The sequence below is a fragment of the Haliotis asinina genome, chromosome 11, assembly GCF_037392515.1.
Source record: "Haliotis asinina isolate JCU_RB_2024 chromosome 11, JCU_Hal_asi_v2, whole genome shotgun sequence".
In the NCBI taxonomy this organism is placed as follows: Eukaryota; Metazoa; Mollusca; class Gastropoda; order Lepetellida; family Haliotidae; genus Haliotis; species Haliotis asinina.
The window spans coordinates 49,975,568-50,119,746 of NC_090290.1; the positions used below are offsets into that span (position 1 = coordinate 49,975,568).

Sequence of the window (144,179 nt, forward strand, 5' to 3'; positions counted from 1 at the left end):
GTTTATATCTGGCCCAGGCAGGCTCTTTAGTCTGCCTTCTGCTGAGAGCGAGGAGAGTAATGAGTCATGGCTTGCGCATGCGTGTACTAACTGTTGCTATGGCTGGCATCATCATTTACAGATGGCGGCCATGTTAGCAACCCTTTCCATCTGAAGCTTAACTCACACTATTTCTCCACTCTAACATTGTTTGTATTAACATAATTTGTGTTATCTTAACACTTTACTTTGTGGCAAACCTTAAATGAAGATTAATGACTGTCTGTAGAAATCTTGACAAGGGAGGTCACAGTAAACAAACCCAGTCTGGAATCCTGTAAAACTGAAAAGTATGTTTAGTTGAAGTGTCACAATTATCTTATCTGGGTTTTCTACAGGAAACTGTTTACGCTGTCGTAAAGCCTCAATTACCATCTTTCAGATGAAATTAACACAGTTTATTCAAGCAGGGTTTGTTTTCACATGAATCTATCACAAACATAGGTTTCATTCATACAGTGTGGCAGACAGAGTGCGCTGGTTGTTGAACATTCTAGTAGCACTTCCGAGAAGGTTTGAAGCTGCATTTTGTGTATTCTATATGGAGCAAGTTTAAGTGTTATTTTCGTTGGAATTTGTACTCAAAATGGAATTACTGTGCCGAAAATGTGCTATTAACTGCAGTAGATGGATTTATCAGTTTCAAAACAGTGAGTCCAAATTCCTTATAATTTTGAGGCCAAATACCCTGCTTGAATATGACTGCATGACTGTATTGGTAGAATTAGATAACACACTCGATGTGCATATATACTGAATTGCAGGAAAATCTCTACAAAGACCTCTTAAAGCGATTTGAAAATGAACAGATTCTTCTTATTATAATGTTTTGAAAATGTACGGAATGTCAGCTTTCTGCCTGAATAAATCCAATACATACATACATTTCTTAAACAATAGTAGATAGCAGTGATGTATGTGACAACCTTGACCAAATTCCATTATATATTAGTGCCAAAAGGGAATACCCGCAACACAAGTGCAGGTTTTATATAGCATGTGCGGTCTAGATCAGGGCTCAGGAATGTACAGTCCAACCGCACTGCCATGTCTCTCTCTGCCTTCCTGACTCAGCCAGCCACGCTGTGTGTATCAACTAAGATGCCTGGTCCTAAACAGCTGTGCATGTACCACTGTACTGGAGTACACTATCAATTTTAAAGTTATTTCCATTACTGAATCAAGTCAGCAAGCCTGACAACTGGACCCAATTAGCCACCTCTTACGACAACCATTTCTAACCTGCATCATTGGTACAGATTTGTTTGCTGGTATAGCATCTGGAACAACTTACAATGAAGTTGGGGTCCTTGAATACAGCTGGTGTTCTCTCTGGTGTCTCGTCTATTATAGGGGCTGGGGTGGACAACTCCAGATCCACGGGTAACTCACCCTCCTGTGCAATACCAGGCTGTAAAAAAAGTTGAAACATCCAGTAAGGTGACACAGTTCAGAAGGGTTTCAGTTATGAGTAAATAGAAAGGAAACCAAAGTTGGATTCCTATTTTCCAAATCCTATTTTGAACTAAATTTAATGTAAACTAACATTAGTACAATGTTGCTGTTAAACATAATTTGTGTACTAGGGCAACTTAAAACAGTTTTTACTAATTTTAGCTTGTTTGTACAACAATTCATATACAAAAGGTTGACAATAAAGTAGGGTGAGGGGTGACTGGCACTGCAGGAAGCACACGCAAGCTATCCACATGTTAGTACATAAACACCCAAACAATGAAGAATGAGTTGCTGCATTTCAAATACAGATGAAAACTTAAACAATACATGAAATAAGGGTGTAATTAAACAGTGTGATTACCTCATATATATTTTGCAGATACTTATTTACTGGCAAATACAGGCATTAGTGCTCTTCATAATTGATAAAGGTGGTGAGAAGCAAGCAGCGACATGATCATGATGATGATGACTATGACTAAGGTGATAAAGAAAACACCAATATGTACCCAAAAGTAATCATGACATAGAAGGGTCATTGTCGGCATGAGTGCTACAGACATGCTCCCCAGGTTTTTAATGCATCCCAAAACATCCCCTAACCAAAATCAGATTATAGAAACGTACCCATAGACATGATAGATGAGTCCATACTGCACTTGAGTTCTTGATTGTAACACCTTAGTTATACTGTTGCATGAGGTGCATTCAATTGCATTAGATACGAAATGTGCATAGAAGAAAATTAATATGCAGTAACTCAGTAGCAAATAAATCATGATGCACAGTATCACTGATAATTGGGCGAACAGGGGCTACAATATGAACCGATTTCAGTCTGGGGTTGAGGAACATGGGTATTGCAAGAATGCAGGGCTCAGCACAAGTAAGCAATTATCTCACTATGTCGCCTCCATCCTTTACGATCCTTAGGGTTTGGGTTATATTTAGGTAGGAACACGGCGTTTAGCTAGCTGAACTTGTGTCGGTTGTGAAACACGTCCATGGGTATACCAGGTCACCGTACAAGAGCATTTCGATTAATTCACACTTTGCTGCTTATCAAGGCAGTTTCAACAGCCGAACTATCGCCAATGTCGTCTTTATGCAAATACTGTAGCCTTACGACTGAGACCTGCGACCAGTGGACTATATATGCAGATTACTTCAAAATGAAACTTCAAAACGGAACAAACTACGACTTGTGATCTTGCTTGTTTGCTGTTGATGTATCAACAAACCTTGGAAAAATAGTTTTAAAAATCTGAACCGTTGATCTAAAAATGGTGTGGACTTGCTATTGCTTGTTTGCTGCTGGTCATATCATTGCCCAACATCAGCAGTTCATTTTTTACATATTTGGTATGAAGTAAACGAATTGCACAAAACGCCTAAAATGACTCACTGTTCCTGGCCGTTTCTTTTTCGATGGTGTCGCGCCTGGGCTCGAGTTTTTACTGCGTGATTTTCTGGATTTGCCGGTCGACGCCATGATGGAAAAGGGAGGTAATTGAAAACAGAACCGGGTTACCCGCCCCTTGTCACTCTTTGTTGGCATACATCCTGGTTCCCGGACCTTTCAGCGGTTATGAGAAGCCTGTGAGCTAGGATGTGTTGACACCGTGTGTTAAGTGACAGGGACACTTTATTGGTCAGAAACAATATCATCCCAATATGTTAGTAAAGCAATACTTACATGTTAAGGCCAATAATGACTTCATGTGTGTTGGGTACATCTTTAAATAGACTGATTTAAAATAATACAATATAATATAATAAGTACAGGCTATATCCCTCCCTACACTACCATACTGACAGAACGCATCGCTTCATAAAAAAGGTGGAAAAAGTGTGGCTCGGGCATTTTGACCAAGATTGCTGGGCATTTTGAAGCTGGATCAATTCGACTGGTAACCGGAATGTATATGCAGCCCTTGCATTTCGTTTAATAAAGAAGTTGACATCTGCGACATACGTATCTTTCTCCATTCATAGTCTGTTCGAAAATTCCCGACACTAATCACATACGCCTTTATTACCAACATCCTGAGGAACATGTGTTACATGATGCTGAAAAACTATAGACACACAGATCTACTCGGTGGGAACAGGGAGACTTTAAAGAGATTGTAGATTATCCATGTTGGGAATCAGGTATTCAAACCAATGTTTGGTTTCTGTCCCTCCCAAGGGACACAACTCCGCAAGGTGTACTCAATGCTTCAGAAGATATGGCATTCCGATTCAAAGCACAGATCGAGAAAGCACATATTTGCAGGACAGTAAGTAGTATCAGCTATACCGTGAATAAAAAGTTAAGCGCCACCCAGTATATTTTGCAAAATATAGGTTGGCACACAGGAATTTTTTCAGAAAAAACGAGCTATCATAATTTGGTTTAGAACCTTTAGTTTGATAACAAAACTATAATGGAAATCATCGTTCACTTTCGATAGGATGCATGCGCTTTTGGAAAACATGCATTTTGTTTTCCTAAAATAGGTTACCTTCTTTTGAAAAGAGAAAATTCAGTGAAACCTAAATCTAATAGTCTTGTGTAAATGCAACAGGAATAGTTATTTTGATTTAAAAGGGAGTGTCATCATATCTGTATTTAATTGTAAATACAAATGGTTATGACATCCCTAAAACAGTTACCAGATGAACCTTCTCTAAATATGGACTGATCTTCCCTATAAGTTCAGCCTAACATTTCCACAGCTTCACATCTTGAAATAGGTTGGCGCTTATTTTTTTTAATTCTCTTTCACATATCGATCGGGCTGCCACTGGCACAGCGTGGGTCTCCTTTCAGACAACCACATCTTGATCGGTGTATTGGGTTTTATGTCAAGTTGATAGTTTGTTATTTGGCTCGATAGTATTTTCAGATATTTCCATGTCGCGGTGACACTTGTTGTTCGTACCTGAATACCCAGTTTGAAAATTAGAATAATTGAAAAAGACTTTTAAAGGTGCATTCATTCATTTACTCGCACCCTTTGAGCACCCGAGAACATTAATCCCTTCATCCCCTTTGATCATCAGAGAACATTTATTTCATGATCCCATTTGATCATCTGAGAACATTTATTTCATGGTCCCATTTGAACATCCGAGAACATTTATTTCATGATCCCATTTGAACATCCGAGAACATTCACTCCATCATCCCCTTTGATCATCCGAGAGCATTTATTTCATGATCCCATTTTATCATCCGAGAGCATTTATTTCATGATCCCATTTTATCATCCGAGAGCATTTATTTCATGATCCCATTTGATTATCCGAGGACATTCATTCCATCATCCCATTTGATCATTAAAGAACATTCATTCATTCCCCTTTGATCATCCGAGAACATTCATCAATTCACCTCCCTTTGGTCATCCCCTCTGATATTAATTCATTCATTCCCCCTTGATCGCCCAAGAAAGTGATTTTTGAACTATCGTGTTCACGTACGTCCTGTTATTCAAACAAGCCGAAGTAAGTAACCACAATCAGAGGAACACATTTTCACCATCCTACACATCATTGTAGGGATGTAACGGCAGACACGTGGGTGACACATGCACGTGTGATGGAACGGGCACATTGCCCTCTCAAAGATTGAGTTTATTTTTACGCCTCGCTCAGCAATATTCAGTCGCGATAGATGGCATTTCTACTGCACATTATACTTAAGATGTGTATGTGTGGTGTGGTGTTTAACGCTGCATTCAGCAGTAATCCAGCTATTTGGCGGCGGTCTGTAAATAATCGAAACTGGACAATTCACCAATTGTCTGACCAAAGGCATGAACATCGATCTATGCAACTGGCATATGATGACATGTGACATACCAATCAGCGAGCCAGCCCACCCGATCCCGTTAGTCACCTCTTACGACAGGCATGGGTTACTGAAGATCAATTCTAGCCCGGATCTTCACGTGTCTGATCATCCAGAGCCAGCAGACCAACATAAATTGCTTACAAGAACTTACACTAAGCATTACTATAGCTCTTTTTAGAAATTTTGTATTCATTTCACTTCTGAAGGTATGAACTGTAGGTGGGCTGAAGATTGATATTACAACAGTTATACAGGAGATGCATGTTTCACGACAGTAATCTGCTATGATGAAAAAATAACCCCAACAACAACATGTTGTTCAACTTGTTTTGTAGTATGTTCAATAAAATAGTAAAACAAATGAAACGCACCCATTGTCATGCAATACGTGCTTTATCACGACCCATCAAATCTATTTCCTTCTCCATTTCAAGCCATTCCCACTTCCTTTCAAGAAACTTAAAAGGGCACTCTCTTACTCGAGGGGCTGTTTCACTCCCTTTTTCATAAGTCAAACACATGAGTATATTTTTGGATTGTAGATATACACATCATGTGCACGTCCATTGTCGTACAATTCTGGATCTATAATAGCATATAAAGACGTTGTAGTCCCGGTCGACGCTCTCTGGCTAAGTCTTGTTGTAAGTAAGGAGTAGGTGTTGGGTGACGTAAACATAACTGACACAACGAATAATTTAAGTGCTGACAAACATATACAATACACTTACACCCTGCAAACAACAACAGCCTCTGTGAACTGAATGGGTGAGTAAGTTTAGTTTCGCTTTTAGCAGCGTTCCAGCAATATCACGGTGGGGCACACTGGAAATCGACTTCATTGTACCTTTGTGGGAAATCGGCGAGTCCTGCGTTTGCTTTAACCACAAGGCTACCCCACGGGTCCCTCGTGTAACTGAATGAATTGCTAAATAAGATCAAAGGTGGAACTTTTTTCATAACAGATACATGTTTATGACGCATGTCAAATCGAGGAGGAAGATCCTATTTTAAGCTGATGCCATTACACTAAACAATGTCGTCAGAGACTACATACATGCATGGCGTGAAAGATACAAATAACAAACACGCACTGTTGATACACACTGTTGAGAGACTAAGTCTTTCGCAACTTTGCAGAGTATTGCAGCACCACCACAAAGGAAGGACAAGCCGGAAATACGTTTCATGCATTGTACCCACGAGTGTTGGATCGAACGCGGGTCTTCCTAGTGACGAATCCATATTATAACCACGCGGCCACCTCAACACTCTGATTAACGACGATAGAAATGAAGTACCAAAACACAGATACCATAGATACTCATAGATAATGAGGACCCTGGAAATCATTGAGATACCACTGCGTGTTAATTATAGTAACTTTAGACCATCAAATGTTAATGGAAATACTGATTTTACAACAATGATTACAATGCAAGTAGCAAGAAAACAAATACATGACGATAATAAATAAATAAATAAATAAATAAATAAATAAATAAATAAATAAATAAATAAATAAATAAATAAATAAATAAATAAATGAGTGAGTTTAGTTTTACACCGCTCTCAGCAATATTCCAGCTGTATGGCGGTGGTCTGTGAATAATCGCGTCTGGACCAGACAATCCAGTGATCAACAACATGAGCATCGATCTGTGCAATTGGTAACCGATGACATGTGTCAACCAAGTCAGCAAGCCTGACTACCCGATCCCGTTATTCGCCTCTTACTACAAGCATAGTCAACTTTTGTGGCAAACATGGGTTGCTGAAGGCCTATTCCACCCCTGGACCTTCACGGGAAATAAATAAATAAATAAATAAATAAATAAATAAATAAATAAATAAATAAATAAATAAATAAATAAATAAATAAATAAATAAATAAATAAATAAATAAATAAATAAATATGATTTAAATGATTAACACTTTTCCATAATAAATAAAGACGATGATGGAAGGTTGAAAACACTACCATTTTCAAAACCTAAACTTGATACGCGTTTTTATATATGTATGTTATGGATATTGTCTTCCGTACGTATATTGTACACAGTTACACTACTTATTTTAAAATTATGTCTCTGGGTTGCTGTGGTTGTCCCTGTAATTCACCTAAACGTATCAACTTTATTGTGTCTCAACATTGTTCAAAGGTCAAATGTCCACACATAATGGCAAGCTAGGGTCGGCGGTGTATTTATTATACTCTAGTAATGCTGATGATAAAAAGGTATTACTAAGCACAGCGAATTGCGTAAGCGGCGCGCAGAGGGCGATAGTGTAAGACGAAGTACCCAAGCTTTATTAGTCGCTGTAGCCACACTGAAAGCAACAAACACAGTCCGTTATCAGACATTTTTGCTTGTCGAGGTGTAACTGTTTGTTGTTTCGTTGTCATGACGACCAACTTCAACCTAACCGCGAGACGCCCTCAACCTGATCCCGAGTACAGACGTAAAGCAGATCAGGGGCCCGTTTGGTCAGTGTATATACTTATATTTAGAGCCCTTAACATGTATAGCCCATTAAAGTTTGGACCGATGCAGCTGTAATATGAAACCAAGACACCGGGGAAACTTATCGAGGAATGAAAATCGACATTTTTGCCTACTCTTATTACCTTCCTTAGATATTGAAAAAATATAAGTTTGAAAATTATAATAGTAAATAACAAAGAAAAATAGTTCACTGTAGGACGATTGTTTCTATGATCTCCAAATAGACAGTTATCTCCCTTTGACTGACGTATGTCATGTTGATCAACGTTGTTTATTCAGGTTCAGGGTTGCCACTCCGAGGGGGGTATTCTGTGTAAATATCCCAGATTACATGCTCTTGACACAATGAAACATTACCATGAAAGTCACATTGACAGACACTGAACTGCGGTTCACAGGTTGTATAACACTCTAAATTAACTTGCGCTGCCGCACGCGGTCTGGGTTAAGCAAACCACGTTAAGTCCAGAACTTGACCACTGGGATCAAGAGTGGACATATTATAAGCGATCAATGTGATGTTACTCAACATAATAGCCACGATCTTGAAACGCAAACAGTTGTGTCAGTACTGTTAGCACACAATATTGGGGACTTGGCCGTGATTGACAGCTGCTTGTTCGTATACCTGTCAGGTGTGTATTGCACTTCGCGCACAGCATTCGGGATCTAGTCGTGATTGACAGGTGCTTGTTCCTTTGATTGTCAAGTGTGTATTTCCGAGACATTGTGACAAGCCATCAAGACAGCTTGTCATTGAATGTGCATCTATACCGGTTCAATCACACGACATGTTTAGTACTTTATCACGGCATGATAAACGGGAATTTAACGTGATTCTTTGAGACGAAGCATTCACCAATGACAAATTTCTACACGTGTGCTGAAGAACGACAATAACGGCAATACGGTAAGTAGAGTTAAAATGATCTTATACATGCTATGTGTGGGATCACCTTTTCTCAGTAAAGTAAAAATTCTGATACTTTATGTGGTAGCCGCGAAGGCCTGGTGAGTTAGATGGCTGTCTTTTTGTGCTCACGATTAGGTGCCTGATTCTGAGGGTGTGGGTTCGAATCCCACATGCTCGCACTCTCCTTGCCTGCCGCTGCTCTAGATATACATTTGGGTGCTATGTGTGAACAACCCCCCGTATCACAATTGTGTAGATCGATGGTCATAATGTTGATCGATGGGTTGTCTGGTTCAGACTCGACTATTTATAGACCGCCACCATATACTGTAATATTTGAGAGTGCGGCATTAAACAACGTACAAACTCATATCTTGCTGGTATGCTGGCCAAACTCGCACTCGTCACTATTCCAGCAATATGGCGGGGCTGGTTATTGTGGCATTGTGTGCACTGTTGTAAACACACCAGTGGGTCATCGTACCATATGCCACACTTCTAGTTATAATAATTATTAATCTTCTCTTATCTGTGAAAAGATATGATTCCAGCATCTGAGTAGTGCATGTAGTTCCCAAGATAAGTAATTCCATTCACTGCAGTCCTGCCCCCACAACGAAGGGCATATGATATATGTTGCCTCACCTTAGGCAAGTGACTTTGTTCGAACTTGTTTCTATTCATCCAGAAAATGGGTACCCGATGGGATAAGTCAAGTTACTATCAAGCGCCGTTCAAAGAGATACCATTTTCCTGACATTTTTTCCCGAAACCAAATCAACTGAGAATATATGTAGTATGAACGACTGATATATTGATTTTTCAACACTCACTCACTCTCTCACGCACGCACGCATGCACACACACAGGCAAGCACGCACTCATACTGAAAGTACTGTGAACTTTCTCAATTTTAGAAATTCCCAAAGTGAAAACAGTTGTATGAATTTCACTTTGGGAATTTCTACTGTGACATTTTTATGCTCACTTCAATCAAGCAAATCAAACTAACTGCAGCGAGTCTTTGGGTTCATGTAAAACTTGGATCTAGGTGAAATCAATATCAGACATGAAATAATAATTAGTGTAACTGTAACAATGTTGTTGAAGTCAACATGTTCTCCTTGGCGTGAACAGTCATGGAATACAGGATGATTTGGGGGCGGTGGAGTGGCCGAGTGGTTTAAAACGTTAAACGTTTAAACGAAACGTCGAGGACCCGGGTTTGATTCTCCACATGGGTACAATGCATGAAGTCCATTTCTGATGTCCCCGCCGTGATGTTGTTGGAATTATGGTAAAAGCGGCGTAAGACTTTTAAGGAAGGGTTTCCATTGCATTAGAAGCATAAATAATACGCTTGCCTCGCATACTCTCATATACGTACAGCTGCGTTTGGGTCACAGGGTTTTGCATTCCTCTTCGCTCCGTCAAAGTAAAGACCAATGTATTGTTATTTGTCACGTAAAGCAAGAAAATGCACTTCTATTGAATGTCCCTGGTTGCACCAAACGTTTTGCTAATGACACTGAATTGCTTTGAACGTAGGTAGCAACGTGAGGTTGATTGTTCACTTTTAGGGCGACGTGGGCAAATAAGAAGCCTGTTTGCGCTCAAGAAACACGTCAACGGGCGCGTCAAAGTTTTGCATGAGACCTTTGACTCATCATGATCCCTTGTGTTTGAATCTGCAGGCTCTTTCCCATGTTCCCAATTGATAAACATCATGTGGCTTGAAAATCAAAGTCAAATCTTTTCAAAATGTTTACGTTCGTTTTAGGAAACAATCTCCTAGGACCATGTGTGTACTTTCTTTTGTACGTCAGTATACCCCTGGTGACCTGATTCCCTCATTGACCCATTTACATTTTAATTGTCAAAGTCCAGTATGGACCCTTGCCTATATGGACTCCAATGTTCATTAGGATATAGCGATGTTTAATTTATAGATCAACCTGACGCAGATGGCTTCAAAGATCCCATGCATAATTACAACTCGATACCTCGTCGATATCCCATGGCCGCTCATACATAATACAGATGTCTTATCAAGGCAGATTTACTGGTTGTTGTACAGGTACAATGATCATAATCGACATAGTTGACGTTTGTTTATTAATTAGTTGAACTGATTTTTCTGTGGAGATAACCTTGTACGTATGTGCTAGAGCGTATACGGAGATAACATGTCTAATTTGTGCCCCCGGTAAAGAAAGCCAATACCGTTATCATTCGCTGTTCTGACCGGAGGCCCAATTGGTTTGGTTTTGGGTGAGTGAGCGAATTGGTTTTATATCGTACTTAGCAACATTCCTGCAATATCGTGACGAGAAAACCAGAAATGGGCTTCCCATTATCTTCCCATGAGGTGAATCGAACCCGGGTCGTCAGCGTGACGAGCGAATGCTTTAATGCTTTATAACCATTGGGCTACCCGACCGTCCTTGGTTTTGGACAGAATTTGTTTCAATTAACATGATGGAACTAATTGTAGTTATCCTTTACTGAAAAAAGCGTAAATTCATCGCGATCCTTTCGCGACCAGATCGGTCCTGTCGAGACGGGACCAGTATTCTTTCGCGGCTCTGTCGCGATGGTATTGTGTTGCTCTTGCGTGTGGGATCCATGGTGTATATATCACTACCCAGAATCTTGGTCGTCCAAGATTGCGTTGCGTTTCCCCGGTTATTGTTGTCTAATCAAATGCAAGATCGTATTCAGCTGCATCCAGTTTCACTTCGTTTTTTCTCAAAGACTAACAAATTGCAAGTGGAGTATACTTTTATTTTTGTACGCAGACAAGGATAGATTATAATGGTAACGTTACAAAGGCGTGTAAAATGACACCAGTGTTCGTTGATATTAATGGTGGAAAGCATTAGCTGACTCATGTATATTGATAAATCGCATTAACACTATTGAACATTCCTGTTGTTCGGACGGTAGGCATGAATAGGGAAGGTTCTAGTGGATTCCAGAATAACCTTGTACATCCCAACACTGGCACACTGAAGTAGAAACAGACAGAATTAAGGTATCATAGCATGGTTTACACAGTCCTTTTCAAGATATCGGTTAATAAAAACAAATATACAACCATAGAGAATAGACAGTATTGTCCAGTATTCTGACCTTTAAGTGGAAACTGACGTACGCTCGGAAATTGAGTGAACTTGTATATGCATGTTAACTCATTCGTGGAGACTTGGGTTGAAAACAGGTTAAGGTCGACAAAAGCATTCCAAGGAAACTGACGCATAAGGTATTGGGCGATATGATAAAAGTGGACAATGCCTAGAATCTGACTGTTGCGGAGAAACTAACCAACTGAAAGATAAGACCTATACTAGGAAACTGACATCTACGAGGAAACTAACCTATTCAGTGATATGACCTATGATGGGAAAGTGAGTCTTACGAGGAAACTAACTTATTCAGTTAACGTATGATCTATACAAGGAAACTGATATTTTCGAGGAAACTTACCTACTCAAAGAAAGTGACCTTTACATTGAAACTGAGCAATATCAGGAAACTAACCTATTCAAAGATATGGCCTACACATGGAAAGTGGCACCTACTAGGAAACTAACATATTCAGTGAAGAGACCATTACAAGCAACTTGACATTTTCGAAGAAACTAACCTATTCACTGATATGACCTATAATAGGAAAGTAATTCCTACGAGGAAACTAACCTATTGAATGATATGACCTATAATAAGAAAGTGACTCCTACGAGGGAGCTAACCTATTCAGTGATATGGCTCATAATAGGAAAGTTACCTATTCAATGATATAACATACACAGAGAAACTGCCTCACACAAGAACCATGTAAAGTGACCTATGCACAGTGAAAGTGACCCAAAGAAAATGACCTCTTCAAAGGGACTGATCTACTCAAGGGAAGTGTCACATGCCTAGTGTGCTGCAAATTGATTACTGTCGCTAAACAAATTACTCTCCAATTCCAATAGATTATTGATGAAGTTCATCAGCATGACTGAAAAACGGTATTGAGTTAACGAAGCTATCGCTTAACAAACACGGAAGCATACTTCAAGAGATGGTCTAGGGACACGTTTTGAGGTCTCAGTTGTATAGAATAACTTAAGTGAGAATGAGATGTCAGCATGAGAAGCTCGCCCAGTCACATATCTCTTCCATGAAGCATACGCTCGATGTGTCCCCATTTGTACATCGTGCATGATGGTGTGGTGGGTAAGTTTTTGATCCTTGTTGAAACCGCAGTCGGCAATTATCAACCTGTGTCATGTTTGTATATTACTAGTCGAATCTAACCGCCTCGCAATAAATATGATGTGAAGAAGATAGAACTAGCATAGAAACGTCATGTCATACAATGAAGCACAACTTGTCATCCATATACTCGTCTTATACGTTGACTTTTAGTTTAAATGCCATTTGCATACAGACATTTCTCCACCTTCGTGAATTTTAAATCTAATTTTTCAAGTAACTTTTCGCTTTAAGGGTGTATAATCAACATGTAGTTCGTACATCCGTTGCTTCGCTCGTTCGCGAGACTTTGATACAAATTATCAAGGCTTCCTTTTACAAAGCACTAGGGTGGTCGTAAGCCATTAAGGTAACCTTAGTGTAGTGGAAAAGGATGGAAGTTAAGCTTGGTAAAGTTTGCCTCGTGAAAGGAGCTCCTGTTAACACTTGTAGTGGCTAGCAAAGACACGAATCAAATTCGTTAACTCATTCTAACTGGGACAATGATAAAATATGCTGACGAATTTGACTGTGGGTGATGTGATGTATACTATGAAGTACGGAAACCTTTACCCTGGGAACTAGATTTTGGAAACTCTCTTAGCGCTAAGATAGTCACAAGTGCCATACATTAACATTAACTTACGACTGTCTTAGCGCTAAGAGAGCTTCGAAAATCTAGACCCAGGGGTCTCCGTTGACAGTGGTTAAAGCGTTTGCTCATCACGCAGAACGTCCGGGTTCGATTCCCCACATGAATCCCAGTTTCGTCTCCCCCGCAGTGATATTGCGGGAATATTGGTAAAAGCGGCGTAAAACCCAACTCACTCACTCACTCACTCACTCACTCACTCTCTGTGGTCGAATAGATACATCGTCGGTCTGGTGAGTCGACACGTGACGAAGACGTTGAAAATGGCACTGGGTGATGTTCCACACGGCGGCCTTAGCGCTACGGTGATTGTAGTTCCCCTACTGTAACATAGATTTCAGACGGCCTTTCGCGCTTAGACAGCTTTGTGCAAGTGGGCCCATTGTATTGTTTTACAAAACGACCTTCCCGATAAGACTGTCTTGGTAGGAATGATGAACACGGCGATCTCAGCGCAACAGTGATGGTAATTCCCATATATTTCCTCGACTTACGAGACTCGTAACGCTAAGGTTGTTTTCTGCAACCATACCCTGTTCCCACTTGCCCGAAGCTAAGATCGTCATAAGCCCATGTCAGAGTATGGGAGCTGACACATGTCATTGTAGAGTTAAGGTGCCAGACTTCGTGTGCACCATACCTTACCCCACCATACCTTACCCCACCATACCTTACCCCACCATACCTTACCCCACCATACCTTACCCCGCCACACCTTACCCCACCACACCTTACCCCACCATACCTACCCCACCACACCTTACCCCACCATACCTACCCCACCACACCTTACCCCGCCACACCTTACCCCACCACACCTTACCCCGCCACACCTTACCCCACCACACCTTACCCCACCATACCTACCCCACCACACCTTACCCCACCACACCTTACCCCACCACACCTACCCTGATTACTGATACTAGAGACATGCAAGCACCCATACATATGCACCTTAGTGTTCATTAATATGGACGTGTGTTGGTCTCTAGGATGTCTCTACGGACGAAACTGTCTGGATTATAGAGGTTTCACTTTGTACAGTATTACAGCCACTTCAATACAGAAATATGATCGGGTTTCAATATTTTTTCCTCTTTTCTCAGGCATCACACGTGGGATCTTAACGGGACGCCAGGTGACCTTGAAACACGTGAGGTCACCAAGCAGTGACAGTTTCTCCGGACAGAGTGACATCAGACAGCTTGACACTGTTAACCTTGTCGCGACAGGCATACAATACAACGCTCAGACTAAGCACTTGTAACGCTTGTTTATTTCTCAACATCCTTCAGTAACCCTTTGTGGAGGACAACAGATAACATTCGGGTGCACAGCGGGTGCCAGGATACACCTGAAGGACATGTCCTGTACAGTTGGGCTTTTTGAATTGTAAAGTGACAGTTGTGGCGCGTTCCGAAAGGAAACATACATAGCTATCATATGACCTGTTGTGATCTTTTGGTCTCCATTTGGCTGATGTGCATGTGTTACTGTCAGCGTTGAAAAGAAGTTTGGATTCAGGAGTTCAAACGTCAGTGCTTGGTTGGACATTACCCCAACGGATGAACTGAACATTGGCACGTGACTGATAGCGGTAGTCACGTGACTTATGACTGAAGCGGCCAGTGCGAAGGTGGAGGACGCCGTCACTTCGTGCGACATGACGACGAGGAGGATTGCCGCTAGGTTTACTGTGGAGGATGGGGATGATGACATACCCGATATACCCGTATTGAAGGTAAGTGCGTGGTAGATGAGTCAAGTTGTGCGTACATGATGCCGGTCGGTTCATGGTAGATGTAACATGTCGGGTGTATATGTTCAACAGTAGATGTGTCATGTTTGGCGTACATAATTCTGGTAGGTTAGGATAGAATCAAGAATAGATGGGGCGTAGATGTTATTCAGCTATTGTAGACGTATATGGTACGTTTCGGGTAGCTTCACCCCTAAGCAGCCTTTGCAATTCTTCGATTTACCAGCTGGCCATCAGGGCTACTACCTGCATGCTTTAAAATCTACACGCACTGAATGAAATCTGCAGGCCCGTTTGGTTAATGTCAAACCAATAAAACCAAAATAGATTACACTGTACACAGTTTTACACAGTTTATACAAAATGAAGCGAAGCCTACAGCACACAGTGGAGTTTTTATTTGTTAGACTGGTGACATCCCTACGCCAAAACTCTGAAATACCAGGAAGTGAAACTGTAAGTTATCGTAACATGTTGGACTGTGGATAATTCCTGCACGTCAATAAAGGAAAAAAGGAAAACATTCCACTTGAAAATTAATAGACAGTTAATTTACAGAAGGCCATGAGGACCGGCACATACAATGTATTTGAAACTGCCGTCCCGACACAATAATAACCGGTGTTGGGCCTCCGGGCCTGCGGTTATTTCGAACGCTGGATATGTGTGACAGTTCCAGCTAAACTGGATTGCATTATACGTAAAATGTTGCTTTTCCAAGCAACTAACAGTACATTGTGTGAGTGCCACGTCCCTACCACGATAAATGCAAACACATATCTCCGCTAATTCTATGGAACACAGTGAACCCTCAGTTTTGAGGGTCCAGTGTGTCATGATACGTCATCGACTGAAGTACTTGCATTTGACGTATTTTGACGACGTATCACTCCCTGAATTCATATCCAATAAAAGTCGATGAAAACTACTTAACTCCATGTTTGGGGGAGGTAGTAGGGGGTCTAAGATGTTCGATTTTCAAAACGCTTTGTCATGATGACTCATCAGGTTTTGGAGGTACCACATATTTACACAATGACATTTGATTACACTCAACGGATGAACTCAGATCTTGGTACAAAGGGTTTGCGACGATTTTTTAATCAGAATGTGTGTGTGTTTGCGTGCGTGTACATGTGTGTTTGTATGAATGTACATAAGTCTGTTACCAAACAACAATAGAAACTTTATCCCTAAACAAGTTCAGTCTACAATGAATATAAATGTAAACAGATATCGATGTTCACATAGGGACATCGGAAAGCTCATGCCAAAGGTAAAGGATATCTGGTAATCTGTAATGTTGGATAGGTAAGATACTAATAATACTGCCACTCCATCGGTTGTAAATGAAATATTGCAAACGTACAACAATATTTGCATGAAATGTGCTTGCAATGATCTCTTCTTTGAGTAAATACATGCGTATGTGCGTTCGTGTGTGCTTGTGTGCTTGCGTGTGAGTCTGTGTGTGTGCGTGTATGAACTGTTGGTCTTTCTTCTTTTAGGATTTGCGTTCGATATTTCAACTTGGAAGTTGCTGTATTCATGTTTCTAAATGAACAGAAAATCGTTGTTGGAATATATCCCAAATGAAATTAATTATTCCTGCCATCCGTATGTTCATTGATATTGTGACAATGTATTACATTTGATGTATAGTACAGTAATTAACATGTAAATATCTTCCCCATAGCAAAATGTAAGATAACGTACACAGCTTATATGAGCAACGATAAAATGTAACACATCGCATAGGCATGGGCGATCATATCAATGAACATCAGTTTCTTATGTTGGACATTTCGTTGCCCTAGTTACCTGTTAATTTGTCAACTGAGAATTTCTGATTATCTCAATATGTTTATTTATAAGTAGCAAAATGAGCACCGTACACGGAGTGCTACACCATAACTCAAGTGTTTGTTTGTTGTTTAAAGCCGCACTCAGTAAATAATCGAGCATGGGCCAGATAATCTCTTTTTGATTGAATCACGTGAGTTATAAAGACAAATTATTCAGGGTTGTGATTCCTTGCAAAATTAGTGATAATGATAGTGATAATTAGTGTGAATGAGTTTTGTTTTACGCCACACTCGGAAATATTCCAGCTCAATGACGACGGCCTGTATATAATCCTAGACCAGACAATCCAGTGATAACCCCATGAGCATCGATCTAAGCAATAAGTGTGCGATAGCATGTGTCAATCAAGTCAGTGGTCTTGACCACCCGATGCCGCTAGTCGCCTCTTACTACAAGCACGGGGACTCAAGACCAGTTGTAATGTGGATCGTATCTCTTATCTAACCGAACAAATATAATAAGAATCATAAGCGCGTTAATTACGAAATTCACTTGTGTGTAGTATTTACCGATCTGCCCTGTTATGGACACAAATTTCAGTGCTATCTCACTGCCTTACTGTCGGCGTCTTTGAAGAAAAGATGGGGAGGGGGGGGGGGGGGGGGGGGGGGACAGGGCTTGTTTGGATTACTGTCTGTAGTCTTATACACGTTATGCTGCTATCACCGCCTACATCAAAGTGTTCAGCATTGTACCTTAGTTCAAAAGAAACTCGTGACACGAGGAGGACGTTGCCAGCTGTCGAGCTATTTACACGAACGTCATTACGTCAAGCGAGACCTACTTTGTAGTTTGTTTTGCAGCTATAACATATTATAGTATTATGATTAGTTATCAGGAAATGTCATACCTACTATTTACTATCACGAATAGCTATGTGCATTGCGTCAACATTGCTGCTTGCATTTAGTATACCGTATGTTTGTCTTGGACTCGTTAGGAGTGCAATGTATTGACTGGTTCAGAACATGAAATGGTTGTCACACAAAACCAGCTGTGAGATTCATTTGCTACCAATTAGACACTATTTAGAGTTAGAGCAGAATCTATCAAATCCGTACCCTTTATAAACCGGTTTACTTTGTAATCCGGACTACTCCTTGGATCCCGGCAAAGCTGTTCTAATGGGCCTGTTCTGATGTATCACTAAAGCTTATTTTATAATCAGGACTCTCTCAGTTACGGACTACGGACTAAAACAATGGTCCTGACAATCGATTTGCTATGGGAACCAGGCTTTGTAATCCAGGCGTAGCTTACTGTAATAACAGACTGTTGATACTTCTCCATTACTTCTGCTCTCAATGGTAAATTCATGATACATTAGTTAACGAGGCGGGTTGACGCCAGTGTCAGTCCTATAAATGACTGATTACTTGCTTAATTGTTTCACATTCACTTCATAGGTACGGCAGATCGACCAGATCATGGCTATGGTAACGTACAAAAGTTGACTAATCCGGAATGTTATATCATCCGGACAAATGGCTCTGTCCCATGCCAGTCCGTAATAGACAAATTTCACTAAGAAAACAAGTAAACGTACACCCTCTACCCTGCTTTGTAGTGCTTCGTCAGATAACAAGGGAATACTTTTCTGTGAAACGTTGCGATTGATAAGCGCTCAACTGTCCATGCCCATATGTCAAAAATATGTCAAAACATGCATATCCTTATCAACAGATCCATGCCCGAATGTCAACATCGACATGTCCACGCAAGTATGTCTTAGGGCTGTGACGATGTATCGAACTATCGATGGATTGCGATGGTTGAGGCTCCGATAGCGATTAATCGATGTTAGGGACGAAAATCTATCGATGCATTAATAGTACGATGTGTGACAATCGATAGTTTAGCAAGTGACTCCATGGGGAAATGCGCAGCACAAAATACAGGAAGTACCAGATATGAGATCCGCCCAGTTACCGCTATACCAATCTTGATCTGGGGTTCGGGTTTGTAGTCAGTTATCACAAGGGACTTAAACTAGTTCAGTTTGGTTTTATTTCATGTAAACTATACATTCATGTGGGAAATGACTTCAAATTAGAGAATTAAAGGAGAAACATCACCGCAATAGTATTGCAATAGTTGGTCGCTATAGTATGACGACCAATCGACTATCGCTATGGCAATAGTCCTCAATAAGTCACCCCTAAGTATGTCCATATGTCCACATACACTATATGACCATATGTTCACACTTAGTAATGTCCATATTCATGCCGCTAATTCATACAACCTATTGCTACATGTTCATACCAACATATCCGCTCTGACCTATCTGTTCCCAATCCAAGAACGCATACAAATAATTTTGATAAATTATACTCTTGATGTACTCATTTCTGGTGTTCATCGCTGCGATATACTCATTCACTATTAAGGTTCCGGGGACACCGGAAATGAGCTTGTGAGCATGACTACGACCAACGGATACTGGTCTGATAAGGGATGCCTAATAAGAGAACTCCGCTATGCAATTTGCCATAAAAATCGATTTGACATACTACCATAAAAACAAATTAAGCCTCATTAACCCATTCGGATAATGATCTGCTTTTCAGCCGATCCGATTTTTCTCGTGTAAAGTGAAAATAAACAACTCTTACTGGTTACAACTGTTATGTGTTTTTTATTTTTTATTTTTTGAGCTTATTTAGTGTAGTTCTGATACCCACAATGAGATTGTTATAATATATATTTCGTACCAGACCGCCAAACTAGAGGCAGAGCTTCGTTTTCAGATTTCCACGATTTCCAGGTTACCGTTTGTCAGAGCTCGACGTACGACAGGGCACGCTGTACGACGTGTTTGGAAGGATTGGAAGGAACTCTGTGCTGCAAATTACAAGTGCTTAGACATATCAAGTCATACTGGTCAATATTTATGTTAAATGAATTAGTGTAAAAATTCTGGACTTGTGACACTAAGTTGCGCAATCGGACGGAACCCAGTAAACAGGAAACGAGACTTGCTGTACGGCAGTGTGAACTCAATTCCTGATGTCTCCTGCCATGATATTGATGGATTATCGCTAAATGAATGAATGAGTTTACTTTTATGCCGCTTTTAGCAATATTGTAGCAATATCACGGCGGGGGACGTCACAAATGGACTTCACACATTGTACTCGTGTACGACCGAACGCTTTTACCAGTAGGCTACCTCACAGACTCCGATATTGTCAAAAGTAGCCTAAAACCATGGCAACTCAATATACGTCCATATGTTCATGTTCACTATCAGAAAACGGAGAACCAGCTACACAATGGAATTCCTGAAATCAGCGCACTCTGTCAATATGTCAAACACAACGTTACACAAGGACATAGCCATGTTTGAATTGACCTCGACAGCATATATACCCGGAACGTTATAGACCATTCTGGAGTATTACATTACATGCAGGGGATATTGTTGCTTTTGTCCAAACACCCAGCGTGTATACTTGCCAGTGTTGCCATTGTGTTCCTGTGGACATTGTAGAACGTGTTTGTAGAGCGGGGCGATAATTACCGAGAGGTATTCGTCCTTTAAACCTTGTTATAAGCTCGGCATGGTTCTTAGTGTCAGCTGGTGTAAATGAACTGAATTTCAGAGGGTATTCTCGGTGAAATGTCCAAGAAGAGAAACCGTCCCAGAAAATGTTTAAAACAAATTAATTATATTTGAGAATGCTGAAAAAACAACAATTTTTCAAAAAGAGTTGTTGCAAGATATTTGTCGGTTTTTTAAAATGTTTAAGCTGCTGTCTTTGCAGAAATCGGTATTGAACTTTTAACGGAACAGTCTCCTTACTTCACATAAAACACTCCTACAAATGCTCGAAACAAGACAAGGGGGGTGAGGTAGTCTAGCTGTTAAAGCGTTCGCCCAGAATGACGTGACAATGTTATGGGGGCGGTGGGATTACAGTTTTTAAATTTTGCTAGCCAGTCGCGTTAGCTATGTCAGAAAGTTACTAGCCCACAAAATAATTCACGGGTTTCATTACGAAGCTACTGATATGATGACTAGTTTCATCTTTCGCGATTTAAAAGTGTGTTATAACGCAACATGTCATAGGGAGCGATATATTTACAAAGCGACCCATGAAAATTCACTAGCCAGTCATGCCACTGACCGTGGAGATACACGGTTCGGACTGGATTTTTATTTGTCATGGGCTGGAGGACCAGTGGTTGTTTGGCACACTAAGTGGCATAATGGTTAAAGCGTTCGCTCGTGACGCCGAAGACCTGGGTTCTCTTCCCCACATGGGTATAATATGCGTCGAGATCACACGTATCGCTCCTTTCAAAGACTTTCTGATATAGCTAGTTTCGTTCGTATGTGTAACGTGATGCAACGTATCATTTCTTAGCACCGTGTGGACTGAATGAAACTCAGAAAGAAACGATGGTAGGAACTTTCTGTATGGTGTCAAGTGAAACACATTGGAGATGTAACGCAATGGATACCGAAGGAAACCGAAGACATCGGAGTGTCTAAGAGAAGTCTATGAAGCAGAACCTCGTAAAATATCATTAACAAGTGTTTCTCGAAATCCTTAAATATATACTGCGACGTTTTTGAAGGAGAGTACACTTCTCGGTAGGGACACATGACATCGGACACATGAATGTTCACATTATCTGCTGGCTCAGCCAGGTGTAAAGAATCCTCGACTAACCATGAAAGCCTGGTCTAAATCCGATGAACACTTACATAATTAATGGGTAGTTCAATCTCGCGGAACACCGCTCATTTTCTCTAGGCTATAAACTCGGAACAGGAGACACACAACAATATGTCGTCAACATGATGGCGGGAGGGCTGGCCGTGAGAGCATGCTTTCTGCGCGAAGAATTTATTTCCGTTTGAGGATATAATCTATTTAAACACCTAAATCAACGGCAAACATCAATGTGAAATCTCGGAATCAGGGAATGCCGCGTTGCTTACCAAGCACAAGCAAGTCCTAGGAGAGGTGGGTAGCGTAGTGGTTCAAGTGTTAGCTCGTGAAGTTAAAAACGGGTTTGATGTTACCGCTTTTTGTTGAGTACAATGTGTGAAGCCCATTCCTGGTGTCCCAGTCGTGATATTGCTAGAGTATCGATAATAGCGCGTAAAATCATGATCACTCATTATATTGCCTGGTTGCACGTTTTTCCGCCCCGATTACCTGTCAGTGTGTCCACACCGATCAGAGAATTTCAGACAATAATAATACACATATTTGTAATCATGCAAAATCCTCACAATAAACATATACTCGTTGCACAGTTACCTGTCAGTGGATTAATATACGACGACTATATTTTCAGCTTCCGGGGTAGTATGCAAACAAAGCTAACCGAAATGCACCATATAATCCCACCGGGTACCCTTTAGTGCTGGGTATATCACAAAGGGCACATTTGTTTACATTTTTCAGTTTATGGCTGCACGTGAGGCGGAACTATAATGTTTTGGTAAAGAAAGGACTTGCAAGACTGAAAATGTGAACAATTATAAATTTACATCCATTGTACTGAACCCGTGAGGACCCAGGTTAGAATTGGCCTTTGGTAACCCATGCTTGTCGTAAAAGGCGACTAACGGGATCGGGTGGTCAGGCTCGCTGACTTGGTTGGCACATGTCATCGGTTCCTAATTGCGCAGATCGATGCTCATGTTGCTGATCACTGGATTGTCTGGTCCAGACTCGATTATTTACAGACCGCCGCCATATAGCTGTAATATTGCTGAGTGTGGCGTAAAACTAAACTCACTCACTCACGCTAAACGTGAATATCGACAGTAGCGCCCATAATCTGTATAAATAAGTGCGTGATAAAATTGGCAACATTTAACATTGTGTAAGCCACGTTGATATATAACCCGTATAAGTTGCTTTTACAACCTGTTGAAAGTAGCCTGTCAAGAGATTTATGATTTATTCTGGAAACAACCTTCATGAAACATTTTGTCGCAGTATCTCTGAAAATAACACTTACAAATGATCATTCGGGAACCTGATAACGCCTCAGAGATCACAGGTTACAATTTATTGGTCGCCAGTAAAGTGTATTGGTTGTTAAAGGCAACCTCCCGGATCGGGTGGTCTGGATCGATGACGTATTTGATAGCACAGCTGTTGTTGCCTATAACATCGATCAACAGATATTGTGGAGGGCACTCGTGCAGTGATAAGGCGTCTGCCTATCACGCAGAAGGTCGGATTCGATGCCTTTTGGAGGCACCTAGGGTTGGGTGCAGGGGTGGACACATTTGCCCAGTTTCCTTAGATACTTAGATCCACATTGTCTCAGTTCACCCACCCCATTATATGGGTACCCGTGAGGATGTCCTGAATGTAAGTTTCCAAGAGGCAGCATGGTTGTATGATTCTCAAGGAGCTGAAAATATATCGGAAAGTGATATAGTGCCCTGTAACCGGGGACAGTATTATAAGTAGCGCCATGAGCAGGCAATGTGCTCGGATATGTCCGCCATACCAGCGGCCTATTACTGCATGTATTACTATATTCCTGTATAAAACTTGACTCCAGGTCCGAGTCATTTGACTGGTATAATGTTAAATATTGTCTTTAGCAAGCAAACACGGAACAAAAGTGCGTTAAAGTTAAATGGTTCCGTTTGAAGTCGAGCACGGATAGATTTTTGTATGCTGTCATAGTCTATATATACGACAAGCTGTTATGGACGTCAACTTCTTCTTTATTGTTTTCACGTTTCTGGGCTATTCCTTGCCCCTTCGTCAGGTGGATGCTAACTAACAGTTAAACAGGATATTTATACTAATAATTTACATGAAATCATAGTCCTTTTGACTCAAACTGACCGACGAATCACAGTCTAACTCCAACTCGGTTATGGCAACAGTTTGTGTTGGATGTTTGATCATGAACCGATTTGGATTTAGATTGCGATTCATTGGTATCATTTTAACCCAAACAGACTGGAGGTATGTGGCAGTGTTAGCTGTTGTGAATCTTATAAACATGTAGTGAAAGTGGACGGATAGACGATGGTTTCAGAATTACAAGGACTTTACACATCCAAAGAAAATCTTTGCACCCAAGGGTAAGTCCAAATTCTTTCAAACATATTCGGTATCAAAACATGAAACACCCTCTGTCAAGATATTGATACACAGCTCACGGTTCTAAACTCAGACTTGTGAAAAGTGTGTAAAAAAGATTGGATCCTCAACCAATGGATGGATGTTGAACCAAGATCTTTATGTAACTGCATACATATCATCATTACTATTATTATATTTATTAATGAATTTGTAAGTATATGACACTGCTGGAAAGAACAGATTCCATACTCTAGCGGTGGGGTAGCCAAGTGTTTCAAGCGTTCACTCGCCAAGTCGAAGACCCGGGTTCGATTCTCTACATGGGTACTATGTGTGAAGCCCATTTTTTATGTCCCGCCGTGATATTGCTGGAATATTCCTTAAAGCGGCGTAAAACCACACTCACTCACTCACTGGATTATGGAGGATGACGCCTCCATCCAGCCAAAGACAACACCATATCAATGTCTCCTAGTTGTTACATCGCCGCTGGTATCGGTGACGTAGCGTGATGTCAGTGAACGCGTAGATGGGCAGAATATTGACGTTGCTTGGTTTTATTAACCTCAAATATGATCACAGGCTTGCTTTATTGACGAACAAACACTGACCAGAGATAGAACACTAGGTAAACAGATGGGATATATGTACAGGTTAATACACATTGCAGATCTGTGGGAATACCTTACACTGGGCCGTGAAGGTCAACACCGAAATAATCTGGCTGTGGTGACAGTACTTCGGTTACTGACACGCAGAGGGCGTGAGGGTCTCAGAAACGGAGATGAGCCCAGTCGAATCATATACAGACGAAATAAGACGCCGAATATACATTTAGAATTGGTCTTTAGCAACCTATGCTAAGTGGCGACTAAGGGGATCAGGTTCGCTGCCTTGGTTGCGACATGTCATCGTATTCCTTGGATCGATGCTCAGTAGGTCCAGTAGGGTCTATTTACAGACCTCCGCCGTATAGCTGGATTGAGGCGTTAAGCGATAAATAAACAAACCAACAACAGTTTAACATTATTATTAAAGGCGATATGGTGAGGCGCTGAAGAAGTAGGAGAGGAAAAAAAGTCATGCTATGCTATAATATGCTCTACGTGGCAGTGGTATTCAGATTGCTTGAAATAAGCAACGATAAGCTCTTTATTTGTGACCTGTGCGCGGAACAGGAACCACGTACAGTGGTAACATGTTTTATCTCCTTCACTGTCATGACTCTAGACAAGTTCCTGCTGTTATTGTGCTAGCAGATTTCCTGATATGATAGAATGTCGTGTCTGTAGATCGACCTGTAGATTGTCACAGTAAGATCAGACGGATTATTGTAAAGTAAGCTTTCCAGTCCTGAATATTGAACATGTATTAATCAAACACCGCTCCGAGTCAAATCAACAATATCGAGTATGGAGTTTATGCAAAAGTTTGAAGTCGGGTCAACAGTGCATGTTTATGGTTGAGCTTTTTCGAAAGCGATCAGTTTTGTCAACACCACAGATACGAGGTTCTGGATTTAGGACAGAATAAAAAGCATTGGTAAGACAGTTTTTCGTTTCGAAACAGATCCGAGTTTTTAGGTTCAAGCTCAGTGATCCCCGGGGCCATTATGGTAATCGCAAAGTTCTATTTCATTGTTGTTACTATAATAGGGGGAGTGAGTATTGTTTTACGCCGCTTTTAGCAATATTCCAGCAATATCACTGCGGAGGACACCGGAAATGGTGACACCAGTCATGAAAAATGTTTCTTGTCTCAGGCACGGCTAATATATACTATTAACATAATAGTAAACTATTTCGTATTGGAATGCATTCATCTAAAGCTCCTGTCTGGTGCCCGACTGTGTTGTATGTGATAGCCACGGAAACCACTGAAACTAGTGAATCCAGTTACAATATTGATCCTGCTAATGCTGGAATGCCAATTCTGAAAATATTGCTTTGTATTGTTAATGGCATCACAAATAAGTAACAAACTGTTATCCCATTAAGGGTCTTACTTTCTCTGTTAATGACAATTTTGCAAATTATTTGATATCGAAATACATAAATAATAGGAAACTCCTGACGCAAAGTTGCCTTGAGTAATGTGATCTAGTCACGTAAACGTGAATGTGAGTACAGATACTGGAAGCAGATTCTGGCAGTTATACTTTTCGATGGTGGTCATTTGCAACCACGTCTACGTTTTCATACTAAGAAGCACTAACATAGAGACCAATATTAAATATTGGGACAGTCACGTGAACAAGAGAAATATAGTTCCGGAGTAGAATTTCCTGCCCCGATCGACGGAGATTTAGGTGTTGGAGATTTTTTAGGGGTTCACGTGAAACAACGTATCTGTTTATAGTACTAACCGTGTCATCGTTAAGTAAACCTTTCTATATCCCTTCTTTGGCACAGCACCGTTGTCAGCACCGTTGTCAGGGGTTTGGTCTCTGTGTCTGAGTGGTGGGATTAGGCGCCATGGGAATTAGGCTCACAAGGCCGATCACACGTCGCGCGGCTTCTCCCACCCGGAAGTCCACGCACTGATTTATGGGATTTACATGTTGTATAACTTAAAATAGATATAAAGCGAAATACTATCCTATTTTCAGAACCCATATCTAGGAGTCTGTGCAGTAGAGGTGTCTTGTTTTTTTTATTCTGAGTACTCGATGAAGACCGGATTGTGACAATACAACCAACATTGGATCTGCTTTCAAGGAGCATTATTCGGTTCGATTTCAAGTTCCGTTTCATGAACTTTACTCAGAAAAAGTAACAGAACATCCGACTCGTTGAAATTACTGTAGGTACAATGGAATATCAGGACAGATTAACAGTAACAATCCGATGAGCGTATTTGATACATCTGGAAATAAGAAATTCCAACTATATATTATTCACGGGGAACCATTTACATCAATATTTGTGATTTCAGGAGTTGTTAATTGACAGAGCTATGTGATCTTTTAACAATCGAGTAAGACTCAAATAACGGAGAAGTTGGTAATCCATCTTCGTAGTTGGGATGCGATCTGCATTAACCAAGCCAGCTAGTCTGATCACCCGATCCCGTGAGAGACGCATGGGATGCTGGAGATCGTCTCTGACCTAGACTTTTACTAGGATAGTGCACGGGGATTTTCTGTAACAATTCACAGCGGTATACATGTTTTTCTATTTCAATAGCTGAATGGAATAAACTCAGCAAAAATAAAAACTTGACTTCAAAGTCAATAATGTGAACATTTTGGAAAATGGGTTTGAAATAACGATTGTATTCAATTCTCTTTTCATTAAAGATGCTATAGCATACAGATCAAGTTTGTATTGGAATCGGTTCCACCGGAAATGCGACTACAATGTCCTTGATCCAAAACTGTGAGTCACAACATAATGAAATCATGTTAATATCGGGTGTGTCCTCCATGGGCGTTCACAACTGCGATACAACGTCTCCTCGTGGATGGATCATGCGTCTGAACACAGCTTGAGGGAATGCACCGCCATATTTGTACCAACATGGCACCAAGCTCCCGCAAGTTTTGTGGAGGGTTCCTTACTTGACGGAGTCGCCTGCCTATCACATCCCACACATGAATGTTTGAAAGTTGTGGCATTGCAAATTAACGAATAATCAACCATAAAACCGTGTCTTCTGAGATGACACTCTACTCTGCTACCGTTAGATCAATTGCACGTGTATCAATAGGTCACGTGACTTGAGGCATGTGGAAACATATTTTTAGCGTGGAGTGATCTCCCCCTTGCTACGGAGGCCCGACCAGTAGAATGAATGTGTGACGTAATGCCCTTGACAATGCATTTAACCATAATCACAACAAGAACTCTTTCAAGAAAAGTTTCAAAGCACTATTTGAAAAATAATGAGTGTCAAGTTTTTATTTGTGCTGAGGTTAGTTTATGTTTTCAAAAGTACCGTTTATTCAACGATGTGGCAAGCTTATGTAAAGGTTCAAATATACTAAATATATTACCCCGAAAAATAATGAAGAAATCGATGAAACCAACGGACTCATGTGTCTGGATTAAAAAGCAGGCCGGATAAGACAACGATGTTGTCGATTAGGACATTAACAGAGACGTAAAGGAGATGTTTTTTCCAACTAACTGTTATTTTTACTCATCTCAAAAGTGTACTAGAATTTGTACTTTACCTAGAACGTGTAATCCCAAATATAACATATGTTACATTTGACCACTTTCTAAATGGCATTGTGTAATCATAACTTTCGGCCGAGGAAGCCGTGCCAATTAACACTTATCAGTGGGGTGCACAAAGCCCACAGTCTAGACTACCAGTTGTCCGACTTACATCTTTTTGGAAGTCGTGGTGACTTAGCGGGTTAGGCGGCTGAATTTGTGTGCTGGCGATTAGGTGCCTGACTCTGAGGGTGTGGGTTCGAATCGCGGATGGGACTCAACTAAACAATGTACCAGAATTTGTACTTTACCAAGAAAGTGTAATCCCAAATATAACATATGTCACTGTTAGTTTTAGTGAGCTACGTCCGGATTACAAAGCATTGTTCTCACAGAAAGTTGATTGTCGGGACTGTTATTTTTGTTCGTAATCCATAACTGAGAGAGTCCGGATTATTAAGCAGGCTTTGATGATAAATAGTGAACAGTTTCGCCGGGACTCAGAGAATCGTCTGGATTATGGAGAAAAAAAAGACGGTTAACAAAGAGTCCGCTCATGACAGATTTCATTAATACGAACGAATCTGGTGTCCTCTAATGTCTTTTAGATGTTTCCATTTCTTTGCTTCTGATGCGGTTCTTGAAACATCAGTGTAAAGGCGTTCAACTATTGCCTCGTTTTTCATTGTGGTCAAATACGACATCGTGAGCTGTGTAGCTGGCGAGAAAAGACGTGATTTACTGCGTTCTGTCAACGACGAGAATAATGACTAGCAACCTAAAAACAACAACAAACAGTGCCATCTCAATCCCCGTGTCTCCAGGAAGACGGTTATTACGTCAAGTACATCAACGCGCTGAATACAGAGCAGGGGTACCAATCCCCGCGAAACAATTTTCCATGAACCGTTGACCAGTGACAATTAAAATGTCAATAGGTGAGTGATTGTGACAACCGGATCCTCGTGAACTGTTTCCTCTATGGATATCAAAATTATATCTGTCTACCCTGACCCAGATTCCAAAAAGGTAAGTTAAGCGAGTTTTATTCCGCTCATAGCAACATTTAGGAGAAACCCAAAATGTATGTGATCCTAGAAGGGACAATATCGCGTTGTCGTGCATTTTAAGACTTGTTTTCTATCATATATCTTAAATGGGACGAATATGCGAATTTTGATCCCGGAAACTATTGCTATGCTGCATTGTCGCTCTCTGGATGAATAGGAAGATATTATTCTCGCTTTTCTCAATATTGTCTGTTTTTGCCCGTTATAAGAAGGGGACAACTGTTATAAGAGGGGGACAACACGACAATGTCCCTTCTATGATTCCATAGTAATGGAGGTCACAATATGTACTTGAGAATCGCAACTGGGATTAAGGAATGGTTTATCCACTAAGCTACTCTACAATGGGTTTTTGTTTGCTGTCTAACTTCACACGCAGACATACGTCAGCTTCATGACGTAAATAACTGAATTGGAGCAGGCAAACGGGTGAGTGATACTATGAACAATCTACGTAACCGGATAGTGTGAGTGAGAGTATGGCTTAACGTCGCATTTAGCATTATTCCAGCAATATCACGGGGGGGGGGGGGGGGGGGAGGCACTAGAAACGCTTGCACTGTTCCACTTCTGTATTTATGCACAGTACAGGTATGTTCATTTTCAGCAAACTCTATTTGTGCTGCTTTTTGGAATTTTTCATTAATCACGGACTTATGCCTTGCTACGCTACCACAGAATGTGTTTTGGCGAATGTGCTCTAGAAACATATGCTTTATGTTACTATCTATAATTGCGAAAACGTTAATTCAAAAGTGAAAAGTTTCTTTTGTCCGTTAGTTTCTATGGCATTCGAAATTGATGACATATCGCTAAAAGAGGCGAAAAAACTAAACCCACTCACTCAAAAGGCTAGGTGTCAAGAATTTAAACATATCATGATTATTATCAAACAGTTACAACAAAGTTTAACGCAGCCTGCTCTATATGTAATGTTTAGATTTCAGCGGGCCGAAAATAGTTACATGATTTGTTTCAGTCTTTTGTGCCAACCAAGTACACGTTACCAACAAACAAACTCAAGTCAGATCTTTCAAACAGTAACAACAGATGGAAGTGAGGCCAGATATTAAAAATAGGTGTGCTTTAATCAGCTCCTTGTGACCTGGGGACCGTATTGACATTTATCACTTAATGTTTAGAGACGATGTTTTTGGCGGTAGTCAAACAGGCCGTACGCGACGTCATTGTCAGGTACCGGTGCAGTAGTTGTGTAATCTGGTAATGCTTACTTCTGATCTTGCGACAGCCTTACGTGTACACAGGTTTCGCTCAGTCTTGGATACCGTGGACATTTAAGGTTAAATTCTATGACTCTCTGCTATTCACAAACCACAATGAGTTCGTTATTTCTGGCGGTACTGGTAAGTCTCAACTCTAAATAATTTGATACTTTTCCTGTTTGGTCATGTACGTGGAGGGGTGGATGGAATACCTTCACAATTATTGACGCAACAAATATAATCAAGCAGGATTTTACTGGAGTCATGGTATACATTTTTTAGTCATTTTCAATATGTGGAAGTCATGAAACATTTACTGTAATCTTTCTTTGATTTTGTTGTGTTGGGTTGTATTGTCATTTATACTCTGAGTTAATAAGTAGTACATTTTCCACTATTATTCAGAACTATCATTGTTTGCTTATCAAATCGATTTCACGGAACTGAATTCTGAGGGTTAGTGATAATGGATGCGCCAAGCTTAAATATTACTCAATCACTCACTGACTGACTCACTCACTCATCCACACACCCATCCACCCACTCACTCACTCACTCGGTAAAAGAATCTGAGCAGTGCTGATTCTGTGTATGCAAGGTATCAGTATTCTCAGCGACACATTCAAGTAAAATGGGGCGGTGGGGTAACCTAGAGGTTAAAACATTCGCTTGTCACGCCGAAGACCCGGGTTCGATTCCCCTACGTGAGTACAAAGTGTGAAAACCCATGTGTAGTGTTCCCCGCCGTGATATTGCTGGAATAGTACTAGAAGCAGCGTAAAACATTACTCACTCACGTCAGTAAGAGGTGGATAAGGGGATTGGGTGGACAGGATCATTGGTTTGGATGACTGAGTGTAATCATATCCAGATCACGTGGATATTTATGATATCAGTCACTTGTTTGACTGGCCTGGCTTATCTAATAACAGATATCCCTATTGCTGTAAACTATACATGATACTTTCCTGAACGAACAACTTCTTTCTTCTTTACAGTTGGGTTTCCGATTCACCAAACTTTCGTATCGTTACGACCAATCGTAACTACGTCATTGGCCTACGAATGACGTAACACTACGAACGCTATGTATAGCGTCCAAGGGCTACCTCTCGCCCATCATCATCATCATCATCATCATCATCATTTTTTCTTGGTGTCCCGGGTCGTGATATTCCTAAATCATATTGCTAAAAGCGGCTTTAAATTAAATTCACTCACTCCATCGGGCAATATCATGCGATTTTAGAGTCTGTACCAATTTCTTCCCGTAGTTGAGTCTTTGATGTTTCAGTGAATCCAAAAGTATCCTTTCCAGCTGTGGCTAAGCCGATATCGCCAGATTTAAAATGAAACCTCGTTTATCCAGAGGCCTCCCTTCCGACTTAACTCCTCCGGATTAACATGTACTCGGATTAATGAATCATTGTTAGAGAACCATGTTTTTGTATGTTGACAGTCAAGGTAAACTGTAGACAAACTGGGTGTCCGGATTAAAATAGTTCGGATTAGCGTGTTTTCGCTGTGTATGCATGTGTTTCAACACGTTGTGTGTGGTCAATCGTGAATATTGACATTGGTCAGGCATAGCGATCGAACCAACTTGGAACTGTGGTCAACAAGTTCCACTGCAATTACGCACAGCGAGCTTATGGCTCTTAGCCTCATCTACTCATTTAAATAGACAAGAAACCAGTCAGAACTGATGGGTCGTGACCAGATGCTAATGGACGGACAACTATCCATATTGGAACATCATTAACGCACAATAAGCCCCGCAGGATAGGCGCCATTGAAACACTGCCTGTGCTGTGTTTGAAACAGATTACTCCTGCATTGTATTAAAGGCATGGAATTATGAGGTCTGTGAGGTCACTTGCGACCTTATATTTCACAGCTGACCTCTCTCTGGGATCACCAATGGGACTGACATGGGCGAGACACGAGCGCAGAATGTCCCCTAAGGGACAGTTTCTTTGAAATGTTTATCTACCTCAATGTAAGCTTAACAGTTGCTATGACAGCAGTGTTACTCTTCAGATAGTAGTTATAAAATTTGGTTGATTTTTGTTTCAAATAAAAGACCCAAGTCCGTTACATTTACTGGTGATTTTAACATCCTATCAGTAGAATTATGAGGGATATTCAAGATTGTGGAATCCTTTTGGAATAAAGGGTCAGGGATTGTGGAAATTATAGGTGCTCGTATTGCCAGGTTAACGAAATCATGAAATATTCATGATAAGTGAATGTTCAAGGGAGGTAACAGTCAATACAAACATTTCCAACGGAAACACTGTGAAAATAATTAATTGAGGCAGTTTGTGAAATAAGCCCCACCCCCTACCAGCCATATGGGCTGGTAGCTTGAAAATGTTACCAGCCCAAAATGGGTTTAACCAGACCAGACACGAAGAATTCACTCAGATGTATGGAACACCTAAAATGTGCATCAGACCGTCGGACTGGCTAGATGTAAATTTAGACCGGCGGTCGGAAGGGCCTTACTTCATACACTGGTTATGATAACGTGTTGAGCAGTCTCACTAGAATACGCTGTTTCATTCCGATGTGGTGCCTCTGTTTAGACTCGAGGACACCTGGGTCATCCTGAAAATATAATCGTATTCATAATACTACATTTGAATCTTCATCACATTCATTTGTTTATGGGGCAAACCCTGCCCGTTCTGTTACCATTATACCACCTTATATCAAGATTACTTCGATTAAAAGAGGATTACTGGAAGTCAATCAGGGGACACGCGTTTAAACTGATAAATCAATCATCTTGATCAAGTCGATATCAGGGCAAATGTTTAGGCCATTAAACACTGATTGTTGTAGTATGGGGAATAGGCTAACGCTCCATTAAACAAGCCATTGTGGTCAGGGTTTTCGAACAGTATTAGCTTCAAAAGACCACGGGTAACTAAATCAAACCAGTTCATTTTAACAGGATGATTTAATTACGGCATATTTGCCATTCAAACCACATATGAGGTGCGTTACTGGATCTTCGTGAAGAGGGTTGTCAGCTGAAACAGTGCTCCTATGCCTTCATCTGCACGTTGTTGTTTATTGTAGTAAACTACGCTGGCAACGAACACTTTTGTAACGAACCGATGCTTATAACGTTATGGCGTCTAGGTGTGTGTTATTGTTGAAAAGCACAAAGGAGGTGTGGTTATATCGAAGTTTCTTTCGTTATAGCCTATATGTGTGTATCATAGTCGTAAAGCACAAAGAACTGTGGTTCAAATGAACAAAAAATAGAGAATATAGCATTTAAACTTCGAAATTCGACAAGTCTACTTTTTATGACGAGGTTTAGACATGAACTTAACTAAGACGTCACAGACTGCTCCTGTCCAATTCATCTGTCTAACTGGTTACACCTAGTATGTTTTCTTTGCACTTATTAGGTGTGTTTTTAACGTACATTGTGATTTGATATAATATCATGATTGTGCTAGACCGACATACTTTTCTTTTCTATCGGCCTAGCCTCGTTTTGAGATTTCCACGCCGTTTGTCAGAGCTCCCTGCACGACGTGTGTGCAAGGATTACAAGCAGAATATGAAACTCACCAAAACTTCAACCAGGTCTCCGGGCTGGTGATTTATGTAAAACTTTCTAGCCCTGACCAAAACTTACCTATCCGCAAATAATTTTAGGCTCGACAAGCGAAGAAGTTTATCAAAGATTATTATCCTGAAATATGATGAATATCTTCATATTCATATGTGAATTGTAACCCGACCGTCGTGCTACTGAATTTTAGAATCTGAATACAACCCGTCTTGGGTGGTCGGGCAGACAGGCTGATATTTCGAACACCGTTGGAAAATGCGTGTTTGAACTAATTTATTATAGTTTTTAAATACAGTCTACTTGACCTTCGAAAAGGTCGAACCGCCCAAAAGAAAACTGCCTTTTGTATTAATTTGCGCAATCGATGGGATGGAACCCAGTCAGCAAGAAACGAAACTGTTTCGTGGTCAGTGTTTTTGTTTGTCACAACAATACAGACAGCAGCATTGATGACTTCATATAAACTGTCTTGAAAATGGAAGTAAAACCTGGATCTGACCAAGAATCAAACCCGAAAACCCGCGAACCTGTGGTCCGATTCAGTACTGGTCTTCAGCAAGTCATGCTTGTCGTAAGAGGTGACCTACGGGATGGGGTGGTCAGACTCTCTGACTCATGCCACCGTATCCCGATTGCGTAGACCGATGCTCGTGATATCAATCACTTGGTTGACTGGTCAACTTTACAGACTGCCGCCATATAGCTGGAATGTCGCTTAGTGCGGCATTAAACAGCATGCAGACACTGCAAAGACGAGGTTCAACCACAACTATGATACTCACATCACCATAGCCATTTTAGTTTGGTCCATTTTTGCACAAACGTGGATGTACAGTGCCTTTCCTTTTCTTTAGTTTACATGGCCACACCAGTGCAAAGTAATGAACTTTTGGAAAATGTATTATTCATGGTAAGTTCATGACCTGATCATCGCATCGGAGTCCTCAGACTCTTCCACAATGAATATTTCATGTTAGTAAGTGAAATGTTCTTGGAAAGTTTAGGAATATCGATCGTATTACTAGGTTCATGTCAGGACGTTTGAGTTTAAAGTTTACTGACCTACTTTTCAGCAGATCCGAATTTTCTCGTGTGAAAATGAAAAGAGACACTACAAACAGCTATGGTTATACGATACGCCAATTCCTTGGTTTTTTTAGTATTATGATATAAAAAGTTTAAAGTGGTATTTCTATATTTTATGACGATTTTAGGCAACATGTCTAATGATTCGTCTAAATTCACTGGTTGTTATGTGTTCTTTTCGCTTATTAAGTTAGTTGTATAACGTACATTATGACTGATGCAGCATCAAGTCCATACCAGATCCCCAAACATCCCTTCCGGCCGAGCCTCGTTTTGAGCTGTCCACGACTTCCAGATTTCCTTTTGCCAGAGCACGTTGTACGACAGAGCACACTGCACGACGTGTGTGCCATGATTAGAAGGAGAGCGGTGTTGTAGTGTACAAGTGATTAGATGTATCAAATAATTCTGATTAATATTTATATAGCTAGTTGAATGAGTTGGTCTCAGAATTCTGGAGTGGTTATTGTACGCAGTTGCGCAATAAGGCGAAACCAAGTCAACAGGAAACAAGACTGTTGTGTTACCAATGTTTTGAGTTGACTCATGCGTGTTGCAATTGTTCCTTATTATCTTAAAGCAATAACATATATCTGTATATCACATCCTTTGCTTGTTGTTAACTTTTAGTAATAGTTTATCTGAAAGTGGTGGCATCAATGTCCTGAGTGAGGGACTTTAGTTTTACGCCGTTTTAGCAACATTCCAGCAATATGGGTTTGACATATGACAGCCTTGTGGGGAAAAGAACCCGGCCCCAGGCGTGAAGATCATACGGTTTAGCCACTGGATTACACCACCGCCCACAATGTTTTAAGTGACCAGTTTTGCATATTTATCGGATTCTGACACCACGTTTATCGGGTTTGTATATTCCACTGAGAGCGCAAGCAGTATATATGACAGTGTTCAAATTCGTCTGTGTACTTCCTATTCTTCTTAAAACACACACGTGAAGATCCGGTTTAGATTTGATCTTCTGTCACCCATGCTGTCATAAGGGCCGACTAACGGGATCGGGTGGTCAGGCTCGCTAACTTCGTTGGCACATGTTATCGTATCTCACTTGCGCAGATCGATGCTCATGATGTTGATCACAGGATTGTAATTTAGAAATGGAAAATGAAATCCATTGTTTACTTGTATGTCCATTTTATAAAGATTAGCTAAAGAAATATACATTTGAAAATAACCTATGGAAGACACCTCCATTAATTTTTAAACTACTTCTTTAATCAACTGACCAGCGTGTAATAATAAAGCTGTCGTACCATATCAATCATGTTCTCATCAAACGCAACAACCTGATATAAAGTTTTGCAGATCCATCGTATTTAACTACTTGCTTATAATCTACTGCCTGTATCATGAGTTGCTATTTGGATGACTAATTACTACATATTGCTTCATATGTTTAATGTATAACTCCTGTATGCATGGGCCTTAGGTCTTGTTTAGAATATACCTCCTTTGACTCGAGTCATTATTTACAGATCACCATATAACTGGAATATTACTGAGAGTGACGTAAAACGAAACTGTCTCACTTCTAAAATACAATCATATATATCCCTGGCACAGGAATGACTTCACGTCATTAAGACATAAAACAAACACAATGAATAAAACAAACAGTGGAAGTTAACGACAACATCAATATTGATTACCCAGTAGACGAGACGACAGCATGATGTCTCTACACTAACAGTATTCTGCAAAAAAACCCCAAAAAACTCCAACAACATACGCATGGTATTCGAGTAAACATCGATTGTATTGAGTACAATTGTATTGATCTTTATGTTATGGTGTCCGTGACGTGCCACAACAAATCGACTTCGTCAATAACATTTTCTGTTGTGTGAATACCTTTATGTATACACAACATATTACACCCCTGCTCCTCGTGTTGTCTGCCGGAACAATTAGCACATACTTGTCCCGTCACTCGGGGGATATAGCCATGTGCTCGGATAAACAAAACAAAGCCGAATCTCACTTGCGACGCTGAGAGTGCCGGAAATACATTCACAAGGCCGTTGTTGATTTTTCGAGCGTGTGGTGAGTTAACCTGAACTGTATGTGATTCTAAGGATCAAAACTATCAACTTAAATCATTTACCTATTAATATAAATTTGCCTGACAGGGATTTATGTTCACAAGCACCGACAGGTGGTGGGATAATTTCTCAGATGTATAAGGCAGTAATTCGATGTTTTGTTTTGGTATCACATTCGGTAGTTTGGTTTTATTGAGGACATCTGTTTACTGCCAATCAACAAACAGTCTTAGTTAATATTTTAATATCTTAAGTGTTATTGTAACAGTTTTCAAACTGGTAGGATGATAATAATATTCAACAAGTATATGAATGTTATACGTATGTGTACTTCCTAGCTTACCGCGTTGATCATTCTATGAAAACTGCAGTGTCATCGAGGCTGATTTGATATAGATCTAGCCGAAATTATTACTTCGCCACGGTATAATGTTCATTTTCACGTTACATTTATTTTCATTTTCACATTACAATATTGACATACTAAATACACAATTTATATTTATGGGGAACGTGTGGAAATTTCTTTGATTCTGCAACAATCAGCTATTATACCTACAGACATTTGACTTTTCTGGGTTTTTTTCTGAATTTTAGTGCTGGCCTAGAAGGATGTGGCTTGTTTGTCTTGTGATGATGTCAAATTTTGTTCAATTCATTAAAATGCAGGTTAGAGTATGAAGAATGTAGTACGGGTATGAATGCAGAACATATCCAGTTGATCACTAGATCGTCTGGTCTAGACTCGATTATTTACGGACCGCGGTCATTTAGCTTGAATATTGCTTAGTGCATCGTAAAGGTAACTCACTCTCTCATGAGTGATCATCTTCGGTTGTCCAGGGTATTATTTCCATGCGTTTGTTCGTATCGTTCGAATCGGGCCGGAAACACCTATGTGCTTCGAATGTGTTTATGACAAGATGGATAATCAAGATAGGTTGGCGACAAATGCTTGACGTTTACGGTGACTAATTCGGTCGGGTGGTCATTGTATCCAAACCCATAGACCGATATTCATGATATTAATCACTGAATTGTCTGGCCGTAACAATATGGCTAGAATAATTCCGATGTGACTTAAAGCCAAACTCAACTCAACAACGTCAGCATGCTCAGTAACCTAAAGATCGCCCTCATATAACTGGGATATTGCTGAGAGTGGCTCTAAGAAACAAACACACAAAGCCACCACACACTCTAAGCAAAACAAACAAACCGCGTTTCTGACTAACAGTTTATGACGTATCATCAGGCATGAACATGTATACAGCCATGTGTGATGATTACTGAAGATGAAATACCAGTAAACAGGAATTGTGACGTGTTTCATATGGACATGGGGTCCATAGAGTAGCCCAGTGGTTAAAGCGTTTGGTCACCACGCCGAGGTTCCTGGTTTGACTCCAGGCTTGGATAGAATGTTTGAATACATGTACTTTTGGAGTATTCCTAAAACATGGTTAAAACTATACTCATCACTTACACAGGTATCACAGATGCATTGTGGACCTTACGCGTGCAGTCTTCCTACGACTAATTTCAACCAAGTAACGTTTTGATGACGTTTGTAAAATCAAATGGTTAAGTGGACACTTATTTTTGCCCTTCGGTATATAAAAGTAAATTGTGCTCAAGTAAGGCAGAGAGCAGATCCCACACACGCAGATTATCATAATATCGTTATAGACAAGCAGATTATGATCAAATGTGCCCCCCTGTTAATGCTGGGTGGGGGGTACAGGAATTGTGAAACACACACTCGGCGTGTTTGAGTTGATCTCCGAATCAAAGGCCACTCTTGGCATGCAGCTTGTGAACACCGGCTTCGAGGTGGGTGATTCATGGGCACTTTGCCACCGCAGACTGAGGGGTGATAGGTCTATCGCTGTAAGTCAATCACTGTGCCATATCGCAACATATCAGTCACAATAACGTATAATTGTTCACAATCAGGGGGGTTAAGTCTTTATTCTGTCGCGTGATATATATAATGTACTTGTTGCATTTAGACAGAGAAAATGCGCCCGTCGTCCCGGGGGTGGATGAAACCGATAGCCGTCTTGGAGACTGGGGCACTAAACGTCAGTTTAATATTGGACGTCGTCTTTGATGAATGGGAGTATAAAGAAGGTTTCGGTGCCAAAATATCACACATTTGCTTGTATAAGAGCTATTCTAATCAGTGTAAGTACTTGAGTTTACGGTGAAATGTTAGTGATATAGCCTATACATTATTCTTTTGTGTGTAATTTGCTTGAATCTGAACTGTTCGTACTCGGCAATATATCAACAAACATCACATGGTACAGACCTATGTTAGTGTAGGAAACGTTACGCGTGTCCGAAACCAACAATACTTCCACCCTACCAACCACCCCCTTCCCTAACTAGCACCTCAGACTTTGCTTTATATATGTTACAGTAAATGTGTCAAATCAGGAAATGTGAAAATTTCCTGGAATATTTAATAAGAAATTTACACATATCTTGATTCACTCAGTAAATGTACACATTTCCTATACGCTCCAGGAAAATTGCACATTTTCTGATTTGAGGGCCTGATTTTTGACACTTTTCCTGTTATGAAGTATTTGCAATGAAAACAGGAGAATGGTCCAGTGCTACTTATGTACAGCCGGTCACAAAACATACAAGTCAAAACAAAACAGAAACGATGTTAAGAGGATAATAATTAGGTCATTATAACAAAGTGTTTAATCCCTTTCATGTCTCACATATTACTGCTTTGATTTAATGGACAAACAAAACTATCAATTTACAAAAACTTATTTTTTGTGACAATTCAAGCTTGAATGACAACGGCTATTACACCGAAGTCCTCCTTTTTAACATTTATATTTGTCGGTATTAGACTGCTTAGCACTTCGCGCACAATTGCACTTAGTGTAACCTTGATTACACGATACAATTTTAGAAAGTCAGATGTAACATATTTGTAAATGTACAAATTCTAGTACTTTCTTGGTTGCTAGCGATTAGGTGTCTGACTCTGAGGGTGCGGGTTCGAATCCCGGATGGGACTCAACCAAAAATACAAGAATGTGTACTTTACTAAGAAAGTGAAATCCCAAATATGACATATGTTGTAGTGTAACCTTGACCACCACAGACTGAATCTTGTTGCACTGACGTCTGCACTAGCGTTCCTTCCGGACATCAGATCTCATAGCAACTCCATACAAGTCATCCCCATTTCTATCCAGTATCACACCCATGATATTTCGGGGTTCCCCCTTGCCACGATCTGCAAGTGGGATTGGTATTGTCACATTATTACCTGGATTTCAAGCAACATGTTTCAAACGACTGCGTTCAGCTTGAGCAAACAGTCCACCAGCAGCTCTCTTGTGGTATAGCTGGATGTTTTGATGCTGTTCCTCAATCAGTGAGACCTCTGATGATGATGACTCGGCCGTGGATGGATGGTCCTGCTGGTGTGTTGCTGGCGGTGATGATTACGGCGCTTGAAAGGATAATCAAACACGAGATCCAAGTGGTACTGAGAGCTATGCGTTCAGTATGAACTTGGTTAATAATTCATTTTCAATGACAGGTGCAATTATTTCACATTCTGCACCTCATGACCTGTGTGGAAATATAGGTCACGCAGTAATGGCACCAGAGGCTCCAGGGTAACATGTATTAATACTATCCACTATAACACGCAGACTTCTACTGGTAATAATATTTATATTATTATTGTTTTCTGTTAATCATAATTATTGCTATGCCTGCTGAATACATGCTTATCTGTAGTTTGCATGTTGTCAATAATGTCTCTTAACCCCAGATAACAGACACGCTGGAATTGCCATCGTACACGTATTAATAGAGTCATTTTATCAAAAAAGACACAACTTTCTAAGGTGTTCAACACAGCATCATACGATTAATAGATTACATCTGTTAATGTGTTTGTCTTGAGGTAAATAGTATGTTAATAATTCATTTTCAATGACAGGTGCAGTTATTGTTTAAGTGCATCGATGTAGACCTATATGAAACCCTGCTTATAAACAACTTTCTGTATCTAACCCTACATTTCATAACTTAGTATAATAATAGGAAGATAAAACGTCGGTATAGAATGACTGACACTTTTGCTTAATGACATGAAATTCATGACGGCGTCTTAAGACATAAACGCTTGTTGACGTCAAATCGTATCGCACGTCAATTCGAGTTATACCATTCGCGAATCCAAAATGGTGGACAGTGTAAATGTGTCAGAGCGAAAATGTACGCATACGTTCTTGCGTGCCTGCGGGTGGCTGCTTCTAGTAGTCCCTATTTTTGGCAACGTTATAGTGTCAGCCCACGGAGATGCCGAGTCGTAATTTCGCATGGATACCCCACTTATTATATTAATATTAAGCCCACGAACCCGTGAACATCCGGGTTAGAAATGGCTTCACAACCCATGCTCGTAAGACGACTAACGGGATCCAGCAGCCAGGCTGGTTGACCCATGTCATCGTATCCCAGTTCCGTAGATCGATGCCCATACTGTTGATCACTGGATTGTTTGGTCCAGACTCGATTATTTACAGATTGCCGCCATATAGCTGAAGAATTGCTGATTCAGCAGCAGAGTCAGCAGCAAGCAAAGACGCCAGGCGGATCAGCCCGTCAATAGAGGGTAATACCTGAGTAACTCTACATTCCTGAAAAAATATGGGGCTGGGGCACAATGGAGTGTTACAGGGATATTGTCCTACTTACATTACATTTAAAGTATTGGCAATTTTTATTGGCAGCGAAATGCAACGTAAAGAGTAAGAAGTATCAAGGTCTTACAATTGAGACTGGTACACATCGCTCGATTCCTGAAAATTAATTGAGCGCTCAGACAATGAAATGACGTCACAAATGTAACTCAAATCCCAGTAATGGCTCCCGAGGGTAACAAGCTCCAACAATATCCACTATAACACAGAAACTGCAATTGGTAATATTCTTGTAATTATTGTTTCCCATTTATCATAATTATTGCCATGTCTGCTGATTACATGCTTAACTGTAGTTTGCATGTTGGCAATAATTTCATTTCATCATCCAGAGATAACAGATACGCTGTTATTCCCATCATACACGCATTAATGAAGTCATTCTATCAAAGAAGACGCACATTTCTCAGGTACATCATACAATCAGTACAATACATCTGTTGATATGCGTGTCGTGAGGTAAATAGTACGTACTCAATTCGTGTGAGTTTAGGTAACTAAATGTCTAGACGAGGTACCAATTTCTGAAAACTCCACCCAGTCATGCGCAACGACCGTTTGCTGTCAGTCATTAGTGACAGAAGTAGCCTTGGGTGATGTTATTCTTGTTGCCATGGTTACTTATGATATATATGTAGATACTTGTAGATATAGAGTCACAATACATCCTGATCAGGTGGAAGGTAATCATTCTTTGTTGTTCCGATTAATTCGAATGTTCAAGTTAACTCGACACTTCAGGTTGCCGTTTGGGCCTCCTGTCACAACCTATCCATTCCGCTCGGAAACCAATGATATTGGTGTAAATATCGTCTTGGTGTTATCGTGGAACTGTCCAACGACTATCGTAAGCCCATTTTAAGAGAGAGAGAGAGAGAGAGAGAGAGAGAGAGAGAGAGAGAGAGAGAGAGAGAGAGAGAGAGAGAGAGAGAGAGAGAGAGAGAGAGAGAGAGAGAGAGAGAGAGAGAGAGAGAGAGAGAGAGAGAGAGAGAGAGAGAGAGGAGGTACGTACCAACAAAATGACCCACATGACTGTACGTTATAATACTCTTATGGTTTATACGTAAGTCACTGTAACTCACTATTACCGGCATATATTCCTTAATATGTTAATCTCTTCTTACCCGGTCACAATATAGTTGATTGGGTCACTTTCCTCTGATCGACCCTGGGAACATAGCCAGTTTCATTTGTAGCCACTCTGAGCTCGTCAGCAATAAGCGGATAATCTGCAACGAGGGGATCAACGCTAGGAAGGCCCTGGTTCTGTGAGAGATGGTCACCAGTCATGGCTCGATTCTGTTCACTCGGTCACTTGAATATTGTTTCATTTCAGAGCGAGACAGTAAGAAGTCGAAAAGGAAGTCGTGGAGAAATGGAGACGAAGTCCAAATGGGAGTCATTGGTCGATGTAGCCGGCAGTGTGAGTACCGTCGAGAGATTCGTTTCTGATGTCGTTGTTACAGATTTCCCACTTCCCTCTTTAGAAAACCAGAAGTCCACATATACCTGGATGCCCTACCAATATAAACCTAAAGTGTGCTTCTCAATATATATTAGGTCATCTCTTGTTTTCTTGTTTTTGTTTTGGAGGTACAGGTTTTACATTTCGTTAGTAAGACCGCCTCCCAGGATTTACTTTACCTAACTTTATATGAACATCAACATTCAAATGATACATGAGTGTTTGATATCAATTGAAAAAACATCGTTCAAGATTAAAGTCACAATACAAAGGTTTTCCCAAGAGGGATTGCAACCGCAGTTTTCACATCCGTGGGCAGACGCTCTACCGCACGGCCACCGGGCCGGCGAAGGTGGAGGGGTTAAATTGTAAGCTACTGTCATTAAATTGATTTTACGGGCGCTTCAATTATTGCTATGTAGCTTCAAAGAATGATCATCTACATCGTAATTACCCATCATTGACGGTATGTATGATAGAGAAAACACGTCTCCTCGGTTTTGGTTGACAATGTAAAGCCATCGGGGTCGGGAAACCGACCGGAGGTGGAGGGAAATATCCCGACCCCGATGGTTTTACATTGTCTACCAAAACCGAGAAGTGTTTTCTCCTGTACATATATACTGAGGGGAAAATAAGTGATCACACGAAATAGCAATGTTTCTTCACAGGCTTTGAATCGCACAGCTGGTGACAAAACCTGGAAAGATATATAGGAACACTTGTACTTTGACGTGATAATTATTCTTTTCCATCAGTACTTGTACAGAAAACAACAAAGGAATGACACAACATGATTTTCCATCCTGTCCCTTTCCATTGAAGATAATGTTGAAACGCATCAGAGGAATCTGTTTTTTTTAAATATAGATAGACTACTGAACACTGTTGAACTTTACGTCGCTTAACAGCTCCGATCGCCAAATAGTACTGTGAAAAGGGACCAGAATCATTGGTAAAACGTTTTAAAAGATACGAGATCAATTTGTTTTGTTTTTTCTTTGTTTGTTTCTTTGTTTTCTTCCTTCAACACTTTGAAAAAATATTAAACACTATCTAGACCTTTGAAACGTCTGTATGGTGCATTGGTGTGACTTCTTAAATGTCACTCAAAGAATTTTACCTCTTCCCATAGGAACATATGAAAAACATTTACAGTTTTCTTAATGCTATTTTTTTCTGCACACGTTTCTAAACGTTTCTACACGTTTCTAACTGTCATCCTTAAAATAATTCGTCCAATGCTTTGATTGAGCAACTGTTAATATCCCCAGGAAACCTTAGTACTTGTTGATAAGTAAGGAAACAAGAAAATAATGAAAAAAAAAAAAACCCACACAAACATCGAACAAACTACAAAATAAGAAATGGCATGATGTCGTATATTTAGATTCCTTCTACTGATGAGTCTGGTCCTTTTCAGATTAATATTTGCTCAGTTTGTATTGACATGAACTGTTTATTTGTTTACCTCAATTAAACTTTAAATTTTGACCTGGGACATACTGTAAATAATCTTCCAGCTGCACGTACCAGCATTCTACGTGTTGATCGTTGACATACTTGGCGAGGATTATGGATTGTGAATATAAATGCTGAACATGTCAACTACGACATCGTAAGACTGATTGTGACATCAAGGTCGTATTTCAAGTGCCCATATAAAATTCAATGTTAATGTCACGGATTGTAAGAAGACGCTTTATTTTGTGGGCTAGTATGCTGAAGTGGGTGTTTGATGTTATACGAGCGTTTCCGGTTGACAGGATTTCGCACTTCCGCGACCTACAAGAAGACACATACCCCTCTCGTACACCATTATTTTTTATTTTTTATTTTTTTATTTTATTTTTTTTCGTACACCATTATTGCCAAGAATCGTGGGAAACCAATCAAATCGCGCGTAGTAAAACGCATTTCAAAACATGAAAATGGCGGAACCGTTGAACATTAACCTATACCAAGCAGAATTTAAACATAAACTTTGAGCTGAAGGATTAACAACTTTCAAAACTGAAACAGATTTGCAAAGGTAATGACCGTATTGCTGTTCTGCCCACGGGATGTAGGGTAATCATAGAACCATGTTTGGAAATTTAGAGTTATCTTTCCTTGATAACGGTACCAGACCCGTTTGAGCTTGGATAGGACTCAGTCGCATACATGGACATGAGAGGCGTACGAAATGCCATCCGGCTTGCCGGGATGACACGAGTAGTTACGAACTCAGCGTAGACCAAGAAACGTAATGGAATAGGTGGCTAAAAGCAACAGTGTAATTGTAGCCATACGTTTCCTACTCATATTGTTGTAAAGGATTTTGCTGGAGAAGGAAAGTGAAATGTTTACTGGCAATGTGGCAAGCTTTGGAATAAAAGGACTTAGGTTATATTTAGGGCTGTGCCTGTTTTCCTGTCGGTAGCCTTGCGCCAAGGCTGTGCTGAAGGCCAACTAAGATTTTTAGGAATTATATCGACTAAAGAGGCAAGTGCAGATCATGACGGCTGTTTGTTTGAGGGATATTTTATTTTTTTGAAATTATCATTTAATTGCTACCTTAGAAAACCTATGCACATGTCAACACATTTCGAAATTGAAGACAGTGTGGAATTTCCCAATTTTGGACCTTCCTTATGCACATATTATGTTATTTGTTAAAAACATTTAATGTTGAGCCTAACTAGCAGCTTTGCGTTGTTTATAGCTGAACCAAGACACACGGAAGATGTTCAGGTATATGAAGAAGAAGTTGCGCGCAAAAAGACGAGGTGGTGAGACGGAGGTCAAGCACATTCATATAGTACCGGACGATGATGAGAGTAAGTGGGCGAGAAGGTCCGCCAGCAGCGCAGCTAGCAGAACATCAACTGACACCGCTTGTTCCAACAGTAGTCGTGAGGACAGCAGCTTGCAAGTAGTGCACGACATGGCGGAAGATGTTATAGTCGGCTTAGAGTGACGGTGAATAGACTGTAACAACTGCATGGTGCTACTTTATAGGTAGGTAAAATACGTACCGATAAGTAAACTCATAGATTTCATTAAGGAGCCCATCAGACCCGTGGAGACCCGGGTTAGAACTAATCTTCAATAACCCATGCTTGTAAGAGGCGACTGACGGAATGTGGTGGTCAGGCTCGTTGACATATATGACGTATGTCATCGTATCCCGATTGCGTAGATCGATGCTCATGTTGTTCACCACTAGATCAAGCAGTATAGCTGAAATACTTCTGAGTACCACGTTTAGCTAACAAACATACAGACAAAATCAGTGGGTAGCTTAACATTGGTTAATGTTTTCTGCAATGCTTCCTCTATGGTCTGGGGCAGTGGAGTAGCGTGGTGGTTAAAGCGTTCGCTTGTCACGCTGTTCGATTTCCCACATGGGTAAATGCGTGAGGACTATTTCTGGTGTTCCCCGCCGTGGTATTGCTGGAATATTCGTGGTCTTTTGGATAGGTTGTCAGCCCACAGAGCAGAAGGTCAATGGTTCCCAGCTACATCATACCAAATGATTTTAAACAATACAATGTCATTAATATTGGGTCTTATTTCCCGTAACCTCAAACTTCTGACCCGTTGCCATAGAGCTGTAATTCATGAGTGCGGCTTAAAACAGCAAAGAAAGTGACTACCATTCAAACAAGAAAAACATAGCTGGACGTTTTTAGTCCACTGAGCAACTGTTGGGTGCAGTTAAGTTTTTTTTGTAAACATACTCAGTACCTTTTTGATAACTGCTCACGTTATCCTCACATATGTGGATATTACAAACATCCCTTTCTCTGTGATATTTGGGAGAGTATGCTGTCTTCTCTTAACAACACCATGCCTTTTAATTTCAGGACAAAGAGGGTAAAAGGCAATGAAATATTCTACCGCGATTTAACTGTGGTCGTCGCTATGGCAACAACATACCTTTGAGGCTTGCCTGTTATTTCGATCGCAACTTCGTAGTTCTCCCAGGTGATGTGGACAAAGGGAGACAACCCTCGCGATCACTAGGTGATGGTTTTTGAAGACTAAATACAACGGTCGTGGCTCAAACGCAACAAACATTCCCGTTGTGATATCCCTTTTTGTCAGCTTACGAAGTTTGGAATTGGAAGTATTATTCAGATAAATCTATGTGTCAATGACCCCTTGAACGCCCTTGGATGCAAACATGACCACACATGACGACTGGGGCGAGTGCATGGCATTATTGTAAATAATCACCAGTTGAAGAATCATCACTTCAGATTATCAACATGAAAATGACAGCATGTGCTTTCGATGAAGTCAACTGTTCCAACAAAATATGCAATGATATTGTTAAAGGGGGATGGTGTCATTTTGTGAAAGGAAGTGTATTGCTTTCGAGTGTTCTTTCACAGACTAGGCACCAGGAGCAGATACGATTAAGTGTCCAATATATGAAATAACACACATAACTGATCCATGGTCAGGGACAGGAGGAGACTATTACAGGCCCATACAATGGAAAACTGTTTCCTGTCAGATTTGTGTGAATCTAGATCGGTATTGCGTCACTGTTGTTCATTTACTTCCTTCTGTGTATAGCGTGAAAATACATGTCTATAGAGAACATAGAATTTATGTTTGATATTTATGGAATATTAGTGAATAATAATATAACAGCTGGATAATTTTAATTCTATCGGAAAGCGATCGTAGCGCTACTGCTGTCGGAAGTCTATGTTAAAGTGTGGGAGTTACGATCACCTTAACGTTAAGACTGTCGGAAGTCCATGTTAAAGTGTGGGAGTTACGATCACCTTAACGTTAAGACTGTCGGAAGTCTATGTTAAAGTGTGGGAGTTACGATCACCTTAACGTTAAGACTGTCGGAAGTCTATGTTAAAGTGTGGGAGTTACGATCACCTTAACGTTAAGACTGTCGGAAGTCTATGTTAAAGTGTGGGAGTTACGATCACCTTAACGTTAAGACTGTCGGAAGTCTATGTTAAAGTGTGGGAGTTACGATCACCTTAACGTTAAGACTGTCGGAAGTCTATGTTAAAGTGTGAGAGTTACGATCACCTTAGCGCTACGATCGCTTTAAGGAACTGGGCCTAGAGTCGGAAGTCGTAAGTCAGTGTTAAATTATGGTACTTACGACTTTCTTAGCGCCAAGAGAGCTTCGAAAATCTAGGCCCTGGTCCCTGTACCCTCCTCCATGGATTTGAAATGTTGGTTCCAAAGTAAATATTAATATCATGATTGCGTAGCTTGAATCTGATCGAAGAAAAATCGAAAAAAGTATCATGACCCTCTTCCGTGCGTTTGAAATATTGGTTAAATGATGATGCTAATTTCAAATGCTCCGTTGATTGACATTTAGAAGTTTGTGTGATGAACAACCGGGGAAGTTATATGGATATACCACCTCTTTATGTTCATATGAGCGACGTTTTGGTGTAGCTAATAAACACCGTTATCAAGCACAGCAAGCATATGGTTGTTTGTAGCAATAGTGAAACCGAACTCCCCCCGGTGTTAATTTCAACTGCATGTTTCTGTCTTGAAAGTATTACTGTTTGTTGAAGTATTATCTGCGTCCAAATGTGAGTCGGCTGGCACTTGTATTTTTTGTATGTTTCGTATTTTTCTACAAAAACTGAATTAAATATCTGTGTACATAATCTATGGAAGTGATATCTATGTAAAGCGGATGATAAGTAGTATATGTTTTATTATATATCAAATAATTCTCTATACAGTGGAAGCTGCCCAAATCGGCACTCATTGGGACTGAAGAAATAATCCAGTTTAGACAATGTATTGGATTGTAGACCTGATGATAAATGCACAAGTCACGGATGGGACTGAAATTCTGTGCTACTGTAGACAACTTGCCGGATGGACAGAGGCCGGTTTTGACAGCTTCCATTGTAAACTGGTTTACAAAACGCTGACCGAGAATTCATTGTAGGTTGCCGAAAACGATCTGTGTTATTTTCAGATTCCAGATCTATATTGCTACGAGTGGGTGAAAAATAATCTTACACGTGACGGCAAAAGGGAAAAGATAATTCTTTTGGTATTTTAGTTACAGTGTGTCACGTGTGTCATTCAACACCCTATGTATGAAACAGCATTGATAAAACATTGTAATTTTCCATTTCAGATATTTTAACAAGTTCGGTCATAACAAATTCTCTCAAAAGTAATTTTTGGGTGGGTCAAATTTCAATTTCATGTCTGTTATCATTTTTCAGCCAGTTAAACAAACTAAAAGAAGACCTGAAATAAGGTGTTATTTTCAATGCAGACGAAAGAAGAAACTCTCAACTTAATAATGTAATGGACTTTTTACTTTTAAGTCCATCTCTTATGTGTCAGTCCCACTGTTTAAGTGGAGAGCAAACAAGTTATTCAGAGGCGCAAGTGAGACGGATCCATGTTATCATAGGAGGTTTTAAGATGCACGTAATGGGTGAAAGGTATAGTGGGGACCGACATTACAGAACTGGGATCCAAAGATCCCGGCGGTGCAAGGGGAATTAACTATTGATAGCGTCGTAGTCTTGCGTTGGGATTTTTTTCCTTCAAAGGAAATATAATAACTGCATGTGTTCCGTGAGTATATTTTACGCCACGTTTTGTAACATTCCAGCAATATCACGGTGGGTGATGCCAGAGTGGAATCGAACTCGAGTCATCGGCGTTACGAGCGAGCGGTTTAACCACTAGACTACCCAGCCGCCTTAGTAACTGTGATATGTAGATATTGATATAGTGAAAGAGCAGAAAACGTGATAGGAAAGACGAGGAAGCTGCACTCGACGGGTCAATGTACTTGTAACTGACTCTCAGTCATGGGAGGATACCAGGTAGATTTATACGTTTCGTTGTATACCTGGCTATTTCCGTCAGGTTATAATCATCAAGTAAATTCCCGATGTATTCAAGGTCGACATTATACTTATATGGAGATGTTGACCATCATAAACTACATATCGATCGCTGATCGATACTGTAAATCAGGGTCCCTCTGCTGATTTTGGGCAATTAAATATGGACTTACTCATGGGCAACGACTGCAACGAGAACGACGGCGTAATTGTATTTCTACAGGAAAATAAGCGATGGTTATTGAAGCACTTTCTCTCAGAAAATGAGTGCATATGGTTTTTACCAATATATCAGCAATATCACGGACACTAACATAGGCTTCCCATGCACCACATGGGCATCGAACCCGGTCTTCGATGTGACGAGTGAACGCTTTAATCACCACAGGATAAGTGAATAGTTTTTTTCGAGATATTAATTGAAGACCTAAATGAATTAGTTCGGTGAGATCGTGTAAAGTAACATTCCGTCCAACAGAGGTTCTAAGTCAGTGCCTATATGCACATACGTTTGTCTGCAATCAGCGTAGATTTGATGCGGTCGATTGACATTTCATGTGTTAATTTTTACAAATATATACATATCCTTTGGCTTTTGCATGTTTATTTGTCTTGAATAAATAAATATAATGTATTTGACTTCTTCTTGTTAATGTCAAGATCTCCCTCGCACACACGCACACACGCACACACCTGTGTGTGGTGTTTTTCCTGTTACGCTTCAACAACTCATGCTTGTTGTCACAACGGGATAGACATCGATACTCAAGCTGTTGATGGCTGGATTGTCTGATCCAGAGTCGAGTATTTAATGACAGCCACTATTACAGCTGGAGTAGTGCTGAGTGCGGCGTGAAACTAAATCCACTCAATCGTAGTATCGGTTCATTAGTGCGTGGATTGTGCCGAAGGTATTGTTTCGTTGCGGAAATGACGACAATGATGAGTTATTGTGTTGTCGACGTTGCAGTGTTCCAACAGCCAAGGTGGACGTACCCAAAGGATCTAACGTATACCCTCATACTACTGACGATTTGGGATGGGGAAAAGGTACAATGTCCAGTGGTTTTGGACCCTTTACCGTAGTTCCTCAGTAATCACATATGTATATGCTTCACCCCACCCATTCCCCCTCAGCCCCCTCCACCCCCACCCCCACTCCCTCTACACAAGTCGATAGTGTCTTTAGCGTTTTATGATTAGCGTGCCAATTGTATAGCATGTTACAGTCCATTAAACAGATACAAAGTTACAAATGATAACATAAAAATACAATGACAGAAAACGCATCTAAAAAGATATACAGCGGAGATAAGACACTGAAATATACATGTTACAATAAAATGAGTACCATTAAGAATAACACTTTAGGTAGATAAAATACTCCTTTGATTATATGGCAGGGTCTGGAGGTGTGAAAGACTACAACTGGGTGTCCTATAATATTACTAGAAGACTTGCAGGTTGATAGGTAATCTAAGCCGTTTTACCTTGCTAGCATTAAAGAGATCCTTCCATTCTTCGTTGTAAAGCGGGCAGGTTAAAAGTACTCGTATCTCGTCCTCTTTTCAATCTTTACGGTGGAAACAGTCTCTTGTCTGGGGGAATGTTTCCGTAATGTCCCGTTTCCACTCTCAGCGGCTCTACGCCACATCTAAACTTAGACAACGCACTTCTATGAGATATAGGACATCTGACGTAAAGTCAGTTGCGTTCATGTGTTTGTACATTCTGTAAGTTCTGTTTGTTTCTGTGTCAGCCTGGACCATCCTCTGCATACGCTGGGATGTTTAAACACTCGTCTTCTTTAGACGAGTCTTAACAGTCTTGGTCAGATCATAAACGTTGTCAGGCTAAATAGCTAGCTTATTGGGGGTGATCGTAGAAAATTGGTGTTTCTGCAGGAATTATAGGTTCCTTACTCTCAACTGATAACCATGCAGGTATGACCTTTCGAAAAGACATAAAACGTTTTCGTTACCGGAAGTACTAAGGTTTCACATAGTGCCGTGACCCACTTAAGGGCCATATAAGTGATAAATGTTTTGCTGCACAACAGATATACCTGTCACAGTGCGATGATGAGCCTACATGTCTATTAATACTCCAATTAATATGTTCCACGATACGTTGTTACTCTTTCTGCTTTCCTGAGGAACACACGCTCACGAGCTCCTGCCTGTCCTTCACACTCCAATATTCCCTAACCGTCCTGGAAAGCCGCCTCAAGAAATCTTCCTCTGATGCTGCGCTGTCCGTTTTGCTCAGAACGAGGCTCAAAACACGAGGGATGGAGCAGACGATAAGAGACGACAACAAACTGACGATGACGGACATCTCGTTATATTTACTGAAGTCTTCAATCAGATCGACCGTGGTTGTTACGAGAAGGCAGATGACTGCTAGCTTCAGCATTGACATGAACACACACACGCGGAAAGGACGATGTCTTTCTATGACAGTCTCAAATAGATCCTTTGGTATTCCCGGGCGGCTGTCACAAGTCTTCACGAACATCAGTTGCACGGGAGTATCACGCATTTCAACCTTATGCTCTTCTGCTATGGACGTTTTCTCTTCAACAGAAGCCACTATCTTCCTGGTCTTCGCTGATCTGGCTGGGGGTTTGAAAATGGGTGGTTCTTTTTCTAGGCTTTTACTCACGTTGATGGCTTTTGTAAAGAGGTTCATGTAACCAATATCGATATCTCTGACGGTCTTCCATGTATAATATAGACACGTGATAGCGAAGGTATAATATCCAAATGCAATGTTGGGATAAGCGACTATACCGATATAGGTGAAGGTCATCACTCCAAACACAAACGTGAAGCTCGAAATGAAGATCGCAGAGAATGTATACAGGCAGTATACAATAACCAGAACCATTGCCATGGAAACGGGAAACCTCAGGAGACGTAGAATCTTAGCGACAGGATTGTCAGAATTGTTCAACCAACCAATATTGTTGAATGTGTCCAAGACCAGCTTGATGTAAACTCGCAAGACTAGTGTGAAAAAATACACAATTGGGAGACCATAGTATGCGGCACAGAGTATAATCTCGACCACACAGACGACAAGATATAAGGGACAAATAGCTAACATCAGCATATATTTAACAACTGTTGGCAGAGAATTCAGTTTGGTTGATATACTTTGAAGACGTGTATACTGTAATGTAAACATAAAACTCCAGAAATCAATGTTGATCAGAAGGAGCAAGTTGGCCCGAAGAACCCTTGACACCAATTTGAAGCTGTTATCCTCGAGAGAGCAGTTGAGTCCTCCTAGACGAGAGGTCTTCACCAAGCCTAAAGACAAGGGTGACCAGATTGTAGCGGGACATTGGTGGAGAACGCTGCCCATGGATTGGGATAGGTTTCTCGGTAGGCACAGGAGAAGAGTTCCAATGGTGAAATAAACGCCATGGAGAACATACGGTCCCCCAAGAGCCGTGAACAGATTACGCCGACTTAACTCATGACCAAAGAATACAGAAAGGTAGCCTATCGGAACGTTAGACTTGATACAGTCCTGAAAATACTGAAATTCGCTCATGTAGTAAAAATACAAACGTATATACGTGATGGCTGGGGATAGGAATATAAACAACAGGCGTTGTATGCGTGACGTCATGTGGGGATGACGTTTGAGACAGGAAAACGTCCTGGTAAAGATTGACGAGAACGTTACAGGACTGCGCGTGCCTCGATAGAGCCAGATGACATCATGTGAGATATCCATTTGCAGAGTACTGGTCCGTTCCATGTCGGCGTGACTTGATGGGATGGATTTGGGAGACATGTTGAAGGACCACGCACACAACCAGATCGGAAAATACAGAATACCAAAGACACCTAGCACATAAGGTAGCGTGGTCGTGGTGAACGTTGGTTCCAGAGGCGATTCGCTGCAAATGGCTGGGCGCAAGCGGGTTTCGCTATCAAACGATAATCGGCAGCACCTGTTTACCAAAATTCTAGTCTGGATACCTAATGAGTTGGCAATGAAGTCAGACAGATCAATTTTATGTTTGATTTCCTGATAGCACCAGATGCTGCTGTTGTAATCGGCGTTCACGACACTGACTTTAGTTTTTATCGCATCACCAATGGCATCACTGATGGCTTGAGTTGTCGCCTTACTACCAAGATGAACGTCACAGTTCTGAGGATTCGCTTGCAAGGTCATGGCGAGGTTGTTCGTGAAGCTGTCAAGGACACCAAAAGAGAGAACTCGGTAATCTCGCGGCCATGATAGAAAGGGCGTCGCACCCAACGGCGTTCGGAAGGTCCATATCCACTGCAACGGTTGGAAAGCAGTTTTTGTCTTCGACGCGATCGACGTGTTCCTCAACGTCAACGTCATGTACAAGACTCTTGGTTTCTTTGACCTTCCAAGGTAAGTGAAGTCATCCACACTGTCATCATCTACAGTGAAGACACACCGTGGTCTTGTAGACGGTGCCGGGGTCGTTGTTGCTCCAGTTTCACCATCAGTATTGCTGGGTAGTACCGAGGTAGTGAAGTTGGACGCCGATGTGATGGAGCTTACCGATGACCCGACAGTCCACGCCAACGATGCAAACATCAAAGTAACCACGCCAGGGTATGAGATGGGCATTTCAAATCTAAAAGAGATACATAAATATATGAAATACCATGGATTTATATCAGCGTGACTTGTCATGTAACACAAAATCTTATTGCCGAGCGGGGCGGTTGGGTAGGTTAGTGTTTAAAGTCGAATGAACATGAGTACAAGAGGCGATAATGGGATCGGGTGGTCAGGCTTGGTTGACATGTCATCGCATCCCACTTGTTTAAATCAGTGCTCATGATGATGAACGCCAATGTCTGGTCCAGACTTGACTATTTACAGACAACACCCGTCTAGCTTGGAAACTGCAGCGTTAAACAAGCAAACAGGATGACAACGTCTGCGTCCCTGAAGCTTTACAAACAGCAATGACGTTCCGCTTCAGTGAAGGGGAATCCCCTTTCCTTTACAGTCATGCTGTGCGGACACAGGGAGCAGCGGTGCTGAATTGCGCTCTTGTAACCTTGATTCGTGCATGTGAGGGAAGTACAGCTAAACTCGTCTTAAATGCACGTTTTGTATACTCGCTGATTATTTTTTTCATTGATTCAGCAAACTGAATGTCTGATACTCCACTAAGAATGAAACATTTGCTCACCGAAGTCATTCGTGTGCGCAGAAAATGTGACGTCACCTTGTTTCGATTTAATAGTTTTTAATTTTTCACAGAGGGTATCTCCTTACGTCACGTTACTTATTGTTTACTGACATCTACGAAAACAGACTTGGAAATGTGAGACGACGTGTGAGTAGGTTCCTGACCGAAGGGGGTTGTATCAAAACTTCATGTACACTTTACAAGGGGTGGTATATGTATCACTGAGGAAAATTTTTAAAAATGTGTAGATGGGACAAAAAAACATGTATTCAGATCAATAATACTACGATAGACACAATATTGAACACGCAAAAATGTACAAATCGATTATGGACAAATAAATACTTGATTATTGCAGAGCAACTGATAAAATTAAAAAATCGTTACATTATATTATGATAATGAAAAGACGTAACTATTTTTGCAGATAACGGTAACACTCACAGCAATGCATCATCATCACTAAAGACAAAATTACAATTGTCCGATTTGACCTCTCGCTCACTCCAGGAATTTCTGAATTTAGCTCAGACACAGCATGATAATTACCACGATCCAATGATTACGATTCTGTACAATTGTCATATACATCACATAAATACCCAAAAGCTTGCTCATCGTTTGTGCGAGGTTTTAGTCAGCATTTCAGCCAAAAACCCTGCGGGTATGGTGGGTACCTAAGTACTCAGAGTGTTTGCTTGTCACGCCGAAGACCTGGGGTCGAATCCCCACATAGGTACAATGTGTGAAGCCCACCCGTGTGTCCCGTCGTGATATAGCTGGAATATTGCTAACAGTGACGTAAAACTACACTCACTCACTACTAGTACCGTACACCAGTCGGGTGAAATGTCACATGCAAAGTGAGGAAGTCTGCCAAGTCTGAAACAGTTGGTCTTACCCATGTCCGCCTGTCTCTCTGGTTTTAGACCTGTCAACAACCTTTTGAACAAATTCATGTAAATCCAACAGAATATTACTAAACTCTATTTTGTCTAAAATCATTAACTGGGCATTTTCAAATTTCTTCAACTGAGTGAGTTACGTGTTACGTGGCAACATTACAGTTATATTGCCCCAGCCTGCAAGTAGTCGTGTCTGGACCAGACAGTCCAGTGATCAACATCACGGGCATTGATTTACGCACACTGGGAACCGATAACATGTGTCAGCGAGTCTTACCACCCGATAAGTTAGTCACCTCTTACAACAAGCACGATGAGACAATCACTGTCATTGAAGATCATTTATTCACCATGTCTTCACGTAAACAAGCACGGGTTTCTGAAGACAAGTTCTAACCCGGATCTTCACGGGAAGACAAGCATGGCTTACTAAAGATCAATTCTAACCCAGCGATTCACATGGATACAAGCATGGGTTATTGAAAATTAGACCGGATCTTCAAGGGATCTTCATTTAGAAGTGTAGCCTTACAGCATTATTTGGACAGAAGGGAAAATAGAGTGGCTCAGGACTGCTGTTTAGCAGAACGTCCAGTTCCAATGCCATTAGCATCTACAACAAGCGTTTGTCGACTTCACTTAACATTACAGTTTACTATGAACTCACTATAAATGAAAGTTTCAAACTTGAAAAGAAAAGAATTTGGAAACACCCTGTCGACCATTTGGCAAATTATAATATCGGAGAATATGTTACAGACTGAGTAATAATTCTGACATACAAGTGGAAATCTGATCTTGCGGATCGTATATACCGAACTAAGAAAACAAATCGTTTACCTTATACTCGCTAAGTCGGATACCGAAATAAGAAAACAAATCGTTTACCTTATATTTGCTAAGTCGGATACCGAACTAAGAGAACAAATCGTTTACCTTATACTCGCTAAGTCGGATACCGAAATAAGAAAACAAATCGTTTACCTTAAACTTGCTAAGTCGGATACCGAACAAAGAAAACAAATCGTTTACCTTATACTCTCTAAGTCGGATACCGAACTAAGAAAACAAATCGTTTACCTTATACTCGCTAAGTCGATACCGAACTAAGAAAACAAATCGTTTACCTTATATTTTCTAAGTCGGATACCGAACTAAGAGAACAAATCGTTTACCTTATACTCGCTAAGTCGGATACCGAAATAAGAAAACAAATCGTTTACCTTATACTCGCTAAGTCGGATACCGAACTAAGAGAACAAATCGTTTACCTTATACTCGCTAAGTCGGATACCGAACAAAGAAAACAAATCGTTTACCTTATACTTGCTAAGTCGGATACCGAAATAAGAAAACAAATCGTTTACCTTATACTCGCTAAGTCGGATACCGAAATAAGAAAACAAATCGTTTACCTTATACTTGCTAAGTCGGATACCGAAATAAGAAAACAAATCGTTTACCTTATACTCTCTAAGTCGGATACCGAACTAAGAAAACAAATCGTTTACCTTATACTTGCTAAGTCGGATACCGAAATAAGAAAACAAATCGTTTACCTTATACTTGCTAAGTCGGATACCGAAATAAGAAAACAAATCGTTTACCTTATACTCGCTAAGTCGGATACCGAAATAAGAAAACAAATCGTTTACCTTATACTCGCTAAGTCGGATACCGAAATAAGAAAACAAATCGTTTACCTTATACTCTCTAAGTCGGATACCGAACTAAGAAAACAAATCGTTTACCTTATACTCGCTAAGTCGGATACCGAAATAAGAAAACAAATCGTTTACCTTATACTTGCTAAGTCGGATACCGAAATAAGAAAACAAATCGTTTACCTTATACTCTCTAAGTCGGATACCGAACTAAGAAAACAAATCGTTTACCTTATACTTGCTAAGTCGGATACCGAAATAAGAAAACAAATCGTTTACCTTATTCTCTCTAAGTCGGATACCGAACTAAGAAAACAAATCGTTTACCTTATACTTGCTAAGTCGGATACCGAAATAAGAAAACAAATCGTTTACCTTATACTTGCTAAGTCGGATACCGAACAAAGAAAACAAATCGTTTACCTTATACTCTCTAAGTCGGATACCGAACTAAGAAAACAAATCGTTTACCTTATACTCGATTAGTCGGTCTCCTCTGAAGCCGTGCCCTCAGTTTCACTGAAGTATGTGTCGCTCCGGCAAAGGGGAATACCCTACTTTTCCTTGCTGCGGGAATGTCAGAGTTCAGCACTTTTGAATTTCACCAGTCATGCTCATAGTCCGGCCCTGCTGAAGTTACAACAACCTATCGTGTTCAGTTTATTTTCCGTGTTTATGTACCATGGCATCTGCACGGACGGGTTTCACAGCCGGTTGATTCCGACTTACACAATAACCTCTATGTTTAACGCAAGTAGCAAGTTTGTTTACTTTTACGTCACTTTGAATCTTCTTTCACCTCTATTTGGACGCATCAGCTTATCGGAAGAAAAGTATATTATATTAACTCTTTGGTGAAGGGGATTGTGGGTTAGCCTAGTCGTTAAGGCGCTCTTTCGTCACGCTGCAGATTCTATTCCCCACATGGGAAGAATGTGTGAAATCCATTTCCACTGTGTTGCTGGGATACGGCAGAAAATGGCGCAAACCCCAACACATACACCATACTCGCCCAGTGATCACACCTCCGCCCTCCGTAAACACCGCCACGTTCGATCCAAACCAAAATACGTTATTGCGTTTTTTAACTGTTTGGCCATAGAAAATTCCTGACAACACTGCAAGCTTAGGGGAATCTTAGAAACTGGTCTACAGCATCCAGTGATCAACAACATGACCCTCGATCTACCCGCTTGGGATACGATGACATGTGGGTCTGGGTTGCTGAGGATCAAATCTAACTAGGATATAGAAAGTTTCCTCCATAACAGATCCCAAACCCGAAGAATATTACGAAAAGGGTGGTGTCGATTTCAAAGTCTTTATTATGAATTTGTGCAGCCGCGTGATGCACGTGCTAACATCTGACGCCATAACTGATAGGGCGACGTGGAGGACGGTTGTTGCAACGATGGTGTTGCCAGTCAGGCTTGTTGAGGAAGTGGTGTGTATTTATACAGCTTCACCGTCGTGGACAAAGTACCATCTCCATGTTTCGTGGACAGCCAGCAGTGACAGGGGAACTCGTACACACCAACTCCATCCTCTATGGTGACCTGAAAACATATTTTCAGTTAACTTTTAAAAAGGCAACGTTGGAGGCACCTGAGTAAATTAAGAAAGTTAGTTAGAAAGACACGAGATGATTTGGGAGTGAAACTGATGTCAGAGCATCACAATGATACCTTCTTTTATCACAGACATTCTTCTAATAGAGATCGGTATTCACATCGCAAATACGTCATTCTTTTAATCTCCAGTGTATGACAAATGATATCCTCCGTCCATAAGAGATTCCCTTCCATTCGAGATCGGTACTCGCATCGCAAATACGGTGAACTTATCTCCTTTATATGATATATCGTATCAAAAGTCGTTGTCATGTCTAAACATGTCTGGAAAGGAAGTGCCAATGACGGACAGAGGAGCATGTACGCTTCTCGAACCGATTCTAGGAAACAAGAGCCCCTTTGGCTACATTGCAGAAGAAGCCAAGGGGCACTACTAAAATGGACATGAATAACAATGTCCAGTGATTCACATATTGGACTAAACTATTCTCGCACAGTCGACCAAAACGCACAACGTACACAAAACCAGACGACCCAGGTCGACATGATGAGGTTTCGGAATAGACGGGGCAGTATACTGTGCTCCAAATACGACCATGAATTTACGAATTTTTTTTTTCTATGAAGACCATACCTGTTCGATGTACCAACTGGGGTTGTGCCCGTGTGCGTCATGGCGGATATGGATACTTCGTAGGTGGCCGACAGATGGCTCGAATATTTCAACTTTGTCCACTCTGCAATTGATGGACCAAATCGTTAGTACAAGTCGTATCACATTGTCAGTATACGTCAAGACACCTGATTATTACCAGTCATATCACATTGTCAGTATACGTCGAGACACCTGCTTAGTACCAGTCGTATCACATTGTCAGTATACGTCAAGACACCTGATTATTACCAGTCGTATCACATTGTCAGTATACGTCGAGACACCTGCTTAGTACCAGTCGTATCACATTGTCAGTATACGTCAAGACACCTGATTATTACCAGTCGCATCACATTGTCAGTATACGTCGAGACACCTGGTTAGTACCAGTCGTATCACATTGTCAGTATACGTCGAGACACCTGCTTAGTACCAGTCGTATCGCATGGTCAGTATACGTCAAGACACCTGATTATTACCAGTCGATCACATTGTCAGTATACGTCGAGACACCTGGTTAGTACCAGTCGTATCACATTGTCAGTATACGTCGAGACACCTGCTTAGTACCAGTCGTATCGCATGGTCAGTATACGTCAAGACACCTGGTTAGTACCAGTCGTATCACATGGCTAGTGCACGTCGCATTACACGGTTCAATGGCACACACCGTATCACGTGGTTAGTACCAGTCGTATCACATGGATAGTTCAAGTCGTATCACATGGTTCATTAGCACACGTCGTATCTCATGGTTACTACAAGACTTAGTCGTATCACGTGGTTAATACCAATCGTATCACGTGGTTAATACCAATCGTATCATGTGTTTAGTCGCAGTCGTATCGCATGATTAGTTCAAGACATAACTAATTAATCAACTCTAACGCAGGATTAATACAAGTCGTAGAACAGTCTTAACGAATCGAAAAATAAACCAGTAACCTTTTGACAGGAAAGGCGAAAACAATACAGAACATATGGTTCATACAACACAGAACATTTGATTAATGTACAGCGGAACAGACGGTGAGAATGTGGCGAACCCTTTAAAGCTACAGGCTGTTACAACTGAATGGTGCTACCAAATAGATGGGTGAAATACGTCCCAATATAAGTAAACTCATAAACCTTCCAAAATCTGAAGATCCGAGCTAGAAGAATCCCAGTCACGTAGATCGATGTCCATGTGTTTATCACAGGATTGTATGGTCAAGGCTCGATTATGTACAGACCGCAGCAATACAGCTGGAATATTGAGTGCGGCGTAACATTAAACTCATTCACTTTAAAGCTCTACTGTATTTTAAGCTGCGAGATTGCCGACAGATGGGAACACTCACAGGCACTTGCTGTTTTCACACCACATATTATCTCTGAGCTTCATTATGAGAAGTGAGCGAGTCAGCGTGCCTAACCACCCGATCCCGTTAGTCGTCTCCAACGAGAAGCATGGCCTACTGAAGAAACATTCTAACCCGTATCTTTACTTGTCCATTAAGAAGAGTACTAACTGTCCTTGTCCGAACAGGTGCGTGTTTTCTGTATTGAGCTTCGCTTCATTGGTGACTCCTCCATCCCCCGTCATTGACAGAAACACGTTGGAATGGGTGCCCGCGTGAGATATACTCCCTGTCGTTATGGTAACTTCGAACTTGGTCACTGCAATGAACACCTTTACAGACATTCCACTCTTCAAGCTGCACATGCACGCATTTCCGATTGTGAAAAGGAAGGGTGTTGTTCACTATGAGTATGTTATCGTGGGGACGGTGGGGTAGCCTAGAGGTTAAAGTGTTCTCTCGCTACGAAGACCCGACATGAATGTGTGAGCCCATTTCTCGCAGCCCCTCCCCGTGATATTCAGCGCGTGAGTTTTTTTTATGCCACTGTTTACAATATTCTAGCAATATCACAGCGGGACATCAGAAACAGACTTCACACATTGTTCTCATGTGGAGAATCGAACTCGGGCCTTCGGATTTATGAGCAAACGCTTTCACCACCAAGGTTACCCCACCGCCGACCCGTTGATATTGATACAATATTGCTAAAACCAACTCACTCACTCGTGTTACGGCGTTACGGGTTAGAATCTAGATGTAATTCTATCGTCTAGGACAACAGAACAAAGGACTATAATCAGGCGATCCTAAGATCCGAAACTAGGACCAAAGGATCCTTTCTAAAGCTCGGGCTCGAAATTCGGCACAGTGTTGACGGTGCATTTTTAAGAGTGACTGGTTATGAAAGAGAATAGTAAATTATGGATAGAGTATGGTGGAACGTGAGTATTTAAGTCACTTTGCAATATGAACACACAATGCCAATTAGAAAGTGGGCAAATGCAAAGTATTATATTGTTTTTACGCCGGTTTTAGCGATATTCCAACAATGTCGTGGCCCCATCATGCAATGTGTTAATATGTGGAACCTAAGCTGTAACTTCGGGATGAAGTAAAGCCGGAAGTGACGTAGGTCAGAGAAGTTATCTACTTCTGACAACATCCGTGAAGATCCGGGTTATAATTGTTCTTCAGCAATCAATGCTTGTCATTAGAGGCTACTAACGCATGGTGAGACTTGCTGATTTGGTTGACACATGTCATCGTATACTTGTTGCGTAGATCCATGTTCATGATGTCAATCACTGGATTGTTTGGTGCAGGCCCGTTTACATACTGCCCGCATACTGCTCAGCAGAAAATTGCTGAGTGTGACTTAAACAACAAACAAACCTAGAAACATGATCGGGCGAAACTGGGATTGGCGCCAAGCACGTCAAGGGTCGTAACTCTTTCCAGCTAATTCTGGAGGCTTTGACGAGTAATCTCTCGTGCCTCTCTCGCAGAAAAAGTGAGATGCACCTAAAGTTAACTACCTTGCAAGGGTGATTGACCTAGCCCTATACTGACTCCGTTCCAACTAGTTCTTGTTTTATCCATTAATGCAGGTAGGGGCCAACATGTACCATGTTTTAACGTCAGGGTATGATGCGACAGGGGGTCGAACCAGCGACCTTCCGTTCTCCGGGCGGACACTCTTACCTACTTCACCACGAAGGAGGTCTTTAGCAAGAAAGAATTCAAAGAACATTTATTACTATTACAATCATACTGAAGCTAGACACATAATCAAATGCTTACCATCACCAATAAGGAACCGCTTCTCTGCAAACGCTGAGAGCCAAAGGCTTAGCAGTACAACGTAGATTTTCATCGTTGGGGCTGGAACCAAGAAAAAAGAAAAAAAAGATTTCGCAAATGCCTTTTGTGATAGCATCAACAATGGAACAAAGGACAGCACGGTGATCCAGAGAATACTTTGCAATGTCTTATTCATGTACTATTTTAAAATGATGTAAAATAAGGTATATTTTGTTTTTCTGGTGCATTGATAAAGCATGAAACCCGGTGGAAACTTGACAATGTGTTTATTTATTTATATAAATATTAAAACAATATTTCAGATTTTAAACGTGTAAAGAGAGAAATTTCACACGAGAGTCATATTAAGGTTGATTTGAAGGTGGGAGGCACAAACATCAAAAATCGGTTTACATTACTGTTGCACATGGTCTTTGGCAATATAGCCGACTTTAGTCACATGTGACGTCACGAGTGAACACGTCATGCGGAATGTGCATAATGGCCGCAGCTGATAGAACAGGGGCTGTTTTCGCGATTAAATATAATAAAAACACTTTAGCACTAAAAAGTGGGACGGAACATTTTACGGTGACTTTATCGTTCACCCAGTCAATTATTGCAATTTTCTATTATTCTGCTTTTGAAGCGAAGACCTTTCGTGGCCCACCACTCTATCAGCATGCACTTCATGTATAAATATATTTATGCATATTCAGACTGGGGACGGGGTGGCCTTGAGGTTAAAGCGTCCACTCGTTACTCCGAAGACGCATGGTCGATTCCCACAATGGTACAATGGGTAAAGTCCATTTCTGGTGTCCCAGCCGTGCTATTACTGAAATATTGCTAAATGCGAAAAAATGTAAATGACTGACGTACTGAATAATTTCGGACAGACAGGCATAATTTCAACAATGCCCAGAATTACGTGGAAGCATTATGACATTTTATCACTTACCATGTACGTCTCCCAAGCAGTTAATACTGTCTGCGCTTCAGGGACAATCACATGACCTAAGAAAGATGAGAATTGACAGGTGGGAAATATATCTAGCCTTTGTATTTAATTGCTACTGTTCATAGTGTGTGGAAAACTAGTGATTGTTTCCTCAAATATGAAAAAAATGCTTGACAGAAGAACTTTCCCAGATGAATGGAACAATGGAATAAATATCGTTTTCTTCAACTCAGGAGACCCAAAGGATCCAAACAACGAAAGGCCTGGGGTATTTCACTTCTCACCGTTATGGGTACAATATTTACGGATATTATTAGACTTAAGACGATGGGTTGAAACAAACGCACTTATATCAAAGTCAAGTTGGAATCCGTCCCCGTTACCCTAGGCACATCGCCTATTCGAGCTTCAATCACTATGCTCAAAATAGCTTTGTAAATCATGGGGTAGATTTTATTGTTTTCTAGACTTCCAAAATGCCTTCAATCTTGTGGACGGGAAAAGAATGTTGACTCTGCTGCTCCAATAAGGATGCCATGGAAAACTCAATAATCAATTTAAGAACGAGTATATATCTTTCAAGGCGTGTGTGAATGTGCAAGAAATCGCAAGTGACATATTCTCAACACCTGGAGGGGTTCGACAAGGCTGCATTCTTAGCACAGTGATATTTACATTACATATAAATGAACTTGTAAAAGCCATGTATATATCACGCACATGTGGAATATTTGTCACCCAAGATATTGAAGACTTGATGTTCATTCTTTTTTCGGATGACGTGTTATTTTCGTATACTGTACCACCATCAGGTTACAGAGACAGGTTAACAAATCTCTTAACAAATCCTACAGCTCAGAATGAGGACTACAACTGAATTTTAATAAACCCAAGATTGTAGTTTTTAGAAATGGTGGAAAACTAGCACAGCATGAAAACTGGACTTACAAAGGACTGCCGATCGAAACAGTCACATATTACTAAAGACATGGACTCATCTCCTCATCACGAGACAAAAGCACGTGGCACTCTCGCATAGCAAGCAATATAGAGACTTCCCACAGAATAAAAAGAAATAACGTTTTCCACTGCATGTACGGTATTTGACACTTTAAGTTTTACCAATACCCCTCTATTGAGCAGAAGTGTGGGGATACAAGTATTCAGTTTCAGTTGAAAAAGCTCAGGCAAACTACTTTAAACACCTTCTCAAAGTTGGAAAATTCGCTCCAAACAAGGCAATTCTTGGTGACACTGGAAGACATTGGGTTTTTACACAGGTAAATGCCATCGAGTACTGGGTAAAAGTTCTACGAATGACAGAACCGATCACCACGCACCACAGTGTTTCCGAATGCTTAAATCACACGATTATGTAGGAAAAAGAAACTGGACTTCTGATATCAGAAAAACATTTTTAAAGATAGGATTCTCACATGTATGGATCACACAGGCTGTTGGAAATGTAAACAAGTTCTTATCATGTTCAAAACAGAGCCTAAGATATATCACTCCAAAACCTGCATCATGGGACAAACAGTTCAAGTTCCCTTACCAAATACGCTTTATTCAGCCTTTCCCTAGAAAGAGAATGAGACACCACGAACATCATGAACAAACAACTAATAAGACTTTACTTCAAATCTAGAGACCCGTGAATGTCCAGGGGTAGAATAGGCCTTCAGCAACCCATGCTTGCCATAAAAAGCGACTATGTTTGTTGCAAGAGGCGACTAACGTGATTGGGTGGTCAGACTCGCTGACTTGCTTGACAAATATCATCGGTTCCCAATGGTGCAGATCGATGCTCATGTTGTTGATCACTGGATTGTCTGGTCCAGACTCGATTATATACAGTTCACAGCCATATAGCTGGAATATTGCTGGGTGCGGCGTAAAACTAAACTCATTCACTCACTCACTCAAATCTAGAGCATCGCTAACGAACTTGAAGATAAACAGACTAAGAACCAATAAAGATACAACGGCGATCACTCCCATCGGTGAACTTTGTAATGGTAAACTTGATGAAGACGAGAACCATGTACATGTAGGCTTTTGTTTTTAGTATAGTCCAGCGAGAACTCTACATCTACAGAAGCTACAGTCAGTCTATAGAGGACCACTAACCATTCAGGCTATTTTCACGTCACAAGACATTAATGTGCAGCATCTGACGACTATCTATCTCAGTGAAATATTTAAAGTAAGATCTATAAGAAAATCACGTGTAATTTATGTTTTATTTGGCAGCTGTATCAGAGGCCTCAAGGCCCAAAACTACTGAATAAACTTTTGTTCTGTTCTGAAAAGTTTTGCCGTTAGTGCTTTAACCACATTCACGATCACGTGGGTACTGTGGTGAACAGGGCGGGGTGAGTGTGGCTGTACGCCACGTTTAGCAAAGCCCCAGCAATATCACGGCGGGGGCACACCTGAAGTGGGCTTCACACATTGTGCCCATGCGCGAGGAGCGGACGCTCTATCCATCAGAATACTCCACCCCGTGTGTAACCAGAATAGACTCACGTCTGAAAAACCAATCACTGAATCAATAATGACGTTATCGATATCTATTCTTCTTCCCGCCATTATGGTTTACAAATTAAGATACAATTCAGCAGAGATGGGTCTTCTTGTCTACTTTTGTATATAAGAATGAGGCCTAGGAGGGGTAGCCTTGTGTTGGCTCGTCACGCTGAAGACCCCGTTCGATTCCCAACATAGGTACAATGTGTACCCATCTCCTCAAATGCATGACCTGGGTATCAAATGGAACACTCAGCTGGTCGAATTAATTTCAGTAAAATGGGGGAGAAGAGGATCTTATTAACGTTGCGTTTGTGCGAACCATGCATGCATCTGTAGATTGTTTTTTTTAAAGAATGTTAAAACATTGTTGACGATTTCTCGACACTGAGGTGTTAAACGGTATCCTTGTCTCGGCTCTTCGGCAGTCACCTGACAAAGGCACACCCCTTCACAATAATAGACCCATCCAGTTGTGACACGTTCACACAATGCATTAGTATACACTTGATCAGGTCAAACAGAACAAGCTGTAGTCAGCAATGAATCTGTGAGCCTGGAATCGCTAAGAAGAAAGGACACGATGACACCAATAAACAACAATCGTTTATTTCACGATCATGGCATGTGACAATACTAAACATTTCAACAGAACTCAAAGAATTTACGATCACCCAGTTCTTTCATAACATACCACTAAAAAGAAGTTATCACACATCTTTCATATCACTGTCTTCAATCTGGCATAAAATATATTAGAGCAAAACCATTATGGCATGTCATGGGTATAACCTAAATTCAAATCCTCAGTTAAAGCTATCCCCTTTGCTTGGACTAACTGGCTGTTTGGGCGAGTTGATGTGGTCTAATATTCTCAATGAAAAGCAAGTGAAGCGTGTGACAAAAAGCAACACAAATATCATAGGGGCTTCAAAAGCTGTACAATCATTGTGACCTGGAATACACCAGTGCTTCTCAAATAGATAAAGAACATCCGGTTCTTTCATATGACTAGATTTAATTCTGTCCATCATGTACAACACTCGATGCATCAATGAAACTTCACCTATTTCTTGTGTTTACCATGAATTATAATAGCGAGTGAGTGAGTTTAGTTTTATATCGCGCTCAGCAATATTCCAGCTATGTTGTAGCGGTCTGTAAATAATCAGAGTCCAGACCAGACAATTCAGTGATCAACAGCATGAGCATGGATCTGCGCAATGGGGAACCAATGGCGTCTCAACTAAGTCAGCAAACTTGACCACCCGATCCCGTTAGTAGCCTCTTATGACAAGCATAGTCACCTTTTGTGGCAAGCATGGGTTGCTGAAAGCGTGTTCTACCCTGGACCTTCACGGCTCATCCCTTTATACAATTAAAGACATACGGGGCACTCTATACTCAGACTTATACTAAGTTCATCATTCTGTATGGTGGGGCGGACAATGATAGTAAATATCTGTGATCTTTGATAGGTGTTGTTGTTTAATGCCACATTCTGTACATATAATGGTGTCCTGTAGGTTGGCTGATTGGTTGTTAAACACGGTACTCGGCATTATTCCAGCTATTGGCTATGACTGTGTCTTTAAATTGTCTTGGTCAGACAATCCCGTGAACAACATCACGAGCATTGTTCTACGAAATAGGATACGATGGCATGTGTCGGCCAAGTAAGCGGGTCTGACCATCCAATCCTGTTAGTCACCTCCTACGACAAGAATGGGTTACTGAAGACCAATTCTAACCTGGACCTTCAGGGATCATACCTGAATTGCCAGACAATAATTATCCATGCATGGTGAAATTTAAGCCGTTTCAATATAACATCACTGGACATGAAAGAACAACATTCTTGAGGGCCATTCATATGTGATACGTGTTTCTTATCTCCTAGCTCATCCTCAAATGAGATTTTCTCTAATTATGCAACTTATTTATAAAATTTAGTTCCCAAGGTAACGGTTGTTAAATAATTCATGATGTACAGCAAGTGAATTGCTTCAGAACACGTTTTTGTAAATGTTATTTTAAAAAATGACCAAGTTGACCTGGATATTGTGAGTGTGCAACTGTAAGGGTATTTCTTGTTCTCACCTTAGGGAATAAATTTCTGGCCAATGAGATGGCACAGTATCTAACGTGTTTTCATGTCACGTCAATGACCTCTGTTCGATTCCCCACATGAGTACAACATGTGGAGCCCATTTCTGGTGTCTCCTGCCATAATATTGCTGGAATATTGCTAGAACCTGAACTCTCTAAATTAGAAATTTCAACACCAATCAGGAACATTGACATTTTTAATATTTCATCATTCATGTTGGGATGAAAATTCTGGGCAGACAGGAGACGGGGGAAAAGAAAACATACAGTCAGCCATAGTTTTAACAATAAAATGAAAATGTATAAATGAAAAACATCAGCACTGTGTATGCCACCTCACTTCTTCACATGTGTAATAATTTCTTAAAACGAATTCTGTGAGGACATCTGTTTATGTCAAAATACCATATATACACAAAAACAATAAACAAATTCATTTATCACAAGACCATTCAAATGGTTATGACATTCAGACAGGCATGATCCCACACATGGTAACACCTCATTGTGTGCTTCTAAACAATTGCTAAGATATCAGCCAAATTATCATCTTAAGTCCCATGTGCAGTCCATTGCAAATGTTGAATAGTATTGAATGCCACGAAGTGAAGACATTGTGAAATATTCTTCACTTGTGTTTCCTCACAGTATGCAGTTACCTACAATGTCCCAAGCTCTTGGTTGATTATATTTATAATTATTATACCATATATAAATGTAACAAATGAAAACCCTAAAGTATTAACAAAGCTCCATATTACTATCCAGATCAAAGGATCAGTCTGCACTCAGTGTCCACTCTCAGCTGTGGGACCAACCATTTCATACACAGGGAGGTGTAGGGGGAATTCATGTTCTTCATTCTCAAGGAAAGAAATTGTACAAACATGATACTATCTGCTATTCTGTACATGATGTAATGTTCTGAGAAAGAAACACTCTTGGATCAATGAATGAATAAAATATGTTAAATCTTAAAGAAACTGATGCCTCCCCTACACCCCTTCATGAATACCACATGGCATGTCCCTTAGGATGTGACATCATCAGTCATGCAGGACAGCAAATCAGCCAAATCGTCATTACTGGATTTTCACAAAAATCAGGTTCTTATTTCTTATTTATCGATATGAACGTATTTTCAACAAAAGTAAGAAAAAGTAAGAAAAGTTCCAGTTAAAAATATATATATATTTTTTGATGATTAACTCATAGCTTCTGAAATTATCACCAGTGGCATAAATGTATTTATTTGATTTCATGTTCATAATTCATCAATCAGCTGTAACAGAATCAGGAATGACTAGAGTTATGTCCCTTGACAAACTGTTGCACTAGACTCGAAGATTCATAAGAAAGTAAATCTCTTGCAAACTTGTACAAATCAAGAATAATGTTATTACACTGAGGCATCAGAATAAACAAGTGCTAAACATAAGATGAAATCTTGGCTGACTGATATTCAGGTACTAATTTCAGTACTAACTCTGTCATTGAACAAACAGTGGATATGACTTATTGCATCTTTGTGACCAGTTTGATTTTATGATTTCTTCAAGTATCACAATTTGAATCATAAACACTGAAATTAACACACAACAAAGAGGTCTCCCTTCGAAAGATGGCACTTCTGTTATATATGTCAATCAACTGACAGAGAAGTCAAAGTAGTCAATGGCTGGAGTGGTTGGGATTCTCTCTCTCCGGTTGTGGGATGGGGAGCTGGTCTCCAGCTTCACCACGTTAGATGCTGGGGAGCCTTGTCTGAAAATTAAAAACCAAAAGCATGATTATCATACAACATAATTACTTCATTTACAAAACCTGTGGCCTAATGCTTCATGTCAGTCAATCTCACAAGGCTGCCCATGTGGTGTAGTGCTTAGAGCGCATGCCCAGAGAGCGTAAGGTTGTGGGTTTGATTCTTGGCTCGGTCATACAAAATGATGTTTAAATATGGTACCTTGGTCCCTGTCTGGCACTCGGCATTAAACAAGGACTGACTGGCTTGGAGTCAGTATAATGTGTCTGGGTGGGATATTCATCCTTAACTCAGTGAGCTAGCACTATAAAACCAGCTGAAGTGTGGGCTCAGTGTCATATGAGTGAAATATTTTCGAGTACGATGTTCAACCCCATTTCACCGTATCTCAAAGTAAATAAAATTAACTGTTTGACAATTGGAAATTTTAACTATAAATTGTATATTTATATACTTATCCTATCTCACGATTTGCACTTCTCTCTCTTGCTTCGACGCTGAGTGGAAAGAATTAGAACTTTCCTGTAGGCCTCTCTTGTCCATATGCCCGTGTTCCCTAGGCTGCTCTCCTTACAGGACGGGTCCCTTAGCCCATGCAGAGCATGCAGCATGCTCCCCTATCTACCCACGTGACTACCTCAGAGAGATCATTCTTTCTTGGAGCCCACGTCTAAATCTGTGTAGTGGGGAGGCTGGGTGGGCATACATCGCGTGAGATAGGATAAGTATATAAATATACAATTTATAGTTAAAATTTCCAAATTTTTAAACTTATCCTATCTCACGATTTGCACTTATCCCACGGTTGGACATCGGGTAACAGATTACCCTATGTCTCAAAGCACTGACAGTATTACTGTATAGGCTAAAGACAACCGTAGGTAGCAATGAACAAGAGAGGTCGCATCCAACTAGCATAGAACCTATACTAGTGGTGGGTTCTCCTGAACCCCTTGGCTTACTAGACGCCATCGCTCCCAAGGAGTGGGTACTCCTGAGCAATGTGGTGTTCGGCCGCAACCCTCGCAAATGCAAGGAGACGCAACTAGGCGAGTCATGTCACTTCGTTGCGATTTATCAGAGTACCCCCGTAATTAAAGTCTTATGACTAGTAATCGGGCCCGTACCTGCTTCGAGACAGCCCCCCAGACCCCATCACAAAGAGGGGAAAAGGAAACTGAATCGGAAAGCTCACAAGTTTAACGTTCAGTACCAAAACAACACCACATGGCTTCCACTACTTACCACAGTAAGACCACAAAGGTGTGCTAAGGAACTTAGGAGCTATGAACGCTACGAAATCCGTAAAGGAAATCGGGAAGGACTCACTACACTGACGTGATTGCTCCGAGGAGTAGAGGTCAGCAAGCGAGATTGTTGAACTCTTGTACATCGAAAAAACAGGATCTAGCTACTGTAGATCCGTATAGACACTAATAGCAATCACCCAATAAATTGAGTAAAGAGTTCAATTCCCAGAAGAATTCAGAACAAAACTCAGAAACAAAGTTCAAAATTTTATTCAGTATGTACACGAGAAAGAAAGCATAAACGCACTCTTCCTCATCTGCGTTGACGGGCCGATGACAGCTGCTGGGCCAAGACAAGGGGTCCGAACTGGTGAAGACCTTGGACATCAGTGACCGACAAATCCCTCAGATAATGCGAAGAAAAGACTGTATCAGAGCGCCAAAAGCAACCCTCCATAATGGACATCAAGGAACAGTTGCTGTGTAGAGCCATCGTAGACGCTAACGCACGAGTCTCATGAGGATTGGATGCTGCTGGGGGTGGCAGTCCAGCAAAAGCATACGCCCTCAGTATAGTAGCACGCATCCAAAGAGATAAGGTTGTTCGTGAAACCTCAGCCTTGGATGTAGATGACAGCGGGATGAATAGCCTCTTGCGAAGACGACGGCGATCTAGGGAGGCAGCTAGGAAGATCCGTAGAGCTCTGACAGGGCAGAGAGATGAATCTTCCACATCATCAGGCCCAAGAATCGTTGACAAAGGAGGGATAGTAAAACGTCTATCTGGTAGTCCTGGTAACTGGTTTTTTGCGACAAAGTCCCAACGCAATCCCAGAAATACTCTGCCATGCCGTTTTCGTTCAAACTGCACGCGATTCACATCAAGTGCATGCAACTCTGAAATACGAGCCGCAGTAGCCAGTGCTACTAAAAAGAAAGTTTTGAACGTTATCTGTTCAAACTCCTTATCATGTAATGGTTCATAGTCAGTGGACACTAAATGACGGAGGACAACTGACAAATCCCATGCAGGAGGTCTGAACTTCCTGGACTGGTCAGCAAGCCTGAACGAGCGAAGCAGAGACTGGAGCTCGGGAGTAGTAGACACCGTTGTTCCAGTAGTTGTAGCAAGAACCGAATTAATGGCAGCCAAATAGGTTGACAATGTAGTACCTTTAAGCTTCCTCGTAGTTCGTAAATGCTGTGGAAATTCTGCAACGACTTGAGGTGATGCAGTGATGGGAGAAATAATTCCCCTAATACCACAATAATGTTCAAATTTCTTCCATTTATTGTCATACAATGATCGAGTTGAAGTCCTGTGTGCAGAAGTTATAGCTGCAGCTACTCTCTGAGAGTAACCCTTGGCTCTCAGATTCAGGGTCTGTGGTGACCCGTGGTACACGTCTGAATGAGGATGACGAAGTAAGTCGTTGCGGGCGGGTAGCGGTACTGGATTCGGTTCTGCTAATTGCTTTAGATCGACGAACCAACTTCTTGCTGGCCAAAAGGGTGCAACCAAGACCAGACAAATCTTGCTGGTTGTAAGTAACTTCTGAACAACCTTGGGAAGTAGAGCCGGGGGAGGAAACGCGTAGGCTTTCAGTCCCTCCCAAGATATTGCTATCGCATCGTGGTCCCACGCCTGAGGATCCGGACTAGGTGATACGAACCTTGGAAGCTGATGGTTGTACCGAGTGGCGAATAGATCTACTTCTGGTTGAGATATGGGGTAGATCATTGACTGAAATATCAGAGGCAGTAACATCCACTCTGTTGGTGACGGCCGTTTGGGACGAGACAAGGCGTTGGCTATGACATTCCTCACTCCGGGAATGTGTTGGGCTCTTGCCACAATGTGAAGAGAATCGATTAGGTGGTAAAACTGAAACGTCCACCGAAGCAGAGCTGCTGACCCTGTCGAGCCTTGATGGTTGATGTACCATACCACTGTTGAATTGTCCGATTGAATCAGTAGATGGGACGACTGGAGTTCTGTTGCCCAATGTTGAATGGCTAGAATGACCGCACTGAATTCCAACTCGTTGATGTGAAGGGTCTTTTCTGCGAATGACCACTGCCTGGCCACTCGATGATGAAGAAAGTGGGCACCCCAACCCTCGAGGGATGCGTCGACGAACAGGTGAAGAGTCGGTGTGAATGGCGCCATAGAGACTCCGGCGCAAACATTCTGTTCGTTGAGCCACCAACGAAGGACTGGCCGTAGCTGCTCTGGAAGACGAATCATCTCCCTGGGGTTGTTGTTCCGGATGAATGGGCACAAAAACATTTGGAGAGGGCGAAGTTGTAGTTGGCCCCTGTAAGTCAGTGCTTGTGCCGACGTTAACAACCCTAGTAACTCTTGTCATTGGTGGAGGGTTCTGGGTGAATTCAATGCTAGGGGTAGAATGCGCTGAATCTTGTCCCATCTGTCCTGAGGTACAAATAACATGCCCTGATGCGTGTCGAATATCGCCCCTATGAATTGTAATCTCCGAGTCGGTATTAATTCCGACTTCTCGTAATTCAGGAGCCACCCTAATTGCGTTAGCAACATGATGGTGAACTGCCTGTGGAGATGAAGGACAACTGGATCCTGCTGAGCTTGAACACAGTCATCGATGTAGCTCTCGAAAGTGATTCCCCGACAATGCAGGTAGGTTGTTATCGGTTTGGTTACCCGAGTAAAAAGCCATGGGGTCGTAGATATTCCAAATGGTAGTACCATCCACTGGTAATGACGTCCTTGGAACGTGAACCGAAGATACTTCCGGTGATCTGGATGTATTGGTATGTGAAAATAGGCATCTTGCAGGTCGAGGGAAATCAGATAGTCCCCTTTCTTCAAAATGGTGCGTAACAGGTTGACTGACACCATCTGAAAGTGGGGTGGTGGTGACAGAAACCGGGCATTGAACTGTTTCATGTTGAATATCAAACGAAGTTTGTTTGAATTCTTTTTTGGCACCAGAAATATTGGGGAGTAGAACCCTGGAGTAACAATGAGTGGGTCGAGCTGTTCTACAGCATGCTTGTCCAGAAGTGTCTCCAAAGCAAACTTTGATCCGGAGGATAAGTGCGTTGAAGAGGAATGACTGTGAGAGGGGGATTCCCGACAAGCGGCATCTGATATCCGTGAGTGAGAATCGCCGAAACATATGGATCTCTGAGAATCTCCCAGTTGGGTGCAAACTTTCCTAATCTTCCGCCCACCGGTGAGTCGAAGATCGGGACGGTTGGGGACGGTAGGACCAAGTCGGGCAGCAATCTCTGTGAGTCACTGCTTAGAGGTGCCACTTCCAGTGTCGGGACCTGTCTTGGTAGGACGACGAGAGGCGCCACCCCGGGAAGGTTTTCTACTCCTGTTCCGTGTTTGGATAAAGGGTCTGTCACGAAAGCAGTCTTTCAAATCTGGGTTGGTTGGAGAGAAACGAGGCGTTCTGCGTTGTTTCAATGAACTTTGCAGCTGAGATTTCTGCATTTTCAGTAATTCAACAGAGACCTGAAAATGAGTGTCCTGATGCACCTTGTTTGAAACTTCTCCAATGTTACCACCAAAAAGCATATCTGAGGAAAAAGGCTGTCTAAACAATTCAGCCTTGAAGCGTTCATCCCAAGATGAAATGTTGAGGGGGCCTCTCCTGCGCACTGCAAGTACGTACCCGAAAAAATGGGATAATTGGTCTAGAATGACCTGAAACTGGTCCAAGACCAATGCCATGCATCCCCTGATATAAGCATCTTGGTCAGTATATGCCTGATCAACAGCTACAGCAACAGCATCAACTGCCGAAATAGCACAATTGATAAAGGGTAGTGTGCGACGAATAGTCATATCCATATGTGCCAATTCCCTATCTTCCACAAAGAAAGGTGAAGCAGCGCGTTTGCCACACAGGGTAGAAATAACCTCATCAACTGATGGAGACGAAGCCAACACAGAAAACCCATGGCCGTGAGCAATGGATGGCATAAACTTGGGTGAAGACAAACCATCCTTCACGCGTTTCAATTTCTTAAATGCATCATCTAATGAACTTTTCATTTGCAGAATGCACGGTCGTGGTGGCAAGGTAATGGTCGATAGGTCTCTATTCTTCAGAGCATAAGACACACTAAGGTCATCCGGAGATCTGCTCACCAACAGCTGAAGCTTTTCAACAATCCAGGCAAGTACATGCGAAGGTTCTACTAAATCAAAACTACCCTCTGGGGTAGAAATATCCGAATTATTTGGAGAGCAGGATGAGGGTTGATGAGATATACCAGTGGAAGACCGGTTACCAGTTGATGCAACTGGAACTGAACTTGACGTAGTCGAAGGTTGACATTGATTCCAAGCTACTGTAATAGCCCGAAGCATTGTATTTAAATCTGGCCCTTGAGAGGAATCCAGATTAGGATTCCATGATTCAGGCAGAATTGTCGCCCCCGTCATATGATCCGAATCAGTTTGACGTGAAGGAGAGCGACGGTCCCTGGAACTATACCGGCGTCAGGATGGGGAGCAAACTGGTGAAATCAAACGAACCATAGCATGTTGACTAGTCGGGGAGACAGAAGGATGGGATGACCTAACTCGATCTGGCGATCTGGATCGATTAGTAGAGCCTGACCTACCATCCCGATGGGATGATCTTGAGCGAGCAGGTGAACCTGAACGCTGAAGTGATCCAGTCCGGGAAACAACCCCAGAACGCTGATGCGAATCACATAAGTGGCGTGAATCGGGATGAGCTGACGAATCAAATTGATGAGGCAAAGCAGTTCGTGTACTTGAATCAATTCGATTCCATGACTCACTTTGTCTAGAAGCTGTGATTAAGCCACTATGATTAAGTGAAGCCGAACGGTGTACTGAACTGGTTCGGCGATATGAAACATCACGGAAAGGTGACCCAACCCGTTCACCCAACCCGTTCACCCAAACCTGTACATGGTGAATTGAAACGGCCATGTGAATTGATTCTATCTGGTGAATTGATTCGACCATGTGAACTGATTCGATGTGGTGAATTGATTCGGTCAGGTGAATTGATTCGATCTGGTGAATTGATTCGGCCTGGTGAATCAGTTTGGCGACGTGAATCCAAACGGGAGGAAGTGCCGAAGCCACCATTTGAATCAATACGTGTTTTAGTATGATCAATAGAAACAGACTGACGACCAACGCCACTCTGCTGGGGTGAACATGACCGCTCAGTCGATCTACGAAATGGATTCGCGACAAACCTGTCAGACGATCTAGACCTACTACAACTTGAACGTTCCGACGAAACAGATCGATGAATCGAACGTGATCGCCTTGAATGACTTGGAGAAACGGAATTATTTTGTAATGCAGGTGATGCAGATCGGTGAACCGAAGCGACTGTTGTCACGTTTTGAGACGAACCAGAGGCCCTAGAAACCAAGAGAGTAGACCGCAGATCAGGGGAGACAGTAGATACTAAAGGTTTATCCATAACAACTACCCTAGAGCCGGCCTGAGACGTTGAGCCAGGTGAAGAATGCGTCCCCAAAAGCTTCCGAACATCTTCCGAAAGGTAAGAATCTGAAGAAGCGTCCCAAAAATCCTCCGCCTCGGAGAGCGGGGATTTCAAACGACGAGGGGTGAGGGTAGGACAATCCAGGCGTGGTTTCTTGGTAGGAGTGGGGCCTTGGTCAGCAGATGCATTCCTAGCTCTATCTGCAATCCTACGAGCACAAACCCGCTTATAAGCCTTGAAATCTTCAGTTGATAAACCTGCACACTTCTCACAACGTTTCTCCCAAGAACATTGACCCACACAATCAACACACGATATGTGTGGGTCCAAAGTAGAAAAAATAGTTTTACACTGAGCGCAAAACTTACGCTTCTTGTTCGGAGGATCTGTTTTCCTCATAATACAAAACAACTCAAACTCTATACAAGAACTAAGATACATCCACTCTGTCGTGCGACAAGAAGAAGAATGATCTCTCTGAGGTAGTCACGTGGGTAGATAGGGGAGCATGCTGCATGCTCTGCATGGGCTAAGGGACCCGTCCTGTAAGGAGAACAGCCTAGGGAACACGGGCATATGGACAAGAGAGGCCTACAGGAAAGTTCTAATTCGTTCAACTCAGCGTCGAAGCAAGAGAGAGAAGTGCAAATCGTGAGATAGGATAAGATCAAAAATAAGAAAAATGTTATGGATGTTCTGAAGAGATTCTGTCAGTTTCATCCACAAATGTTTGCATGGAACATCCAACAAAACATCAGCTAACTGGGATTTCAAGGAGCAAAGGTTTGTAGTCACCTGGCATAAACAAGCTCAAAACAGTTATATTTTTTCCATCATGTACTGCAAAATGCTCAATCTTGTCAATAGTCATAGAACTCCATTTTGTACAAACTGGTATGAACAGATTTTAGTGGTTAATATTGTCATTTGGGTCAAGGTATTTTGAAATCTTTCACAAAATACAAGCACTGTTGATATTGGGCAGTGGACTTTCCTGAAACTAACCTTGGTTCACTTGAATGGTGGAAGTGGGGTATCGGAGGTGGTGCCGGGCGGCATTGTTCACGCTGCACCAAAGTGGTTAGAGTCACATTGGGCAGCCAACATTTGTCCCTGGAAGTAAACAGGAGTTGTAGAGAAGGGTGCATAAAAACGGCAGAAGAATGTTTAACCTTTGAAGAGTTAGTGTCATATCTTGGTAAATGAATACATACATCAAAGCACATACTCCATACTTCAGCACCTACCTTTTCGCGATTGCAACCACGTTCTTGTTTGGTTCTGAATCATAACTTTGAGTCTCACAGCCATAGAACTCTGCCAACTCATGCACAAGATGGCGTTGATCACGGTTCATCGGACTGAAGGCATGGCTCCGAGTTGCATGCTTCGACTGCAACAAAAGATTGCCCCAAACTATAATTTCAGCTTGTAAACAGGCAGATGGACACATAAACACTGTAATAGTGAAACTATTTCTAAGCTATCACACCATCTCAAGGCTCAAATGTTGGGATGTCTAGTCTGCATGTCCTCTGATAAGTGATCATGCTGGCATGAACATATCCTCCAAGCTATCACACCAACTCAAAGCTTCCATGTTGGGATGTCTAGCCCACCTGTTCCCCTGAGTGATCATGTTGGAATGGAAACGTCCCCATCATAAGTGAGCCCACTCACCTGTTTCGCAGAGTGTACAAGATCTGCTAGAGCCTTCTCCACATCAGACACAAACTTAGGGTACTTCCTGGAAAAGGAAACATAAAAATCTGTTTGAAAAATGCAAGACAAGCATATGATATGTCGGTGAATGTGGTGTTACCTCTATTATACAAAAGACCTAAAGAACACCAGATTCAGATGTTTGATGGGCACCAAGATTCTTTGATAACGTGCTGAACTTTGCAGCAGTTAAGTGTACCGGACTGCCAACCCAATGAATTTGTTACCTAAACTGGTCAGAAGGTTACAGTCTGGGCATTTTCACAAGATTCTACTTGTCACATACTTCGGACATTTACTTTGAATCATTCAACTTTTGAAATCCTCCTAATACAGTGTGCAGAAGTACTTGCAGAATAACAAGTTCTGTTGCTGGGACAATGACTTGATGTCATTAAGAGTGTTTGAAATATTTCTTTCAAAGATAGTAGAAACTCCAAGAAATGCAATTCGTGCAGATGTTGTCAAGTCATTTCTCAACAGCAAACTTCCCTTCTGCTAATCATGAATGTCACTCACTTGGCAAACTCTTTCAGGAAATCAGAGAATGTAGGGTTGCCAAGTTTCCCCTGGAAGTCTGGGTTCTTTATCTCCAAGGCAAGTGCTACACGGCGGTTTCGCTCAATGATGGCACACTCAGCATCGCAGTCCAAGCTGGAAAATTAAGCGATTCTCTCTCAGCATACCATCAGTTTGGGTTGTGCAATATTACTGGTAATCCAGGACAAACCAGTACAGAATCTTGCAATAGTGATATGGTTACACTTTAGGCTTCAGACTAGAACGGCCATATTCACTTTTCCAGTTGCATCGGGTTATACAGAGTCCAAGAAAATAGCCACATGGATGAAACTGACTACTGTCAGACTCGTCCCAAACTACTGCTTAGCAATACAGGATCCTGGTAGTTGCTGAATGAAGTATAACATACCTCCGTGTGCCGCCCTTCATGGCACTCGCCAACTTGGCCATGTCCAAGACACGCCCGCTGGACAGCTGCTGAACAGTCACCCTGGAAATACAGCCCATGATCAGGTACAAGTATCTCTGTAAGACATAATATGGCACTGACAAAGATGAGTAGGTGTGCACTATGAAAATGAAGTGCACCATGAAGAATATAAACTACCATCCTTCTTAAATGTAAGTGAGACGGGTCACTGATGAAAGGTGACACTGGTTTACTTGTACATGCAGGGTGAGATTGGTTTATTTGTACATGAAGGGTGAGACTGGTTTATTTGTATATGCAGGGTGAGACTGAGCAGTTTAATCATGAAGGGTGAGATTGGTTTATTTGTGCAAGGATGAGACTGGTTTACTTATACATAAAGGGTGAGATTGGTTTATTTGTACATGAAGGGTGAGACTGGTTTACTTGTATATGCAGGTGAGACTGAGCAATTTAAGTGTGAAAGGTGAGATTCATTTACTTGTACATGAAGGGAGAGACCGGGCAAAGTAAACATGAAGGGTGAGGTTGGTTTACTTGTACATTAAGGGGGATTTCGGGGCACCTATACTCAATGTATGATGATATGAGGCCACATATACATGATGGGACAGCTTAGGCAACATAAAATGGACTCATGAAATTGGTTTACATGTACAATCAGTATGAGGCATTCTTACTTCTGGTACTCAGAGATGTTTGCGTTGCTGTCCCCACCCTGTAGACAGGATACCCTGGCACTACGATGGCCGCATGGACACTTGATGGTGATCTGCAACATAAGGACAATGGAGTCCCATGCTTGAAACACATACAGGAACAGTCTTGTGGATTTCCCTTTAGTCCTATATCTGAGGGTCCCTGGGACACATACTCTTAATTTTCAGGGGTCCTGGACCACAAAATCCGGTCCCAGACACTTAAATATTACGACTAATACTATGTTGTAATATTGTTGCAATTCAGTTACTGTTATTGTATTGTTTATTATGATCATTGCACCATTATAGTAATCAAATGATACCCAGCTAGTAGCAGACTCACTGATAACTTGTTGTTATTTGATAAAATTTTTTACAAAAAATATTTGGACTTTTTCAGAGTCTATGTGGACATAATAATAAATTTCACTGTGGTATTGCCAATTGTAATGAGTATAGGACGCAAGAATTTGTGTCCCCTAAATCTTTCTGTGATTTATAGTCAAGGTTTCTCATTTGCATTGTTAGAACCCCAGAGTGAAGCCAATGCTGACTCATCACACATGCTACTTGTACGGGCAAACTGAACAAGCTAACCTTTGTCCTAACTCATGAAGCATACAGAAAGAAATCAACCAAACCAAAAGTGCATAATGATAAACTGAAAGTTCTCTATTTGAATATACTTGTCAATATTTCTGACAGTTGGTTACAAAGTGATTAGATTACCTTTGTAACAGCAGCAGTTGCTACTTTACTTTTATAATAGGATATTTAAATAACACACTTATCCACACAGTTAGTGCTTCCTCAAGGTGCGGGTATTTTTTACCTCGATCATTGGATGGCATATGATATTATCAATCTCAACTCCCTTAAGAGTATAACTCTTGCTTTCTCTAGACACACAGAGTTTAATTTGGCTTTCTCATCCTAATGAGATACCCATTCACAACATTCCAGCAAAAACACGGCTTGCAAATACATGCAATACATTTCCGATACAATTTATTTCCACTAAAAGCGATTGGATTCTTATGGCGATGTGGTACTGTAATCTGTTTTATCAGCTGTGCCTCATGCAAATGTTCCAGTTCAGAGGCTCCAGAGTTGTAGGTCTGCAGCTGTCCAGGAGTTGAGAGAGAATTGACATAGTCATGATCATGACTTGTAACTCACCTCAGCTTTACAAGGCACTTTAGGACAAGCATCATCGGGATGACAGGGAGCAGCACACGGGTGGTCACATGCCTCTCTCTTCCTGACACAAGGCTGTACACACACCTCCCCTTCTCTCTCACAGTCTCCCTGTAGCATTATACAATACATGACTTGACGTGACACAGAGATACATAGACACATCAGCAATATTCTGCCTGTATCACAAGGGCAAGTCAGCAAACTTGAGAATGTGATCCTTTTAGTCTCCTCTTATGAAAAGCAAGGCTTGCTAAAGATTAACAGTAACTCGGACATTAATGGGCAATATGATGGCTACCTATAAACTATAATTTAATCTCTACCACATAATTTAGTGGTGTGTAGGTCCATGTATTTGAGCACAGGTCCATGTATTTGAGAAACAGTGACGTGTTATTAACCAATTGAACAAGTAACCTCTAACGACAAGCATAGACTGCTTATGAGCAGTTATTTTACCAAGAGTGTCCACTAGGGAGTTGTGTTCACAGCAGTACGTTTGGCTTACCTTGTGACAGATACGCAGACACTTGTGTATTCCGCACTTGAGCATTTTACCACATGGTAGCCCACAGGATATGTCAGTTATGTGACAGGGGATGTTCTTGCGAGTCTGAATCAGGTAATGTTTACTTCATAGTACTCTTCATGAATATGGCCACTAATTATGATTACAGTAGGTCAAGGTTTTTGTATTGCAGAGTGGAAGGAGAGCACTGTAAGGTTTTACACTTCTGCTCCTGAAACGAACACTACCACTAAATTCAGTCAAGGTCTAATGTAGATAATGTTGCCAAGAAAAAGCAAAAAAAACTATCTCATTCAGAAATCCAAACCTACCACAAGGCACCGCTATACCAGCAGACCTATCTATGAGAGAAGTTCGGTGAAGAAATAGTGAACAGTTTTAATGTTCTGACCCGGAAAAGAGCAAAACCATAACTTTCAATCGAAGTCAAACTTCTTGTCATGGAAACCACAAAAAATCATAAAATTCACACACACTACCCAGCCTACAGTCTATTTAACTAGAAAGTATCCCCATGAATTGATAAATACATCAGTTTAGAAAAGTAGTTAATAAATATTACAAGGCAAGAGGTTTACGAACATCCTATACCCAAACACCTTTTCATATATTAGAAATTGTCAAGCTTCACAAAAAAAGCTGTTTAACAAACAAATAAACATGGTTGTTGACTGTTGGTGTTCCAAAAGTGCACATCTAGGGACCATGGTGAACATGATATATTGAACATGTGTACCAAGTTTGATAAAGCTAACATTTTGGAGATTTACTCCAGACAAGATAACTTTGTCAAAGCTACAGTCTAAGTCATGTTTCCATGGAAACGACAAAAAATTATTCTTAAATTCATATCTGGGTCTTATCTAAAAAAGGCACATCTAGAGATCATGCTTGGCAAGTGTACCAAGTGTTATGAAGCTACCATCTATAGCTACCATCTGTAAGAGCTGCTCCAGACAAGATCACATCCTCATCATCTGTCATAGTCACAGCCTAAGTCATGTTTCCATGGAAATCACAAAAAATAAAACTCTTATCTGGGTCTAATCGAAACAAAAACAAAAAACCAGCAGATTTAGGGATCATGCTTGATAAGAGTACCAAGGTTTATGACGTTGTTGTGCGCCCCTCCACAGTAACTATCAACAATCATGTTCATGATGATAGTGTGTTAAACAACTTTTCAACTTTTCATGTGATGTGATGACAATTTCTGATAGATGAAGAGGTGTTGGTATAGGTTATTCATGAACATCATAATATTTATTAAATGCCCTTCTAAACTGATATATTGAGCAATTCATGGGGACACTTTCTAGTCAAACAAACTGTAGCGGTAAAAGTGTTTGCTGGTCGTGCCGAAGACACGGGTTGATTTCCCCATATTGGTGCAATGTTTGAAGACCATTTCTGGTGTCCCCTGCCGTGATATTACTGTGAGCTGTGTAAACCATGTTGTTTAAGTGCTAAAGGGAGAGGCAGAGGGAGAGGGGGTGTCATTCACATTGTGTATGCTTCTCCATAACAAATCGTCAGCACCCTGTCTTGCCATATATAACAAACAGCCTCTAACATGTTCCTGTCAGGTGCTTGTGACCTTACCTCATGTCCTCCCATACAGAGTTTCTCTGTCAGCTCGGTGCAGGGTGGGCACACGCTGTCACTGTGGCAGTTATGGCGAACTGTAGACAACAGAACGTGGATGCTACATCAGTATCATCAAAGACAACGGATCATCTGACCCACAACTGATCCTGTCACAGGTAAGGGAGGTGAATCAGCAAAGGGAAAATGTCATTTTTTTATTAAAATTGATATTTTATACTTATCGTGACTCATGCTTATTATTCTTTTCGTTTTATGTGAAGATAGTGGAACACTTGAAATCCCATGGAGTTCCCTTCTAACTGAAGCAGATGCACAATACACTCACCCATTGGGAGCCTCCCTTTCCCGCCAATACAGTCACATGACCCACCATGCTTACCACTTTCTCCGAATCTCACGAGAATCACAGTGAATTCAGTATGCCTGAGAGGGGCAATTGGGAGGGCTTGATGCCACGAGTCAGGGTAAGTACAAAATATCAATTTTATTCAGAAAATTACATATTTTTCCTTATCCTGACTCAAGCTTATTATGCTTACAGAAATGGTGCTGGGTTAGGCCACGATGAAGTCTGTTGACTTCCATATAAGCACCCAGTACTTCCCCACTTTCGGGGACAGTAACAGTGAAAGTTTGGTCCTGTTCTTCTAATATTCATCTGTGTGATGGGGGATCACATCCAGTCGAACTGGTCTTCTCTTGAAGCATTTGTTGACTGAAACATGATGATACTAGCATACAGATAGCCAGTGTCCTGCTAGTGTCTAATGCAACTGTATGTCAAGATTTCCAGCCAAGACCAGTTGCACTCCTTCTTCATGTACAAGTATCTGCATTACGAGTACAGGGTCATAACCACTCACGCTAGTCTGTTCAAGACATTTGCATGGTCTCTCAATCATTATACTCTGTAGGGTGTCTTTGTCTCAACAAGTCATGTGATAAAAGGGTGAGTGAATGCCATAACGTTCTCCGTGGCGATGCCCCTTATGTAGTGAATGGCAAACACTGCATTTGATTTCTGTAAGCAACTAGCAGTTACTGTGTAGAGCGAGTGTCAACACCAAGGCTCTCACTTCGTGTCAATTGGAGGCTTGTGGAAGCACAAGTCCTGCTGCTTTGTAGTTGTAGACTTCAGTATAATGGCTCTCCTCCATACTGAGATAGTATTGCGAGATACTTCCATAGGTGTCTCGGTAAATAGTGGGATGAATAGGTGCTTGAAACACCTTGTCTTAGTCATTGGAAATATATTTTCAATGCTGTGACTGGGCATAATGATAAATCCTGTGTATCATGTAGCCTTAGGACTGTACATAATACCAATCTCATAATGATTAGAGTCGAATCGTGTGCGATTGAAGTCCAGAGCATGTATTTCTGACATCTGTGTCGCTGTTGCTAGGGTGTGTTTTCTGTGTCAATAATTCAAGCGATGTCCGGTCTGATGACGTGTCAACCAAGTCAGCGAGCCTGACCACCTGATCCTGTTAGTTGCCTCTTACGACAAGTATAGTCACCTTTTATGGCAAGCATGGGTTGCTGAAGACCTATTCTACCCCGGGACCTTCATGGGTCTAGGGGTAATGGAGTGAGTAGAGCTCATTTTATCTTGACTCGAATTTTGACCCACTGATCCTCTGGGACGACGAAGCAGTTCAGTGGAGTGAAATATCAAATCCTGAGCACTGAAGATCTTGCTGAGGCTCTAATCCTGATTTCAGTACATTCATGAGCCATCTGAGTTGAGTTAGCAGTTTTATGGTCAAGTCCAACTGTAGTTTGAGTTGTCTTGTCTCATGATGTGCTTGAATGCCATGAGATGCTGCAGTTGTGTTAGATGGATCATTCTGAACCATTCTGGTTTCAGTGGATAATCCTTGTTGAACTCCTTGTTGTATATGAGTTGAAAATTTTCCTTGGAGTGTTTTTTTGTTACCAGAAAATTGGTGAGTAGAATCCTGGTGTTAGTCGATCCAGGTGTAGTTTTTCGATTGTGCCTCTTTCTAGAAGAGATGATATAGAGTCGGCTAGTTTGTCCCATTGATTCCTGGTGTACATGAAGAGTGATCGGTCTCTTGTGTGTGGTGGTGTTGCCTTTAGTGGGATCTTGTAGCCATTGGATGCTCATGACGTAATCGTCTTTGAGAAGTCCCCAATTCCAGAAGTATTATTGTACATCTGTTTCAAATAGAGGGAACTTCAAGGGATTTCAAGTGTTCCACTATCTTCGGATAGAGGGAGGAAATAAGCATAATGAGCATGAAGCAGGACAAGGAAAAATAGGGGACCCTGTTTGCTGAAAATGATCATGCCACCAATACACAGGAGAAACACCAACTCACCTGGATGCTGACAAGCGTGGGTTCGGACACAGGTTCTGTGACACTCTGGAGGGCGTGTACCACATGGTATGGGAGGGAAGATGATCTCAGCTCCACAGTGGCATGACAGCTCATCAAAACCTGACAGATTTTACACAGTAACTTGATAATAAATGAGTGAATGAGTTTAGTTTTACGCCACACTCAGTAATATTCCAGATATATGATAGCAGTCTGTAAACAATCAAGTCGAGACCAGACAATCCAGTGATCAACAGTATGAGCACTAGTATAGTTACAAGGCCATCATATATGGTACTGCTGACAGATGATCAACTTCTTTATTTTTAAAATGGCGAGATACAAATAAAGCAGTAAATCATTCATAAAGTTTTGTCATCTCTACACCACGAACTTCTAAAATGCCACTCAAACAAATCTCTATATTGGTGCTTCCTACTGGCAAACAAGGATAAGTTGGAATGGCAAAGAGAATCCGTTTCCGACATAGGCGGCACATTGCAATGAGCAAACCCATTTGGTTTGTGAAATGGAGAGATGTAGGCTAATGCACGTGCAGTGCATGACCCTGAACTTGACACACATAGCTGCACATGTATTGCTCATAAGACTCTCACATGGTTGGTGTAGCAAGCTGGTAATACTTGGATGTATAGATACAAGTTTTGGGAGAATTAAACACGTCAAGGTTAGATAAGCAGATTGCTAAGACTGGCCACAAACTTCACCACTGCGCTACAATTGATTGAACACATGAACCTGGGGCCCCTTCACTCATTATGCCAAGCGCCAGTGCGTGGCGCACATACAAGCTATAATGGGTCACTTGTCAGGTTGGTGCTCAACTTAATCCTTGTTTGCCAGTATATACAATATGTAATGACTGATCAGTCTTATTAGAAAGCACATTTAAAGGTTAATTACAGATTAGTCCTTAACTTAGAAACTTTTATTGCAGCAGGGTTCTCAGTCTTGGTGGTGACTTACTTGCAACAAGACAAGGCTGACAGTTGCCACGGTGACACAATGCCTTGCACTTATGGCGGCCGCATTTGAGCTTCTTGCCACATGTCACTTCACAGATGTGAATATCTTTCTGGATAACAAAGGTAAAACAAAGAATAAGCCAAAGAAAACATCTCCCTTGCCCCACCATGTTTGACCTTACGTTTGATATATCTACCAAGTTTCACTGAAAGATATCGAACGTTTTTCAGATGTGGTCTGGGAAGAGGTTCACCCCTCACTTTGAGAGTAAGTTCAAATCATTTCCATAGAAACCAAGGAAAATAAAAATAACAAAAGTCTGGAAAGAGCAAAAGTTATATGAGCCATTTTTAGTGAAAAATATTGTTTTGGAGTTATGTACCTGGAAAAAAGGAATATGGATGCCAGGGTGATAAAAAAGCATCACATAGACATAGAAATTGAAAACACAAGTATGGTTTGGAAGCAACAAATGGCGTTGTGACTCCAAATGTTGATGAAAATAGTAAATTGCATGTTACAGTCTGTTTGCAGTGAAAATACATTGAAGAACTTCAATTTAAACAAATAAGAAAATCAAATAAAATAAGATTAAATTTGCGAATCCTCATAATTATACCTTGCCAACTGAACATACAAATCTCAGGATTTTATTCATCCAAGGATAAAAGGTGTTTAACAAATGATCATAGATTCAAAATGCTATTATTGGTTACAAGGGGGTAAACACAGTAGTTGGAACAGTGAAACAAATGAGAGTTAACTTAGACCAATCCAACATGTTCTAGGTATTTCATTTAATGTGCATACCCCCTTGTAATACAAACCAATAACTGATTTGAAACTGTGATCGTTTGTTAAACAACTTTCATACTAATTTGCATAAAATTCTGAGATTTAAATGTTTAATTGGCAAAGTAAAATTATAAAGATTCACAGTCACAGTTTCCCTCTATTCAAGTTAGGTCTTTGTCTAAAAGTGAACTTCATCGGTACGTTTTCACTGCAAACAGACTATACATACACAGAAAGAAATGATATGGCTGCATAAAAATACTTAAATGTTTCTCGGTCACATTTTTTTCAAAAGTGATGAAGACTAACTGCCACCTTATCCATTATAGCTCTTGCACACTTATTCCAAAGTAATGTAATTAAACAATTTCAGTATGATTTATAAACAAAATTCTACAATACAAAATGAACAACGTAACCATTTTTACTGGAAACTGAAACACCTTCTTATCAATTACTACCTCTCAATACAAACTATGGTAAAGCTGCATACAAAAAAAATAAATGTTTCTCGAGCGCATTTTTTTCAAAAGTGACAAGGGTGGAAGGACATTCTTTTCAATTTTTGATAGAAAAAAAGTGATAAGGGAGGAACATATTTTTTTTTTCTTGGGAAGGTTAGCATGTGTTAATGAGTTGTAGACTCGAACTCGTTCGTACACACACTGATTCTTTAGTGGAGAAGTGGATGCTCAGGATGCGACAAAGTCAAAATTATTTTTGTAAAATGACAATATAAACTTGTTACACACACTAAAAAAAGTGACACACCGATGCCTGAGAAACATTTCAACTTTTTCACGTAGCCTAATCTATTTTAGTAAGTAGTGTTGAGACACACAGACAAGGCTTAAACTTCAAGGTACTTGGTAATCATAATACAGAGTCTATAGGGGAGTGACTGAGTATGGTTTTAAGCCTCTTTTAACAATATTCCAGCAATATCACAGCATGGGACACCAGAAACAGGCTTCCATGTGGGGAATAGAACCCAGGTCTTCAGCGTAACGGGTAGATGCTGTAACCACTAGGCTACCTCACACCACTTCATTCTAAAGAGCACGTGATTTGTGCCATGTTCTCCTGAAAGATTCTTACCGTACAGCAGGTTTCAGTGCACTTGTGTCGACCACACAACTTCTTTTTCGTGCAACGCCGTTCACATTTGTAAGGATTGTCGACTACAAAATACAAGGAATGACACAGGATCAACAATGTTTGCTGTCTAGTTTGGACATGGCAATAATGGAGCTATGTCATGATGACCTATCTACCCATTAAACTAAAGAGAGAGTGAGTGAATTGGGTTTTACGCTGCTTTTAGCAATTTTCCAGCAATATCAAGGCACAGGACACCAGAAATGGGCTTTACACATAGTACCCATGTGGGGAATCGAACCTAGGCCTTCAGTGTGATGAGTGAACGCTTTAACCACTCGCTACTCCAATGATCCGTTAAACCAGGGAGAGAGTGGAGGAGGATATATGGAACATTGAGGAGCACTACAAAACCAACACAATCACTCAGCATGAGATGCTGGGTACATATTCCAACAATCCCTTTTGTGTAGTACTTAACATATATAAGGATGTTACACTCAATTTGACAAAGTTTACCTGTAAATTTGGTTGTTTCAGAACAAGAAAAAACCTTTTCCTTAGCCCCACAGTGACACAATAGAGTTGTCTCCCCTTCACAAGGGCCACAGTCTCCAGCATGACAAGGAAGCTCACATTTATGGGGGGAATCTGCAGATGAAATAGGTATAAATACTCAAAGGCTTACAAATGTCATAAACATTTACATTCATCTCTGCAACAATATGTTTGAATTTCATGATATTTGCCTTAACAGTTCTTATAAAACTTCTATGGGTATATTTAAAAATTTAAAACATCGCTTGAATTTACAAAACTTCTGGTGATATCAATTAAGATTTCATCAATTTATCATACATACAGCTATGTCAACCAAACCATCTCTTGTCAAAATGGCAACAAGAAGGCTCATTAACTTCTTTGAGAGGCATTAGAAGTTGTGAAGATGAAGTAAAACCAAGTTCTATGGATAGTCAATTTCTTTATTGCAAAAAGTGTGAAGTTTCGGTGTAGGTACTATTACTGGTATGCTTAAACAAAATAATAAAATACTTTAACTTTACCTTTTGGGCCGCAAGACAGAGGCTTTGAGCATATTTTATCACAGACAGGGATGGGGTCAGCACAGCTTGAGCGCTGACCGTCAGGGAGGTCAGTAAGGAGAGTCTGGCCACACTGACAGTGTGTGACAATATCTGGGAGGAGAGGGCACCTGCCACATTCCCCAGGGTGACACGTCTGTTCACATGTGTGATTGCCACACTTGAGGGCCCTGGGGATATAATGAAAATTGATAAGGACAATCAGCAAACCTATCCTAAAGCATAATTGTTTTCCCCTGACGTGTCCATAAAATCTAATTTAATTAGTTTAATTTTTGTTGTTAAAACATTGACTGCCTCTCACAGCATATCCATAGTATCAATTCTATTCAAGTTTGCAACTTATGTCATAGCTATGTCAGTGGTATTCCACTTGTTTGCAAAATAGGCACAAGAAACAAATGTCTCCTGGCATTCTTTATTACCAGCAGAAGACGACTGCTTCTTGAACCTGTTTTGCCACTATGTGAAACTTGTTTTAAAATACCACTGATGTAGCTACGAGATAACTCGTGGTGGTAAATTTGAGCAGACATTGATACAAGAAGCATACTTATGAGAGGCAGTGAATGTGTTAAAAACATAATCTGTAAGGTCTCGGCTAAATGTTTATGGTCTCTCATTAACTGAATCTGGAAAAGAGAAACAAAATGATAAGACAACTACTGCTGCTACTGCAGCTGCTGCTGAACCACCACCACCACTACTACTACTACCTACTATGGCTGTACGGAATTACTGGTATACTGGTATATCGCATATGTTTTGTTTTATATTGATCTCACCTCTAACCATTACTACATACATTTTGGTTGGAGAAAACAGATGTTGGTCTCTGATGTATGAACGTGGTAAACTCCATACACTTACCTTCTACATTCCTCCCCACAGGAGTAGGACACCTCTCTTGACTCAACACTGCCACAGAGTACTGTTCTCTGACTATGGCCGCCATAACACTCTGTAACATACAGGCAGGTTAACGAGTCACTCAATGTTTCATTCAAACCTTAAAACCCCAAACGCAAGGTAACCTCAACAACTTTTCATTGTCTCAACTTTAAGTTCTCAGCTTAAAAGAAAAATCGAGAGTGTTTGTTTCTTTGTTTCTTAATGCCACATTTAACAATATTTCAGCTGTATCAAGCAATTGAGTTTGGACCGCACAACAGCATAAGCAATGGTCTACACAAATTAGAACACAATGATTGTGACAACCTGATCAAAAGCCCTTCCTCGAATCGGAGATGTACAGTGAACTACAGCAAATGTGCAGCATAGCTAATACACTGAATCAGGTCTGTTCACTGAAGTAATAGGGATATCTGAACTGGTTGAAGTAGATGCTGTGGTTTCTGGCACTGAACGAGAACGTATGATGTGAGTGAGAGTCAATTTGCCAAATTTGTATTTGGCCCATGTCCATTTGGCGAATCGCCATACGATGAATCACCACTTGGCGAATCAAAGAGTACTGAAGGATTCAATGAATCTAAGTTGTACTGCATGGGGCTATCTCAGGGGTCGGTAGTTTGTATGGAAGTGCAAGATACTGAGTCTACAGGATTAGGCAATGAGTGGGGCAGATGAGATGACCATTCTATCACTACTACCTTAGATAGGATCATAACTCTTGGCGCGACAGTTTTAGATGGCTGGAAGAAGCAATGCAAATTTTTGTTGATTCAGATGAAGCCTTGAAAAATTGTTCAAGGTAGGTGTGACTTTGGTCGCGTTAACAGGATGTTTCTAGGTGAGTGTCTTAGTTTTCTTTGTCGAGGAAGGGCTATGTTTATCTGATATATTTCTTGAATCCCTCTCTGATAACCTGCCAGATCCCATTTTAATGGTTTCCGAGTTATGCTCCAGAAATAAAGCTCATTCCTCCCTTTTGAGACTAACATGCCGGGGGATAAAAGAAAGAAATGAAAGACAAAGCTTGGCCTTCAGAGCGGCAGATATACAGTTCAGTTGTATAAATGACGAATTGTTCCAGATCAGAGGTAAATGAACATACCCTGTGTGACCTTCTCTTCACATGCTTTACAATCTCCCTTGTGGCACACCTCCTGGCACTCATGTTTGCCACAGTTGAGGGACTTGCCACAAACAGCCTCGCACTTGAAACTGGTGTCGTGACCACACCGTACTAGGTTTCTGGAAAATAGGCTTTGTGTACTCATACAGAGTTTTACATACATACAGTGAAACTACGGCTTTAGCATCGCAAGGAAAAAATCATAGAGAATATCACCAGGGTATCTTACAATATCAAATGCATGAACTGGAGTCAATAAAAAGTTTAAGACAATGAGACTCACTGAGGTATTTTAAGTTGAAGTTCAGTATCAGAGTATGAAATACGCCAAAAAAATCCCCAGACAGACAGGGCTGGTATGATCCAAAAAGGATCTGAACAGACCAGACCCAGATGAATGGAATATCTAAAATTTTCACCAGACTATCGGCTGGCTAGCTGTACATTTAGACTATCAGTCAGAAATCTAGCATGTCTTGGGTAGTCGGACAGGCCTTATTTCATACACTGTCAATAGGTTTGATAAAAAGATACGATGTCACTGTACTAGTGATCCCTGATCACTTTAATAACTTCATAAATAACACTACCCACTGCATGAGTGTCAACAAAAAACGACCAGATTCAGTTGCATCACAAGATCTTCTGACAGCTGAGATGAAGTGAAATATGTGATGAACGTGAGGCAATTTAAAATCCTTACTTTGATTTTCCACAATCACAGGTTCTGTTGACAGTAGCACTGCATGGCGGGCATGGACCAGGATGACACAGTCTGAGGGTGAAAAACACAAAGTTGGAGCTATAGTGAAAACATGGTACATGATACATAACAGTGTCAATACTGTATCCCAGTAGGCTGAATGCAGGGCTCCAGATATGGTCCGTATAGGCATATGTACAGATTAAAAATATGCTGGACATGGTAGGAAATGATGTAAAAAACATAGCAGATAGTACACAACACATCAATGGTGCATGGTCTTAGAATCATATACTGATTTATTTATCTGAAAAAGTATTGTTTTATTGTTTTCTGATCTGTTTACAAAACAGTAGCAATGTTCTGGTGCACACATCTATGCATTTGGGATACTATGACAAGTGAAAACTAAGCAGGTCACTAGGCCTAACCACCTGATCCCAACAGTTGCCTCTTACATCAGGCAGAGTAAGGGTGAAGGAAGGAAAGGGATACAACTTCCTTGTTAACAAAGTAAAGGGGTGTGAAGGGACATAACTCTTCTCCCAAAGTACAAGGGGGATGAGGGGACATAACCCTTCTCACAATGGTTCATAACTCTCCTCACAAAGTACAAGGAGGGGAGAGGGGGACATAACTCTTCCCACAAAGTACAAGGGAGATGAGGGACATAACTCTTCTCACAAACTACCATGCAGGCCAAGGGAATAAAAGTCTACTCACAAAGTGCACGGATGAGGACAATCTCCCTTCCTGCTCTTGTGACACACCTCCCCACAGCTGTGAGGAGTCTCATACTGACTGTATGCCGGGTCTCGTACTTTTCCTGAAATGCAAACAGTCCCTGTCAAATTCCACAGTATCAGTAGTAGTGGTTAAGAACTGACATTTGATATTCTGACAAGAGGGGCACAACACAACTGGGAACCAATGTGTCAACCAAGTCAGCAACCCTACCATCCGATCTTGCCTCTTACAAAAAGCAAGGGTTACTGAAGACCAATTCTAATTTGGATGTTCATGGGTTCTGACAAGAGGAGATCCTGCAAACAACGACCATCAAAGCAATGGATCTGATTGGGCATTTCCTCCACCATGACACGCAGACAAGACTACACCTGCACACACTTACCACAGTAGCAGCGGTACTGGTTTGGCACTTTTTCTGTGACATTCTGACAAGCAGGGCACCTCCACCCTGTAGCACTGCCTGGAAGATTGAAACACAAGAGAGGGTTTCAGTGTCATTTCAGTAATGCATCACAGTTCTGAACCCTCTTCCATCTAAACAGGCAGAGTATGTTAGGCCCAATACAACTTCAACATGCTGGCATTCATCGAGAGGGTCAAAGTGATATGTATTGAAACATAGTCATTACAAAATCGAAGACAATAATATCTTCAAAGGAAAACCAGTACTTTATGTGAAAAACATCAACAGATGTTTTGTTAATAATAATAATTCACTTATATAGTGCTTACTATCCGTCTGACTAGTTGCTCCCTGGACGCTGTAATCAGAATCTGATTATTATTACCTCGGATAACCCAAGCTGCCTTTTAGGTGCTAGAAGGTTAGCGTCACATGACTTTAACACATTGGGTACCCATTTTCTGCTGGGTAAACAGAGGCAATTTTGAACAAACTCACTTGCCTCAGGTGAGACCACATGTACCACATGTGCTTCGCTGTTGGGCAGGACTGAAGTCTAGAAACTCTCTGAAGTCAAGCTGCCAAACATTGTCACCAATCCAAGGACAGCCCGAGCTCGACGGTGCTTAACATCAACCGATTTGTGACCTGAGCTCTATGCACAGGACCACTCGCCACCATATGTGTTCAGATACACACATGATAAATAGAGAATGTAACACAATCAGTCAGAACCATTGCCTAGCAATCAGTTTACTGCTTGTTTCTTGTTCCTTGCTCTCTACAAACTATGTCACTGAAGATTCTTTACTTTGAAAATGATGACAGCATAACAACTTATTGAAGTTGACATCTTATCGCAGTTTCTCACCATCTCTCTCTGTGATGGTGGATGTTCGTGCCCACTTCTTGATGCAGTGCAGATGGAAGACGTGGAAACAGTTGCCGCAGCTCCAGATGGCATGCTCACATCGCACCTTGTCATAGCACACCATGCACTCATACTTGCCTCGAGACAGCTGGTCTAAAAGTGATCCTGGATAACAGAAAATATTCATTAATTATCGGAGTGAGTGAGTGAATGAGTGAGTGAGTATAGTTTAATATCCAAAATTCCAGCTATACAGTGGCGGTCTGTAAATAATCAAGTCTGGACCAGACAATCCAGTGATCAACAGCATGAGCATTGATCTGCAGGATTGGGAACTGATGAGGTGTCAACCTAGTCAGCGAGTCTAACCACCCGATTCTGTTAGCTGTCTCTTACGACAAGCATAGTTGCCTTTTACGACAACCATGGGTTGCTGAAGGCCCATACTACCCCAGACCTTCATGGGTCCTGACAAAGCTACATATAAACAGAGCAACTAATCGCAACAGTAGCTTTTTTCACTTTCTCATATCTCTTTGCTTTTAGCAATATTCCAGCCACGTCACAGCGGGGAACACCAGAAATAGGCCTCACACATTATATCCATGTGGGGATTCAAAGTGGGCCTTTGGTGCGATGAGCAGACGCTTTAACCACTGGGCTACCCCAATCACCTGACATTCCAGAAGCAGGTAGTGGCGGTTGGGTATCTGAGTGGTAATGTATTCACTCATCATACTGCAGACTTGTGTTTCCCAACATGGATACAATGTGTGAAGCCCATTTCTTGTGTCTCCTGCCGAGTCTAATTTCAGATGATGACAAGACAAAAAACAGTCATTTCTTCTCACCTCTCTGTGTTTCATCCTTGACCTTCTGCATGCGGTGACCTTGACCTGTCCTTACACGAGATTGGCCGACCCCTCTCCTGTCATCACGCCTGTTCTTGTCGCTGGACCTTGGTTGACTGCCCACACTCTGATCAGTCCTGTCTGTGACTGGAGAAGCCCTACCCCTGTCCTCATTTGATCTTCCCCTCCCACTGTAATTATACTGCTTCCGTTTACCCCCACGATCACCCCCATATCTTGGACGGTTTGTGTTTCCATCTCCGGCACTCCCTGAGGTAGAACTGTTGTACTCTCCACTTCTACTTTCTCCTTGGTTAGACTCTTGTGCTGAATTGTTACTTAGCTGAGATGCCTCTGATAAACTTGCACCAGAATTAGCTTCATAACATTGCTGATTGTGCACATTTTGGTTATAATAAACTTGGTTTTGTCCGTAATAGTTCTGGTTATGATAATATGATCCCCTCCCTCTTGCAACTTGTCCTCCTCCTCCACCACGCCCCCTTGGACGATTCTGTCTGTAGGAATGGGAGGGTATGGACTGACCCTGTACCCACTGTAAATCCTGGTATTGATACTGTGGGTACTGTTGCGGGTACACAGGCTGTTGAGGGTATGGTTGTTGGTAGTCGTACGTGTAATAGTACGAACTGTTATAGGGGTTAAAGTATGCATTGCTGGCACCTGCAATGTTACCAGGGTCGCTGTAGCTGTAGTCACTGTTGCCGTTGTGGCTGTAACTCATACTTGACTCTTGTATCTCAGCTAGTGTCTTTTCCACAGATATTTTCGTTGTCTCCTGCTGGAAAAAAATAAAAATAAAAATAGTACACTATCTTTATATCCTGCGTTGTTTCTTTAGGAATGGGCTAGCCTGGTGGTTAAAGCATTCACTTGTCATGCTGAAGACATGGGTTCGATTTCCTACATGGGTCAAGCCAGTTGCTGGAATATTGGTAAAAGTGCACGTCGCCATTCACAGAATAAAAGAAGTTGTATATCCATAAAAATTGTCATAACTCTTCATGTTTCTTTGTTGTTTAATGCCACACTCAGCAATATTCCAGCTATATGGTGGCACACTGTAAATGATCAAAGTTGGATGCATGGTCCATAGAGGTTAATTCTGCAAGCAAGCTGATAAAGTACGGGAGTCATTTGTCAGATATAAGATATTATCTCTGTAATGTACACTAATGATTGTTTTAAGGTTCATTATAGTTAAATAACTCGCCTAAAATAATGTTTTCATTAATATGATGACTGGCACATAAACTATCTCAGTGACAATGGAAAGGTTATTAGCTCCATGAAATTAACACTGATGTTTACTAATTCAGTTTTAATGATTGTTGTTGAGAATGTAACATATGCTATTTTGGGACTTACACTTTCTTAGTAAAGTACAGATTGTAGTCATTTGGGGGTAAGACATCCGCCCATATCCTCCCTACATCCCCCTCTATATTTTAGTGACAATGAAAAATGTCTACGACTGGCGTTTCTTAAAGCTGAATATGTATTTCAGTATGTTGAGATGCAATTCAATACATGTAAAAACCCATCCTTATCAGATGGGGAATATGTATTCTGGTGATATAATTTGATTAGAATCAAATTTAAGTGGGGATATGGGCGGAAGTCTTTCCAAATTTGAGGGGTTGAGTCCCATCCGCGATTTGAATCTACACCTTCAGAGTTAGGCACCTAATCACCGGCAAATCAAAGTCTGATCCCTAATCCACTCAGCAAACCGGGGCCTCAAATTCTACTTGCTGCCAATGTTGTTTTAACAAGTCACAGTGACATGAAATCACTTTCGATCACCAGTACACGTCAACAAAGTTCCCTTCATCACCGAGCATGGCAAATGAACGATTGGGTACAACACAAACAGGCATTTTAGCAGCATTTTCATACTTGTTGTATTTCGGCGTCTGGTTGACAGAGTAGGGTTACTTTAAGATCACGTATCACTCACGAATACTGATGAATAGCTTCTGGTAATGAGTTCGGCACCTGATTTGAAAATATGTTATGGTTTAAAAAGGACTTTAATTTGTAAGAAGACACATTATACTGAATGAGATATACTGGTATCTGGTATCATCACTGTCGGCATATTCATGGCTGTCAAAGTTTAGTTTACTTACACTGGGTTTCCCAGCGATATTAGATGTACCCACAAAAAAAAAGTCTGACGACAGCTCAAGAAGATTCAGGGCAATTGTCAGCCTTGTAAGGCTCCTCACCAATGTAAATGCGACACTCGAATTCCTGGCAGTAGTTCAAGAATGTTGTTCTGTGGCTGCGACTTTCAGAATGGTGTGTTTCAGTAATAAAGTGCGGTTAAATACTCTACGTTTCCCTACTCAATACCTGCTTCCGTGGTGCAATATGCTTGCGAAGAAACAATAGAGTTACTTCCCTTGTATGATATTGCCACATATGCTATTCTCCTACACATAAATTTTATTGAAATGTCCGAATGAAAGCACAATATTAAATATGTCGCTTTCTGTACTCGGAACTACATCCCCCTCCAACTCGCCCCGTCAGTGTCACATACGATACACAACTCAACTAATAAAATAACATATCTTTGCAATACTAATATTCCCTGAAAAGGTTGCTTTATACAATGATAAATGTTGCGTTCTGCAAAAGTAAAAAGAATGTATAAATGTCTACGTGCAAAAATAACATTACATATGTAATTTCATGTGAAACTCCCCGGATTCCTTTGGTTAAGTAGAAAATTTTTTTTACGAAGAATAAACGTGTGTAATCAAATTGTCCAAACGGCACTTATTTGCAAGGCTAACATGAGACTGTAACCATGGTAACATACAGAAAGACAGGTGTTTGTACTAAGAAAACAAAGAACTGTAACCCATGATAGTCGTATGAGGCGATTAAAGGGTTCGAGTGGTCAAGCTCGCTGATTTGGATGACTCGTGTCAGCGTATCACAATCAAGCAGTTGATCATTTGATTGTCTAGTCCAGACTCGATTATTTATACACCACCTCCATATGTTTGGACAATTGCTGAGTGAGGTGTAAAACTAATCTCACTTACTATAATGGTCTGTGTGCTACAAGGTTCAGTCCTGTTTCGTTTTTATTTTTTCATTTAGAAGACAAGGGATATTTTGTCTATGGTATGAACAAACAATGCTGTTCTTACTTTAGAAGAGACGTCATTCTGTCACATAATTACACTAACTGAAGATGTTTTGACTTAAATAATACAAACATTCTCGTGATCCGAAACCATTCACGTTGTCTTAATCCTGAAAATCTTGATGCTGTTATGCGCTAATTAAACCCCGGGCCTACATAGCTGTGTATGAAGAAATACATGAGGCTGAGTGAGAGGGTGTAGTTTTACACCGCACTCAGCAATATTCCAGCTATATAGCGGCGGTCTGTAAATAATCGAGTCTGGCAGACAATCCAGTGACTAACAACATGAGCATCGACCTGCGCAATTGGGAGCCGATGACACGTGTCAAGCAAGTCAGCGAGCCTGACCACCCGATCCCGTTAGTCGCCTCTTACGACAAGCACAGTAATCTGTTATGGCAAGCGTGGGTTGCTGAAGGCCTATTCTACCCAGGGTAGACCTTCATGGGTCCATGTAGGTGAGGCTCACTAACCTGTAGGGCTACAACTTCGTCATTATATATGACTGAAAGTGAAAAAAGAACAGAAACGCTTCAAAGTATATTTATCATAACCGAAAACGACAGAAACTTTGTATAAATGTTTTTTCTTTATCTGCACACATTGTGGCAGGGTAAAATTGTTTCTTCAATTTGACTTTTTGTTTTGTGTTTTATATTATTCCTGCCGCATATCATTTTAAAAAATCTGGAGACTTTAGTGGTTGTAATAAGCACAGTATACCAATAAATCGTGGAAAATTACTATGGTACATCAAAATTATTCTCTTGATTATACCATGTTTGGTAAAACAAATCAAAGGTTACTGTTGTTTTGTGTCAAAACCGAGGTGTTGAACCTAATGAAATTTGTTATCCGACACATCACAACCTCAGATTCACAACTCAGAATTATGTAAACGAAGACTAAGCTTATCGATTAACAGCATATAATGTTTATGTGTTTAAACATAGTGCGCTCGGTGATTGAATGTTCAAAACAAGTGACGTCACTGTAGCAATCTTCTATAAATTCACTTATAATAATTTTGATTATAAGTTAATCTCAGTTCGTGCATTTTCAGGACTCAAACATTGAAGATATAACCGAAAGCTGTTCTTCTGGACCAGCTTCAAACATACATCGCTCGGAGAAGGTTGCGTGATGTAAAACAAAACTGATACTAGTCGTTTGGAAATCATGCTCATTCCTTTGCGCGTTATAATGAGTACCGGTAAACAAGTAAACAATGTCAATATGGCAAAAGAAGCCTCGAATGTGACAATAACTGTGCGGCTTGTTAGGTCTTTCACTCATCGAAATGTAAAACATTTAGTTTACCATAATGTCAACACAGGCCAAACAGTCGCTGACTTCCGCCAGATGCTGGACGAAGGTGTGGGTTTTAAGACACATGGTCACTTACAGTTTTGTGCGTTACATCGAGACACAACGGAGATAACGTTAATTCAGTGTGCGATTCATGGTCTTCTGTGTCATCACATTATCTGCTCTTGTAATGTGTGCATTGTCCCCTTTGATCTCTATATGGTTTGCCCCTTTAAGATGATATTTCTACAACATCAATTCATTCTTCGCTCATGATATGTTCACACTCAAAATCATTGGATTGTCTAGTCCAGACTCGATTACTAACAGTTACAGACGGCCGCCATATAGTTGGGATACTGCTGAGTGCAGCATAACACTAAATTAAACTCCCTCACTCAAAAAACATATTCCCCACACACCTGTTGGTAGGGTTGTTTTATTTGTTTATGTCACACACAACATGGCGTTTGTGTCTGTTTGTCAATAATAGCGACTGGGTAGCTGAACATCCAGTGATTGACGGTATTAGCACTGACCACCACAGTTGGGATGCAGTGACGTGAAAAACCGATACAGCACTCCTAAGGTCTCACCACCCCGTTCTCGTAAGCTCCTCCAGATCAGTTTGTAAGCTTTAGTTTGTGTTGTTGTAGCTATTAGTAGCCTGTGATTATTTGTTCTGTGTAGCTGATAATCAGCAGTGTTTCAGACATTCCCACAAGACAAAGTCTGCCGCCACCATTTAAGAAATTCACATATGGTAAGTTCATCAGTATGAGTGACTAATGTGATTAACAATTAACCTCTTAAAAGTCTTCATATTTCTTTGCTTAATTGGAGGTGTACACTGCAAAGAATATACATATCATTAATACCAGTTTGTGATTATTGAATAACTTGTTATTACTTTGAGAAAATGGTAATTTGCAAATGTATGCATACCTTATATGTGTGTGCGTGGGTAGCTGTACATATATGCACATGTTCATCAAGATGCATTTCAAAGTTTATTACAATGAATAACAACGTTTTCATGTACTATTTCAGACACACTGAAGATATCGCACAAGGCCTACGGTGCTAAGGTTTGTCTCCATGTTGTGAACACAGAAAGGGAGTGTGTCTGTGTGTGTGACTTTACCCAGCATTTGACAACATTAAAGAAATATCAAGGTGGGACATAGACATTCACACATTGTTCTGATGTGGGGAACAGAATCAGGTACTCGGGGTGATGAGAGAACGCTTCAGTGAGTGAGAGAACGAGTAAGATTTATAGTCCTATCAGTATTTCCGTGATATAGTAACAGTGCATTAACCGGAAGGTTTTCCTAGAGCATCTCATATCTAGTTCATTAGCAGTGGATTCATGAAGGTCTGGCTTAGAACTGGTTTCAGCAACCCATGCTTGTTAACAGCAACTAACAGGATCAGGGGGACAGGCTCACAGACTTGGTTGAAACATTGTGTCCCAATTGTATAAATCGATGCTCATGTTGTTGATCACATGACTTTCTGGTCCAGACTCAATCTACAGACCCATGCCATACAGCTCCAGTGTTAAACAACAAAGTGAGGTGCACAACAACAAACAAACAAATTTTACCAACTAGACCTTGGAAGCCAGTCAGTGGCTATGAACGAAAATGGGGAAGACTTTTTACATGAGGGGCAGATAGGTTTCAGTCTCGTGGTCAAAATTATAGTGACATCTGTGTGTGCGCATGTGCATTTGCGTGCATGTTAGCTTGGCTGTTTGTACTGATGCATATTGGACAGTGCTACAATCAAATGTATACTGAAATGGGTTGCAATGTATTAAAGGGGATGTCCAAATCAGATAGAGCATACTGAATCTGAGTCCGGTACTTATTTTATCTTCATATATATGAACACAGCTGAACACCAGTTTAAGTACCATATCACTATGACAGAGTGACTTGGAAACTGTTGTAAAACATTGACTGTAGTTCACAATTATGTTTTCTGGAAATTTTGCTGTGGTCAAATTAGATTGCAGGCAAGAGCACAAAGATCCCAGTGGCATCCCCCAAAAGTTGAACAATGAAAGCCCCTCTTTGTCTGGGAACAGCAAACCAATTTTGGCATTATTCTCTCTCTCTCCAGACGGCTGATCCTATTATCAACAGGGACAGAGATGAGGAACTGATTCTGCTTCCTGAGAAGACTCTAGCTGAATGTGGAGTAGGTAAGTCTGCCAGAGCGAGTGAGTCAGTTAGTGGGTGAATGAGTGAGTGAGTGAGTCAGAGTGAAAATAGCTTTATTGCTGCTTTATGCAATATTCCAGCAATAAACCCTGATGGGGAGACCAGAAATATGCTTCATGCATCGAACCCATGTGGGAATCGAACAAGGGCCTTCCTTTTGGTGAGCGAACACTTTAATCACTAGCCTACCCTACGGCACTGGTGAGTCTACAGGAAGTCAAAGCATAAAAAAAAGGCTGTATCTTTATTGAATGGAAATGCTCATGAGTTAAATATTTAAATATTTTTTTATGAATAGTGAAAGTTAGAGTGTTTGAAAGTAATTTGACAGGTTTCAAGTTTCACCCACACAGCTTACTCTGATGAAACTGAAAAAAAGTCACACATCCTATTCGTTCATGTGATCATGTGATTCGGTCTTCCAGAGAATGAGACTGAGGTATCCTACTTCCTGATGGAGGACTACAGAGCCTATCAACAGGACGCGACCACAGTGTTCTGAAGGAAGTGCACCCATCACAACAAGTATTCCACTGTGAGCTGCTGATGTCAGTTTTCTGAGGCCATCTTACACTGTTTAGGATTTTCCCAGTTCTCCCAGCTAAGGTTGAATCTGCACTGCCAGTCATTCATAGCTGTCCAGATAGTTATATCCCGGGATTCCCTGCTGGATTGGCATCCAACCTATCTGCTATTCTGGATCAGATGGCTTTACTGGGTGACTTGGTTTATTAAGTGCCTTCAACACTAAGGAACTTGCAGTGGTCTAAGGTGTTCCTTGCCTGGACTGGAATGTCTCAAGGCAGCTGTTGGCTAGCTGGAATAACATAAGCAGGGCCTTGACCAGGAATTGGACATTCTTGACTGAATGCACAGAGGTGGTAAAGTTGACATTCCTGTGTAGAACACCAACCCTCAGACATATCAGTACTCATTTTCAACCCGAGTGTTCTTCTCCATTGTGGGAGTTGATTCGCCGGTTCCATCCTACAACACAAATACCCACATTTTAATTGTTATTCTCCCATTTTTCATTCTATTATATAAAAATGTTAATTTAATAAATATAATTTATACTTAAGTTTATTTATACTTACCTTCCAGATGACTGTTGGTCCTGACCGACTGGTTAAACAGGGACCATCTTGTGACAGTGACGGTGCTACTGTTGATCCATTGCCTGCTGAAATACTCACTCAGAGTCTTCAGGACTGGAGTTGTTACCTTCTGGTGTAGACAGGCAAACGCCGGTCTGATGTGATTTTGGTGGAAGATACGCAAGAACCATCAGTATATTGATGAACTTGTGAATGCCTTGCTTGCTCTTGTAGGACTTCTGTAAAGAATGATCATACAATAAAGCAACGTAATGTGACGTGGTCGATAATGACAGTATGTGAAGTATAATGAAGTGAAATACACAACCATGTACTTTCACATTTGGCTACACTCTGTCTATGGGTAACCAGGTAGCTGACTCGAAGTCCATCGTCATAGTTTTCACGGCACGAGGGCGTGGCAGGGATTCCGGAGTCGTCGGAAAATCTTCACGTAATCCACCTTCCTTCTCCAGGACATAACAGCGAAGGAAAGCGGCATCATCTTCGTTTGCTTTCCAACTTTCAAGAAGGCGTGCACTGAGATCAGCTGGTAGAACGGGTCTATAGCGATCTTGAAAGTCCCATGTACAAACCAATGCTGTGCAAGAGAGAGATGGGATAGTTGCCTTTGAGTAGCGAGATGACGCTCTCCCTTCACAACTATGTCTCCACGAAAGAAGTCAGGCAAGAAATCTGAAATTAAAAAAACAAGATATATACATATAGCTATATAAATGTGTGTATGTGCGTTATAGTACTATCCTATAGTGATATTTTAAAATATTTTACTTTATAATTAGAAATACGTACCTCAAAATCTAGATCCTTGGGATCTTTAAGACGAATCTTCTCCCGACATCTATTTGCAATCCTTTCCAGATAGTCCGGGTCGGTACATCCTCGATATCTCAAGGGTATAAAATAACATATGCAAGAACTCATTCTACCTCTTCCAAATAACCTCTGCATTGTTTCTGTTGCCAAGTATAATCGGTTAGATAATTCAAAAAACGAAAGTGAGTTGTGATTGGTTCGCTCAACTTCCCAGCGTAGACACCTGATTGGATCAAAAGACAGTCAAGGGAGGTAATAAATTTATCGGGCAGAGTCTTAGATGCGTCCAGGGTATTGTGGAGACTTATCGGAACGTATACCCTGGAGATATCGAGGATGGGGTCGGTAAGGCCTCCTGGAACTGGGTTGTCACGTGCAACCTCGTCCGTCACCCTTTCAGCAATAGAGTGTCCAGACTCCTGAAGATTGCCCATGGCAGCTTCTTTCACCTGAAAAGTATAAGAACAATTACAATAAACACAGCGATGAACAATGAATCGATCAATTAAGGCTTAATTAGTTAACGAGGCATTTAACGAGGCATCTTAATTATGCATGTTATCTCATGTTAAACAGTAATTAACCAACCACTTAGAGGATAAGTGGTCATTACCTTCATCTTAACTTGTGCCTCTTGAATTTCTTTAGGCTATATGGGATGGGAATGTGATGAAGAGCCTTTAGTAAATGTGCCTTGGTCTTGAATTACAGTTGCAAGGCATTTCATCTTCTTTCCACGTTGACTGCAACGCCAGTACACCTTCTGGCCTCTTGAAGACTAAAATGAAAATACGATAAACTTGCTACATCTCGCATAATATATATTTACCACATTACATTACAAAGTATCCGTACAGTCAATTGACATACCCGGTAAGTAAGTTACTTACTTATTGTATTGTTATAACACTGACAAATGATCAAGGGGTCTTGAAGTACCACGTCTAAGTATTAAGGAGTAAAACATTGAGAGGTTAATTAAACACATCCAAGTATTAAAAAAGAAAAACATTTCAATGTTTCAATTAAACATCTCCAAGTGATAGGTAAGGAAACATTGCTAGAGTACCTTTTGGACATAGGTTTATCCACTAGACTCCATCAAGTAGAGGTTACCCCTTCTGTGAGTCAGTCTCGAGAAGGGTGAACTTCTCATCCACCTCATTCTCAAAGTATCAATTAGGAAAGTACCTCAATAATAAACACCAAAATTTGTTGTGTGATATAACTTCTTTTATCATTTGTACACTTTGATACCAAATAATACATATGTCATGTGCATTAAAAATAATAACGATTCCGCATGCTACTTTCCATACGATCGTTACAGGGATATCACATGGAGCACGCGACAACACTGTCAACAGTGAGTAAACAGTCGCTGAAAATAGCGTTTTTGTCAATATTCAAGGATGTCAACATGCGGAATTATTAGCTAATGGTAACCATGTCATCAGAAAGCCATAAGCATATGTACTATTGGTCAAATACGCGTGTTTTATGCGGATTTTCGTTTATCGAGGAATCGGTGTCGGTGACTAACGATTTTTAAGTCTCGCCAAACCCTAAACAATAGCTGTTGTCTGATTGGTTAAATACCTTCGGCCTTCTCGCGTTTGATTGGACGGTCATAGGTCGTTCGCGACCCCCTACTAGGGTTTGTTAGACTCAGTGTGACTGTACTGAGAATATGTTTACTTAGACTGCTAGAAAAGAAGAACTGAGAGTAAGGCTTAAGGAGAAAATTAAGGAAACATGAGAGAATGTACATTCAGAATTTGTTGATATGAATAATATATACATTGTTAGATCTAACACATAATGAAATGAATTTGTTTTTTTAAGAAGTACAATCTGTTTTGATCATTTGTCTGTTTTGTGCATGTTGTTCTTTGAGAGATAACGCCTGGTCAGCAATATATCACCACAGTGCGCTACTTTGAAATATTCAAATATGAGAATCCGCAGTTACACAGAACCAATCATGTGAGATTTAGTAAACACGTGATAATTCAATTCAATTAAATTTATTACTCAACACCACCAACGGTGGTACATGAGAATACAAATAAATATAAATATTTATAAATATATATATGACTTGATGGCCGATAAACAGCGAGCAAGAGCCGAATGTTAAGGTATCTTTGTAGACTTAAATATTACATGAATGTACACAGCAAGATTTTTAAGGTTGCGCGTTTTTTTAGAGGAGAGCAGTTTGACAACTTTCCACAGGGATACAGAATTCAGGTACGAAGGTAAATAGTTTTGTCTATACTGTAATAAAGCATCGCACTTGAACAGATTATGGAATTCATCTCCAACTGCATGAGAATTACACAGACGATATTCTCAAGGAACATTTGCCCAACGGCCAATTTCTACAGGGAGGTGGTGATTACTCGTTTTGAATCTTAAAATAGTGAAATATGTATGTCTTGGCAGAAAGATATATCTCTCAAATTCTATATTATTTTTAAAATACGAGAAAAAGACGATTTTCAACTCTTTATCATGGAGGCATGCCATTTCTGTAAAATTGGTCTTGGGGGATCTGTTCAATCGTAAAGGAGAGAAACTTAGTTGTACAAAGAAATGGATTATCAAATATTTCAGATAAACCAGCGTCATTAAGTGTCTTTCTTACAAACTCAATCCAGGGAAATAAACTGATTTCAGAACGAGCTTGTAGCATAATTTAATATATATTATTAACATGGTGGAAATGCACAATATTTTATGAAGATTCTATGCACTGTAAAACTTTCCTGTAGTTAGCTGTACTACTGGCAGCTAGGCTGCCAAACTTTTACCGTAAATAACACGGTATACAGTGAAAATAACAGCAATTTGTAATAGTATTTACCGTAAATTTTTACAGTACACTACCGTAAGAATTACGGTGTCACTGTAAACATTTCCTGTATTTTTACGGTAAACTACTGGCAGCTGGCCTGCCAAACTTTTACCGTAAAAAACACGGTATACCGTAAAAATAACAGCAATCTGTAATAGCATTTAAGATATAATATAACAATAAACTAAGGTAGGACTTACCATACAATGTGCTGTGCACATTCCTGTATTTCTACTTAAATTTAGACTTTACTATCAGGGTTTGAACAGTGAAATAACTCAACCAACTGCAACCTAATGTCATCCAACCTCTGCGATAAGATAAATGGCCCATTCGTATGCTTTCATTTGATGAAAGATTGCAACAGCTCATTGGCGATATAGGTAAAGTGGAAAAGAAAAAAAAAATACCATATTGCTAGTATAGCACCAGCAAAATCAACCTGATAATGTATTAACTGAAAACAAACAATATCTAAACAACTTCTGGAAAAAAAAACATGTTTGGCGATCACTGAACACGAAATTATGCATTTCTCTTCCAGCAATTAACTCAATGAACACAATTCAAACAATATGTAAAACACTTCTGGAAAGACATGTTTGGCTATCATTGAATTTGAATTTTTGCATTTCTCTTCTAGCAATTAACTCAATGGCCTCAATTCAAACAATATCTAAACAACTTCAAAGACATGTTTGGCTATCATTGAACACGAAATTAAGTATTTCTCTCTCAGCAATTAACTCCAGGAACTTAATTCAAACAATATCTAAACCACTTCTGAAAAAAACACGTTTTACTATCATTGAAAACGAAATTAAGTACTTCTCTTCCGGCAATTAAGTCAATAACCTCAATTCAAACAATATGTAAAACACTTCTGGAAAGACATGTTTGGCTATCATTGAACTTGAAATTATGCATTTCTCTTCCAGCAATTAACTCAATGGCCTCAATTCAAACAATATCTAAACAACTTCAAAGACATGTTTGGCTATCATTGAACACGAAATTAAGTATTTCTCTCTCAGCAATTAACTCCATGAACTTAATTCAAACAATATCTAAAAAACTCCTGGAAAAAACATATTTGGCTGTCATCAATGCAAACCAATCATTACTTAGTATTGCAACTGCTAGACTTTGCCCTCTCATGCCTCGATCCATTCAAAATCGGCAAGTTCGTTGATGAGTTTGAGAACTTTCGCACTCATAACTGTCTTCTTTCTTTTTCCCTTGCAACCTTTTGATCCCTTGTCTGGATTAATGCGAACGAAGCATCTGGAAATGAAAGCAGTGACATCATTGTTTCTGCGTTATCAAAGCTTTTCACAATAGATAAATACGACTAAGTAAACTACATTTACATTTTTCGGAAAAACAGAAAGTCTGCAATTTTCAGAAGCAGTTCATTTATCCTACAGCCATTTATCTTGACACTGGAGGGTTGGGCCAATGAGATATTGGTCACATATACCTTTAACATCTACAAGCAGACAGGACAAGGGTAACATCTAATATCAGTGAATCTAAGCTTGAAGTTCCTGATAAGTAGAACAGAGGCTTCTGAGGGGCATTGCTCTGAACCACAATTTACGTAAAAGGTGAATATGCAGAACTGTTGCTCTTGGGTGAGTCTTTTTAACCAGAATTGCATATAGTTTTATCCATCTCTAGCTGGTTGTTGAATTCAAGAGTCTGTTTAAGATACACGTTTAATTTACCTCTGTATGAACACAGGTGTGGCAGCAGACCCAGTCTGATATTCAATGTTAAACACATAGAAAGCAGCGAAGAGCATAGCAAATGCATCAATGAAGCTGTTAAGTCTTGGGCTGATTACCAGATGGTCACACATCACAGTGTAGTGCTGGCCAGCTAAAACTGAGTCACCTGAAAAAGATGCAAATGATATCAGCAAGATGATATATATATTTTATATAGAACCAGCAATGTGACCTTCTTTCTGTAAATCCTTACTACCCAGTACTGGTAATCTGACAGATTGTTACTGACACCAAAGTACACACCATGGACGATCATCATGGGGTTCTCAGGAGTGTCCATTGCTTCAATGGTCTCTGGTGTTGAGGTTACCTGTAAATTTAAAAATCAGGAATGTAGACATAACTGAATCATGTCATTCCTACAAAAAGACAGATTACAGTTATGGATTTGATAGTGTACTGTTTGAATATGACGGGGACTGTGACATACAATAGACATTTTGCATATTAGGCCAGTAAAGACACATTAACCTGACAAAGCTATGATATCACAGACATATAATTTCCAATGACAGGGTCACAGGACATTACAGATATTTTGGCAATCCAGGAATGAAGCGTGAATTTCACGGAGCAATGAAGTGACATGGAGTAACTCGTCTTCCCTAACAATTTTGTTGTTCTCCGTAAACTACTGACTGGGGAAAAAACATGAACTAGCTGGGTATGAACACTTGTGTCAACCCAGTACAAAAAAGTAAATGCTTTTGTTTCACTCACATCAGCCACTAGAAACAGGGATTCCTGTTTCTCGCCCATGTACTCCATAATGCACAATAACACAGCCACCAGCCATGCTTTGACATTGTCATTTTGACTCTGTCTGATTGCTTCTTCAAATATATGCGAAGACTTGTGTGACAGTTTATTTCTGAAGAATCTGTTCATTCACGGAGCTTTAATTCTGTGTGAATTGGTCAGTGCATCCCTCATGTTTATTCCAACACGTTTTTCAAAGTGATTCAGCATTCCTACAGTGTGAAATAGAAATGGCCATGCTGGCGCCATTGTTGATCACACTCCTGAGGAGGGGATATACAGTTTCCATCCCCTTTGCAATGACTTCTGCATCGACTTCTTTTGCATCACCCTCATTAAGTTTCAAATGTTCTGCCTGAACATGTTTTATTTTGAGTTCATCCTCTTCTTCAAGATGTGGCTCCCAATTTATACAGCCATAGGAATCACTTCTTGGTGCTGAAATGCCCGAGTTTCTGCTTCTGTCGGCATCAGATGAGTCAGTATCAGCTTGCCGTCTTTTCAAATTATGTTTAGTTAAACAGAGTTTATCAACAGAGATTCCTCGATTGAGATTGTCATTTCATGAGATTAACCTGTTCAACAAAGATTCATACCCCGAACCCACAACATCGTCATCTATCCTGTCCTCAAGAGAATCGGGGTATTTGGCCACGGCTCTTTGTGCAGTGATAGACAACTGTCTTTTTGTGGCTTGCACAGTCACAGCTCTGACCATATCCATTAAATGTCTAACTAATTTCCATTTCAGTGTAGGTACGAGGCGCTGTTTCGATTCTAGAGGCTTCATGACATCCCTTGTCATAGAACTCCAATTTAGGTCAAGTTTGAGTGGCCAGTTAGGGTCTCTATTTCTACCTTCAAACACAATAGGTGGCGGTGGAGGTGGTGAGAACGTACTGCTGGTACTAGGTGTTGAGCAATAACTTAGGTCACTTTCAGTTTCTGAAATACATAATAATGAGTGAGTGAGTGAGTTTAGTTTTACGCCGCACTCAGCAATATTACAGCTATATGACGGCGGTCTGTAAATAATCGAGTCTGGACCAGACAATCCAGTGATCAACAACATGAGCATCGATCTGCGCAATTGGGAATCGATGACATGTGTCAACCAAGTCAGCGAGCCTGACCACCCGATCCCGTTAGTCGCCTTTTATGGCAAGCATGGGTTGCTGAAGGCCTATTCTACCCCGGGACCTTCACGGGTCACATAATAATGAAGAGAAGAAATCTCACTGTTGATTATGTTATAATCAATCGTATCAGTTTTACTTTAGAATCTAACTGTTTGGATACATCTGCATGATACCATATTCCCCTTCTTAAAGTTATGACAAACCATGTACAACTGCAGTTATTCAACATGCCATATTTCTATAAAGCAATTATTTCACAATGATTAGATTCTTACAAGGCATTATGAAACGTCTTACCTGCAGAGGTTAATAAAGGCCGTTTCAGCTGACACGCATGCTTCAATAATTTCCTGGCTACTATTGTTTTGAGGTGGTTTTGGCCTTCAGTTAAGTCTTTCTCTTGGACCAAAGATAAATCCTGCACAGACTCTACCCCAATCAACTTTAGTTTCTCAACAACATGTTCTGCTGTCTCCGGGTTTACAAATATCCTCTTAATGAAGTCCTTTAAACACTTATCAGCACAATCTGTGTGGTTAGAATCATCAGATGTACTAGCCATTGTGTCCGTAGCACTGTGCCCTTCAAAGAGAAATAGAAACTGCCTGAATAAAAGTACACAGACAATGGCCAGATATCTGCAAAGTCTGAAACTGGCAAACAGTTCAGCTCTTTGCATTCATTTTCATTTTCCAAGCCATGTAAACCCATTGTTGGCACGGGTATGGACTGAATAGACTTAAATACAATTAGGACTGTTTTTGCTCTAAGTAGAATGATCTCAACTTTACCAAGCATCAAACCTTTGTTATTCTCTTCAACCACTAAATAATTGCCAACTTTGTACTGTACACCTCTGTATACGAGTTGTAATGATGAAACCGTATTGGTTTCGTTAACATCATATTTTGAAACTGCTTTCAAGACTGGCTATAGATACTAGGTGAAAATGGTGAGCAATGATCAGCTTGTAGTTCACTCTGAAACAAATTTCCAGTCATGTAATATGCTTGTAGGAGCTGATGTTTTTGTGCGAGTGTTTTGGCCAAACTTTTATAGTTTTGAAGCTTTCTAGCACATTTCTTGAAGTATGAGTGTTTGCTTTCAAAACGAAGGGTCCACAACTGGATCAAGGGTCCATTGGACGCGATTAGCTCAGGGTAATGATGAAGAAAATGATGTTTTGGTCTGAGCTCTTGATTAGGAAACTAAACTCACTCACTCACTCACTGATTAGGAAAGAGGGTTTTCCTACAATAGAGATACTCTTCAATGATAGAGTTCAAAGTAGCTATTTTTGAAACATGGAGTTTGTGACTGCAAACAATTTCAGAAACTGTTTTCAGTAACACATCATTTTCAGCATCAGTCACACAATTCCCTATTAGTAGGGGAAAGGTTCTCACAAAAACCCAATTCTGAATAGCGTGACCGGACAATTTATCAGATTTTGCCTTGACAAGGCTTGGCTTGCGATCAAAGGTTGTCACCTAGGATGTAAACTAAAACCCCTTTAATTTGTCCATCTCCTGTTTCAACACCGTTGACTTCCACATCATGTAGATCCCTCACTAAGGGTGAAAATATCTTGTCCTGTCCATATTTCTTAAGATATGCCTCCCTACACAACAATACGAGCTGCATATGATCTATATTGGAACGGCGATAAGCAGGAAAATTTCCTAGGGCATAATACACGCCAATCAATTTGTGTTTCTTACTTGCTGATCCCAAGGGATTAACAACCTCAAAAGCATCCTGGTACAGCAAGATCTCAAAGCAGGCTTCTCCACTACTCAAGATGGGATGGTTTTTAAATAAAGATCCTTGATGAAGACTAGTTAAAACATCTTCATCATCAATCTGTTCAGACTTCTGACACAAGTCCATAGAATCTCTCTGATATCTATACAGTGCTAACAGACTTTCAATTACTGAAACATACTGAAATGTTTTCCGCAGTTGTTTATTGTTATATCCAAGGAATATCTCTCGAGGTTCTACGAAAGGAAAGTGTTTCTTGTAGAAATGTGATCTGAACTTTTGTGATCTTAATGGTCCATTGTTAGAGGCAGAAAATATATCACTTGATTGAATTTCCTTTCTAACATTTCTAATAACATCATTATCTGTCCTACATAATCTTAACGTTTCTGTGACAGCGTGTTTCACAAACTTTTGACTAAATTCATGCCATGAATTAAACTCATTATTACATTTCAAACATGTTCTGACCCGAGTAAATTTTGACCTACACACGTGCAATTGTCCATGATCTCTCAGTGTATGAGATTTGAATGCAGAGTAAGTATGAAAGATCCTTTCACACGTGACGAAACAGCATGGAAACTGTATATTTGGAACATTTAGGTGAAGCTGGTAATGGTCAACATAGTGCCTACGCGTGGACGTTTCAAAACTACAACATTTGCAACCAAACATAACCCTCGTGCACAACTGCGAAAGCTCGAAGAGACGGACAACGCATATTCCCTGGCAAAGACATGAGACTATACTACAAATCAGTACAGCAGAAACCAACATACTCTTCCTCAGATAATTATATCATATTCCATACCAGTAACCTGTGATATATCAGTTGACATGCGGTTGTCAGATGTCTTGTCAGCCTGTCCCAAACCTCAAACAATGGCGGCATTCAAGAAAAACGACTACGGTACGACCGTAATATTGACGGCACTTTACCGTATTTAGATATTACGGTGGAGCGCTGTTAAAATAATACAGCGAACTACCGTATATTTTACGGTGAGGGTTTACAGTGTGACAGAATATTTTGTTGAAATATCGAAATGCTACACGTTCAACATCTTCAATCTGCCAAGAGTCACACTGATAACGAATGTCCAAGATCAATATCTTGTATGTGTCACCAGATGCATCATGTCTTTCGCTTGTCAACGCCGGTGTCGTCAAATACGTTATGAAAATCTTTATGTAATTCTGACAGATAGAGTAACTTAACTTCGCAGTAGGCACGTTATCGGTAATCGAATTAAGCAATAGGATTTAGATACAACAACTTATCAGCAATATTATCAGTAAACCCGATTAGCTATGACAACTGGAAAAGGGTGTAAAGCAGGGACGACCACAGTCACAAATCATCCTGTGACTGTGGCATTATAAACTCCTTGTTTATTTACTCAGGTAAGACCCCTTACTTTCTTCTATCTTGGCAAATCGTTACCATTACTATTCGATGTTTTCTGCAATACATTTTTGCTATCATGGCCACATGTTAAGATCCTTGGCAAGGTCGTTATGCTTATGTGGAGCGTGGATCGTTAATATATTTAGACTGTATTACTCTCTATTGCTCTGTTCAGGATCGGTACCCTAGGTACCCTAGTGGTTAGAGTGTTTGCTCATCACGCTGAATTCCCGGGTTCGATTCCCCACGTGGGCACAATGTGTTAAGCCCATCTTTGGTGTCCCAAGCTATTGCTGAAATATTGTTAAAGACGGTCTAAAACCCAACTCGCTGCTTGTATAGCTGTTCATGTTTTGTCTATTTGATAATAGTGGTTTCGTGGCTGTCGTGGAGCGTGTCGTGTATTGTTTCAATTATTTTATTATGAGTGAATACTTTCCCGTGTTGAATGATACTGGTACAATGTATAGAGTGTGTTCGATGCTGTGTATTTCATTATGTATTGCGTAATGTTGTTTTGGATATATTATAAGATGTATGAACGGAAATTGGGTTGATGTTATGTGTAAGGAAATGTATCTTGATTTATGTAGCATGTGTCGTGTACATCGACGTATGATGATTATGTACTTTGTATATCGGCCTATAATGATAATGTATTTTGGCAACTGATTACCGTGTCAATATGTTCTAATAATTATTTGGGGTGATGTTATGTGTAAGAAAATGTATCTTGAGTTATGTAGTATGTGTCGTGTACATCGACGTATGATGATTATGTACTTTGTATATCGGCCTATTATGATAATGCATTTTGGCAACTGATTACTGATTGTCAGTATGTTCTAATAATTATTGGTACCCTATACTATTCTGACTAATTATGTAAAGATGATCCTGTCACTGTGGCGTAATAAACTCCTTGTTTATTCACTCATGTTCTCATGTTGTGTGTGGGTTGGTATAGTTACACCTCCTAGCTGCCAAGCGAGCTGATTCCCCAATCTCGCGAGTTAACAATATTATATGATAGTGTAGCCTGGTGGGTGTTTGTTACTATTTTGTGCCAAAAACTTAAAAGTCTTTTGCTTAATTTAATATACATCGGGTATTTACGCAATTAGGCTACGATCATGTTGTTCATAAGTTTAACTCTCAGGTCTCTCTCTTTGTGGAGATTTACGCAATTAGGCTACGATCATGTTGTTCATAAGTGTAACCCTTAGGTCTCTCTCTGTGGAGATTTACGCAATTAGGCTACGATCATATTGATCCTCAGGTCTCTCTCTGTGGAGATTTACGCAGTTAGGCTACGATCATGTTCATAAGTTTAACTCTCAGGTCTCACTCTGCGGAGATTTACGCAATTAGGCTACGATCATATTGTTCATAAGTTTAACTCTCAGGTGTCACACGGTGGAGATTTACGCAATTAGGCAACGATCATATTGACTCTCAGGTGTCACTCTGTGGAGATTTACGCAATGCGGCTACGATCATGTTGTTCATAAGTTTAACTCTCAGGTCTCACTCTGTGGAGATTTACGCAATTAGGCTACGATCATGTTGTTCATAAGTTTAACTCTCAGGTCTCACACGGTGGAGATTTACGCAATTAGGCTACGATCATATTGACTCTCAGGTGTCACTCTGTGGAGATTTACGCAATTAGGCTACGATCATATTGACTCTCAGGTCTCTCTGTGTGGAGATTTACGCAATTAGGCTACGATCATGTTGTTCATAAGTGTAACCCTCAGGTCTCTCTCTGTGGAGATTTACGAAATTAGGCTACGATCATGTTGATCCTCAGGTCTCTCTCTGTGGAGATTTACGCAATTAGGCTACGATCATGTTGTTCATAAGTTTAACTCTCAGGTGTCACTCTGCGGAGATTTACGCAATTAGGCTACGATCATATTGTTCATAAGTTTAACTCTCAGGTCTCACACGGTGGAGATTTACGCAATTAGGCTACGATCATATTGACTCTCAGGTGTCACTCTGTGGAGATTTACGCAATTAGGCTACGATCATATTGACTCTCAGGTCTCTCTCTGTGGAGATTTACGCAATTAGGCTACGATCATGTTGTTCATAAGTTTAACTCTCAGGTCTCACTCTGCGGAGATTTACGCAATTAGGCTACGATCAAATTGTTCATAAGTTTAACCCTCAGGTCTCTGTCTGTGGAGATTTACGCAATTAGGCTACGGTCATATTGATCCTCAGGTCTCTCTCTGTGGAGATTTACGCAATTAGGCTACGATCATGTTGTTCATAAGTTTAACTCTCAGGTCTCTCTCTTTGTGGAGATTTACGCAATTAGGCTACGATCATGTTCATATGTTTAACTCTCAGGTCTCACTCTGCGGAGATTTACGCAATTAGGCTACGATCATGTTGTTCATAAGTTTAACTCTCAGGTCTCACACGGTGGAGATTTACGCAATTAGGCTACGATCATATTGACTCTCAGGTGTCACTCTGTGGAGATTATGCAATTAGGCTACGATCATATTGACTCTCAGGTCTTTCTCTGTGGAGATTTACGCAATTAGGCTACGATCATATTGATCCTCAGGTCTTTCTCTGTGGAGATTTACGCAATTAGGCTACGATCATGTTGTTCATAAGTTTAACTCTCAGGCCTCTCTCTTTGTGGAGATTTACGCAATTAGGCTACGATCATGTTGTTCATAAGTGTAACCCTTAGGTCTCTCTCTGTGGAGATTTATGCAATTAGGCTACGATCATATTGATCCTCAGGTCTCTCTCTGTGGAGATTTACGCAGTTAGGCTACGATCATGTTCATAAGTTTAACTCTCAGATCTCACTCTGCGGAGATTTACGCAATTAGGCTACGATCATATTGTTCATAAGTTTAACCCTCAGGTGTCACACGGTGGAGATTTACGCAATTAGGCAACGATCATATTGACTCTCAGGTGTCACTCTGTGGAGATTTACGCAATTAGGCTACGATCATATTGACTCTCAGGTCTCTCTCTGTGGAGATTTACGCAATGCGGCTACGATCATGTTGTTCATAAGTTTAACTCTCAGGTCTCACTCTGTGGAGATTTACGCAATTAGGCTACGATCATGTTGTTCATAAGTTTAACTCTCAGGTCTCACACGGTGGAGATTTACGCAATTAGGCTACGATCATATTGACTCTCAGGTGTCACTCTGTGGAGATTTACGCAATTAGGCTACGATCATATTGACTCTCAGGTCTCGGTCTGTGGAGATTTACGCAATTAGGCTACGATCATATTGTTCATAAGTGTCACCCTCAGGTCTCTCTCTGTGGAGATTTACGCAATTAGGCTACGATCATGTTGATCCTCAGGTCTCTCTCTGTGGAGATTTACGGAATTAGGCTACGATCATGTTGTTCATAAGTTTAACTCTCAGGTCTCACTCTGCAGAGATTTACGCAATTAGGCTACGATCATGTTGTTCATAAGTGTAACCCTCAGGTCTCTCTCTGTGGAGATTTACGCAATTAGGCTACGATCATATTGATCCTCAGGTCTCTCTCTGTGGAGATTTACGCAATTAGGCTACGATTATATTGTTCATATGTTTAACTCTCAGGTCTCACTCTGCGGAGATTTACGCAACTAGGCTACGATCATATTGACTCTCAGGTCTCTCTCTGTGGAGATTTACGCAATTAGGCTACGATCATATTGATCCTCAGGTCTCTCTCTGTGGAGATTTACGCAGTTAGGCTACGATCATGTTGTTCATAAGTTTAACTCTCAGGTCTCACTCTGCGGAGATTTACGCAATTAGGCTACGATCATATTGTTCATAAGTTTAACTGTCAGGTGTCACACGGTGGAGATTTACGCAATTAGGCTACGATCATATTGACTCTCAGGTGTCACTCTGTGGAGATTTACGCAATGCGGCTACGATCATATTGACTCTCAGGTCTCTCTCTGTGGAGATTTACGCAATGCGGCTACGATCATGTTGTTCACAAGTTTAACTCTCAGGTCTCACTCTGTGGAGATTTACGCAATTAGGCTACGATCATATTGACTCTCAGGTCTCTCTCTGTGGAGTTTTACGCAATGCGGCTACGATCATATTGATCCTCAGGTCTCACTCTGTGGAGATTTACGCAATTAGGCTACGATCATATTGTTCATAAGTTTAACCCTCTGGTCTCTCTCTGTGGAGATTTACGCAATTAGAGTACGATCATGTTGTTCATAAGTTTAACTCTCAGGTCTCACTCTGCGGGGATTTACGCAGTTAGGCTACCATCATATTGTTCATGATTTTAACTCTCAGGTCTCACTTTGTGGAGATTTACGGAATTAGGCTACGATTATATTGTTCATAAGTTTAACTCTCAGGTCTCTCTCTGTGGAGATTTACGCAATTAGGCTTCGATCATTTTGACTCTCAGGTCTCTCTCTTTGGAGATTTACGCAATTAGGCTACGATCATGTTGTTCATAAGTTTAACTCTCAGGTCTCACTCTGCGGAGATTTACGCAATTAGGCTACGATCATATTGTTCATAAGTTTAACCCTCAGGTCTCTTTCTGTGGAGATTTACGCAATTAGGCTACGATCATATTGATCCTCAGGTCTCTCTCTGTGGAGATTTACGCAATTAGGCTACGATCATGTTGTTCATAAGTTTAACTCTCAGGTCTCACTCTGTGGAGATTTACGCAATTAGGCTACGGTCATGTTGTTCATAAGTTTAACTCTCAGGTCTCACACGGTGGAGATTTACGCACTTAGGCAACGATCATATTGACTCTCAGGTGTCACTCTGTGGAGATTTACGCAATTAGGCTACGATCATATTGACTCTCAGGTCTCTCTCTGTGGAGATTTACGCAATGCTGCTACGATCATATTGTTCATAAGGTTAACTCTCAGGTCTCTCTCTGTGGAGATTTACGCAATTAGGCTACGATCATGTTGTTCATAAGTTTAACTGTCAGGTCTCACACGGTGGAGATTTACGCACTTAGGCAACGATCATATTGACTCTCAGGTGTCACTCTGTGGAGATTTACGCAATTAGGCTACGATCATATTGACTCTCAGGTCTCGGTCTGTGGAGATTTACGCAATTAGGCTACGATCATATTGTTCATAAGTGTAACCCTCAGGTCTCTCTCTGTGGAGATTTACGCAATTAGGCTACGATCATGTTGATCCTCAGGTCTCTCTCTGTGGAGATTTACGGAATTAGGCTACGATCATGTTGTTCATAAGTTTAACTCTCAGGTCTCACTCTGCAGAGATTTACGCAATTAGGCTACGATCATGTTGTTCATAAGTGTATCCCTCAGGTCTCTCTCTGTGGAGATTTACGCAATTAGGCTACGATCATATTGATCCTCAGGTCTCTCTCTGTGGAGATTTACGCAATTAGGCTACGATTATATTGTTCATATGTTTAACTCTCAGGTCTCACTCTGCGGAGATTTACGCAACTAGGCTACGATCATATTGACTCTCAGGTCTCTCTCTGTGGAGATTTACGCAATTAGGCTACGATCATGTTGTTCATAAGTTTAACTCTCAGGTCTCACTCTGCGGAGATTTACGCAATTAGGCTACGATCAAATTGTTCATAAGTTTAACCCTCAGGTCTCTGTCTGTGGAGATTTACGCAATTAGGCTACGGTCATATTGATCCTCAGGTCTCTCTCTGTGGAGATTTACGCAATTAGGCTACGATCATGTTGTTCATAAGTTTAACTCTCAGGTCTCTCTCTTTGTGGAGATTTACGCAATTAGGCTACGATCATGTTCATATGTTTAACTCTCAGGTCTCACTCTGCGGAGATTTACGCAATTAGGCTACGATCATATTGTTCATAAGTTTAACTCTCAGGTCTCACACGGTGGAGATTTACGCAATTAGGCTACGATCATTTTGACTCTCAGGTGTCACTCTGTGGAGATTATGCAATTAGGCTACGATCATATTGACTCTCAGGTCTTTCTCTGTGGAGATTTACGCAATTAGGCTACGATCATATTGATCCTCAGGTCTTTCTCTGTGGAGATTTACGCAATTAGGCTACGATCATGTTGTTCATAAGTTTAACTCTCAGGCCTCTCTCTTTGTGGAGATTTACGCAATTAGGCTACGATCATGTTGTTCATAAGTGTAACCCTTAGGTCTCTCTCTGTGGAGATTTATGCAATTAGGCTACGATCATATTGATCCTCAGGTCTCTCTCTGTGGAGATTTACGCAGTTAGGCTACGATCATGTTCATAAGTTTAACTCTCAGATCTCACTCTGCAGAGATTTACGCAATTAGGCTACGATCATATTGTTCATAAGTTTAACTCTCAGGTGTCACACGGTGGAGATTTACGCAATTAGGCTACGATCATATTGACTCTCAGGTGTCACTCTGTGGAGATTTACGCAATTAGGCTACGATCATATTGACTCTCAGGTCTCTCTCTGTGGAGATTTACGCAATGCGGCTACGATCATGTTGTTCATAAGTTTAACTCTCAGGTCTCACTCTGTGGAGATTTACGCAATTAGGCTACGATCATGTTGTTCATAAGTTTAACTCTCAGGTCTCACACGGTGGAGATTTACGCACTTAGGCTACGATCATATTGACTCTCAGGTGTCACTCTGTGGAGATTTACGCAATTAGGCTACGATCATATTGACTCTCAGGTCTCGGTCTGTGGAGATTTACGCAATTAGGCTACGATCATATTGTTCATAAGTGTCACCCTCAGGTCTCTCTCTGTGGAGATTTACGCAATTAGGCTACGATCATGTTGATCCTCAGGTCTCTCTCTGTGGAGATTTACGGAATTAGGCTACGATCATGTTGTTCATAAGTTTAACTCTCAGGTCTCACTCTGCAGAGATTTACGCAATTAGGCTACGATCATGTTGTTCATAAGTGTAACCCTCAGGTCTCTCTCTGTGGAGATTTACGCAATTAGGCTACGATCATATTGATCCTCAGGTCTCTCTCTGTGGAGATTTACGCAATTAGGCTACGATTATATTGTTCATATGTTTAACTCTCAGGTCTCACTCTGCGGAGATTTACGCAACTAGGCTACGATCATATTGACTCTCAGGTCTCTCTCTGTTGAGATTTACGCAATTAGGCTACGATCATATTGATCCTCAGGTCTCTCTCTGTGGAGATTTACGCAGTTAGGCTACGATCATGTTGTTCATAAGTTTAACTCTCAGGTCTCACTCTGCGGAGATTTACTCAATTAGGCTACGATCATATTGTTCATAAGTTTAACTGTCAGGTGTCACACGGTGGAGATTTACGCAATTAGGCTACGATCATATTGACTCTCAGGTGTCACTCTGTGGAGATTTACGCAATTAGGCTACGATCATATTGACTCTCAGGTCTCTCTCTGTGGAGATTTACGCAATGCGGCTACGATCATGTTGTTCATAAGTTTAACTCTCAGGTCTCACTCTGTGGAGATTTACGCAATTAGGCTACGATCATATTGACTCTCAGGTCTCTCTCTGTGGAGTTTTACGCAATGCGGCTACGATCATATTGACTCTCAGGTCTCACTCTGTGGAGATTTACGCAATTAGGCTACGATCATATTGTTCATAAGTTTAACCCTCTGGTCTCTCTCTGTGGAGATTTACGCAATTAGAGTACGATCATGTTGTTCATAAGTTTAACTCTCAGGTCTCACTCTGCGGGGATTTACGCAGTTAGGCTACCATCATATTGTTCATGATTTTAACTCTCAGGTCTCACTTTGTGGAGATTTACGGAATTAGGCTACGATTATATTGTTCATAAGTTTAACTCTCAGGTCTCTCTCTGTGGAGATTTACGCAATTAGGCTTCGATCATTTTGACTCTCAGGTCTCTTTCTTTGGAGATTTACGCAATTAGGCTACGATCATGTTGTTCATAAGTTTAACCCTCAGGTCTCTCTCTGTGGAGATTTACGCAATTAGGCTACGATCATATTGATCCTCAGGTCTCTCTCTGTGGAGATTTACGCAATTAGGCTACGATTATATTGTTCATAAGTTTAACTCTCAGGTCTCACTCTGCGGAGATTTACGCAACTAGGCTACGATCATATTGACTCTCAGGTCTCTCTCTGTGGAGATTTGCGCAATTAGGCTACGATCATATTGATCCTCAGGTCTCTCTCTGTGGAGATTTACGCAGTTAGGCTATGATCATGTTGTTCATAAGTTTAACTCTCAGGTCTCACTCTGCGGAGATTTACGCAATTAGGCTACGATCATGTTGTTCATAAGTTTAACTGTCAGGTGTCACACGGTGGAGATTTACGCAATTAGGCTACGATCATATTGACTCTCAGGTGTCACTCTGTGGAGATTTACGCAATTAGGCTACGATCATATTGACTCTCAGGTCTCTCTCTGTGGAGATTTACGGAATGCGGCTACGATCATGTTGTTCATAAGTTTAACTCTCAGGTCTCACTCTGTGGAGATTTACGCAATTAGGCTACGATCATATTGACTCTCAGGTCTCTCTCTGTGGAGTTTTACGCAATGCGGCTACGATCATATTGTTCCTCAGGTCTCACTCTGTGGAGATTTACGCAATTAGGCTACGATCATATTGTTCATAAGTTTAACCCTCTGGTCTCTCTCTGTGGAGATTTACGCAATTAGAGTACGATCATGTTGTTCATAAGTTTAACTCTCAGGTCTCACTCTGCGGGGATTTACGCAGTTAGGCTACCATCATATTGTTCATGATTTTAACTCTCAGGTCTCACTTTGTGGAGATTGACGGAATTAGGCTACGATTATATTGTTCATAAGTTTAACTCTCAGGTCTCTCTCTGTGGAGATTTACGCAATTAGGCTTCGATCATATTGACTCTCAGGTCTCTCTCTGTGGAGATTTACGCAATTAGGCTACGATCATGTTGTTCATAAGTTTAACTCTCAGGTCTCACTCTGCGGAGATTTACGCAATTAGGCTACGATCATATTGTTCATAAGTTTAACCCTCAGGTCTCTTTCTGTGGATATTTACGGAATTAGGCTACGATCATATTGATCCTCAGGTCTCTCTCTGTGGAGATTTACGCAATTAGGCTACGATCATGTTGTTCATAAGTCTAACTCTCAGGTCTCACTCTGTGGAGATTTACGCAATTAGGCTACGATCATATTGTTCATAAGTTTAACTCTCAGGTGTCACACGGTGGAGATTTACGCAATTAGGCAACGATCATATTGACTCTCAGGTGTCACTCTGTGGAGATTTACGCAATGCGGCTACGATCATGTTGTTCATAAGTTTAACTCTCAGGTCTCACTCTGTGGAGATTTACGCAATTAGGCTACGATCATGTTGTTCATAAGTTTAACTCTCAGGTCTCACACGGTGGAGATTTACGCAATTAGGCTACGATCATATTGACTCTCAGGTCTCTCTCTGTGGAGTTTTACGCAATGCGGCTACGATCATATTGATCCTCAGGTCTCACTCTGTGGAGATTTGCGCAATTAGGCTACGATCACATTGTTCATAAGTTTAACCCTCTGGTCTCTCTCTGTGGAGATTTACGCAATTAGAGTACGATCATGTTGTTCATAAGTTTAACTCTCAGGTCTCACTCTGCGGAGATTTACGGAATTAGGCTACCATCATGTTGTTCATGATTTTAACTCTCAGGTCTCACTCTGCGGAGATTTACGGAATTAGGCTACGATCATATTGTTCATAAGTTTAACTCTCAGGTCTCTCTCTGTGGAGATTTATGCAATTAGGCTTCGATCATATTGACTCTCAGGTCTCTCTCTTTGGAGATTTACGCAATTAGGCTACGATCATGTTGTTCATAAGTTTAACTCTCAGGTCTCACTCTGCGGAGATTTACGCAATTAGGCTACGATCATATTGTTCATAAGTTTAACCCTCAGGTCTCTTTCTGTGGATATTTACGGAATTAGGCTACGATCATATTGATCCTCAGGTCTCTCTCTGTGGAGATTTACGCAATTAGGCTACGATCATGTTGTTCATAAGTCTAACTCTCAGGTCTCACTCTGTGGAGATTTACGCAATTAGGCTACGATCATATTGTTCATAAGTTTAACTCTCAGGTGTCACACGGTGGAGATTTACGCAATTAGGCAACGATCATATTGACTCTCAGGTGTCACTCTGTGGAGATTTACGCAATGCGGCTACGATCATGTTGTTCATAAGTTTAACTCTCAGGTCTCACTCTGTGGAGATTTACGCAATTAGGCTACGATCATGTTGTTCATAAGTTTAACTCTCAGGTCTCACACGGTGGAGATTTACGCAATTAGGCTACGATCATATTGACTCTCAGGTCTCTCTCTGTGGAGTTTTACGCAATGCGGCTACGATCATATTGATCCTCAGGTCTCACTCTGTGGAGATTTGCGCAATTAGGCTACGATCACATTGTTCATAAGTTTAACCCTCTGGTCTCTCTCTGTGGAGATTTACGCAATTAGAGTACGATCATGTTGTTCATAAGTTTAACTCTCAGGTCTCACTCTGCGGAGATTTACGGAATTAGGCTACCATCATGTTGTTCATGATTTTAACTCTCAGGTCTCACTCTGCGGAGATTTACGGAATTAGGCTACGATCATATTGTTCATAAGTTTAACTCTCAGGTCTCTCTCTGTGGAGATTTATGCAATTAGGCTTCGATCATATTGACTCTCAGGTCTCTCTCTTTGGAGATTTACGCAATTAGGCTACGATCATGTTGTTCATAAGTTTAACTCTCAGGTCTCACTCTGCGGAGATTTACGCAATTAGGCTACGATCATATTGTTCATAAGTTTAACCCTCAGGTCTCTTTCTGTGGAGATTTACGCAATTAGGCTACGATCATATTGATCCTCAGGTCTCTCTCTGTGGAGATTTACGCAATTAGGCTACGATCATGTTGTTCATAAGTTTAACTCTCAGGTCTCACTCTGTGGAGATTTACGCAATTAGGCTACAATCATGTTGTTCATAAGTTTAACTCTCAGGTCTCACTCTGCGGAGATTTACGCAATTAGGCTACGATCATATTGTTCATAAGTTTAACTCTCAGGTCTCACACGGTGGAGATTTACGCAATTAGGCTACGATCATATTGACTCTCAGGTGTCACTCTGTGGAGATTTACGCAATTAGGCTACGATCATACTGACTCTCAGGTCTCCCTCTGTGGAGATTTACGCAATTAGGCTACGATCATATTGACTCTCAGGTCTCACTCTGCGGAGATTTACGCAATTAGGCTACGATCATACCGTTCATAAGTTTAACTCTCAGGTGTCACACGGTGGAGATTTACGCAATTAGGCTACGATCATATTGACTCTCAGGTGTCACTCTGTGGAGATTTACGCAATTAGGCTACGATCATATTGACTCTCAGGTCTCTCTCTGTGGAGATTTACGCAATGCGGCTACGATCATGTTGTTCATAAGTTTAACTCTCAGGTCTCACTCTGTGGAGATTTACGCAATTAGGCTACGATCATTTTGACTCTCAGGTCTCTCTCTGTGGAGATTTACGCAATGCGGCTACGATCATATTGATCCTCAGGTCTCACTCTGTGGAGATTTACGCAATTAGGCTACGATCATATTGTTCATAAGTTTAACCCTCTGGTCTCTCTCTGTGGAGATTTACGCAATTAGGCTACGATCATGTTGTTCATAAGTTTAACTCTCAGGTCTCACTCTGCGGAGTTTTACGGAACTAGGCTACCATCATATTGTTCATGATTTTAGCTCTGAGGTCTCACTTTGTGGAGATTTACGGAATTAGACTACGATCATATTGTTCAAAAGTTTAACTCTCAGGTCTCTCTCTGTGGAAATTTACGAAATTAGGCTACGATCATATTGACTCTCAGGTCTCTCTCTGTGGAGATTTACGCAATTAGGCTACGATCATGTTGTTCACAAGTTTAACTCTCAGGTCTCACTCTGCGGAGATTTACGCAATTAGGCTACGATCATGTTGTTCATAAGTTTAACCCTCAGGTCTCTCTCTGTGGAGATTTACGCAATTAGGCTACGGTCATATTGATCCTCAGGTCTCTCTCTGTGGACATTTACGCAATTAGGCTACGATCATGTTGTTCATAAGTTTAACTCTCGGGTCTCACTCTGTGGTGATTTACGCAATTAGGCTACAATCATGTTGTTCATAAGTTTAACTCTCAGGTCTCACTGTGCGGAGATTTACGCAATTAGGCTACGATCATGTTGTTCATAAGTTTAACTCTCAGGTGTCACACGGTGGAGATTTACGCAATTAGGCTACGGTCATATTGATCCTCAGGTCTCTCTCTGTGGACATTTACGCAATTAGGCTACGATCATGTTGTTCATAAGTTTAACTCTCGGGTCTCACTCTGTGGAGATTTACGCAATTAGGCTACAATCATGTTGTTCATAAGTTTAACTCTCAGGTCTCACTCTGCGGAGATTTACGCAATTAGGCTACGATCATATTGTTCATAAGTTTAACTGTCAGGTGTCACACGGTGGAGATTTACGCAATTAGGCTACGATCATATTGACTCTGAGGTGTCACTCTGTGGAGATTTACGCAATGCGGTTACGATCATATTGACTCTCAGGTCTCTCTCTGTGGAGATTTACGCAATTAGGCTACGATCATATTGACTCTCAGGTCTCTCTCTGTGGAGATTTACGCAATTAGGCTACGATCATGTTGTTCATAAGTTTAACCCTCAGGTGTCACTCTGCGGAGATTTACGCAATTAGGCTACGATCATATTGTTCATAAGTTTAACTCTCACGTCTTTCTCTGTGGAGATTTACGCAATTAGGCTACGATCATTTTGTTCATAAGTTTAACTCTCAGGTCTCTCTCTGTGGAGACTTACGCAATTAGGCTACGATTATATTGTTCATATGTTTAACTCTCAGGTCTCACTCTGCGGAGATTTACGCAATTAGGCTACGGTCATATTGACTCTCAGGTCTCACTCTGTGGAGATTTGCGTAATTAGGCTACGATCATATTGACTCTCAGGTCCCTCTCTGTGGAGATTTACGCAATTAGGCTACGATCATGTTGTTCATAAGTTTAACTCTCAGGTCTCACTCTGTGGAGATTTGCTGAATTAGGCTACGATCATACTGACTCTCAGGTTTCTCTCTGTGGAGATTTACGCAAATAGGCTACGATCATGTTGACTCTCAGGTCTCTCTCTGTGGAGATTTACGCAATGCGGCTACGATCATGTTGTTCATAAGTTTAACTCTCAGGTCTCACTCTGTGGAGATTTACGCAATTAGGCTACGATCATGTTGTTCATAAGTTTAACTCTCAGGTCTCTCTCTGTGGAGATTTACGCAATTAGGCTACGATTATATTGACTCTCAGGTCTCTCTGTGTGGAGATTTACGCAATTATTCTACGATCATATTGACTCTCAGGTCTCTCTGTGTGGAGATTTACGCAATTAGGCTACGATCACATTGACTCTCAGGTCTCTCTCTTTGTGGAGATTTATGCAGTTAGGCTACGATCATGTTGTTCATAAGTGTAACCCTCAGGTCTCTCTCAGTGGAGATTTACGCAATTAGGCTACGATCATGTTGTTCATAAGTTTAACTCTCAGGTCTCACTCTGCGGAGATTTACGCAATTAGGCTACGATCATATTGTTCATAAGTTTAACTGTCAGGTGTCACACGGTGGAGATTTACGCAATTAGGCTACGGTCATATTGACTCTCAGGTCTCACTCTGTGGAGATTTGCGTAATTAGGCTACGATCATATTGACTCTCAGGTCCCTCTCTGTGGAGATTTACGCAATTAGGCTACGATCATGTTGTTCATAAGTTTAACTCTCAGGTCTCACTCTGTGGAGATTTGCTGAATTAGGCTACGATCATACTGACTCTCAGGTCTCTCTCTGTAGAGATTTACGCAATTAGGCTACGATCATGTTGTTCATAAGTTTAACTCTCAGGTCTCACTCTGCGGAGATTTACTCAGTTAGGCTACGATCATATTGTTCATAAGTTTAACTCTCAGGTCTCTCTAACACAAGTTCTTTCTCCGTGGCTGTTCATAAGTGTAACCCTCAGGTCTCTCTCTGTGGAGATTTACGCAACTAGGCTACGATCATATTGATCCTTAGGTCTCTCTCTGTGGAGATTTACGCAATTAGGCTACGATCATGTTGTTCATAAGTTTAACTCTCAAGTCTCACTCTGCGGAGATTTACGCAATTAGGCTACGATCATATTGTTCATAAGTTTAACTGTCAGGTGTCACACGGTGGAGATTTACGCAATTAGGCTACGATCATTTTGACTCTCAGGTCTCTGTCTGTGGAGATTTACGCAATTAGGCTACGATCATATTGACTCTCAGGTCTCTCTCTGTGGAGATTTACGCAATGCGGGTACGATCATATTGATCCTCAGGTCTCACTCTGTGGAGATTTACGCAATTAGGCTACGATCATATTGTTCATAAGTTTAACCCTCAGGTCTCTCTCTGTGGAGATTTACGCAATTAGAGTACGATCATGTTGTTCATAAGTTTAACTGTAAGGTCTCACTCTGCGGAGATTTACGGAATTAGGCTACCATCATATTGTTCATGATTTTAACTCTCAGGTCTCACTTTGTGGAGATTTAGGGAATTAGGCTACGATCATGTTGTTCAGAAGTTTAACTCTCCGGTCTCTCTCTGTGGAGATTTACGCAATTAGGCTACGATCATATTGACTCTCAGGTCTCTCTCTGTGGAGATTTACGCAATTAGGCTACGATCATGTTGTTCATAAGTTTAACCCTCAGGTCTCACTCTGTGGAGATTTACGCAATTAGACTACGATCATATTGTTCATAAGTTTAACCCTGAGGTCTCACTCTGTGGAGATTTACGGAATTATGCTACGATCATATTGATCCTGAAGTCTCTCTCTGTGGAGATTTACACAATTAGGCTACGATCATATTGATCCTCAGGTCTCTCTCTGTGGAGATTTACGCAATTATTCTACGATCATGTTGTTCATAAGTTTAACTCTCAGGTCTCACTTTGTGGAGATTTACGCAATTAGGCTACGATCATATTGTTCATAAGTTTAACTGTCAGGTGTCACACGGTGGAGATTTACGCAATTAGGCTACGGTCATATTGACTCTCAGGTCTCACTCTGTGGAGATTTGCGTAATTAGGCTACGATCATATTGACTCTCAGGTCCCTCTCTGTGGAGATTTACGCAATTAGGCTACGATCATGTTGTTCATAAGTTTAACTCTCAGGTCTCACTCTGTGGAGATTTGCTGAATTAGGCTACGATCATACTGACTCTCAGGTCTCTCTCTGTGGAGATTTACGCAATTAGGCTACGATCATGTTGTTCATAAGTTTAACTCTCAGGTCTCACTCTGCGGAGATTTACTCAGTTAGGCTACGATCATATTGTTCATAAGTTTAACTCTCAGGTCTCTCTAACACAAGTTCTTTCTCCGTGGCTGTTCATAAGTGTAACCCTCAGGTCTCTCTCTGTGGAGATTTACGCAACTAGGCTACGATCATATTGATCCTTAGGTCTCTCTCTGTGGAGATTTACGCAATTAGGCTACGATCATGTTGTTCATAAGTTTAACTCTCAAGTCTCACTCTGCGGAGATTTACGCAATTAGGCTACGATCATATTGTTCATAAGTTTAACTGTCAGGTGTCACACGGTGGAGATTTACGCAATTAGGCTACGATCATTTTGACTCTCAGGTGTCACTCTGTGGAGATTTACGCAATTAGGCTACGATCATATTGACTCTCAGGTCTCTCTCTGTGGAGATTTACGCAATGCGGGTACGATCATATTGATCCTCAGGTCTCACTCTGTGGAGATTTACGCAATTAGGCTACGATCATATTGTTCATAAGTTTAACCCTCAGGTCTCTCTCTGTGGAGATTTACGCAATTAGAGTACGATCATGTTGTTCATAAGTTTAACTGTAAGGTCTCACTCTGCGGAGATTTACGGAATTAGGCTACCCTTATATTGTTCATGATTTTAACTCTCAGGTCTCACTTTGTGGAGATTTAGGGAATTAGGCTACGATCATGTTGTTCAGAAGTTTAACTCTCAGGTCTCTCTCTGTGGAGATTTACGCAATTAGGCTACGATCATATTGACTCTCAGGTCTCTCTCTGTGGAGATTTACGCAATTAGGCTACGATCATGTTGTTCATAAGTTTAACCCTCAGGTCTCACTCTGTGGAGATTTACGCAATTAGACTACGATCATATTGTTCATAAGTTTAACCCTGAGGTCTCACTCTGTGGAGATTTACGGAATTAGGCTACGATCATATTGATCCTGAAGTCTCTCTCTGTGGAGATTTACACAATTAGGCTACGATCATATTGATCCTCAGGTCTCTCTCTGTGGAGATTTACGCAATTATTCTACGATCATGTTGTTCATAAGTTTAACTCTCAGGTCTCACTTTGTGGAGATTTACGCAATTAGGCTACGATCATATTGTTCATAAGTTTAACTCTCAGGTCTCTCTCTGTGGAGATTTACGCAATTAGACTACGATCATGTTGTTCATAAGTTTAACTCTCAGGTCTCTCTCTGTGGAGATTTACGCAATTAGGCTACGATCATGTTGTTCATAAGTTTAACTCTCAAGTCTCACTCTGCGGAGATTTACGCAATTAGGCTACGATCATATTGTTCATAAGTTTAACTGTCAGGTGTCACACGGTGGAGATTTACGCAATTAGGCTACGATCATTTTGACTCTCAGGTGTCACTCTGTGGAGATTTACGCAATTAGGCTACGATCATATTGACTCTCAGGTCTCTCTCTGTGGAGATTTACGCAATGCGGGTACGATCATATTGATCCTCAGGTCTCACTCTGTGGAGATTTACGCAATTAGGCTACGGTCATATTGTTCATAAGTTTAACCCTCAGGTCTCTCTCTGTGGAGATTTACGCAATTTGAGTACGATCATGTTGTTCATAAGTTTAACTGTAAGGTCTCACTCTGCGGAGATTTACGGAATTAGGCTACCATCATATTGTTCATGATTTTAACTCTCAGGTCTCACTTTGTGGAGATTTAGGGAATTAGGCTACGATCATGTTGTTCAGAAGTTTAACTCTCAGGTCTCTCTCTGTGGAGATTTACGCAATTAGGCTACGATCATATTGACTCTCAGGTCTCTCTCTGTGGAGATTTACGCAATTAGGCTACGATCATGTTGTTCATAAGTTTAACCCTCAGGTCTCACTCTGTGGAGATTTACGCAATTAGACTACGATCATATTGTTCATAAGTTTAACCCTGAGGTCTCACTCTGTGGAGATTTACGGAATTAGGCTACGATCATATTGATCCTGAAGTCTCTCTCTGTGGAGATTTACACAATTAGGCTACGATCATATTGATCCTCAGGTCTCTCTCTGTGGAGATTTACGCAATTATTCTACGATCATGTTGTTCATAAGTTTAACTCTCAGGTCTCACTTTGTGGAGATTTACGCAATTAGGCTACGATCATATTGTTCATAAGTTTAACTCTCAGGTCTCTCTCTGTGGAGATTTACGCAATTAGACTACGATCATGTTGTTCATAAGTTTAACTCTCAGGTCTCTCTGTGTGGAGATTTACGCAGTTAGACTACGATCATGTTGTTCATAAGTTTAACTCTCAGGCCTCACTCTGTGGAGATTTACGCAGTTAGGCTACGATCATGTTGTTCATAAGTTTTACTCTCAGGTCTCACTCTGCGGAGATTTACGCAATTAGGCTACGATTATATTGTTCATAAGTTTAACCCTCAGGTCTCACTCTGTGGAGAGTTACGCAATTAGGCTACGATCATGTTGATCCTCAGGTCTCTCTCTGTGGAGATTTACGCAATTAGGCTACGATCATATTGATCCTCAGGTCTCTCTCTGTGGAGATTTACGCAATTAGGCTACGATCATGTTGTTCATAAGTTTAACTCTCGGGTCTCACTCTGTGGAGATTTACGCAATTAGACTACGATCATGTTGTTCATAAGTTTAACTCTCAGGTGTCACTTTGTGGAGATTTACGCAATTAGGCTACGATCATGTTGTTGATAAGTTTAACTCTCAGGTCTCTCTGTGTGGAGATTTACGCAATTAGGCTACGATCATGTTGTTCATAAGTTTAACTCTCAGGTCTCACTTTGTGGAGATTTACGCAATTAGGCTACGATCATATTGTTCATAAGTTTAACTCTCAGGTCTCTCTCTGTGGAGATTTACGCAATTAGGCTACGATCATGTTGTTCATAAGTTTAACTCTCAAGTCTCACTCTGCGGAGATTTACGCAATTAGGCTACGATCATATTGTTCATAAGTTTAACTCTCAGGTCTCTCTCTGTGGAGATTTACGCAATTTGGTTCAGTCATTACATCGAAAGATGAAAGGGTGCAGTCAAGTGGTAAGTGTATATTACCTGATTTTTTCAAAAGACAAAACATAGCCTTGGTACCCGCAGATGCAAGTGCCTTAATTGCCTGAATACATCTTCTATTACGATGAAGGGAAATACCAAGGTAACAGTAGGAGTCTACTACCTCAAGAGGCACCTCACCATAGTAAAGTTTTAACTTAGATGACTTTGCAGGACCACTACCAAAAACAACAACTTTAGTTTTGGATAAATTGACAGATAGCTTCCATTCATTACAGTAACAATAAAATGCATTAAGAGATTTTTGAAGATCATAAGGATCATCGCCGAAGAGGACGGTATCATCAGTCAGTAAACCAATGAATTTCAAACACTGAAGTAAACGACGATGAACCTAAACGTACATTGCTCATTTCAATTATGCAGCCACGGAGAAAGAACTTGTGTTAGTAATCAGAGTGCACCACATCGACAGGTTTTTGTGACTTTTATTTTTTCGCTTGGTCCACACAATATATGTATGTAAAATTCTGCGAACGATCTGTCATTGTAATTGCTCCAGTTTCTGTTTATTTCACCACCAAAATTTTGGCACAGTCCCTCATCCACTGTTGCATTAACGCCCATGCATCTCGCTTTCGCGCTCTTCCTTTAGTTGTGCCCGTGTAACAAAGCGGAAAGCGCAGAAATAAATCATGACAGTTTCTTAAACAACTTTTTAACTTTTGTGACAAACAACATGCATTTTTTGGAAGGATCTTCCTGTTGTTTTTATTGCACCCCACGTTGGTTTGGTTCTTTTATGGCTGTTTGTTTTAGATTAGATGTGTGTTAGATTGCAATTCATCGGTATCATTTTGTCTCAAACGGACTGTATATTGATGCTATGACACTTGTCCAGACTTGAGTATTTACAGACCAGGGTTATACAGTCTGGATCTGACATTCCAGTGCTCAACAGCATCGACATCGATTTACGCAAATGGGAACCGAACACACACGTGCCAACCAAGTCAGCGAGCCTGACCTCCGTTAAATGTCACTTACGACAAGCATGGCTTGACGAAGACCAATAACCCGGATCTTCATCGGTCGGTTATAACGGTTCTTAAGCGACGCACTTGCTGCAGTGTCTAGAGGGACATTGTTCTTTGGATTATCTACGGCGATCAAAGAAATATGATGGCGGGGGCTCTTAATGTACGTGCTCCCATACTGTGTCAAGACAATTTGGGGCGGTGTGGTAGCCTTGTGGTTAAAGCGTTTGCTCGCCACACCGAAAATCCTGGTTAGATTCTCCTCATGGCCACAATGCGTGAAGCCCATTTCTTGTTTCATCCGACTGGAATTATTGTTACACGGGGCGTACAATTAGTCTCACTCACTCACAAGAATTTGCTTTGATTCTGTGTCTGAATGCATTCAACACAATTTTCTACAACCCCAAAGGCTTCCAGGTTTCAAGACAAAATCGCAAAACTCGAATGAAATCGCTTGATAGTTTAATTGGAAAATATTTACAAAAATATGGCGAAAATATATTGTGAAATGTACATATGCAATATATTATACATGGAATGACGGGTAGCTGTTGAATCATATCCAAAGAAAACCCGGTCTGCACCAGGAAATGTAACAAACATTCTCAGTATTCAGTCATTCCAATATCTTGACTTCTTCGCCCGCGAAGTATAGGTCTCTCGGGCAATACAACAAACGTTCTCCACGTAGCTGATGCTCTGTCTAGTTTGGTCCAAGTCTCTGGTTCTCAGTCCCGCATCCACAACTACCTCATCAACAATGCACATGACGTCATCAGTGCTGCAGAGAGTAGACCAGTCACTGCCGTCGTGTACTGTGACACTGCCGTTCCGCCCACTCCTGGCCCAGCCGATGTGCCTGGAACATAGAAGCGTAGAACCTTACAACTCTTTTTCTACATGCATCTGTTTTCTGAAGAACTATTGATAAACAAAGCGATCGAGATAGTTTTATGCCGCTTTTAGCAGTAATCCAGCAATATCACGGTGGGGACACCAGAAATGGGCTTCACACATTGTACCCATGTGGGGAATAGAACCCGGATCTTTGGCGTGACTAGCGAACGCTTTAAGCACAAGACTACCCGCTGCCCCTGGCGAACTGTCAAAAATCATGGAGGGCCGTTTGAAAATGCAGCTGCTTTTATGTTGTATTTTTCTATATACAGTATTATCTGACAACCTGAAGTGAATTGGTTTTGCTAAGTTCCAGTCTCACAATCCCCATTTTGTTTTGTTTTGTATCTCGGTACCCCCAAAAGAGGGATACCAAGAAATGTATCAGAAACTTTGGGAAACAAAATAATCAAGAAACATTTAGTGTGTTTGAGACAGGCAGTAGTTCTCTAGAATCAAACTTAGATAATAAAGTACATAAAATGTACAATCGCTTGTTAAAGTGATTCCCCTTTCATGTTTACATAAATAGCTAGGTTTGGAGACACAGTCAACCCCTTTCCCATGCCGTACTCATAAGGACATATCCTATTCTATGTTTTACTTAATATTCATTCATAATGTCAAGGGTTCAAACTAAATACCGAATGGTCACACAGGTGTCAGTTCTCAATAGGTTGTAAACAGAGCCAGTTTGAATATTCTTACACAGTGTTTATGAAAGACTAAAACGGATGTGTCCTTTAAAAGCAGCCACCGTTTAAATCTATATCAAGGAATTCAAATCTTTGGCTGTTGATTATGTGTCATATAACACCACATTCAACATAAACTGACGATCAAAGAATGTTGTCACCTTAGAATTGCGATTAATCCAAAAACGGATTTTTAACGTGTTAACATGTTAGTGACTTATGGTAACACAGCATTCGAACTCAATCCACCCATTTGCAAAGAACCCAGCTCATGCACCAGCCAATGCATGCCCGGCGTAGTACAGTCCACTAGACTTGATTATTTTGACAAATATAGAATTGGATACACATAACGTACATGATTTAGACAAATTAGCATTGACTGCTTTCAGGTGTTTAGCAAGTCAGTCTTTTTCGTGTAAGCCCGATAGGATGCAGAACTACTTTGATAGTACTGAGGAGTTGCCTAACAGATTATGCAATAACCATGTGTACACTCGAGATGTTTTTCATAGATTTACCTACACCCTTGGCTTTCCGGGTGTGTAGTGCGCAATGACAAAAAGTATTATCTAGCCTCATGTAAGAATGTCGAGTTTTGATTGGTCCACGTGACTCTGATAAAATACCATTTACATCCATCACGATCCGCCAGCGGGAGTATACGACTTTTATACTCCCGCTGCGAAAGTCATATCCTCCCTCTTCGCCTCGGTGACGACGCGAGAAGTGAGAAAAGCGTGCATCGACAAGCCTTTAGTAACGTGCGGTGCATTGAGGTCAAACGATCAGCTGGTGTCAACATGGCAGCAAGTCCATTCGATGCGTGTTGTTTTGTTTTGATTTAGTGAAAACATTCAGCTAGATAATTGCGTTATCACATCGTGTCGAGGGAAATAAGGGCACATCGACACGATGTGATAACTTATACAGTGCAGGAGGTTGTTTGGAAGACAAAACCCAGTATAGGCGCTGTGTAGCTCACCTTCCGGGATGGGAGAGGATGTACCTGGTGGGGGTGGTTGAGACCCGGAAAAAGAGAGGGCGCCGGATGAAAGGACCCCGAAGTATATCTGCCTGCTTTGGACTACAGTGCCGCTGAAAAAAGACGATACCGTGAAACATTCGTGATATATTTGTTAGAGGTGAAGTGTTATTGTATTGTTATGAATGTATACAACAGAGAAACTCACGTGGGTGTATTTTAATATCATATATTGCCACGAGTTAAGAATAAGAAAACCTGCCATTCCTTTGATATCATACGTAAGAGGGTGAAATTAAATTCATCATTCAGTATCATACTTAATTTATCGTTCAAAAGAAATAACACTTTCATTTGCAGACATGCGGATGAATACATAAAAAACAAAACAAAAATAAAACCAAAAAACAAAACAAGAATACTGGATGAGGGAACGGGTGACATCATTACGTCATGAAAAAAAACAAGCATCGAAAAAAGTAGTGCTAGCATTTATTGCTTTAAGTTCTGCAGTTCATAAGTTTCACCATTTCCTGGTGGCATTTTGAGCAAACATTTATGTTGTTAGAATAAATAATGAATAAAAAGTAAAAAGTATGTCAGTTGCTGTGGCCATCCTTGTTTACAGCTTGGGCAGATGAAAAAAGTCCCAAAATACTGACCAGTCAGTAATTAGCTCAAAACCAAAACGATATCTCCTAGGGGATAATCCCCTGTTACGTTACGGTTCGGTTAAAACCCACGCAAAGTACAAGTTTTAATACATATGTAAAGCCGTATTACTATTTCGGTTGACATACCGACGGGGTGCTTAATATATCCACAACAATAGTACCCCTACCCCCACCCCCCAAAAAATTAAAAAAACAACAACAACAACAACAACAACAAAAAAAATAGAAAAAAAACCCTAAACGACTCGCACTCGCAGTACAGTAGCTGTGTGCTTTGACCGTACATAGTACATTTTCGTAACAGTGTAGCAGATATAAAAGTGTGAATGGAGGCACCAGCCCTCTCCCCTGCCCCCAAACCCAACACCAGACACAAATGCTTCAGACCACAGGTAGCACTAGGCCAGGTCTTCACGCAGAGGAGATTGACACAATTGAAAATGACATTAAACTTTCTTAAGTGATAAGTAAGTATTTTCTGAAGTAATAAATACTTGGGTTATCCAAAAAATTGTATACTTTGGCATTACACGGACTGCAGGCTCAATAAATAAAGATGAGATAAGAAAACCCCAAAACCTTAACTCACAGTATCTCAATCTGCCCCACGTTTCTGGCTGGGGGCATCCACGTCATCTGTAGCATGACTCGCGGCTGCGCAGAGGAGTGGGTGATGGAGTCCCCGGGGGAGAAACAAGAAAGGAGCTTTGTCGAAACTGGCGGCTGGGAGAACTGACCAACAGATGTGCTGTTGTCCCCTTTCACTCGGGCTTGCAACAGGAACGCCATGAACGGCACCGACTGATCATTTGATTGGATGGTGACTGTAACAAGTAAATGCACATTTTAAGAGGGCATGAGTTTAATATTTCAACCGATAAATCTTTAAAGACATAAAATAACATTGTAAATTCCACTGTAGTCTGTGTTTTCTTAAAATTGCACTTGCACAAAACGATCTAAGCTCTAAACTACCTGAAGTCAGTTTTTGAGTATGGGAGTAACGCTATGATCGCTTTGAGCATGCTGATCCTGATCTACATAGGATCGTGATGTATTGACATCATACTTTCCAGTTAAAGTTTGGGTGAAATTCTCAAATGAACTTTGAGACGTTCCCTGACATAGGTCGCTCATTCAGCAAGTTGTATTCATCAACCACGCCCATTCTCTCAGGCAATGACTGACATACTTGTTTTTTCACGGACATGGTTAACAGAATTACTTCCCAAATATTTGTGTAGACATCAGAATTTGGCCAGTGTAGGACCATACTGGTTCAGTGATTCGCGATGGCGTCAATGAATATGAATCACGCATATTTAGCTGGAGGCGTCGTATGTCGCCCGAACAGGCCCGTTAAAAGGTCACGGCACTTCGCGAGACCTTACGTTGTTTGGTATTTCCGGTGACTAACAACGTTTCATACCTTTTGGAATGGTCATTTGGCCTGTCAATTGATAGTACGGAACCGGTGATCCTTGAAGGAATAACACATCTGCAGTTTAACCATTCCAAAATTAGCTAACTAGTGCGACTGTCAACAACAGTGATAGCCAATCGTGGTTGTACACTTGGTCCAGCCTAGTAACGTTATATTTGACGGTATCGCAAGTTGGAAACCAGAAGTGGTTCTTGAATATACGCTTGTCACCGGAGGTCTAGCACAGGAAGTAGCGTCTTGCGAGCCCTATACTGTGACACAGCAGAGTGTTTGAATACGTACACACTTTTCAGACCACAAAACGTGATTTGTTTCTCATTTTTTCCGTCATTAGTAGAAAATATACACACGCTATTGTAAAACAATAATATTGAGTAGAGATTACGTTTAAGAGGTGTAAACTAGAAAGTAACTATTTTTCATTTGAGCTTGAAATTATTTAAACGCCATTGAAATGAAAATCCGGATTAACACTCTGAAACGTAATGTAATGTCTTTTTCCCAAATCAAGGACATTTTGTTTATAACACAACGACGTTTGCGGCAGTGTGTGCTAGAAGTGGCGTCGACTCATAACGCCCTGAGGAGCCATACCAGAACAGCTGGAGGCGTGATACAGCGCCTTAACCTCTTATCTAACACCTCAAGTTACCGACCGGCATTTCCTTCATTGACGTCGATTGTTGTATAATACAGAGTGTGGGTAGACCCCGAAGGATGAGAGATGTAATTGCAGCTGATCTGCGTAATCAGTTCCGTGAAAGGTACATAATTATTGAGTGAATAAGTTTTACGCTGCTTTCAGCAATCAATATACTAGCAAATATCCTTGCGGGTGAAATTTACTTCACAGATTGTTCCTTTACGAAAGGCTTCGAACGTTTTGTACATGTCGTCCCTGATCCTGAGTTTGGACCAGGCAACCCAGTGGTCAGCATCATGAGCATCGATCGACGCAAATGCGATACGATGACATGTCTGCGAGCCTAACCACTTGATCCCGTTAGCCGCCATTTAAAGAAAGAAAGGATTTCTGAAGAACAGTTCTAACCCGACATGGACTTTCAGACATCTTAAAATGAAAAATATGAAAAAAGTATCTGTGAAAGACATTTCAAGAACAGGAAGTTACAATTATCTTACCAGTGATGGGCGTATTTGGAGAATACTGTAAACTACTGACACCTATCCTGTAGGGGGCGCTGATCGTCTGGGGGGCCGTGCCTCTGTGTAAGGGTAGAAGACCTGGACACGCCCTATTGGGAGCCCCGCTTGGGTAGGCAGTGATCAACGTGGCATGGAGCACAAACGCCAACACAGGTAACATTTCCACTTGCTGGTATAAAGTCCTTTTAACGTTAGCTCTTTACTCGAGGTATCCTAGAATGCCTCCGTTCTCTTCTCCGTGGTCGTATACTTATGCGTCTTCCACAAGGCCTCACCTGGTAATGACGGCCCGGCAGGTAGGAAGTATTCACAGGTGCATCGACACTTCCTGATCACGTGATAAGAAGCCGCCCCTGGCATCCTTAATCAATCATGATCAATAACGATAAGTATCGAATGGGTGTGTATTTCACGTGACGTCATACATGTTAATATGTATGTAATCTCTCGTATCAACAGGCTGGCGAACCAAAGCATATACCTGTTTCATGGTGTACGAGAAATGAACCGAAAGCGGAATTGTTACTGGTTGGTGAAGTGAGTTACATTATTTCGGCGACAGCTGATTTTTGTATTGTTTGGGCCAGTTCCACTTTTCAAGTTTATGACTTTCTCTCTTTACTCACCTTTTTACCTGGCATCATCACCGTGTCATATTAATTCATAAACACATGTTCTGTCATTGTACCACATATCCGATTTGTTGACAAAGAGCACTATACATCTGTGATGCATCTGAAACAATTATATCCTCATGATATTGCCACAGCTGTACATGTACAATCGACTCCGCCTATTAGCATATCTTTCTTATGAATGTAGAAAGGGTTTTGTCTCTTCAATCTTTTTGCACGTAAGTTATAACAAGTTATAGTGAATTTGTCTGGGCTGCTGAACATACACATCGTAACCTGGACCTTCACGGGTTTGCACTGGAAGAAAGAAACGAATGTTCCCTTTGACGTTACACCATATGTAGGCAACCTTTGAAAATATGCTTACTAAAATAGTAGATGAGATTAATCTACTGTTCAAGAACGTTGTCATCGGCTGTGCAATAACAAAATAAAATCATTACATGTCTGTGGAATTTCTTAATATGCACTTGGTGTAACATCGAATCAATAGTTTTAACTTCAAAATGTTGCAATACAGATTATTGTCTTTTAAACTTCAGTAAGTATGCCACAAGTTATTGTAATACTCCACCCAACGACTTCATCGAGGACTTCATTGTGAAGATCCGGGTCATAATTGATCTTCAGCAACCCACGCTTGTAAGAGGAGACTAACGGAACCGGGTGGTCAGGCTCGCTGACTTGGCTGACACGTCATCGTATACCAATTGCGTTGATCGATGACCATGCCGTTTTCGCTGGTTTTCGGGATATAGATCCCATTGGTTACAGCGTATTTGTTAATTTTAATGTAACAGTGTAATTGTGACTTCGAGAAAGAAGATTATTAATAATTCTCAAGTGTAACATGGGCCTTTAGACAACACGAGACGCAGTGTCGGAATGGTAGCTTTATATTTTGAGTACACTGCTGAGGAAGGGCGAACACAACACAACTTGCAGAGTCCTAAAGATTCTACCAGGGATGGCGACGAGGTAAGGTTGACATCTGGACAGTTGATGGCTGGATGGACTGGTCATTTCGTCCCTTAAAGTCCCTAGTTTGCCTCCTTTGTTTGTCAACGCCCTTCCCGCTGTCTGATGCCGGCTCTGCCTTACTTGCCTATTCTCCCTGCTTTCATATGCACATTTTTGACAAGTCAGCAGTTCCCACTAGCATAATCCACCCAGGTGACCATGTTTAGATTAGTCTACATTTCTCGTGGCCGTTAACATGCTGGGTGGTCATACTTTGGGAGTGAGTGAGTGTGTGACTGAGTTTGGTTTTACGCCGCTTGTAGCAATATTCCAGCGATATCACGGCGGGGGACACCAGAAAATGGGCCTCACTCATTGTACCCATGTGGGGAATCGAACCCGGGTCTTCGGTGTGACAAGCAAACGCTTTAACCACTAGGCTACCCCACCGCCCTCATACTTTGGGAAGACAACCTGGGTGTCTCAAATAAGAGCTTTACTTAATAATCATGGTTGGACTACATTTGGGAAAGACAACAAGTGGACTGTGTTCCTTCTTTTATTGCTGAATTATCCCACAGGTTAAGACGCACCTATGAACAGGAGTGGCATGACAATATCATTAATAGCCATAAATACTTTAATTATTGTCTGTTTAAGACAGTTTTTTTTCCAAACCGAGTCTTATCTCCATGCCATAACCACAAATTAATACAGAATGGCACTTGCACAGCTACGCTTTAGTTTATATAAATTAGCCATTGAAACTGGTAGATATTTAGATATCCCAAGGAAGGAAAGACTATGTATAGCTCGTAACGCCTGTTATGCGGAGACTGAATATCACTTTTTGCTAACTTGTGCAGCCGATGATAATCGTCGCCAAAGATATATACCTCTTAAATGTTTCGAATTTGCAGCCATGGCTAAATTAAATTTACTTATGTCTCCCCATCATGAAGCGGTCGTTAGAAACCTGGCGTGCTACATGTTCATGTCTCAAACTTCCGTCTTAAAATTCTTGTATAGAATATTTATCATTTAGTAGGCTAAGTATATATCTTCTAGGACTCACCTGGTGATCATAAACCTGTTGAAGGAGCATGAATTAGTCGTGTAAACGAATACAAAGAAGTCGGTATCCATAAAACTTATCAAGTATTCACGTTCATTCAGCTTTAGTCTGAATGTCTGTCAAAAACGTCACCGCTGGGATACTTTATTACAATCACACAAGAAATACCAGGGATATTTTCAAATAACGGCATGTGATGGCATCCACCCGTGTTAAAGTCCCCTGTTTGGGTTGAAAATTCTTTGCCAAGGTGGATAGTAGCCCAGTCTGTCACGGTCTAGGGAGCGGGTGCTGACCAACATGCAGCTTGGTGTCGTAATTGACCGTTGATGAAATCCCTCCGGATCAATGTCCCTTTAAAAGGCCTTCGTCTGTCACTAGATTCACAGTGCTCCTTAAATTTTGCTTTATGCAATGAACGTGAAGAAGCATAGGGCAATATTATTGACTCACCAACTGCTAGCGTGCAAATGTAACATACAATCATAAGTGTTGTTCATAAGGTTGTTGTATGATTTCTGTTTATCTCACCTCACACATGAATGTCGCTTTCTAACTGGCTATTCTGTTATTTTCAATGTACCCCGCTTACAGGCGATGTATTATTTTCAATGTACACCGCTGGGAATTCGGAACTCTTCTGGTGCTTCATGGTAGTACTTTTTTCTTTATCTCGAATTACATTGAATCACGCATCAAGCACGGAAATTGCGGATATTTTGCGATTGAAAATCGATGGAAGGGAGGTAACTCTAAATCTGCTTACCTTGTGTCGTCTGCAAAATGGCGATTCGCCTCGCTTTCAACGGAAGTGCTTCAAACAGTTCAAAATTAGGATTCAGGTGTTCGGTAAGATAAATACGTTGTTCATCGGTCCCTCGGGAGCCATGGGCTCATGTACCCTCGAGGTTACATGAGCCCATGGCCCTGTGGTGATCGGAGCTGTGCGCCGGATGTCCCGAGGTCATGACCCCAAGACGGAAGGAGCCTGAGACTGCCGATCGTACGTGGACAGGTGGCGGGGAGACCTAGTGGTCTTCCAGCCAAGTTGGCTGAGCGCTGTGACTGGGAAACAGCACCAACCGACCTGCTCCTTCCGTCAGGGGTGGTGTCACACATAGTTTATTGGTCATAAATATTTTTCGGGTAGTTTATAGAAAATGTGGAAATTTTGGCTTTTACGCACTGTGCTGCCTCGAGATTCTCACTGGAAATTTTGGC

The 144,179-nt window shown here is 40.9% G+C and overlaps 7 protein-coding genes across 9 annotated transcripts in view; 2 read left to right on the forward strand and 5 right to left on the reverse strand.

Moving 5' to 3' along the window:
• The window catches only part of LOC137255771 (INO80 complex subunit C-like), a 7,499-nt gene extending 4,461 nt beyond the window's left edge, over window positions 1-3,038 (reverse strand). The window contains exons 1-2 of the mRNA XM_067793295.1: window positions 2,903-3,038; window positions 1,334-1,450 (exon numbers count right to left, since the gene is read on the reverse strand). Coding sequence (XP_067649396.1) covers window positions 1,334-1,450; window positions 2,903-2,989 — 204 coding nt within the window. The 5' untranslated portion in view covers window positions 2,990-3,038. The remainder of the gene's footprint in view (window positions 1-1,333; window positions 1,451-2,902) is intronic.
• A 12,219-nt stretch (window positions 3,039-15,257) lies between these two features.
• On the forward strand, window positions 15,258-49,219 carry LOC137256134 (uncharacterized). Its single transcript, XM_067793837.1, has 4 exons — window positions 15,258-15,397; window positions 43,639-43,725; window positions 46,472-46,767; window positions 47,616-49,219. Exons 1-3 carry the CDS (start codon window positions 15,269-15,271, stop codon window positions 46,724-46,726), a joined length of 471 nt encoding a protein of 156 aa, XP_067649938.1. The 5' UTR covers window positions 15,258-15,268; the 3' UTR covers window positions 46,727-46,767; window positions 47,616-49,219.
• A 3,541-nt stretch (window positions 49,220-52,760) lies between these two features.
• On the reverse strand, window positions 52,761-55,253 carry LOC137255504 (uncharacterized). The gene has a single exon (XM_067792939.1). The coding sequence runs from the start codon at window positions 55,251-55,253 to the stop codon at window positions 52,761-52,763; it is 2,493 nt and encodes an 830-aa protein (XP_067649040.1).
• Window positions 55,254-59,701: 4,448 nt separating this feature from the next.
• On the reverse strand, window positions 59,702-64,785 carry LOC137256320 (polyunsaturated fatty acid 5-lipoxygenase-like). The gene is made up of 5 exons (XM_067794081.1): window positions 64,730-64,785; window positions 63,769-63,849; window positions 62,137-62,284; window positions 60,602-60,704; window positions 59,702-59,952 (listed from the first exon to the last, which is right to left on the reverse strand). The coding sequence occupies exons 2-5, from the start codon at window positions 63,839-63,841 to the stop codon at window positions 59,821-59,823; spliced, it is 456 nt and encodes a 151-aa protein (XP_067650182.1). The 5' UTR covers window positions 63,842-63,849; window positions 64,730-64,785; the 3' UTR covers window positions 59,702-59,820.
• A 3,066-nt stretch (window positions 64,786-67,851) lies between these two features.
• On the reverse strand, window positions 67,852-98,934 carry LOC137255900 (transcriptional repressor NF-X1-like). 2 transcript variants are annotated; one of them, XM_067793484.1, is made up of 23 exons: window positions 98,777-98,934; window positions 96,525-97,326; window positions 95,674-95,838; window positions 94,782-94,859; window positions 94,373-94,475; window positions 93,650-93,721; window positions 92,926-93,065; window positions 91,779-91,869; window positions 90,870-91,078; window positions 90,325-90,456; window positions 89,806-89,888; window positions 87,913-88,021; window positions 86,926-87,045; window positions 84,575-84,654; window positions 82,952-83,056; window positions 82,423-82,551; window positions 81,223-81,314; window positions 80,522-80,602; window positions 80,110-80,244; window positions 79,549-79,615; window positions 79,116-79,261; window positions 78,874-78,981; window positions 67,852-71,131 (listed from the first exon to the last, which is right to left on the reverse strand). In XM_067793484.1, exons 2-23 carry the CDS (start codon window positions 97,267-97,269, stop codon window positions 71,014-71,016), a joined length of 3,108 nt encoding a protein of 1,035 aa, XP_067649585.1. In that variant the 5' UTR covers window positions 97,270-97,326; window positions 98,777-98,934; the 3' UTR covers window positions 67,852-71,013. The 2 variants fall into 2 exon arrangements, with proteins under 2 accessions (XP_067649585.1, XP_067649586.1); XM_067793485.1 differs by having other exon boundaries at window positions 94,373-94,469; window positions 94,776-94,859; window positions 98,777-98,845.
• Window positions 98,935-100,881: 1,947 nt separating this feature from the next.
• Window positions 100,882-106,193, forward strand: LOC137256032 (UPF0538 protein C2orf76 homolog). Its single transcript, XM_067793690.1, has 6 exons — window positions 100,882-101,086; window positions 101,732-101,782; window positions 102,070-102,107; window positions 103,150-103,231; window positions 103,676-103,785; window positions 104,355-106,193. The coding sequence occupies exons 1-5, from the start codon at window positions 100,891-100,893 to the stop codon at window positions 103,750-103,752; spliced, it is 444 nt and encodes a 147-aa protein (XP_067649791.1). The 5' UTR covers window positions 100,882-100,890; the 3' UTR covers window positions 103,753-103,785; window positions 104,355-106,193.
• Window positions 106,194-134,875: 28,682 nt separating this feature from the next.
• LOC137256299 (putative defense protein 3) lies at window positions 134,876-140,553 on the reverse strand. 2 transcript variants are annotated; one of them, XM_067794047.1, is made up of 4 exons: window positions 140,265-140,553; window positions 138,267-138,501; window positions 137,028-137,116; window positions 134,876-135,285 (listed from the first exon to the last, which is right to left on the reverse strand). In XM_067794047.1, the coding sequence occupies exons 1-4, from the start codon at window positions 140,446-140,448 to the stop codon at window positions 135,173-135,175; spliced, it is 621 nt and encodes a 206-aa protein (XP_067650148.1). In that variant the 5' UTR covers window positions 140,449-140,553; the 3' UTR covers window positions 134,876-135,172. The 2 variants fall into 2 exon arrangements, with proteins under 2 accessions (XP_067650148.1, XP_067650147.1); XM_067794046.1 differs by having other exon boundaries at window positions 137,004-137,116.
• Between the last annotated feature and the right edge of the window lie 3,626 nt (window positions 140,554-144,179).

Coding starts and splice junctions, on each gene's coding strand:
- LOC137256299 (XM_067794046.1), bottom strand. CDS start 140,448: ATGTTACCTGTGTTGGCGTTTGTGCTCCATGCCACGTTGATCACTGCC. Junction 138,502..140,264: donor TCCAAATACGCCCATCACTG/GTAAGATAATTG, acceptor TACTTGTTACAG/TCACCATCCAATCAAATGAT. Junction 137,117..138,266: donor GTGGGGCAGATTGAGATACT/GTGAGTTAAGGT, acceptor GTCTTTTTTCAG/CGGCACTGTAGTCCAAAGCA.
- LOC137256320 (XM_067794081.1), bottom strand. CDS start 63,841: ATGAAAATCTACGTTGTACTGCTAAGCCTTTGGCTCTCAGCGTTTGCA. Junction 62,285..63,768: donor GCGGTTCCTTATTGGTGATG/GTAAGCATTTGA, acceptor TGTTCATTGCAG/TGACCAAGTTCGAAGTTACC. Junction 60,705..62,136: donor CACCTGTTCGGACAAGGACA/GTTAGTACTCTT, acceptor CATCAATTGCAG/AGTGGACAAAGTTGAAATAT.
- LOC137255504 (XM_067792939.1), bottom strand. CDS start 55,253: ATGCCCATCTCATACCCTGGCGTGGTTACTTTGATGTTTGCATCGTTG.
- LOC137256032 (XM_067793690.1), top strand. CDS start 100,891: ATGCTCATTCCTTTGCGCGTTATAATGAGTACCGGTAAACAAGTAAAC. Junction 101,783..102,069: donor ATTTAAGAAATTCACATATG/GTAAGTTCATCA, acceptor GTACTATTTCAG/ACACACTGAAGATATCGCAC. Junction 103,232..103,675: donor TCTAGCTGAATGTGGAGTAG/GTAAGTCTGCCA, acceptor TCGGTCTTCCAG/AGAATGAGACTGAGGTATCC.
- LOC137256134 (XM_067793837.1), top strand. CDS start 15,269: ATGACTGAAGCGGCCAGTGCGAAGGTGGAGGACGCCGTCACTTCGTGC. Junction 15,398..43,638: donor CCGATATACCCGTATTGAAG/GTAAGTGCGTGG, acceptor GTTTCATTTCAG/AGCGAGACAGTAAGAAGTCG. Junction 43,726..46,471: donor TGGTCGATGTAGCCGGCAGT/GTGAGTACCGTC, acceptor CGTTGTTTATAG/CTGAACCAAGACACACGGAA.
- LOC137255900 (XM_067793484.1), bottom strand. CDS start 97,269: ATGAGTTACAGCCACAACGGCAACAGTGACTACAGCTACAGCGACCCT. Junction 91,870..92,925: donor TGAAGAGAAGGTCACACAGG/GTATGTTCATTT, acceptor TGTATGTTACAG/AGTGTTATGGCGGCCATAGT. Junction 78,982..79,115: donor GTGGTTGCAATCGCGAAAAG/GTAGGTGCTGAA, acceptor GTTTACTTCCAG/GGACAAATGTTGGCTGCCCA.